This window comes from Homo sapiens, chromosome 1 (assembly GCF_000001405.40).
Source record: "Homo sapiens chromosome 1, GRCh38.p14 Primary Assembly".
NCBI classification, from domain to species: Eukaryota; Metazoa; Chordata; class Mammalia; order Primates; family Hominidae; genus Homo; species Homo sapiens.
The window spans coordinates 110,356,594-110,467,394 of NC_000001.11; the positions used below are offsets into that span (position 1 = coordinate 110,356,594).

At 44.7% G+C, this 110,801-nt stretch overlaps 3 protein-coding genes and 1 long non-coding RNA gene across 16 annotated transcripts, besides 2 other annotated features; 2 read left to right on the top strand and 2 right to left on the bottom strand.

Annotated features, from left to right (window-relative positions):
- Positions 1 to 6,263: 6,263 nt before the first annotated feature.
- Positions 6,264 to 34,433, bottom strand: SLC16A4 (solute carrier family 16 member 4). 12 transcript variants are annotated; one of them, XM_005271317.6, is made up of 10 exons: positions 34,272 to 34,433; positions 33,575 to 33,704; positions 32,644 to 32,762; positions 26,241 to 26,373; positions 25,059 to 25,202; positions 24,389 to 24,550; positions 22,260 to 22,763; positions 20,357 to 20,568; positions 18,865 to 18,958; positions 6,264 to 7,300 (listed from the first exon to the last, which is right to left on the bottom strand). In XM_005271317.6, exons 3-10 carry the CDS (start codon positions 32,728 to 32,730, stop codon positions 7,173 to 7,175), a joined length of 1,464 nt encoding a protein of 487 aa, XP_005271374.1. In that variant the 5' UTR covers positions 32,731 to 32,762; positions 33,575 to 33,704; positions 34,272 to 34,433; the 3' UTR covers positions 6,264 to 7,172. The 12 variants fall into 12 exon arrangements, with proteins under 12 accessions (XP_005271374.1, NP_004687.1, XP_047289923.1 ...); NM_004696.3 differs by lacking the exon at positions 33,575 to 33,704; XM_047433967.1 differs by lacking the exon at positions 26,241 to 26,373.
- Positions 34,434 to 44,659: 10,226 nt separating this feature from the next.
- Positions 44,660 to 51,331, bottom strand: LAMTOR5 (late endosomal/lysosomal adaptor, MAPK and MTOR activator 5). Of its 2 annotated transcripts, none has more exons than NM_006402.3 (4): positions 50,993 to 51,331; positions 49,725 to 49,786; positions 47,326 to 47,443; positions 44,660 to 44,990 (listed from the first exon to the last, which is right to left on the bottom strand). In NM_006402.3, exons 1-4 carry the CDS (start codon positions 51,271 to 51,273, stop codon positions 44,930 to 44,932), a joined length of 522 nt encoding a protein of 173 aa, NP_006393.2. In that variant the 5' UTR covers positions 51,274 to 51,331; the 3' UTR covers positions 44,660 to 44,929. The 2 variants fall into 2 exon arrangements, with proteins under 2 accessions (NP_006393.2, NP_001369222.1); NM_001382293.1 differs by having other exon boundaries at positions 50,993 to 51,101.
- Positions 51,043 to 51,272: an enhancer, noted in NCBI's record as "active region_1471". NCBI's record gives its function as "activates an Ori minimal core promoter by ATAC-STARR-seq in GM12878 lymphoblastoid cells {active_cell/tissue: GM12878}" and the evidence as "EXISTENCE:reporter gene assay evidence [ECO:0000049][PMID:35858748]".
- Positions 51,216 to 59,681, top strand: LAMTOR5-AS1 (LAMTOR5 and SLC16A4 antisense RNA 1). The gene is made up of 3 exons (NR_102697.1): positions 51,216 to 51,361; positions 55,580 to 55,700; positions 59,416 to 59,681. It is a non-coding gene; the product is annotated as an LAMTOR5 and SLC16A4 antisense RNA 1 (long non-coding RNA).
- Positions 77,311 to 77,500: a silencer, noted in NCBI's record as "silent region_1174". NCBI's record gives its function as "represses an Ori minimal core promoter by ATAC-STARR-seq in GM12878 lymphoblastoid cells {active_cell/tissue: GM12878}" and the evidence as "EXISTENCE:reporter gene assay evidence [ECO:0000049][PMID:35858748]".
- On the top strand, positions 94,556 to 100,765 carry PROK1 (prokineticin 1). Its single transcript, NM_032414.3, has 3 exons — positions 94,556 to 94,695; positions 97,368 to 97,493; positions 99,639 to 100,765. The coding sequence occupies exons 1-3, from the start codon at positions 94,624 to 94,626 to the stop codon at positions 99,756 to 99,758; spliced, it is 318 nt and encodes a 105-aa protein (NP_115790.1). The 5' UTR covers positions 94,556 to 94,623; the 3' UTR covers positions 99,759 to 100,765.
- Positions 100,766 to 110,801: the final 10,036 nt, after the last annotated feature.

Consider the following 110,801-nt stretch of genomic DNA (forward strand, 5'->3'; position numbering starts at 1 on the left):
GGCTTCAGAGGACTGCTGTACAGCTGGAGTATTTAGGCTTGAAATTGTTTGATTAGGTATGATAAGCACATTCCTCTGATTTACAGGTTGCCATATATAGGTAACTTATATTGAACTGTGACTAGTTTTGAGGTAGTGGAAGGAAGGTAATATTTGCTGTTGCTCTTTAAAAGTTGTCTCACTTATTTCCTTGGTCCTGGCGTACTACCCTTAAGGGATGGACTTACTTTTTTCCTGCTAAAAGACATAAGATTGGTTGACAGAAGTCAAAGGGTGGAACACCTTGCCATTACTTCTGCTCAATTTGTCACTTTTAAAAATAGTTTAAAAGCTGGAAGCTTGTCAATAGGAAAAGTAAACTCATTTTTAAAAATTTATTTTCACAAGGCAAATAATGCCTTAAAGTGGCTTCTTTTTTAAAATTTAATTTAATTAATTCTATTCTGATGAATTCTCATTAAAAGTGTTGTATGCCTCCTTTGTTGGTTTCTGTTTTGCTCATTAGTGCTTGCACGAGGTAAAAATAGAAATGAATTTGTGGATTTTTTGTTTGTTTGTTTGGAAGGTGGCTAGAAAAAACTTTAGTCTTTCGTTGTGTGCTATCAAGTATTCAGATGTATTCTCCACTACTTAATAAGGAGTAGCCAACTCATCCTGGCTTTAAAACTGAAAGTTCTATGTCTCAAGAACTCCTTTGTTTCTGTCTAGACCCAGACAGTCACCCTAATCCTAGTTCACTCTCTGTATCCCTAAAAAGGCCTCACTAAGTTGTTATTGATTATCATTTTGAATGGAAGGAGATTTCATAATATACTAGCTTCTGTTGGAATGTATCAGGGATTAGGTTGTTTATTTTTATTTTTATTTATTTTTTGGGGGTTCGGAGTCTCGTTCTGTCTCCCAGGCTGGAGTGCAGTGGTGCCATTTCGGCTCTCTGCAACCTCCACCTCCCAGGTTCAAGTGATTCTCCTATCTCAGCCTCCTGAGTAGCTGGGATTACAGGCGCCCACCACCATGCCTGGCTAATTTTTGTATTTTTAGTAGAGACGGGGTTTCACCATGATGGCCAGGCTGGTTTCGAACTCCTGAGCTCAAGTGATCCACCCGCCTCGGCCTCCCAAAGTGCCAGGATTTCAGGCGCGAGCCACCATGCCTGGCCCCAGGTACTTTTTTCAAGAGATGACTTGTCTCTGATCCTAAGTCATGCTAGTCTAATTCTCACAGAAATAAAACATGAAGAATTTTAAATGGATTTTAAAAGTTGCTTTCAAGCACTTTAGTTATTTTTTGTTTGTGTATATGTTAAGACCATAGATGACAAATGTGAAACAATTGAGTAGATATTTGTGGCAAATGAGTAGCCACATGAGGCAAATATATAGATATAAAGCCTCATACAAGGTGATTCTGGCTTAAGAGAAACACTCAAGGCTTTTAAAAAGTATTGGGCTTTGGGCCAGGTGTGGTGGCTCATGCCTGTAATCCCAGCACTTTGGGAACCTGAATCGAGGATCACTTGAACTCGAGTTAAAGACCAGCCTGGGCGATGTGGCGAAACTCCGTCTCTACTAAAAATACAAAAATTAGCCAGGTGTGGTGGTGTGCACCTGTAGTCCCAGCTACTCTGGAGGCTGAGGGAGTATGGGGCAGGAGAATTGCTCGAGCCTGGGAGACAGGTTGCACTGAGCTGATATTGCGCCACTGCGCTAGAGCCCAGGCAACATGAGTGAAACCCTGTCTCAATAAAAAGTATTGGGCTTTGGTTTTATATGAGGTCTTCAGAGAAACCACCGTCCAAGTTTTGCACTATGTCTCTCTTAAAAACAATTAAAATAATAGTATATGATTTTTTTCCTCACATGGAAAAAGCTGATTTTACAGTTAGACAAATGTATTTACTAAACATATTTTGCAAACAGGACATAACACATACCTCAATTATTTGAAAAAAATCACAAAAGTATCATTTCAGTCCATATAAGTATAATTGCTTTTAATAAAGTTAAACTCCTAGAGAATCATTAAAGAAGAAAAGCCAGGGGCCATGAGCTAATTAATCAGCACCAGTAATTAGGTTTTAAAATTGGCTTTGTTAAGGGCTAGCTTTAAGCAAATAACTTGTTCTTAATTGCCTTTGTTCCTTATATATAAAATAGAAATAATAATAATACTTATCCATACTTTGTCACAGAATTAACGTGATGATAATGAGGTAATAGATGGGAAAGAACTCCAAATAGTTAACAGTACCATAAGGTAGAGTTTTAGTGTCAGATATAGTATTTTACAATGACATATATGGAAAATTCCTTCTTTTATAATGATGGAAATATCCTAACAGTTTTAAACATAACCCAAGAAGTAGCAGAGAAGAAAGTATACTGAAGTATACTGAACTTTTATGTTCAAATTACAATAGCTCTACTAGATATGTGTGTGTATTTTAAGGCTTATAATTTGTAAACACTCCAACTATTAATAATAACGTATTAAGGAATTATAAGTGGCCCTGTACGTAGGCATTATTTTCTCTTTAATCAGGTTCACTGAGTATTGGGAGACCTAAGAAAGTTAATTATCTTAACAACTACATTATTATTGCATTGTAGCAGATGTATTTTGTGGTTTTAATTTTGACGGAGGTGGAGGATGGGGGGTGGTTCTTAGGTACTTTGCATATTTGCATTCTTTTTTTTTTTTTTTTTTTTTTTTTTTTTGAGATGGAGTCTTGCTCTGTCGTCCAGGCTGGAGTGCAGTGGCACGATCATAGCTCACGGCAGCCTCCACCACCTGGGCTCAAGTGATCTTCCTGCCTCAGCCCCCCGAGTAGCTTGACTACAGGCGTGTGCCACCCTGTCCAGCTAATTTTAAACAATTTTTTGTAGAGATGGGGCTCACTGTGTTGCCCAGGCTGGTCTTGAACTCCTGATCACTCAAGTGATCCTCCCACCGCAGCCTCCCAAAGTGCCAGGATTACAGGTGTGAGCCACCTGGCCCACATTCTCCTTTTTGTTTCAATACAGACATTAAAATTTTAGGCCAATTTGAGTTAGATTTTTATTATAACTGCTTTCAATTAAATCAGCTTCATAATCTGTTGATACTGCCAAGAAGCCAGAGTAATGTAAAGGAGAAAGAGTAGGGTTTTGTGTTAGATTGTGTTTGAATTATTACTCCACTACTCACTGGGTATTTAATTTCTTTGACCTTCAGGCTGGGCACGGTGGCTCATGCCTGTAATCCCAGCATTTGGAGAGGCCCAGGTGGGCAAATCACCTGAGGTCAGGAGTTCAAGACCAGCCTGGCCAACATGGCAAAACCACATCTCTACTAAAAGTACAACAATTAGCTGGGCCTGGTGGCGGGCGTCTGTAATCCCAGCTACTTGGGAGGCTGAGGCATGAAAATTGCTTGAACCCGGGAGGTGGAGGTTGCAGTGAGCCCAGATCATGTCATTGCACTCTAGCCTGGGTGACAAGAGTGAAACTCCATCTCAAATAAAACTGAATTATTTTAAAAAATAATAATTTATTTGACCTTCAGTTTCTTCATTTGTAGAATGGGCATCATAGTATGGTATCTCTATCTGCTTCTGAAGGTTATCATGAAGACTAAATAGGATATTTGTCAGCTGGGTGCGGTGGCTCACACCTGTATTCCCAGCACTTTGGGAGGCTGACACGGGAGATTCACTTGAGCCTAGGAGTTCTAGACCAGCCTGGGCAACATGGCAAAACCCCGTCTCTACCAAAAATACAAAACTTTGCCAGGCATGGTGCACATCTGAGGTCCCAGCTACTTGGGAGGCTGAGGTGGGAGGATCACTGGAGCCCAGGAAGTAGAGGCTGCAGTGATCTGTGATTGTGCCACTGCACACCAGCCTGGGTAACAGAGCGAGACCTGGTCTCAAATAAAAATTTTTTGAAAGAAAATTATTTTTTTAAAAAAGGTATGTGTCTACCTCAGTAACTGGTGTATTATTAGATGTTGAAGTGAAGTTATTCACCACCCTACTGCCCCAAGCGCACTTACTCATATGTAAGTTGTGTAATATTTGTTTCCTCTTTGTTTTATGGAATCTCTTGAGGGGGAAGAAAAAATCAGCAACTATTATGCTTTTCTTGAAACTCCATATATAGCTGGGATGATATTCCTGCATTATGGATTCCTAGAAATGTTTTATATGGCATCTTATTGTCCACAAAAATGACAACATAGCAGTAAATGAACAGGAACATCATAAGTTAATTGTTAATATGATGAACGCGTTAGTTATAGAAGTCGTTAGCTTTCTGTAGTCTTGGGATTCAGGCTTTCTTAATTCACACCACCCAGGTTTAGAGGGCCTATTACTATTGAGTAGGATAAAGAACTTCTCTGTTGCATGAGATTCATAAAACCTAAGAATTCAATTTGGAGTTCTTTAGTTGGTCCCACTTAAAATGTACAGCTTGCTTAGCTAGGAGGAAGGATCAGGTTGCTCTAGGTAGTTGAAGTCCCTTTTAAAAATAATTGCTACTCTAAAGAGAAGAAGGAATTAATGAAAGTGGTTCATAAAATCATTGATTTCTTTTATTTTTTGTTTTGACATGAAAGCAGAATGGACATTAGCAGCTACTATATATGAAGGGCATTTTGCCTGGTATAAGTATATTTTCTTTTTCTTTTTTTTTTTTTTTTTTTTTTTTGAGACGGAGTCTTGCTCTGTTGCCCAGGCTGGAGTGCAGTGGCATGATCTCACTGCCACCTCCACCTCCCGGGTTCAAGCGATTCTCCTGCCTCAGCCTCCTAAGTAGCTGGGACTACAGGCGTGCGCCACTGTGCCCAGCTAATTTTTGTATTTTTAGTAGAGACAGAGTTTCACCATGTTGGCTAGGCTGGTCTTGAACTCCTGACCTCAAGTGATCCACCCGCCTCAGCTCTCAAAGTGCTAGGATTGAAGGTGTGAGCAACCATGCCCGGCACAAGTATATTTTCATGGGTTTAGTCCTCACAGTATATCTGTGAGGTGGGTTGGTGGTATTTTCATTTTACAGAGCAGGAAATTGGGTCTCAGATAAGTTAATTTTAAGTAACTTTCATGAGGGCATATGGTAACAAGTGGCAGAGCTGATATTTATTATTAGTTAACTATTTTTGCTGTTTGTATGTGTAAGGGGTGGTTTTTTTTTTCATTTTTTTTACATGTAAAATGTAAAAATATTAGACATCCACATCTAAATGTAAAAATGATATTTCTTTTTTTTTAAGTCAGAAAACCAGTTTTCTTTTTTCTTTTGCTTTAGTCAGAAAGCCATAAAAACCATATTTAAATAGGATCAACTACTGTTTTTTAACATAACTGAGATTTGAACCGAGATTAATTTGGTTCCAAAGCTTATGCTAGGCCTTGGAGAATACAAAGATGAATGAAACCCCATTCATCTTGTTGATCTTGCAGACTAATGGAAAGGATTGACATGTGAGTTCATGTAGTACTCTGTTAAAAGTTAGATAGGATTCCAGATGAGAATGACAATGCTGGGGAAGATTTTTCCAAAGGAGGTAGCCTTTGAGTGAGTCAGATAGTGAAAAGTGAAATGGTGCCTGGTAGAGAAGGCATACATAGGCAGTGACAGGGTATGGAGCTAAAACCAGTCTTCTAGAGTTTTTCTCTGTAAGTTGTTAATAGACATTTTAAAGCAGAGAGGAATGGAAGAGTGGAATAACGATGATGGTAATAGTTTAAGAAGCATTTTGGACCAGGCATGGAGGCTCACGCCTGTAATCCCACCATTTTGGGAGGCCGAGGCGGGTGGATCACTTGAGGTCAGGAGTTTGAGACCAGTCTGGCCAAGATGGTAAAACCCTGTCTCTATTAAAAATAACAAAAATTGGCTGGGCATGGTGGCCGATGCCGGTGATCCCAGCTGCTTGGGAGGCTGAGGCAGGAGAATAGCTTGAACTCTGGAGGCGGAGTTTGCAGTGAGCTGAGATCATACCACTGCACTCCAGCCTGGGCGACAGAGTGAGACCCTGTCTCAAAAAAAAAAAAAAAAAAGCATTCAGAAGGAGATGCTAAGGGAGGTTGGTGGTATAAGAAACATCTTTTAATTTAAACATATTTCCCATTAAAACCACCTATTCAACTTTCATGTAAATCTTGTAAAGAGACGTTTCAATATTTAGTGTGAATATTTTGTTAATTAGATGTAGCAGAAAAATAACGCTTTGATGGGCAAAATTGCTGTTCAGATGATCTTGAAATAAAGAAGTTTTTAAAGCAATTTTTATATACTTTTTATTATTTAGCAATACATGTTTATCATAGAAATTTAAGAACCTAAGTAATACAAAGAAAGTAAGGATTACCTTTAATTAAGAACCTAAGTAATACAAAGAAAGTAAGGATTACCTTTAATCAATAAACAAAGATAAACTTTTGGAGGGAGCATATACCATTCCAGTCACTAAGTAAGGTTTTAATATTCAGATTCCAGAATTCTGATCAATCAATGGCTATGTTTCACACTTCTTTAAATTAAAAAATTTTCTATCTTTACATATTTTAGTGACTGAATTACCATGGCGTAATTGAGAGTTTGGATTTATTATGGTACATTCCGATTTCTATTTAATACATAAGGTACCTGATTAAAATTTTAGCCTATTTGGTTAAATACTAACAATACAGGTTGCTATTACTCTTGTCTTACTACCAATTAGACATTTCTCAGAATGCTAAAGCAAGAAGGAACCTTAAAAACTTATCTGGCCGCGCCCAGTGGCTCATGCCTGTAATCCCAGCACTTTGGAGGACAAGGCGGGCGGATCACGAGGTCAGGAGATGGAGACCATCCTGGCTAACATGGTGAAACCCCGCCTCTACTAAAAATACAAAAAATTAGCTGGGTGTGGTGGCGTGTGCCTGTAGTCCCAGCTACTTGGGAGGCTGAGGCAGGAGAATCCCTTGAACCCAGGAGGCGGAGATTACAGTGAGCCGAGATTGCGCCACTGCACTCCAGCCTGGGCGAAAGAGCGAGACTCCGTCTCAAAAAAAAAAAAAAAAAAATTGTTTTCCTTCTCATGTTACAAATGTAGATGCGATGTGTTTCTTTCAAGCTTTTGTTTCCAATGACATTAGTTTAGGTTTTCTTTTGTTTAGCTCTCACTTGATTGCAGTCTTCTTTCTTTCAGGTCAGACTGTTTTTCCATCTTTCGGCCAATGGTACAAAAAAAAAGGAAACTGAAGAGAGGAGATAGCATATGCCAGAGAAGTAGAAAGAGCCATTGTATGTCTGGGTATAATCATATAACCAGCCTGGAAGGAAGGAATGATTTCTGTTAGGGAAGGAAATTTTGCCATTAGTAACTCTCAGCCATGAATAGCTCCTCAAAGCAAGGAGCCTCCTGTATTGTGACCCATTTGAACTTAGTGAAGCTTCTTAGCTGCCCTATTTTTCACTGATGAAGTTGAATCAGCTCCACCTGAGTTAGGGACTTACACCATCTCCAATCTTACAGTGGAAGTTGGAGAAAATTAGGAACACATACCGTTTTATTTTACCATGAATTTTATTAGAAGGCCGCTATTATGAAGAAAATAATCATAAATTATTGTTTTCCAGAGAAAAAAAGAAGTGATAATAATCAGTTTTCTTTTTTTTCCTTTACTAAACAAAGACTTGAGTACTTACTATATTCCTGTTAATATTGCTAGGTGTTGAGGATACACTAGTGAGCCAAAACAGATACGGTCCTTGCCCTCACAGAACTTTAGTGGGGAGATAGGTACCAACCACATAAATGATATGTGATAAGTGCTATGAAGGGAAGGTGCAGGAGGCTATCAGAAGATATGAGAAGGAACTGACTGCTTGATCACGTGGGTTAAACAATGACAAGTTCCCCCCTGAAATCTAAATGCTTTTTTTTTTTTTTTTTTTTTGAGACAGAGGCTTGCTCTGTCACCCAGGTTGGAGTGGTGTAGTGGCACGATCTCTGCTTTGCTTACTGCAACCTCCACCTCCTGGGTTCAAGCAGTTCTCCTGCCTCAGCCTCCCAAGTAGCTGGGATTACAGGTGCCCGCCACCACACCCGGCTAATTTTTGTGTTTTTAGTAGAGACGGAGTTTCGCCATGTTGGCCAGGGTGGTCTTGAACTCCTGACCTCCAGTGATCCGCCTACCTCGGCCTCCCAAAGTGCTGGGATTATAAGCGTGAGCCACTGCACCTGGTCCTAAGTGCTTTTTAAAAGCATAAGTTGGAGGGTCTTCAAAGTCTTTTGGCTAATGGCACATACTAAAACTTAAGCGAAACACTTTTTTTTCTTTTTTTTTTTTAACTGAGTAGGTGATAGCAAAGAATATTTATGCTAAGGCACATCATTGCAAAAGTCAACACTGAAAAAAGCAAATAATGTCCTTAGTATTATCATGACAATAATTTTGGCCTCCTGGACTTCCTAAAGGGTCTCAAGGATCTCTGGGGGTCTGTTGACCTCACTTTGAGAAGTTCTTTTCCAAAGTATAGTATGTATATTATATCTGATCACTTATTCAAGAAATTTCAGTGCTGTATGGCAGCACAGGTCTGGGTTTCAGGGATATACCCCTGAACAAAATAGATGAAAATATCTGCCCTCATGGAGCTTACATTGTGTCTTTGATTTTTCCCTTCTATCTTAGATCATGATGCCTCACTGGATATGTAGAGTATACCCTCCCCCACCTTTTTCTTCTGGTCTGCTTGTTTCATCTCCTCTTTGTTCTGTTATGGACACAGAGGAGATGAGACAAGCAGACCAGAAAAAATTGACTTAATTTATTTTTGTTTTATAGCTCTGTGTTTCCTATTGTTAATGTAAAAAATAAGTGAATAGAATGTTTTATAACCTCTTAAGTTCAACTAACTTTAAGTTGCTTTTTACTTACTGACTCCTGTTTGATTAGTGACCTCTATTAAATGTTTCTTGGAGTTACTGGAGTGAAAACAACTGGACAAGTCTTTGTGTTATGTTGATTGTTATTGACCTATAGATCTCTAAGAAATAGGTGACTAGTCTCTGAACTCTTGTAGACATTTCTAGAAAGGAAGGAGTATAGAAGGTAGCAGTCCTTACCCTCCCATCCCTTGTCATTCTTGCCTTAGTCCTGCCAACACAGCAAATGTATTAGAGTGTATGTGTCTGTGTATGTATATGTGTATATATAAAACCTGTGAATTATAAAATAGTGGTCTCAGAAGTAACACCCTGGGGAAAGACTAGGAATTCTTGGACAAAAAGGTAGACAGTGCTACTAAAATGTCAGATAGCACAGCTAAAAATAGTAAAAATGGATTGAAGAGAAAAACTGTTTATAAGCCTTTTCTTTCTTTTCTTTTCTTTTTTTAAAATTTCTTGTAGAGACTGGATCTAAGTTACCCACGCTAGTCTCAAATTCCTGGCCCCAAGTCATCCTCCTGCATTGGCCTCCCAAAGTGCTGGGATTACAGGTGTGAGCCATCATGCCGACCAAGCCTTTCATTTTACACACACACACACACACACACACACACACACTCTTTCTCTCTCTCTCACTCACTCACTTTTTTTTTTGTTTTTTGAGACAGAGCCTCGCTCTGTTGCCCAGGCTGGAGTGAGTTGCGCAATCTCGGCTCACTGCAACCTCCGACCCGCAGGTTCAAGTGATTCTCTTGCCTCAGCCTCATGAGTTGCTGGGATTATAGGTGCCTACCACCACACCCGGCTCATTTTTTTGTATTTTTAGTAGAGATGGGGTTTCGCCATGTTGGCCAGGTTGGTCTCAAACTCCTGATCTCAGGTGATCCGCCTGCCTCAGCCTTCTAAAGTGCTTGGATTTCACTCACTCTTAGAATGCTGTTTCTGAAACATTAAGTATTAAAATATAGTCATGTGGCACATAACAGGACAAACCTCATGAGGTTATGATATGCATTTTTACTGTATCTATGTTTAGATACATGAATACTTTGTTTGGATACACGAGTATCTTTCTATGTTTAGATACAGTTGCCTACAGTACTCAGCACAGTAACATGCTGTATAGATTTGTAGCCTAGGAGCAATAGGCTCTACCATATAGCCTAGGTGTGTGTAGGTATACTGTTCATATGACAATGAAATCATCTAACACATTTCTCAGAATGTATCCCTGTTAAATAACTCATGACTATATTTAATATATTTTCTTACCAGGGCGGGGAATTGTTTAGCATGTTTTAGAATTATTTCTATGTATTTCCATGCAAAATTAGGTGAAATAAAACCTGGATGAAATAATTGTTGTAAATTTGTTTCTCCCAGTCATATTTGATCATTGAGATATTTGTATTTTTTAGATTCTAAATTAAGATCCAATTGCCATTCAATAGGATAATAGTATACAGCTGAGTATTTAGTTTTAGGATGCTGTTTATACTAGCAAATATGAGGTAAAATGTAGGATGCAGAAATATACATATGACTGATTATTTTATGAAAGTATTAGTTGTTAAAATCAAGCTTATATTTAAGTGGCTACTAGGTTAGTTAAGTTTTGAGCTTCGTTGCTATTGAAACATCTACTTTATTTGATTGGAATAACTAGCCATTCTCTACTGCTGAAAGTAAAAGGATTGGCCAGGCACAGTGGCTCATGCCTGTAATCCTAGCACTTTGGAAGGCCAAGGCAGGCAGATCACTTGAGCCCAAGAGTTCAAGGCCAGACTGGGCAATGTGGTGAGACCCTATCTCTACAAAAAAGAAGTAATAAATTAGCTGGGTGTTGGCCAGGCGTGACGGCTCATGCCTATAATCTTAGCACTTTGGGAGGCCAAGGTAGAAGGATGACTTGAGCTTAGGAGTTCAAGACCAGCCTGGGCAACACAGTCAGACTTTGTCCCTATTCTATCAAAAATTAAAATTAAATTTAGAAAAATATTGGAAAAGAATAAAGAAAAAGTTAAAGAAAAAAAAGCCAGGTGTCATGGCACATGCCTGTAGTCCCAGCTACTCAGGAGGCTGAGTTGGGAGGATCACTTGAGCCCAGGAGGTTGAGGCTACAGTGAGCTGTGATTGTGTCACTGCCCTCCAGCCTGGGCAACAGAGGGAGAGCCTGTCTCAAAAATTTAAAATATATATATATAGGGAGAGAGAACGAGTGTCTGATTTTATTAGATCTCTGTATTTTTTTGGTAACAGGATGAAAAATCTGTTCAGATGCACTTCGGACCCTAAACGGTTTAATGCTTCTAAGTAAATTTTTGTTTTTTTTGAGAGGAATCTCACTCTGTTGCCCAGGCTGGAGTGCAGTGGCGCAATCTCCACTCACTCCCAGCTCCGCCTCCCGGATTCACACCATTCTCCTGTCTCAGCCTCCCGAGTAGCTGGGACCATAGGCGTCCGCCACCGTGCCCGGCTAATTTTTTGTATTTTTAGTAGAGACAGGGTTTCACCATGTTAGCCAGGATGGTCTCGATCTCCTGACCTCGTGATCTGCCCGCCTCGGCCTCCCAAAGTGCTGGGATTACAGGCGTGAGCCACTGCGCCCAGCCAAGTAAATATTTTTAAAAGAAAGTATTGTTGATAGTTCAGAAGCCACTGTATTCTCACCATTTTAAATGGAAGCACACACATAAGTTGACATTCAAAAGACTAGATTCCTTTGTGGTCATAGCATAAGCATTGTGAACGTCAGAGAAAGACAAGATTACATACCAGTTATAATCTAGGATAATGTGCATGTATCTGAATGTTCACTCTATGCCTGGTATTACTGTATGTAGCCAGCACTCTGAGGAATAAACTGGCAGCTGATGCAGAATTATTAAGCTGAAGACCTCTGTAAGCATTTCCTTGGTGTCTACAGGCTACCTGCGTCAGATTTACCTGAGATGCATGTTAATAATGCAGATTCACTGGATTCTGTCAAGCATAACTCCATCCTGGGTGGCACTCAGTTGATTCTTACGCACAGTAAAATTATTATTTAACAATAATAATTATTGTATTTGAAGTTACTAGTCCAGACTCTTTTCTTATATCTATGGCTATAGGACTTGTTTTAGGCAGAAATGTCTAGTAATGTTTCCTGTGATAATTTAAAACAAATAGGAAGATTGGGCTGAGCTTCTTTAAATACTGGTGCAAACCATTTTTTTTACAGTCAGTTAAAAAGGAATAAGAATAATCATTCAAGTTAGATATTTAATATAGGATTCTGAACTCATTTTTTAAGTGTTAATATTTTAAAACTATTCCACATTATTTTATGTGTTAGGCCATACATGTTTCAAAAGGAATTTAGCATCCTGTCTAAAAAGTATTCATACCTTCAGACATCTCAGAATCTCAGAACTTGATTGTTAAGCTAAGTTATGAATCTTTTTTTTTTTTTTTTGAGATGGAGTCTCGCCCTGTCGCCCAGGCTGAAATGCAGTGGTGCAATCTCGGCTCACTGCAACCTCCTCCTCCTGGGTTTAAGCGATTCTCCTGCCCCAACCTCCCAAGTAGCTGGGATTACAGGTGCACACCACTACGCCCAGCTAATTTTTGTATTTTTAGTAGAGACGGGGTTTCACTATGTTGGTCAAGCTGGTCTTGAACTCTTGACCTCGTGATCTACCTGCCTCAGCCTCCCAAAGTGCTGGGATTACAGGCGTGAGCCACTGTGCCCAGTCATGAATCATTTTTATTAGGATTACTATGTAAGTTTACTATTGGTCATCTTATTGAAACTTAACATGGCCGGGTGCAGTGGCTCACACCTGTAATCCCAGCACTTTGGGAGGCCGATGTGGGCGGATTGCTTGAGCTCAGTAGTTCGAGACCAGCCTGGGCAAAATGGTGAATCCCATCTCTACTAAAAATAGAAAAAATTAGCCAGGCATGGTGGCACACGCCTGTAGTCCCAGCTACTCAGGAGGCTGAGGTGGGAGAATCACTTGAACCTGGATAAGTGAGCCAAGATTGCACCACTGCACTCCAGCCTGGGTGACAGAGGGAGACTCCATCTCAAAACAAAAAACAAACAAAAAACTTAGAAGGTCCTTAATTCCAAAGTTTCTTGGTGCTAGTTCTAAAGTGGTTGAAAATTCTGCAGGTGACTGGTCAGAGTTGAATCAGAACTCCTGTGGTTGGGTTGTAGCATAGTGGCAAATTTCCAAGGTGTGCAAAGACAATTTTCCTCTCATCCCTGGGGCCACTGGAGCCACCAGCTGGCTATTGGCAATCTTGTTCTTTTACTTTGGGTGTATTGTGCAAATATTTTCTATATGTGCCATGATCGGAAAAATCTTGGGAAACTTGGCTTAGCAAATTTAAATTTCAGGGCCTTTTAAGATGGGAACTCAGTAAAGTTTCCTTGATAGAAATTTGCAATAAGATTTACTAGGAATGCTTCAAGTATTAGCTCTGTGCTGTAATTTTTATTAAAAGGATTGTGGTGTCTATTAGGATGTGGAAGCTGGATTCTTTGGCCTTGCAAAGTGTGTTATAAAAGGGAAGAACTCCTCTTCTTAAACCACAATAGAGAGCTATTTGGAATTTATTTTTGATGCTTTGTAGGTATTCATCAATCTTAGGAAAACTGAATCAAAGTAAAAATCTGTAAGGCTTTGTAGTTTATGGGGAAAATAATCACTAGATACATAAAATATTTACTTTTTTTTAGCCTTTTTTTCCCCCCACAGAACATATAGAGGACAGGGCTTTGCTCTGCCTTCTCACTTTCTCCCCACTCACCCCCAACCTCCAGAGTGTGTTTTCCAAGTAAAATTTTAGGCCATAGAGAAATTCGCAATTGATAGGCCAAGGTGACTGATAAAACTCTAGAGGTCAGGATTGGTAATAGTGGAGCGAGGACCAGATGGAATTTTTGTTTAATACTGTATCTGAAATTGAGGATGGGATAGATAGGAAATGACCTATCATTTCATGAGGAGATGACTTTTCTGTGATAATGGGACAGAGATGAGCTTAGATGAATGAATATATATTTTAGCACTTACCTTTTTCCATAAAACACAAATAGACTTGGTGCAAAATTACCAGTCTCACTCCATGGTATTTCTGATGAGATCGGTAAATAATAGAGAGAGACATACTTCTTTAGGAGCTAGCTGACTTTAACATATGCTGGAGTACAATTGACTTACAACTATTTGGCGTTAGAAATGATTTTTCTAGGGCTTGGTGGGGGAAAAATACTCGTGAAATACCTGCCTTGACTTAAACTTCAACATATTTTAAAGTCATTTTATTATCCCACAACTCAGAATGTCTTCAATTAAAGGTAAGAAAATAAGGTGATGGGCTACAGTGGCTTAATCAGGTGTTCAGTTAATGAAGTAGAAGAAGGATACAGATTCTAATAATTCACAGTTGTAGAGGTTCTAGACTGTTCTTAGTATGAAGTCCTGGCAGTGTATGTGGCAGAGTGAATAATGTTTCACGACCTGGTGAGTCATGTGAGGACTGTGAGTAACTTTTATCTTCTGTGTGTCCCACATAGCATATAACAGTACTATGCTAGTGATTTGCTTGACAGTTATTGAATGAATGCTAAGTTTCAAATATTTATTTGATAGTCACTTGATTACCAAGTAATCAAATAATTACTTATAGTGTTTTAGGGAGTTTTCAGAAGATATTTGTGATTAAATAAATGATTATATATGTATATTAGCATACTGTATGCATTTGTCAGTTGGGAAAGAGGGGAATATGGAGAAGTGGGGAACTGCATTCAGTTTTTATTTTATAGGCAACTAATATGGTCCTTTGGTTTTATTTTAAAATGAAACTGAGCCTTGAGCATTTTGAGCTTTCATGTCAAATGCCTTGAATGGAAGAGTAGGAATTTCATGTAAGTAGCTTACATCTGCCCTGTATGTTGGAGAATGTGATTAGATATACTTGCTTTTCTGCCCAAGGCACTATTTTTGTATTTATATTGCTTTTTGCAGGTTTACTTCTGTTAACAGGGGTCTGTGAGAAATAAGGCTTAAAATATCAATACTTCTCATTTTTCCACAGCCTTCCAAGGCTTCCATCTTTGTGCCAGTGTGTGGCTCTGGGTGCCATCTAACCGCAAAAGCAGCAGTTGGGTTTGGATGAGCTGTGTGACATTTGGCCTACACGTAGGTCTACTCACCACCCTGGTCAGGGAACCTGGAACAATCCTAAAACTCACCTACTCTAATGCAGGCCATATTTTTTAATTAAAATTGAAATTGTCACTGAGTATTGGAATAAGAAGGGACTTTGGGGTGGAGTGGGTGAGCAGGGCATTGTCTTACAGAGGAGGTGTGGGGACCGGTAAGTTTTAACTTTCATCCTTTCAATCTCTCAGTTTCAGCAAAGATCTTATAAAGAATTTTGTTGCTTTCTTAAATTCATGAAAGAAATGTAAGCAATTGAGGTGTGTAATTTTCTTGCCCGTATTCTCTATATTAAAAAAAAATAAGAATATGGTTCTATGAATTTCTTGTGCTATTTTTGCTTTCCTTGAATTATTAAAATATGTTGCATAGAACTAATATTGTTTTCTTTTTTATTTTTATACAGGAAGGAGAGAAATATTGTTCATGTAATGTGTTACCTTTTTTTGTCTGTGTGATCTACAAGAGCATGGCTGAAATGTTACCATTTTTAACTAGTGTTTTGACTGAAGATTATTATGAAAAGTTTTACTTTTGTTAGATTCCTAATTAAAAATGCCTATACTCTTTTATAGGAGTTTCAACTTTTGCAATTTGGTAATAACAGATTTAGGTAAGTAAAAAATGAGAATCTCATACAGTTCTGAAGATCTAAGTTTGGTTGAGAATTTAATGTTTCATCACCAGTAAATTCAATTAAAGACTTTTGATTCAATTAAAGACTCAGTTCTGCCTACACCTGCAAGAACTGAGTTGATCTGTACATCAACATTTCTGATGTTTCTTTGGTAGTTGCTGCTGGAGTCAGAAGTTAGGAACAAATCTAATGGCCTTTGTAATGTCCTCTGTCATTTCACGGAGGAATGACTTAGAGGAACAAAGCTTTCCTGTGATTTCTTTCTTCAACAGATGGCTAATGGCACAGCATTGCAGTTAGAATCTTGTTTAAGATACTAGGAGCACGTCCTGGACTAAAAATTTCTACATAAGCTTTAGCAACAACCTTATAGCTTCCTTTGACTTTTTTGTAGAGCTTACAGAATGTATGGCTGCCTAAGTAATAGTCTCTGAATTAATGGGTAAAAAATATATTATGAGTTTTTTATCCTCACGTATGGTGCTAGGCTATACTGGATTTGGGCTAACAAAAGCTTGTTAACTTTTTTTTGTCTCATTGACAGAAGTATTTTATATCTCATATTTTACATTACATAGGTGTGTGTGTGTGTATGAAATAAAAGTTTGAAAATAAAGTGATATACTCTTTTTTAATCTGCTCTGTGGTAGTCTATCTTTTTCCATAAAAACAATGAGATCATGACCCAACAAATTTATTTCAGAACTCACATATATACCTGTAGCTTTTTCTTTTCAGGTAATGGTCTTCAGAAATTTGACTTGTCTTCTCGGAGTATTGAACTATTTAAACATTTTATTTTAAGAAGTATACAAAGACACATAGGACATTAAACATGTTATAGTTTTGTTGCTTGTCTTTTTCATTTGAGTAAGATATTCTATGCCCTTGTATTTGTTACTTCCTTGTACTTTTGGCCCAATAGGCTTGAAAAATTCCAAGGCACTACTGGGACAGCCAATGAAGAAGGATCAAGATTGAAAAAAATGCATCAGCAAACTGTGTTTGAGCTCTGTTTTCTGTATTTCACTGTCCTGGGTACTAGCCATAGAGTAGTTGTGCAAGGTACTTCTGGTATTTGGCCTCCTTTTACTAGTCCCTATATAAAAATTCTGGGCTTTACTTTATAATTCTAGCCTGCTTTCCAGGTATGAAACGTAGGCTAAGTGTTAGATAGCATGGGAAGGGGTGTGTTCATAAATGCAAATAAGAGAGTTGGTTGCATATTTATGTAAATTTTTTCTTTAGAATAAGTATGCCTTAATTGAACCTCAGCTATTGGCATATTTTTTGTTCCCAGTAATAATTTTTTTTTTTTTTTTTTTTGAGATGGGGTCTCACTCTGTCACCCAGGCTAGAGTGCAGTGGCATGATCAAGGCTCACTGCACTCATTCCTGGGCTCAAGCAATCCTCCTGCCTCAGCCTGCCGTGTAGCTGGGACTACAGGTATGCACCATCACACCTGGCTGATTTTTAAAATTTTTTTGTAGAGATGGTGCCTCACTATCTTGTCCAGGCTGGTCTGGAACTCCTGGACTCACACAATCCTCCCACCTTGGCCTCCCTAAGTGCTGGGATTATAGGCGTGAGCTACTATGCCAGGCCCTCTCAGTAACAATTCTTGTTATCCTTAGTTTATAGTCTCCTTCTTTTAATATTTACTTTTTCTGAGTCTTTTTTTGAGATGAAGTCTCGCTCTGTTGCCCAGGCTGGAGTGAAGTGGTGCAAAGTGAAGTCGGCTCACTGCAACCTCTGTCCCCCGGGTTCAAGCAATTCTCCTGCCTCAGCCTCCCAAGTTAGCTGGGATTATAGGCATCTGCCATTACACTCGGCTAATTTTTGTATTTTTAGTAGAGACCGGGTTTCACCATGGTGGCCAGGCTGGTCTCGAACTCCTGACCTCAGGTGATCCACCCACTTGGACCTCCCAAAGTGCTGGGATTACAGGCATGAGCCACTGCGCCTGGCCCCTTTCTCAGTCTTAAGAGGTATAAACTTAACATCATTATGAAACTTAATTTTTTAAAAAATGATAGTAGGACAAGATTAACTCCCTTCTGTCTTACTTCAGGACTAAAAGAAGCAAAAGTAAGTTTTAGGCTAAGTTCCTTTATGTGGATGATTAGAAATGTCATAGTAATTTGTACACTGAAATACATTGAGAACCTGTGGTGTGTGAGAAACTAAAGTTTAGGTCTGTTCCCTAGAAATACTTCTGTGTGAGTATTCAAGTTTGTAATAGTATTAGATTAAATATTCAGCAAGTACAGAATGTCTAATTAGGTAAAAAGTGAATGTAAAACTACAATTTGAATCTTAAAGTTAACTTACATATCAGAACTCCCCAAATGTTTACTGTACTTGTATATAATAATTTCCAACAGCCCCCAATATCCTCTCCATAGAGATGGGGCCTTTAGGCCAAGTATCCTCCCATCCTTGGTACTGACAATTTGAAGGGCCTCTTTTCAAAGAGAGATACTTAACAGATAACAGGCAATCTTGGACATCCATATGGCACATCAGAAGAACAAAAGTGTCAGGCCTATACCTTTCAAGCTCTATAAAAGTGACTCATGTTTAGATACAAGATGCTAGTCGTTCATTGTTTTTTTTGTTTTGTTTTGTTTTGTTTTTTATTTTATAGAGACAAGGTCTGTCTGTTGCCCAGGCTGGTCTTGAACCCCTCAGCTCAAGTGATACCCCCGCCTTGGCCTCCCAGAGTGCTAGAATTACAGGCGTGAGCAATTGCTCCCAGCCTTTTTTTTTTTTTTTTAAAGCATCATGGGTCTTTGAGGCTCTGAAAAAACTCTGGATTGTCTCCCCAGACAAGTAGACATAGATCCAGTGTCTGCCCTACAACTCCCAAGAATATAAGAATCTGCTTAAGGCACATCTTAAGATAATACAAGAATCTGAGCCTTCAGATTTTCCTGCATTGGTGGTGGAGTGAGTAGATATAGGAAAAGCAGAAATAATCTGTTTCTTTTAACCTGATACCATCATTACATGTTACCATTAATCCTGGATCAGTTTTTCTCTTTTATTGCTATTGAAATTTGTTCAGAATGTGGTGAAGGTGTTACCTGCTATAGGTGGTCCAGAAAGGACAGCCATCCCAGCAAAGAAACTGGCAAGTCCCAAAAACCTGTTTACTGTAGAATTCCTACACAGATCAACCTGTAGGAATTAGAATTCAGTGTTAGCCATATTAAGGGTGAAATTCTATAGAGACCTATGCCTAAAAGGGACAAATACTATTTATATCATCTCAAGCTATGAACAGTGACTTCTGGGGTGAGTTGGTTGGCTTTTTGCCCCCAATATTGTGAAAGAGCTGAGGACTAATAGCGAACAGTAAATGCTAGGCAGGCAGTGTTTTCAGTTTATTAGTAAGAACACAAGTTTTTATTTTCATTTTAATTTTTTAGGTGGTTCATGGGTACTTTTTCTTCCCCAAACCTTGCTGCTTTTCTCTTATTAGGAAATGATATTTACAATATGAATTAATAGTGATATTCTTTTTGAGACAGGGTTTCACTCTGTCACCCAGAGTGGAGTGCAGTGGTGTGATCTTGGCTCACTGCAACCTCCACCTCCCAGGCTCAAGCGATCCTCCCAGTTACTTCCAAGTAGCTGGGACCACAGGTGCGTGCCACCACACCTGGCTAATTTTTTTATTTTTTGTAGAGACGGAGTTTCACCATGTTGCCCAGGCTGGTCTCCAACTCCTGAGCTCAAGCGATCCACCTGCCTCTGCCTCCCAAAGTGCTGGGATTACAGGTGTGAGCCACCACGCCCGGCCAGACGGTGATATTCTTGAATCCTCTAAGGCTAAGTATCAACCATTGGTTTGTAAGTAATCAGATATCACAAGGAGTTAATTTCAGCTTTAGGAAGCTTGATTTTTGCCTGCACTTCATATAATATCCTGTAGCACTTACGCTAATATTGATAGAACAGAAGTTTTCTAGGAAATCTGTTCCAGCATGTTTAGGTCCTGGTTCTAAGGAGAACCCATGAGACTCCCAGGGGTTCCCAGAACACTGAAGTGTTTGTATAAGTATTTTGGTTCCATCTGGGTCGAGGACTTTGCGTCAGTTTAGGGTAAAAATGGAGAGGAAGTATAAAACAATGGCCCTGTGAAAGTACACAGGACCAAGGCAATAACTTCAAGAGAGAAACCACACTGGTCGGGAAATCCTTTTTTCTCTTGAAGTGTTCTCAGGGATCTTTTCTTTAAGATTGTGTCTTAAAAGGAGCCAAACAAGTTTCTGGAGCTGAAGGAGAGACGTGAACACAATCCTAATCTAGGAGACTGATAAGTAAAAAGGAATCCTGCTGATCCCTTTTTTGCTTTAATTTTATTCCTGTCCCATGTGGATAGTCCTCTCACCATCCCTCCCCACTCACACACAAGATGAGTAACTGGACAGGATATAGCTGCAGAGTTTCTAAGGTCTTTGAAATGATTTTTTAAGTTACAAAATTAATACAAAATACGTATTTTGGGGAGATTGTTACTGATACTTGCTTTTACTAAATGGTTTAACAATGTTAATGAGTGTGTCTACTCACCAGTACAGGCAGTATCAATGCCAGGTAACCACCAGCAAAGATGGCAAAGCAGATGGTGTAGGTCATAAGTAGTGGAAATGTGGTGGCTAAAGGAGCAAGCAGGTTAGTGATGCCGCAGAGGATGAGGTAAGACTTGTGGTAATGATACTTCTTAATCCAGTTTTGATCAGCAACCCATCCAGAAATAATCTGACTGACCGTCTCAAGGATACCTGGAACAATATTGAAATCTTTTTATTTTCCTGGTCCCTTTGAAAAATGTGAATGCATACAGCATCATTTCCCAAGTAATATGATCTCATCCTGAGGCCAGGATATGTGAGGAAAAAAATGATTTGATTTGTGTACCAGTAAGCTCTATTATATACTTACCTATTCCAAATACATTTAATAAAATAGCAAAAAAGTCTCCGCTAGAGTAGTGTAGAAGACCCATGTAGTTAGTGTTTTTTTCTGATTGTGTTTGGAAAGCTTACGTCACTACAGTGGTAATCCCTGGTTACAGAGGACCCTGGGCACAGAAGGCCATGCAGTCTCTTCGTCTAAGAGGTCCTGCAAGTGAGAAAATGAAGTTTCTAAAAGACAAATAGACCTTCAGGTCAGTGTCTTGGGGAAGTCATATTGTAGAAGATTGGAGTATAAATAAGTCTTCTGTTAAAAAAGGAGATGTTGGGACTCATAATTGCATACGAAGTTTTAGGAAGTAAGTCCTCCAAAGTTTATGCTTAATTTGAAAATATGTAGGAAGTTTGGAAATGGGAGATTGTATTTTGGACCACTGCACCTGGCCAAATCCCTCTTCTAGATCAAGCATTCTGTCTTTAAACAGTTTTATGAGTAGTCAACTAAAATAGTTGTTTTTATTTATTTATTTATTTTTATTTTATTATTATTTTTTGAAACGGAGTCACGCTCCGTCACCCAGGCTGGAGTGCAGTGGTGCATTCTCGGCTCACTGCAAGCTCCGCCTCCCGGGTTCATGCCATTCTCCTGCCTCAGCCTCCTGAATAGCTGCTACTACAGGCGCCCGCAACCACGCCTGGCTAATTTTTTGTATTTTTAGTAGAGATGGGGTTTCACCACGTTAGCTAGGATGGTCTTGATCTCCTGGCCTCATGATCCACCTGCCTCGGCCTCCCAAAGTGCTGGGATTACAGGCGTGAGCCACCACGCCCGGCCAGTTGTTTTTACTTTTAATTTACATTTTAACTTATTTTAAATATCAGACAGTCCATAAGTGACTAGCCTTAAAAGTCATATTTATCTGTTTTACTATGAGTTCAAGGGGAAAATTCCTTAGCTACAAATAATAAAACATTATTGAATGCTTACTACAGGCCAGGCACTATTCTAAACTCTACATGCATTGCTTTTTTGATCCTGACAATCTTATGAGGGTAGATACTATTATCCCTATATTACAGATGAGGAAATGAAGGCACCATGAAGCAAAGTAACTTGCTGAAGTTCCCACAGTTAAGAAATACAGAGCAGGAGGTTGAGCCAGGGAAGTCTTGCTCCAGAACCAATCCTTGAGCCACTGCACTGTGCTGTCTACCTGGGGTTTTCTGCTCCTTATAGTGGCTATTGCCATTGAGCATCAGCTTTTTGAAATTTCCGCATTTATCCAATAAATAATGTCTACTGTGTCAAACACTGTTATATGAAGATGAATAAGACTTGATTTAGGGTCCACTGTCTAGTAGGGGAGCCTGTGTGCAGTGACAGAGATCTCTTCCTGGGAAATGCCCAGGTGCTCCATCTAGCCTCAAAAATTTTACTTTCTCTGGCCCTTCTACAATTCCTCTTTTGTTTTTCTTTAGCTTTTTATTAAAATGTAATAAGCTTGTAAAATTAAGTTGATCTTTCCTTTTGGGTAGGAGGCTGATGTAGGCTTTCTTACCTGCTACAGAAACAAGGTAAGAGGCATCCATGATGTCAATCCCCAGTGTTTTGGCTCTGGCTACCAGGTGAAAGGTAGGGATGAAGTATGCTAACTGACTGAGGAGAAAAGACCAAGTAAATATGTAGAAGAAAGGATTTCTAAAGAGAGAAATGTCAAACAGTTGTTTGCAGCTCCACGAAATAACCTTATCACTTTCTTCATCACTCTTTAATAACAGTCTGTTCCTGTTAGGCCCATTGTAGAACTCTTCACTTTGATTTTGTGAGACTGTTAAATTTTTGCTAGGTAGTCCAGCCTTCTGCGTAGTACTGTCCTTGATGGTAGACTCTTCTGTCTCATGGCAGTGTGTTTCTGTTGCATGTGCCTCTGGACCATGTGCAGACAAACTGCTGCCTTTATCTTTAATACCAGAATTGTTCTCACTTTTGATATGGATGGGTCTTAAGAGCATACTAGAAGGCACCAAATTCAATGCGATAGCTCCAAATAATATAAGGGCTCCTAAATAGGGAGAGATTGAGCAATTAAAAATAGCCTTTCAGTTCACAATACTGCTTTGTGTTCATAGGCTCAGAAGAGGCCCCACTGGCATAGCCCATTAATTCTTGAAAACATTACTTTGTCTCCGATTTGACTTATTAGTCATATACACTGCTGTATCCGTGTAATAATGTAGTGCTTTGGAGATAGAAAACCAGAAAGCTGCACCAATAGATGGGATAAAAGGAGAGATGGTGGTTATTTGTGTTAAGGGGGGTAGGGGGGGCAAGTTTTTGGAGGGAGAGGAGAGTGTTTCAAATGCTAAAAAATTAAATAGAAAATTTAAATATCCTGAAGTGAGAGTACAGATTTAGGTACAGAAAAAATAGAATAAGATGAAAGAAATCATTTGGAAACAGCCTTAGAAGAGGGGACAGCTGGCCAGGTGCTATGGCTCATACCTGTAGTCCTAGCATTTTGGGAGGCTGAGGCAGGCAGATCACTTGAGCCCAGGAGTTCAGGACCAGCCTGGGCAACATGGTGAAAACCTGTCTCTACAAAAAATACAAAAAAATTAATTGATGTGGTGGTGTGCACCTGTAGTCCCAGTTACTTGGGAGGCTGAGGTGGGAGGATCGCTTAGCCTGGGAGGTGGAGGTTGCAGTGAGCCGGTATCATGCCACAGCACTCCAGCCTGAATGACAAAGCGAGAGAGCCTGTCTCAAAAAAAAAAAAAAAGCAGCGGGAGGGAGGAAGGCATGGATAGCCTTTCATCCCATGACATTTTTTAGATCTTCCTTAAAAGATGACAGATGCTAATCTTGCCTTTGGAGCTGAATAGTTGCTTGCATTCAGCGTGTCCTGATCAAAGCTATGATTTGTATGGTGCTTCTAAAGATAGAATGGGCTATAGGTTCTGCTATCCTATCATGGATTTGTCAGCTGGTCCCATTCACCATGAGACTACTGAATAGTTAGGAAAGATTCAACAAAACTGCCATGTAGATAGCAATAGGCATATGAATACACACATATACATGTATTTTTTCCAGTAGTTTAGGATTATTTTAATCCAAATGTCTTAGTTACAAAGAAAATTGTGAGTTGAATCATTTTTTATTCATTTGTGAAAATTTATAGTTGACATTACATAAACTCTTAAGGAACATACTCTTTTTACCAAAGTATTTGTTTCTTTTTTATCTATTTCAGTGAGTCCGATGGGGGAGGAGTTTTTTTAAATGCAGATTTTTGTCTTAAAGGGAAAATGGGAAAAGTGAGGGTTTTTGATGGGGCGGGGGCGGGGGGGGAAGGGGGAAGCCTTATTTCCCCAGAAGTATCGCTTTTACTGCAAGCTGTTTCCAGCTGCACGGAATGCCCTCCATCTCCTCAGACATTGAGCCCTATGGTGAATTCTGAGTTGCTTGTGTGAGCTGGCAAAGCCTGCAAGTATTTCAAGATCTCTTTTGCGTATGTATTCTCCAGGGAAGAGAAGCATGTTTACTTTAGAAATTATGCTCATTTCCTCTCTTGCAATACCTTGTGAAATCGATTGCTCTGAAAGTCTTAACTTCCATTTCTCAAAGGGAGAAAGCTGAACGCTAAATCTTGCACAGTTGATAGTAAATAAACTTAGAATGACGTACCTGTCCAGTCATACAGATCTATCAGGAATTTTGTAAAGGGTGCCAAAAGAAAAGTCAGTCCCATCCCAGAACGGGCAATAGCTGTAGAAAGAGCCAATCGTTTTTTGAAGTATTTGGTAGTTACCACAGCAGCCACTTGGTATAAGAAAGCAGAACCCAAACCTAAAAGAAAAACGTAATAGTTTAGAATCACTCTTACATTAAGTGGCTTGGTAACAGAAAAGATAATCTCCTGGATCCGAGATAATACAGCTAGGCCTTTTGGACCCAGGAACAGTAGAAGGGAAGAGTCCTGTTCCATCTTCTATCTTCTATGGATGGATGCATATATACATACACACACACACACACATATTTTGAGACAGGGTCTCACTTTGTCACCCAGACTGGAGTGCAGTGGCACAATCTCGGCTCACAACAGCCTCAGCTTCCTGGGCTCAAGCAATCCTCCCACCTCAGCTTCCCAAATAGCTGGGACTACAGGCATGTGCCACCACTGGCCTGGCTAATTTTTGTATTTTTAGTAGAGACAGGGTTTCACCATGTTGCCCAGGCTGGTCTCGAACTGGACTCAAGCGATCCACCCACTTTGGCCTCCCAAAGTGCTAGGATTACAAGTGTGAGCCACCACTCCTGGCCTTCTATGGTCACATAATTACAATGGACTCACCGGGTAGAAGTCCCATAGTCACACAAAGAAAAGGAATACTTGTGGCCCAGCTGCTGATCAGATATCCACCAGTAACAACGAAAGCCCCAAGAATGGAGGTAGTTTTCTCTCCAAGTATGTCACAAATAATAGCAACCAGGGGACCTTAAGAGAAGAAAGAAAGGCAATTCTTAGGTAAATAATGATCTGGCATCCCTTATCCTCTGATGGCGATTTAAATGAATGACAAGGAAAGCAAGAGGACTGTTTACTTTGAAGTATTACGTATTCTTCAAAAAAGATTTTCATATCGGGTTTCTTAATATCACTAGTGCCACACTATTTTAGTTTTTGGAAGGGGAGTTTAAAAGGAAATGTTGATTGTAAGTAAGGTTTGGAGGGGAGGTGATTTGAAATGCATTATAGAACCTCCACAAAAAGATTGCATCTAGTGGTCAATGACTAGAATAAGGTTGAATCACTTATCTGCTCTTCCACCCTGTTACAGCTCCAAATAAAAGGAGAAGAAATTGGTTCTATAATTTGTTTTGAGGCTGGACGCCGTGGCTCTTTAATCCCATACTTTGGGAGGCCAAGGTGGGCAGATCACCTGAGGTCTGGAGTTTGAGACCAGCCTGGCCAACATGGTGAAACCCCATCTCTACTAAAAATACAAAAATTAGCCAGGCATGGTGGCGGGCGCCTGTAATCCCAGCTAGTTGGGAGGCTGAAGCAGGAGAGTTGCTTGAACCTGGGAGGCAGAGGTTGCAGTGAGCCGAGATAGCACCACTGCACTCCAACCTGGGCAACAGAGTGAGACTGTGTCTCAAAAAAAAAAAATAAATAAAATTGTTTTGAATATACTTAGATAACTAGAACTTCATGGCCTAACTTCCAGGTTGAGGGCCTTACTCATTGAACCTATATTAAGGCATTAACAGACTGGAAAGGCAATGCATGAAATACTGAATCATGGCATTTAATAATTCCTCAGCTTTCTTTGTTTGAATGCTGATTCTCCCAACTTTGTTACTAAGTCAAGTGGAAGCTAAATATTGCAATTCCTTACTTTCTCAGCGTTACATATCAGTAAATGAACCTTAATTTTAGAAACTGAATTCCTATTCAGTCTTGAATAGGAATCTTGGAATTGCCCTTTGTGGTTCTTCTCCTTAGACAGCAAGCTTATTGCCAGCTTTATACCTGCACAAAAACGAAGAGATGACATGATGGATCCAATCCAACCAATTTGCTCTGAGGTGCCTTCAAACTCTTCTTGAAAGACCACAAAGAAAATTGCAAAAGTCTTGGTCATCCCCATCACAAACACATTCACCTAAATCAAAGCAGACCAGAGTCCAACTCAGGTGGTAAGTGAGCCATTACAGAGGCAATTACGGCTACTAGAAGTTATGATTCCCTCAGCTTACTACTATTTACCAGTTTGCCTTATTGGTTGAGCCTCATTATACATCTTATATTTTATGGGGGAAGTCATTCCTTTTAAAGTAGCTAAGCATTTTAAATGGAAACATCTCATTTAATCCTCATTTCATGGCTTTGGAATAGGCATGCCAATGTTGTGTACCAAATAATTTATACCAAATAAACCACCCAGTGGGTTCATCTTGCCTGCTGCCTAGATACAGTTGATTTATCAAGACAGGAATTGCAATAGAGAAAGAGTTATTCCCACAGAGCCCATTGTGCAAGAGACTGGAGTTTATTAGACCAATCAGTTTCCCCGAGCTTTTGGGGATCAGAGTTTTTAAGGATAATTTGGTGGGTGGGAGGCCAGTGAGTTGGGAGTGCTGATTGGTTGGGTCAGAGATGAAATTCTATCAAAGCTGCCCTTTTGCGCTGAGTCACTTCTGGGTGGAAGGGTGGAGGGGGACCCACAACCAGATGAGCCAGTTTATTAATCTGGGTGGTGCCAGCTGATCCATCAAATGCAGGGCCTGCAAATTATCTCAAGCACTGATCTTAGGTTTCACAATAGTGATGTTATCCCCCGAGCAATTTGGGGAGGGTCAGTCTTGTGGCCTCCAGCTGTATGACTCCTAAACCATAATTTCTAATCTTATGGCTAATGTGTTAGTCCTACAAAGGCAATCTAGTCCCCAGGCAGGAAGGAAGTGTTTTTTTTTTTTTTTGGAAAGGGCTGTTAAAAGGAGGTTTTTTTTTTTTTTTTTTTTTTTTTTTGGAAACGGCTGTTAGTTTCTCTTTCAAAGTTAAGCTATCAACTAAGTTTCCCCCAAAGTTAGTTCAGCCTACGCATGGGAATGAACAAGGACAGCTTGGAAGTTAGAAGCAGGATGGATGGAGTTGGTTAGGTCAGATCTCTGTCACTGTAATAATTTTCTCAGTTATAACTGCAACAGCAGTTCCAAGATCAGGAAATTGAAGTTTAGAGAGGTAAAAAGTTGCTTAAAATAGGGGTACTGGAACTGAGATTTGAACCCAGATTAGACTGACTCTAGACCTGGCACTCTTTTACTGCCCTCAGTAGCATCTGTTAAAGACAGCTAATTCCAGTTACCTTTGTGGGAGAAAAGTGTTTGTCCAAAGAGGAATAATTATTCCTGTCAGTTCTTAGATTAGTTTTGATTTAACTCTGCTGCTGAGCTGAGTACCTTCCTTCACTAGATATATAAATAGGTTGACCATAAAATGTATCATCCAAATTGAGACACTCAAGAGTGAAAAGGGGTGCTTAATTTTGGATTAACTGGGATTTGTGGCCATCTTAAGGTTGGGCCAGGGGCCCCATCCTTTTCTTTCTGCCCCACCTAATCTTCCTTACCTGTACTCCACTAGAATTGCTGCTTTGGAGATGAGGTTTTCTTTCTGTGGAGTATTAACTTTTATTTCTCAGAATTCTAGTTAGCCGGGGGGCTGTTAAGTGCTATTCCTTCTTTCCGTTTTTAAGTAACAGTCATGCTTTATCCCACAGGGGTCTAGAGGGGAACCTAGCCAGGGTTTGCATTCACTCGTAAAGCCCAGGTGTACTCTCTGTCTCCAGGGGTTTCGTAGCGTTGGCTTTTCAAGGCCACTTCTGCTTTCAACCTGGCCATGCATTGCTTATGAACCACAAAACCAGCTGGGCATGGAGGCTCCTGCCTATAATCCTAGTACTTTGGGAGGCCGAGGTGGGTGGATCGCTTGAGCCCAGGAGTTCAAGACCAGCCTGGGCAACATGGCGAAACCCCGTCTCTACAAAAAGTACAAAAAATTAGCTGGGCGTAGTGGTATAACACCTGTAGTCCCAGCTACCTGGGAGGGTGAGGTGGGAGGAACACCTGAACCTGGGAGGTCGAGGGTACGGTGAGTTGTGATCACACTACTGCACTCCAGCCTGGGCGACAGTGAGACCTTGTCTCAAAATTAATAATAATAAAAGAACCACAAAGCCTTAGGTTCCCCTTCATTAATTCCACTTTCTCGGCCCGCCTGTTACAGTTCTGTACTCATCTCGCTTGATATCTGCTCCCTGGACAATCATTTACTCTCAAGGTTTTAATTACCACCTGCATACTTATGGTGGTGTAGCTGAACAGGGTTCTGCAATCAGTCTGCCTTAACTTGCATCCAGGCTGTTCTTCCTACTGGGGCGTGACCTTGGGCAAACAACTTCGCACGTCACATGGGTTAAGCTTCCGCTTTTATGATGGGGGAGGCGGCATTGGGGATGAAAATATTACCTAGCTCATAAGACTGTGAAGATTAATTGAGAAAATTCTGATAAAGTACTTAATATTTGGCACTTAACACTCAAACAATTAACTGTGGTTTCCATTCTGCTTTCCCAAGAGCTTCAGACTCCTAATTGTCTACCATATCTTTATAACTTCTGGTCAACTTGTCCAAACATAAACTCACATTTCCCTTATCCTATGCCTACTCTTTTCAGTTTTTTCTATTGGTACCATCCACCCATTCATTTGAGTGACAGATGTGCTTTCTCTTAGACACCTCCCTCCCTCAGCCCCTGCTTTTAAATAATGGTCAAGACCTGCCCCCTTCTTTTCACCCCATCACTACTGGCGATGCTCAGAAATTGCAAAAGTGGTAGTGGTGAGGAAGAAGTCTCTTAATATACTTTTTCCCATTCTGATTTGATAAAAGGAACAAAACTTATTTAGAATGAAGAGTGCTATAAACGCCAGGACTATATATTCAAAAGTTAAAAAGACATTTTATCAGGCCCCCATTGAGGCAATTTATAACCATAATTTTCCTCTAAGGCACTTCTGTCAGGCTAGAAATTAGGTTAGAAAATATACACAGATCTCAAATGACTTAGACTTTCTTCTCTCAGTTCATAATAATGTGATGATTGTGTCCTCTCATGAGCAAGGAATAATACAGTGCATCATTCTGTAAAGTAAACTTCCTTTTGTTCTATGGACGTGGGTTCTGTGCTGGTGTCTAGAGGATGTTGACCTCTATATTCTTAGCTACCTAAATTTAGCTAGCTACTGGTCCCCCAGTTCAGAGCTTTTCATCTCTGGTCTGTCCTTGGTGTCTGCGTGTAGCAGCAGTGAATGGTTAGGACTTGTCTCTAATAACTGAGTCCGTGTCCACTATGTATCAAGAAGACCAAGGGCAGAGCCTTTGCACCTACCATGCTTCCCGTCCCTTAACTTGAAGTCTTCCAACTTTGTTTCAGTTTTGACTCAAAGATATTAAAAATCTCTCCCAAGGTCTAGGTTTTTCCTTAGTTAATTTAGCAGACTACATAAATCTGCATTATTCTACATAATCCCATGTCTTAGACCAAGCTTGGTGGGTTTTAGTTCTGTTACCAGAGTCCACGTCATACATTGTAAATGGCTCACTCCAAAATAAAGCAAAAACCCTAGAACTTCTCCAGTCCCCTCATTTTCTTTTTGTTTTTAAGAGCAGTTAATTGGGTTGAACCTGGCAGGAACACCTTAAGCAGGACTTCCCCCACACCCCACCTCCAATAAGAGCTTCCTCACTAGATCATTTTAATTATTGTCTGGGAAAGGAGTTGGATCAGCCTCAGTGACTTATTTTCAATACAGGCACCAGGCTTTGTCAGAGTTAGTTTTATCTAATAACAACTTCTTATCCTGCGTCCTTTTCTAGTATCACCCTAGCTCCTCCTGACCTTCACAGGCAAACTTCTGTAAAAAATGGTCTATTAGGTATCTCCACTTTCTGTCATTCTGCTACTCCACTGAAAACTAAAGTTCACTAACTTTGGCCCCCACTGCTCCACTGTACTAGCTCTTATCAAGGTTATTAGATTTCTTTGTTGCTAAACCAATAGAGTCTTGTTATTTCTCTCCTATTTGACCTCTCAGTAGCATCTGCTCGTCACATTTCTCTGAAATGCAAATCTATCACATCCCTGCTTAATTTTTCTCATTAGCTTCTCATAGCCTCAAGAGCCATTCTCATCTCTTCAGTTTCATCAACTATCCCCTTCATCCTTATTTGTTTATTCATAAATGTGTGCAGCTATCAATTCATCCATCCATCTATCCATCCACCAACAGTATTTTACTGAGTGCCTACTATGTTCCAGGCTGTATACTGGCACTGGGCTTACGGTAATGAGCATATACTCATGAGCAATGCAGACATAGACCCTGCCCCCATGGAACATTCAGTCTAGTAAGACAGACTGAATACAGAAAACAGTCATACAAATATATAAAGTGTGGTAAGTTGGTTAGAATGAATCTCTCTCTCTTTTTTTAAGTAGGAAGCTCCCAAAGAACATTGTTATTTTTCACTTACTAGGAGCTCATCTGTTATAGAAAAGAACAGTTGTAAGTCATACAGAAACAAAAGCACAGTCATTCAAGTATCCACATTACAACTGTGGGGGATTAGCCCCTGAATTTATTGTTAACATTTTGAGGATCCAGTGCATTTTTTGTGCTTAGTAAGCAGTATCACACCCTAAAAGTGGGACAGTGTTTATTAATCTGGTTATTAGATGGTTTTTCCTATCAGCAACTAAATTGATCAAAAACCATTCTATCCTCAGAGGATAATGTAGAAAAAGTCAGGGTGGTTACTGGGGAGAAAGGCAGGAGAATTAGAGATCCTCACCAACAGTGCCTATTCTGCAAAGCCTATGATTTAGGGGGGTGGCCCAGCCCCAGGAAGGGCTCTCAGACTTAGGGCATCCTTTAGTTTCCCTATTAGTAACATTTCTAGGGGGAAAATGAGATTGTTTAGTACTGAAGCTAATGTTTAGCAAGTACTACTATTATGTGTTAAGAGTTTTGTATTACATAAATCCTGGCTGGGGACCTCTGCCCCTATCTTGTCTAGCACGAGGGAGGAGGCCTGATGTTTTCCCACCATCCTATTTGTAGAATTCTTAGATATCTGCATGTGAACTATAGGATTATTAGAAGGCACCAAGACCTGTGCTACCTTTCCCCGTGAGCTGCTTACTGTAGGGCTGAGTAGGGGGGAAGTGTCGGCAAGAAAAGGGTGTTTTTTTTTGAGTGCATCTCAAAGTTAATAGAACTCTGGAAACACTTAAGAATTGTGCAGCTGGTGCCACTCTCTGGAGAGCTGTGTGGGGCATAGCTGGGGTTCACCAACATTCTGGAATGGGCATGCTGATGATGCAGATCACCACTCTCACACCTCAACCCCTGGGAGGGTGAGGGAAAGAAGTTAATTTAAAAAATGGAATGCCTCGTCTAGTTGCTTATGGGTAAAGGAGAAGAATCAGGCTCCCCCTTCAAAATCCTTGTCCTCCCTTTCCAAACACATCGGAAATATAGATAGCATAAACTATAGTTAGTGGGGATGGATTGGGAAGTAGACAGCAGGCCAAACAGAGGAAATGTCCCCACCCCTTATCGGTAGAAGGGGCTGTGCCCACAGTGTTCTATCTATGCTGGGCTGAACTGGGGAGATCACCCCCAGAGCACTTTTTAGCACCTCCCAGTGCTACTTTTGGGATGGTTAAAAGTATGATTGTCCCCAAACCCTAATTGCCATGCAGCCAGTACAGAACTGCTGATTGTGACTGAGCATTCTCAGGTTTAAGAGATGATAGGAAGAGTAGATGACTGGATTCAGGAACACTTCTGTTTGTTTGTTTTGAGAGAGTCTCTCATGGTTGCCTAGGCTGCAGTGCAGTGGCACGATCTTGGCTCACTTCAGTCTCCACCTCCTGATTTCAAGCAATTCTCCTGCCTCAGCCTCCCAAGTAGCTGGGACTACAGGTGCATGCCACTGCACTCAGCTAATTTTTGTATTTTTGTAGTGATCGGGTTTCACCATGTTAGCTAGGCTGGTCTCGAACTCCTGACTTCAAGTGATCCACACACCTAGGCCTCCCAAAGTGCTGGGATTATAGGTGTGAGCCCCCACACCCAGCCCAGGAACATTTCTGCTTTTGCTCTAGGGGCATTTTCAACTTTCTCCTGGGTTCGGCATGGGCCTCTGACTTTAGCAGTTTTTGGCAGCTCCTGGCCTTGTTCCTGCCCACCCCTCCACTCAGATGCCAAAGATTTCCTAAGTGATCCTATTCGTAGGCAGCTCTGAGCCTTTCTCCAGAAAGCCTGCTTTTAGGCAATAGGAAAGGGGGAAAAAAGTGAATTCTTACCAGGAAAAAATGAATCACAATCATCCATCCCCATCCTCCATCCAGGGTTTTAGTGTAAGGTTGGACCTTCCCCTCCCTCTTCAGCATGATGCCTCTTCTATTTTAAATGCAGAAGATCCCTGTGATAAATCCAAGACAGTTGATTCAGTGGACCAGAAACTAATCTAAACTTTTAAACTTTTTATCTGAAAGGGAACGTTCATACATTGTTGGTGGGAATGCAAATTAGTTCAGCCACTGTGCAACGCAGTTTGGAGATTTCTGAAAGAACCAAAAATTGAACTACCATTTGACCCAGTAATCCCATTCCTGGGTATATACCCAAAGGAAGATAAATTGTTCTACCAAAAAGCCACATGCACTTTTATGTTCACTGCAGCATTATTCACAATAGCAAAGACATGGAATCAACCTACGTGCTCATCAACAGTGGGTTGGATAAAGAAAATGTGATACATAGACACCATGGAATACTACACAGCCACCATAAAAAAGAACAAAATCATATCCTTTCCAGCAATATGGATGCAGCTGGACCATTATCTTGAGCAAATTGATGCAGAAACAACCAAATACTGCATGTTCTCACTTATAAGTGGGAGCTAAAAATTGGGTACATATGGACATAAAGAGGGGAACCACAGACACTGGGGACTACAAGATAGGGAGGGAGGAGGGTTGAAAAACTCCCTATTGGATGCTGTGCTCACTATCTGGGTGAGGGGTTCAATTATACTCCAAATCTCAGCATCAGACAATATGCCTTTGTAACAAACCTACACATGTACCCCCTGAATCTAAAATAAAAGTTGAAATGTAATACAAAACAGAAAAAAAACCTCTTTCCCTATGATATAAAACCACTTGTAATTTTTTTTTAACCCCTCAGTTACAGATGAAGTCTGCCTGATGCAACTAAGGACTTAGTTACCTGGAAAGCCTGATCTCAGTGACTGTGGGGTGGCCACTCCTAGAACTGTACTCAGTGTCCCTCCCCCCAGGTCTGCAAGCCAGTTTCTTGGAGAAGCTGTGCGTCACCCTGCTGGTCCTCCGGGTGAACTCTTAAGAGAAATAGAAAGGGAAGGCGAGCCTTGAGTTTAGGAATTCTCCTTAGAAAACACTTGCTAAATGTAAATATTTTTGGAGCTAAACAGACATGACAACGAAATGCGATACCCGCTTATTGAATATATCCTAGATCAGAAAAAAAAGTTGTAAAAGACAGTTTGTGGGGACAGTTGGGGAAATTTGAATATGGACTGTATAATACAGAATACTGTACCAAGGTTAACCTCTTGGAACCTCTTCCACAAGAGAATATTCTTAGGAGATACATGCTAAAGTATTCAGGAGTAACATGACACTATGCTACCTTCTCCCAATCGGTTCCGTAAAATAAACAAGTGTATATAAAGAATGATAGCAAAAAGAAAATGTAAATGTTCTGAGGAAGGGGGAACAGTACTCATTATTTCCCCTGTCGGGTCGAAGGCTGACTGTTTCTAACTGGAAAGGAAAGTCAGCTGGCAGGGTATGCGGAATGGCCATCTGGTGAGCAGGCTGGGTGGGGAGAGATGCCAGTCGTTGTTAGAAAACCAACCCAGCACACAGTCCCATTCCCATCTTACCTTTGATGTGGTGTTCAGCAAAGAAATCCTCCACAGATGGGGCAATTAAGGAAGAAAAATAAATTACACCGTTTTCTGGAATGTTACTCTTTTTCTAAGGCATTTCATTTTGCTGCATTGTGAAAACAAGTGAGCATTGTAAGAGCCAAGGAGGGCTCAGACGATTTAGGCCCTCCTGCTAGTGGACTTTACTTCCTGAGGGGAGGAGGAAAGACTGTGATTTGATGTCATCTCAGGCCCTCCCTCCACCCACAGTCACTCAGAAGGTAGAATTTTTTGCCGCAGGCTCAAAAGCAAGCATGAAGTAAACTAAGTGGAAAGTCCTTTTGGCGACTATGCTCAGGGCAGGGGGATGGGGCTCCAGAGCTCTCATACACTTGTCTTCAAATTTCCTCAGGGAACTTCTCACAACATGCTTATTTTACAGGAGAATATAAAACTCCTGGATGGGTGGTGAGAGAGGCATTTCCTGGGCCACAAACAGAAATCTTCAGTAAGCTCAACCCATTCGTGTGGCCTTTTGTATATTGACTAAAGATTCTGGTTACTAATTTGGGGTTTCAGACCCCATTTTAATTGCATTTTTGAGATCTGATTACCTCAACCACCTCCTGCAAAAGACGTATGCTCGTAGTAATTTTAATGAGATTTTTTTTATTATATTTTGGAAATGGTTAAGGCTGAGACCCCTAGAAAATTACTGGGATAATTCAACTTTCTCTTCCCATTTCCTCCCTCTACCCTCCACATAAAACAAAACAAAACAAACAAGTCAAATGGGAAATTGTCTTTCGTCTCCCACACCAATATTCCAGATTTTAAACCAGAGTATATTTTAGACGAAAGGATGTGTTTTTAGTTTTATCTGGAAAATCTGCACATATTTATGCATGTTCCTTTTTAAGAAGCAAGAGGCTTCTCAGATTCTTAAAATCAAACTCTATAATACTTTTTGATTAAAGTGCTTGCAGAAGGACAGCTTAGTGGTTTGGGAGGGTGCCCTGTAAGTGTAAGCATGGAAGGATTATGCAGTTACATGATGCTGGTGGCAAGGATCAAATAAACATTCAACAGAAGGAGAAAACCCAAAGAGAGAAGGCAAATAAATGCTTTTCAGAGAGCTGTTTGTAATTATGAATACACTCTAGACAACTTTTTTTTTTTTGAGACAGAGTCTCACTCTGTCGCCCAGGCTGGAGTGCAGTGGTGCAATTTCGGTTCACTGCAACCTCTGCCTCCCGTGTTCAAGTGATTCTCCTGCCTCAGTCTCCCAAGTACCTGGTACTACAGGCGCATACCACCACGCCCAGCTAATTTTTTGTATTTTAGTAGAAACGGGGTTTCACCGTGTTGCCCGGGCTGGTCTCAAACTCCTGAGCTCAGGCAATCCGCCTGCCTTAGCCTGCCAAAGTGCTGGGATTACAGACGTAAGCCACCGTGGCCAGCCTGAAAACATTTTTTAGTAAACAAGACTGATTTATTTATTTTTTTGGTGGCACGCTTGTTGCTCTTTTAAAGCAGGGCTATCTATGATTTCTTTTTTTCTTGAGACAGGGCCTGCTCTATTGCCCAGGCTGGAGTCAGTGGCATAATCATGGTTTACTGCAGCCTTGACCTCCCCAGCTCAAGCAATCCTCCTACCTCAGCCTCCTGAGTAGCTGGGACTACAGGCATGCACCACCATGCTCAGCTAATTAATTTTTTTTTTTTTTAAGAGATGGGGGTTTCACTCTGTTGCCCAGGCTGTTTGCAATGTCCTGGGCTCAAGCGATCCTCCCATCCTGACCTCCCAAAGTATTAGGATTACAGGCATAAACCACTGTAAGGAGCCAGCTATCCATAATTCTAATCACAGGATGAAATGATGCTAGGCTATATATATATTTTTCTTACACACACACACACAGAGGAATATATATATACACACATATACATATAGGAACATATACAACTGGGAAGTTAGATTTCAGGAGGGTTCCTACCATTCCTTAAATGATAATAGTGAATCATTGTGCCTAACCTATGTAAACAATACATTATATATGTGTGTATATATTCCTATTCATCTTTGTCTTATAATAGGCTTTATATTGATAGAGAACTCTGATGCTAATGCCTGGGGTCAGATTTGAAATGCGGCAGAACAGCAAGTCATTCATAGAGGCCAAGAGGACAGCAAAGTAATCAGAGATGAACTTCAAACATATGTTTCATAGAGGCACATGAACAGAAATGCAGGCTTGGTGATAATCTCAATTTTGTCAGTTTTTAAGCCCGTAGACTCTGGGCAATTTACTCTCTTTGAGTCTGTTTCTAAAACTCTAAAGCGTAGCTAATATTTTGCAAGGTTGTTGTGAGGATTAACAATATATAATGTAAGATGACTGCACATTGGACCTACTATTGGTACTTGGTTCATGAAAAATAATTTTTGTTAGTCAAATGAGGCCTAATAGCAAGAAGAAAGAATTCTTAAGCCACCTTTGGGATATTAGTTAACATTTTGGCATCTGTACCCAATTGTCTTAATAAAGCTTGTAGGGTCTTTAACGAAACATAAACAATTCCCTCAACTTCTAACCTTTTAACTCTTGGCCCTAAAGCTATTCAGCAAGAATGCAGCATGATTTGGCAATCACCACTATTACCCCCATCCCAGTGTCAAACATAGCCAGCCCAGGAATAATTTTTAACACTTATGGATTTAGACTTTAATAAGCTTTACCAACTAGAATTAAGATACTTTATTTTTAGTTGACTCTCTCCTTGCCCTCATTCAATCCTTGTTCAGAAAAGAGTTAACATCGCTGGCCTGAGATTCCTATTCTTTGAAAGGCCTGTTTACATGGTTGGCCTCTGGCTGGCAACTGGGAACTTAGATTTCAGGAGGGTTCCTACCATTCCTTAAATGATAATAGTGAATCATTGTGCTTAAACTATGTAAACAATACAATTTTTATGCTGAACATTTGCTTTTTTCGGGAGCTTGGAATTTTGATATGTGCTAGGCAGAGAGGGTACTTTGGTGACCAGCCCCCTTGGGCACTGAGTCTCTACTAAGCTTTCTGGATTGGCAACATTTCACACATGTTGTTACAACTCATTGCTGGAGGAATTAACTGCATCCTGTGTATCTTCACTGATAGAAGAATTCTTGCAAGCTTCTGCCTGGTTTCTTCTGGACTTTGCCCCATCCTCCTTTTGCCTTTGTTGAGTCAGCTTTGTATCCTTTCACTTTAATAAACCATGTAAGTACAACAACTAAATGCTCAGTCCTGTGAGTCATCCTAGTGAATTATCAAACCTGAGGGGTTGAATGAGTCTGGGTTCTCGAGAAAGAATAGAATATTCTCCAGAGCAAGAACCAGTGATGGGGGAGGAGATATTAAGGTTGATTTACTATGAGAATTGACTCACATGATTATGGAGACTGAAAAGCCTGCACTCTGGTCAGCAAGCGGGACACTCAAGAGAGTTGATGGTGTAGTTCCAGTCTGAGTCCAGAAGCCTGAAAACCAGAAGTGCTGATGGTGTAAGTTTTAGTCTGAGAGGGCCTGAGAACCAGGAGAGCCATTTGTGTAAGTTCCATTCTGAGTTTGAGTCCAAAGTCAGGAGAAGACTGATGTCCCGACTCCAAGACAGTCAGGCAGTGAGAAATTCTTTCTTAGCCTTTTATTCTATTCAGGCCTTTAATGGATTGCATGAGTTCCGCTCACATTGGGGAGGGCAGTCTTCTTCAGTCTACTGATTCAAATGCTGATCTCATCCAGAAACACCTTCACGGTTACACCCCAAAATAATGTCTAGCCAAATACCTGAGCATCCCATAGCCCAGCCAAGCTGACACATAAAATTAACTATTATAGAAGTGTCCTGGGACTCCCTCATACAAGCATACTTCAGCTTTGGCTCTGTACAGACTAGAAAATGAGCCTTTTCCAGCCTCAAGCTCTTTCCAGCACATCTTATGTTTCATTGATAAATTGGATACATTATATCCTACCTCAAAGGGTGCTGTGAAGAATAAATGAGAATGTATGTTCATTTATTTCATTCAATAAAAACAATTGCTTCCTATGTGCCAGACGCTGTGCCAGAGGGGGATATGTGGTAGACACAGGGTGGCATGAGATGTGGCCCAAGGGGTTAGCAGGGCTTGAATTATGCAGGGGTTGGGAGGTCATGGTTAGAACTTATTTTTTTTTTTGGATACAGGGTCTCGCTCAGTCACAGCCCAGGCTGGAGTGCAATGGCACAATCTCATCTCACTGCAACCTCCGCCTCCTGGGTTCAGGTGATTCTTGTGCCTCATCCTCCTGAGTAGCTGGGATCATGTGCACCACCACACCCAGCTAATTTTTTTGGATTTTTAGTAGAAATGGGATTTCACCATATTGGCCAGGCTGGTCTCGAACTCTGGACCTCAAGTGATCTGCCCCTCTCGGCCTCCCAGAGTGCTAGGATTACAGGCATGAACCGCTGTGCCCAGCCATAACTTTTTAATTCTAAATGCAATGGGAGGCTGTTCGTGGTGGCTCATACCTATAATCCCAGTGTGCCCGGAATTGGTGGGTTCTTGGTCTCACTCACTTCAAGAATGAAGCCGCAGACCCTGGCCGTGAGTGTTACAGTTCTTAAAGGTGGCGTGTCTGGAGTTTGTTCCTTCTGATGTTCAGATGTGTTCAGAGTTTCTTCCTTCTGGTGGGTTCGTGGTCTCGCTGGCTCAGGAGTGAAGCTGCAGACCTTCGCCGTCAGTGTTACAGCTCATAAAGACAATGTAGACCCAAAGAGTGAGCAGTAGCCAGATTCATTGCAAAGAGTGAAAGAACAAAGCTTCCACAGTCTGGAAAGAAACCACACGAGTTTGCCACTCACTGCTGGCTCAGGCAGCCTGCTTTTACTCTCTTATCTGGCCCCACCCACATCCTGCTGATTGGTCCATTTTACAGAGAGCCGATTGGTCTGTTTTACAGAGAGGTGATTGGTCCATTTTGACAGGGTGCTGATTGGTGCGTTTACAATCCCTGAGCTAGACACAAAAGTTCTCCACATCCCCACTAGATTAGCTAGATACAGGGTGTAGATTGGTGTATTTACAAACCCTGAGCTAGACACAGAGTGCTGATTGGTGCATTTACAAACCCTGAGCTAGACACAGAGTGCCCATTGGTGCATTCACAATCCCTTAGCTAGACATAAAGATTCTCCAAGTCCCCACCAGATTAGCTAGATACAGAGTGCTGATTGGTGCATCCACAAACCCTGAGCTAGACACAGGGTGCTGATTGGTGTGTTCACAAACCTTGAGCTAGACACAGAGTGCTGATTGGTGCACTTACAATCCCTTAGCTAGACATAAAGGTTCTCCAAGTCTCCACTAGACTCAGGAGGCCAGCTGGCCTCACCCAGTGGATCTCGCACTGGGGCCGCAGGTGGAGCTGCCCGCCAGTCCAGTGTGGTGCGCGCAGTCCTCAGCCCTTGGGCGGTGGATGGGACCGGGCGCCGTGGAGCAGGGGGCGGTGCTCGTCAGGGAGGTTCAGGCCGTGCAGGAGCCCACAGCCGGCCGTGGGGGTAGACTCAGACATGGCGGGCTGCAGGTTCCAAGCCCTGCCCTGCGGGGAGGCAGCTAAGGCCTGGCGAGAAATCGAGCGCAGCGCCGGTGGGCCAGCACTGCTGGGGGACCCCGCGCACCCTCCGCAGCTGCTGGCCTGGGTGCTAAGCCCCTCACTGCCCGGGGCCGGCAGGGCTGGCGGGCCAGCCTCTCCGAGTGCGGGGCCCGCCAAGCCCACACCCACCCGGAACTCTAGCTGGCCCGCAAGCGCCGCGCACAGTTCCGGGTCCCGCCCCTGCCTCTCCCTCCACGCCTCCCCGCAAGCCGAGGGAGCCGGCTCCAGCCTTGGCCAGCCCAGAGAAGGGCTCCCACGGTGCAGCGGCGGGCTGAAGGGCTCCTCAAGCACTGCCAGAATGGGGGCCGAGGCCAAGGAGGCACCGAGAGCAAGCGAGGGCTGCATGGGCTGCCAGCACGCTGTCACCTCTCACAGGCACTTTGAGAGGCCAAGGTGAGTGGATCAGTTGAGGCCAGGAGTTTGAAACCAACCTGGCCAACATGGCGAAACCCTGTCTCTGTGCAAAAATTAGCCAGGTGTTGTGGTGCATGCCTGTAATCCCAGCTACTTGGGACGCTTGAGGCACGAGAAGCACTTCGACCTGGGAGGAAGAGGGTTGCAGAGAGCCGAGATGGTGCCACTACGCCCCAGCCTGGGTGACAGAGTGACACTCTATTTCAAATAAATAGATAGATAAATAAATAATGTAAATGCAATGAGAGGCTCCTTAGGGGAGGTTTAGCATTGTGCCTGGTAAACAGCAAGCACTCAATACATGCTTGCTATTAAGGATTACCACCAAGATGCCCTGTCAACATCTAAAATCAAACCCAGTCATCTTTTCGCTGTTATTGAGTTCACTGCTTTTTTCTAAGACACCCAGTTCTATCGCCTAGACTAGAAAATTCAATCATCTTTAATTCTTCATTCTCCTTTATTCCCTTTCTGCCAAATTTTTTTATTTTATTTTATTTTTTTGAGATCGCATTTTGCTTTTGTTGCCCAGGCTGGAGTGCAATGGCGCGATCTCACTGCAACCTCCCTCTCCTGGGTTCAAGGAATTCTCCTGCCTCAGCCTCCCGAGTAGCTGGGATTACAGGCATGTGCCACCATGCCCAGCTAATTTTGTATTTTTAGTAGAGATGGGGTTTCTCCATGTTGGTCAGACTGGTCTTGAATTGCCGACCTCAAGTGATCCACCCGCCTCAGCCTCCCAAAGTGCTGGGATTACAGGCGTGAGCCACCACGCCCGGCCTAATTTGCTTTTTTTTGTCTCTTACATTTGATCCTGAGCTAATGATCTTGTGGAGCCTATTTCTTCTCTAAAATGGGGATAATACCTTGTAAGATTGAGGATCAAATGAGGTAAATGAATGTAAATTGCTTAGCATGTGGCAAAAACTCACTAAAGATTCACTGTTATTACTTTGGGCTAGGAACTGGAGATACATAGATGAACAAAAGGAAGCTCACCTTGAAAAAAATGAGCTCTTTCTACAAATTAATTTTGTTTTTCTTTGAGATGGAGTCTCACTCTGTCACCCAGGCTGGAGTGCAGTGGTGCAATCTTGGCTCACTACAACCTCCGCCTCCCGGGCTCAAGTGATTCTCCTGCCTCAGCCTCTCAAAGTAGCTGGGATTGTAGGTGCTCGCCACCACACCCAGCTAATTTTTATATTTTTAGTGGAGATGGGGTTTCACCAGGTTGACCAGGCTGGTCTTGAACTCCTGACCTCAGATGATCCAGCTGCCTCGGCCTCCCAAAGTGCTGGGATTATAGGCGCGAGCCACGGCGCCTGGCCACTACAAATTAATCTTAAAACTCCACCTTTACTCTCACCTGCTCCAAAATCCAATCTGCTAATAAGATAAAGCCTAGATTTCTTAAAAAGCAGATATTCAGTTTCCTTGAGTTAGCTGCCCTACCTTTCAGCTTTTTCACTTCCTACCTCACAGACCAAACTAAGGCATTTGCTATTACATATTCCTTTTGGTTTATCCACTCTTCACACTGCCATTTCCTCTTGCTGGAAACCCCATATTCCTTTTACTGCAAGCATCCATTCATTCTATCTTTGGAGGCTCAGTTCATACTACAAAACTCTTTTGTGGGGCCAGGCATGGTTGCTCACACCTGTAATCCCAGCACCTTGGGAGGCCGAGGCGGGAGGATTGCTTGAGGTCAGGAGTTCAAGACCAGCCTGGGCAACACAGCAAAACCCTGTCTCTACTAAAAGTACAAAAATTAGCCAGACGTGGTGGTGTGCGCCTGTAGCCCCAGCTACTCGGGAGGCTGAGGCACAAGAATCTCTTGCACCTGGGAAAGCAGAGGTTGCAGTGAGTCAAGATTGTGTCCCTGCACTCCAGCCTGGGCGATAGAGCAGGACCCTGTCTCAAAAACAAAAAAATAAAGAAAACCTCTTGTACTAGTTATATACTCATCTATTCAGCAATTATTCAGTGCCTACTCTGTTCTAGGAACTGTTCTAGGTGCTTAAGATATATATGTAAATAAGACTAAGGGGCTGGGTGCGGTGGCTCACGCCTGAAATCCTAGCACTTGGGAAGCCGAGGCAGGTGGATCGTTTGAGGCCAAGAGTTTGAGACCAGCTGGCCCAACATGGCAAAACACTGTCTCTACTAAAAATACAAAAATTAGCTGGGCGTGGTGGCGTGTACCTGTAGTCCCAGCTACTCGGGAGGCTGAGGCACAAAAATCACTTGAACCCGGGAGGCGGAGGTTGCAGTGAGCCGAGATTGTGCCACTGCACTCCAGCCTGGGTGACAGAGCGAGACTGTCTCAAAAAAAAAAAAAAAAAAAGACAAAGCTTTTGCCCTCAAAGTGTGTACATTATTGGGGAAATCAGACATAAAACAACATGTATGTCAGGTATTAATAAGTATGGTGAAGACCATACATATATATCCCATTTATTAAAGTACAAGCTCAAGGGCTGGAGCTATGTCTTACTAAAAATCTTTGCTTTCTCACATAGCACCTTATATTTGTAGATGCTTAATATTTTTGGATAAATAATATCCTGGAGGTTTTTATACTGTCAAATGTTAAATCGCTAGAGCAACAGAACTACATTCAAGTTCAACAAATCAGTCTTTTGTGCCTGCTTGTGCACAATTCCGTTGAGAACTATAAAGGTTGAAGCGAACCTTTTTTTTTTTTTGAGACAGTGGCTTGCTCTGTCACCCAGGCTAGGGTGCAGTGGCACATCAACGTCAACCTTCTGGGCTCAAGTGATTCTCCTGCCTCAGCCTCCCAAGTAGCTGGGACTACAGGCCCATGCCACCATGCCTGGTTAATTAAAAAAAAAACATTTTTTGTAGAGATGGGGTCACACTATGTTGCCCAGGCTGGTCTTGGCTTAAGCCATCCTCCTGCCTTGACCTCCCAAAGTGTTGGGATTACAGGCATGAGTCACTGTGCCCAGCTAGACCTTTTCAAATGTAAAAATTTATTTTCTAGCCAACATGTCCTATTTGGTGGTCTGGGTGTTAAAGAGTACAGACTCAGCTGGGTGCGGTGGCTCATGCCTATAATCCCAGCACTTTGGGAGGCTGAGGCGGGTGGATCATGAGGTCAGGAGATTGAGGCCATCCTGGCTAACACAGTGAAACCCCATCTCTACTAAAAGACAAAAAATTAGCCGGGTGTGGTGGAGGGCACCTGTAGTCCCAGCTACTCGGGAGGCTGAGGCAGGAGAATGGCGTGAACCCAGGAGGCGGAGCTTGCAGTGAGCTGAGATCGTGCCACTACACTCCAGCCTGGGCAACAGAGCGAAACTCCGTCTCAAAAAAAAAAAAAAAAAAAAAAAAAAAGTACAGACTGAATTGGAGTCCCGAGTTCAAATGATGACTGGTAATTTCATAGCCTTAGTTACACAAACCTAAGATAGATAGGGTAAGTAAGAGTACCTACTGTATAGGGTTGTTAAGGATAATTAAATGAGTTCCTGGCATATAGTATACTTGATCCTTGAACAACACGGGTCCACTTACACATGAATTTTCTTTCACCTCTGTCACCCCTGAGACAGTGAGACAAACCCTCCTTTTCAGCCTACTCAATGTGAAGATGACAAATATAGACCTTTTATAATGATCCACTTCTACTTAATGAATATTGAATATATTTTATCTTCATAGTTTTAATAACATTTTTTCTAGCTTACTTTACTCTAAGAATATAGTATATAATACATAAAACAGCCGGGTGCGGTGGCTCATTGCCTATAATCCCAGCACTTTCGGAGGCTGAGGCGGGTGGATCACGAGGTCAGGAGATCGAGACGATCCTGGCCAACATGGCGAAACCCCATCTCTACTAAAAATACAAAAATCAGCCAGGTGTGGTGTCGTGCGCCTGTAGTCCCAGCTACTCTGGAGGCTGAGGCAGGAGAATCGCTTGAACCCAGGAGGCGGAGCTTGCAGTGAGCTGAGATCGCACCACTGCACTCCAGCCTGGCGACAGAGCAGGACTCTGTCTACTGAAAAAAACAAAACAAAACAAAACAAAAAACGAAAACGTAAAACATAGAAAACTCGTGTTACTGTTTAAGTCAGTAGGCTACTGAGGGGTCAAAAGTTACATGTAGATTTCTGACTGCACAGGGGTGGGATCCATGGACATACCTGTGAGAATGTAGGTATTTCAGGAAGCTTCTTAAACAAAAGTAATTTAGAACAAAGACCTTTTAAAAAAATTACAGTTTGATAACTGAACAAAAGGAACATTTGGTTAAGTTTAAAGAATCTAGAAAAGATCCATTTTCCTCCAAACAGATTTATTGAATACAGCAAAATTCTATATACAAAGTGACCTGGACCTGCTGCTTCAAAACATGATCCTTTCTTACTAATATCTTGATAGTCGGTCCATAGAGCATTAGAAAGCAATTGACTCTTAAATAAACAGAAAAGTGCCTAATGCACATTAAATGAATGGCCTAACTACTGGAACTTTAGTAGTTCTATAAGGTAATTAACATAGGTAGGATCCAGTTCCTATGACAGGCTGCTGAAGAACAGATATGAGCATCAAGAGGCCATTTTGTGCACTGCCACCGTGATGCCATCGTGTTTCTGGATCATAATGTTCCTGAAATGCAGGAAGAAAATATTCAGTAAAACGTAATCAGTGGGACTTCACTGCAAGATTAAAGATGTTGTTTGCTTTAGGATACAATATTTAAAATAATGTAATTGTTTCTACGTATAAAAGCAATATTTAAACATAACAAAACATTTGGGAAATACATAAACATATAGCATGTGAACACGAAATGAATCCTTAATCCTACTACACACAGACAACCACTGTTAATATTTCCCTGGTTCTTTGTTTCGGTTTTTTAGGCACTGTCTTGCTATGTTGCCCAAGCTGGCCTCAAACTCCTGGGCTCAAGCAATCCTGCTTCAGCCACCTCAGTAGCTGGAACTACAAAAAAAAGGCTTTACTGGTCTTTGTTTTCTTTGCATGTATATGATACAGTCATGTGCTGCATAACAATGCTTCAGTCAACAGTGGACCCTACATATGATGGTGGTCCCGTAAGATTATAATGGAACTGAAAAATTCCTATTGCCTAGTGACCTTTTAACCGTCCCAGCATCACATAGCACAACACACTACTCACATGTTTGTGGTAATGCTGGTGTAAACAAATTGTGCTGCCAGTCATAAAAAGTATAGCACATACAATTATGTACAGTACGTAACGCTTGATAATAATAAATGACTATGCTATGGTTTATGTATTTACTATACTTTTTTTCTTTTTTTTGAGACGGAGTCTTGCTCTGTTGCCCAGGCTGGAGGGCAGTGGCGTGATCTCAGCTCACTGCAACCTCTGCCTCCCGGGTTCAAGCAATTCTCCTGCCTCAGCCTCCTGAGTAGCTAGGATTACAGGTGCCTGCCACCATGCCTAATTTTTGTATTTTTAGTAGAGACAGGGTTTCACCATGTTGGTTAGGCTGTCTCACACTCCTTACCTCAAGTGATCTGCCCGCCTTGGCCTCCCAAAGTGCTGGGATTACAAGTGTGAGCCACCATGCCGGGCCTACTTTTTATCATTATTTTAGAGTATACTACTCCTACTTATTAAGACAAGGTTAACTATAAAACAGCCTCAGACAGGTCCTTTAGGAGGTATTCCAGAAGGTATCATCATTACAGGAGATGACAACTCCATGCATGTTACTGCCCTGGATGACCTTCCAGTGGGAGAAGATGTGGAGATAGAAGCCAGTGATATTGATGATCCTGACCCTGTGCAGGCCTAGGCTAATGTGTGTTTCTTCTTTGCTTTTAACAAAAAAGTCTAAAAAGTAAAAAAGTTTAAAAAAAGAATTTTTGTACAGCTGTACAACTGTTTTAAGTGTTATTATAAAGTCAAAAAGTTTTATTGACTCACTCAGAGCAACTTCCAGTGTTGTAAGCTCCATTATGGTAAGTGCCCTATTCAGATATACCTTTTAAAAAATTTCCCTATACCATACTTTTACTGTATCTTCTCTACGTTTAGATACATAAATACCACTGTTATAACTGCCTACATTATTTAGGCTACAAATCTTTGTAGTCTAAGAGCAATACAGCCTAGGTGTGTAATAGGGTGTACCACCTAGGTTTAAGTACACTCTATGATGTTCATACAACAAAACTGCCTGACACATTTCTCAGAACATATCCCCATTGTTAAGCAATGCATGACTGTATGTTTTTTCTTTTTACAAGGCTGTGATAGTAGCAGTTGTATATATATACTTTTTTTCACATATTATTCTGAGGACCATCACTTGGAATATCTTTAGTAATTTTATTGCTTTAGAAGTAATTTTTGGCTGGGTGCAGTGACTCATTCCTGTAATCCCAGCACTTTGGGAGGCTGAGGCGGGCAAATTACTGGAGCCCAGGAGTTCGAGACCAGCCTGGGAAACATGGTGAAACCTCATCTCTACAAAAAAATACAAAAATTAGCTGGGTGTGGTAGTGTACACCTGTAGTCTCAGCTACAACTCGGGAGGCTGAGTTGGGTGAATCGCTTGAGCCCGGTGGGGTTGAAGTCACAGTGACCCATGATCACACCACTGTACTCCAGCCTGGTGCCAGAGCAACACCCTGCCTCAAAAAGAAAAAAAAAAAAAGTAATTTTTATTCTCTGATTAGTTTTCCTTTGTGCTATTTGTTACTTTCTTTTTGTTGGTAAACTGATAGCTTCTGCCAATTCTTATTCTTCATTTAAATAGCATTGTGGCCTGAGAGCACATTAGCTTTAGGGATCAACTTGTCTGTTCCTGTGATTCAAAAGATTAAGAACTTTTCCCAAAGTAGTCTGAATAAGGAATCACTGATGAACACAGGGCCGGCCCCCGCCAATTTTACCAGGAATTTTTCTGAACAAAAAGGAAAGGATCTGCTGAAATCTACTCACCCATTATCTGATTCTAGACACACCACAGGAATATCAGTGGGGTCAGAGGTTAGCTTAGCTGCTTGCTGGGCTAGAACAGATATCACTCCAGCATGCTCATCTGACAGGGTCCCGCGGCCTGGAAAATAGAGATGATATATGTCACCTGATTGCTCATAGAGTATTTCTGCTAAAATAAGCTAGCTGGCTGTTTTAAAATGTCTACAGAATTGTCTTTTTATTAATGTCTGTATTAGTCTGTATATATTATAGTAACTAAATCTCGGGTACAAAAGTACCTATAAATTCTAGGTACGAAAATTAATTACTAAGTGTACTTTACAATATATTTCTGTATATAAAGGCAACACAAAGTTAACTGTACCTGAAACCAAATCAGGTAATAGACATGCCACTATGGCAGAGCATTTGGATGTACTATTACTATACAAAACATTTTGACCAGATCCGATGCCGACGTTTGAGCCTTGAAGGTTTCTTGAAGGAACTCATTTAGTTTTAGATTTCCATACCTGAATTTCAGTCTTTCCATTAGTAAGCCTAGCAAATGCTTCCAAAAATTTACCCTTTTTCTCCCAAATGACTGATCTGCATGTTAAACATAACTGAGTTACACCGATTACCTCTTTCAGTTACCCTTCCAGCAAAAATTCAGAGCTTTAAACATTCCTGCATTAGGAGCAACAAGTCTTGGGTTTACTAGTTGTCACTAATTAACTGAATGCTTTACTTATTTACCTTTCCAAACTTATTTCCTCATGTGTAATTGCTACCATTTATTAAGTATTATGTCTCAGTTCTATGTAAGCATTTTATACATATTATATAACCTTAAAATATCGTGATTAGGCCGGGTGTAGTGGCTCATTCCTGTAATCCCGCACTTTGGGAGGCGGAGGTGGGTGGATCACCTGAGATAAGGAGTTCGAGACCAGCCTGGCCAACATAGTGAAACCCTGTATCTACTAAAAATACAAAAATTATCTGGGCGTGGTGGCAGGCGCCTGTAATCCCAGCTACTCAGGAGGCTGAGGCAGGAGAATTGCCTGAACCTGGGAAATGGAGGTTGCAGTGAGCCAAGATCGTGCCACTGCACTCTAGCCTGGGCGACAGAGCAAGATTTCGTCTCAAAAAAAAAAAAAAAAAAGTGATTAAGAGGCCTCAGGGCCAGACAAAAATCCTAGCTTAACGACTTACTAGCTGCATGACCTCAGGCAAGTTATTTAACCTCTGTGTCTCAGTTTCTTTTTTTATTTTTTGAGACAGAGTCTCGCTCTTGTCATCCAGGCTGGAGTGCAATGGTGCAATCTCGGCTTACTGCAACCTCTGCCTCCCAGGTTCAAGCGATTCTCCTGCCTCAGCCTCCCGAGTAGCTGGGATTACTAGCACCTGCTACCATGCCTGGCTAATTTTTTTTTGCATTTTTAGTAGAGATGTGGTTTCACCATGTTGGCCAGGCTAGTCTCGAACTCCTGACCTCAGGTGATCCACCCGCCTCCGCCTCCCAAAGTGCTGGGATCACAGGTGTGAGCCACCGCATCCGGCCTCTTTTTTTAAATTTTAAAAACATATATATATGTTTATTGTAAAAATAGAGATGGGGGGTCTCACTGTGTTGCACAGGCTGGTCTTGAACTCCTGGGCTCAAGTGATCTGCCCACCTTGGTCTCCCAAAGTGCTGGGATTACAGGCGTGAGACACTGCACCTGGTCCCTCAATTTCTTTTTCTACCTCACTGGGTTGTTATGAGGAATAAAAGAGTATATGTAAAGCACTTACAATGGTGCTTGGCACATAACAGCTCAATAAATATAATTCTATGATTATTACCATTATCAAATAACAACCCAGTGAAGAAAATGAGGGCCTAAAAGGTAGTTTTTTGGTCCACGTTCACACTACTAACAAATGAAAGAGCAAGGGATTGAGACCAGGTATGTCCAACACTGAAATCCCATTTTACTGCCTATTCACTTCTTGTTTAGTGTAGTTGAGCTTCAAAATTGTACACCACCCACCTTGCCGGGTTGTTGTGAAAATTAAAGATAATGTATTTAGAGCCTAGCAGTCTCAGCATATGGCATACATTCAATAAATGGTTAACAGCTGTTATTATCTGAAGTCCTTTCTAGACTCAATTTAAAATGATTCAAATATTATTTTTAGTAGAGACAACTATTTATTGTTATAGGACTGCAAGGAACATCTTCCTTCATAAATACCAACTGAAAAGTTTCAATTTTCTGATACTGTTATTTGGAGATAATCTCTACTCTCAAACTCAGAAAGACCTGGCAAGGTAACAGGAAATAAAAGCTAGAAAATAATAGCACGCTAGGCTCCAAGTCAACATCAGATGCTATGCAATTCATCAAATAGTTGGTATGAGAGATACTTACAACCCAGATTAAGTCCTTGTGAATCTGTGCACAGGACTCCAACAATGGAGGGATTCTTCATTCTAATTCCAGGAACACAAGAGAGTTGAAGTACATAATGGGAGAAAAAGGATTTAAATAAGTACAAACATACAGGTGTTCTATGTACCAGGCATTAAGTGCTTTAAATCAATATTTCTCAATCTTTTTTCATTGTCACACCCTAAGAAAAAAATTAAGTTCTAGGGCCGGGCGCGGTTGCTCACGCCTGTAATCCCAGCACTTTGGGAGGCCCAGGTGGGCGGATCACCTGAGGTCGGGAGTTCAAGACCAGCCTGACCAACATGGAGAAACCCCGTCTCTACTAAAAATACAAAATTAGCCAGGCGTGGTGGCGCATGACTGTAATCCCAGCTACTCGGGAGGCTGAGGCAAGAGAATCGCTTGAACCTGGGAGGCGGAGGTTGCAGTGAGCCGAGATCACGCCATTGCACTCCAGCCTGGAAGACGAGCGAAATTCCGTCTCAAAAAAAGAACACAAAAAATTTAAGTTCTAGTTAATTAATTGAAATAAACCAGTTTCTCTCTGATGAGAGAAAAAAATGTGCTAAGTACTGCTGAGTTCTGGAGGGCCACAAACACTGCGTGAAAAACATCTAGGATGTTTTCACTCTTGTTAAAAACGCATGTTTTAGTACTAACTCATTTAAAACAACTGTTGAAAAACTCAAGTTACCTCCTGGAGGGTAAGTGGAAGCTGAGGGACATCGGTGGGAGGCAGGTGTCTCTCTGTACCCTTTACACTTTTCCAGTTTTGAATTTTACATAGATACTGCTTGTTCGAAAAATTTAAAGAATGATTTTTATCTACTTAAGCACCAAGTAACTGATAGGTTACACACAGGAGATACGTGTTTGTTTACACTGCAGGGCTCGACACTGCACAACTGGCACAATCTTCCCAAAAGTCAACCCGTTTTCTAAAACTTCCGCAGAACCACCCTGACCGTAAAGACGATTTCAACAACGAGATAGGCAGTTTTGGCCCGTGGCCTGGGCCCGGGAGACTCGCTCAAGAGGGAATGTGCGGTGCCCGGCAGGATTTTAATTCCGGGTCACCCGCCCCGCCCTGCGGCCTTGGGTAGAGTTTAGCCCCCTCATCCCGTGTCCCGGGGGTCGCGCGACGTCCCCGAGACGCCCTGGCCGGTACTCGCAGCTCGCGCCTTTCGTTCCGCTCAAGTTCCTCCGCCGCGACCTCAGGACAGGCCGAAGAGGCGCGCACTACTCACGTGTCTTCCAAGTGCTGCTCCAAGGTCGCCTCCATCCCACCCACCGACCACTCCGGCTCAGAACCCAGCGGCACGGCACGTCCTTCTCCACCACAGGCCTCAGTCACTTGACGCGAGCGGGGCGTGGACCGTAACGGCGCCTCCAAAGGGACAAAATTGATCACGGTGCAACGTCCGCGTTCTTTACTGGAAAACATCACTGCGCTTCCGTCGCACAGAGCCTGACGAAGGCTTGGGCTCCCCGCGCGGTGACCGTCGAGGTGACCTGCACCTGGCTCCATGGCGGAACCGGCCGGCACGGATTATTCCCCTCTCGGGAGAGGTCTGCAGCCGGGCCTCAGTGCTTCAGTTCGTGGCCTGGCATTTTGTGTCAGTGTTTTTTAACCTTTGGACCCTAGTTCAACCGACTCCGAGACCTAGGGGACAGATCTTAAGTTTTACAATAACCCAGGGGTCAGACAGGGTCTGATCTAGCCTGTGGGGCAAGTACGGGGAAGACACGGGACCTCTTGGAGGGGGTCAGTAGGCTTGTAGGGGGAAAGACGCACACAGAGACTAAAGGACGAGATGGAGCAAGGTTCAACCCCCTAGCTGAGTGTTGGCAGTGTCGGGATTTTAACGAAGACATTGGTGCTTATTATGGTGAGGGGACTCAGGACAGTTTAGGGGAAGAGAGTGGCATTTGAGTCCTAACTCGTAAGGAAGACTGGGTAGGACTACTTGAAAATAACTTTTAAAAATTAATTATAAAGCTGGTAAAAATAGGAAAACATCTATGGCCCCACTGTCCAAAGACGACTTTTAACTTCTTGGAGAATATCCTTTCAGATAGTTGTCTTTGTAAATGTATACTTTTAATGTTTTTTCGTTTGCCTTTTTAAAATAAATTTTTTGGGGGACAGGGTCTTGCTCTGTTACCCAGGCTGTAGTGCAGTAGAACGATTATAGCTCATTGCAACCCGGACGTCCTGGGTTCAAGCTATCCTCACCTCTCAGCCTCTCGACTGGCTAGGACCACAGCCTCGAGCCATCATGTCTGGCTAATTTTTACGTTTTTTTGTAGAGATGGGGGTCTCGCTGTGTTGTCCAGGCTGGTCTTAAACTCCTTGCTTCAACAGATCCTCCCACTCCAGCCTCCCAAAATGTGATTACAGGCTGAGTCACCACGCCTAGCATGGTTTTTTTTGTTTTGTTTGTTTTGTAAGCAAAATTGACATACATACTGGAGGTACAATTCTGTAGCTGGCCTTCTTTACAGAGTTTAGAATAAATGTCTTTCCATGTCAAGTTTTCACTTACATCCTTTGTAGTAGTTGCAAAATATTCCATTTTATAGCTGTATCTTAATTGTGGATTAAGGTTGGAGTGCAGTGGCACTATCATGGCTTAGTCCAGCCTCAGCCTTCTAGGTTCAAGCGATCTTCCCACCTCAGCCTCCCAAGAAGCTGGGACTACAGGGACCCGCCACCCCACCTAGCTAATTAAAAAAAAAATTGTAGAGATGGAGTCTCAGTGTGTAGCCCAGTCTCAAGTGACCCTCCCTCGTTGGCTTCCCAAAGCGCTGAGATTGCAGGTGAGCCACTGTACTTGGACTTTTTTTTTTTTTTTTGCTTTTGTTTGTTTTTTGTTTTAGCTATTACAATGCTGGTTGAATATCCTCATAGCTAAATATCTGTGCAGTTTTAAAATTTCCTTATAAGTTACTAGAAATGGAATGACTGGGTTAAAGGACATGATCATTTTTTAAGACTCTTGATACATACTTACAAATTGCCTCCCGAAAAAGTGGTGCTAATTTACTCAAATTGGTAAGCCTCACCCCCTCTGTGGATCATTCCTTGCACTAAGTTTCTTCCAACTCTGTCACCTCCAGCTTTTTACTCACAGCCTACCTTCCAATCTGGGGCCCAGCTCCCAGATCGGAAGATACCAGACTTTGGTATTGAACCAAAGTCCAATACACTGCACTGGCATTCAGAGTCCCTTTTTATTCCGCAGCTGTCATAGTGAAGCTTGCAGCTTCCTTGAAATTCCAGTTTGTTTATTTCTTTATTTTTTTGAGACAGAGTCTTGCTCTATCGCCCAGGCTGGAGTGCAGTGGCGCCGTCTCAGCTCACTGCAACCTCTGCCTCCTGGTTCAAGCGATTCTTCTGCCTCAGCCTCCCGAGTAGCTGGGATTACAGGCATGCACCACCACACGTGGCTAATTTTTGTGCTTTTAGTAGAGATGGGGTTTCACCATGTTGGCCAGGCTGGTCTCAAACTCCTGACCTCAAGCGATCCGCCCACCTCAGCCTCCCAAAGTGCTGGGATTATAGGCATGAGCCATTGCACCCAGCCAAAATTCCAGTTTGAATGTTATAATTCAGGGGTCTTGGACTCCTGCTCTAGAGAAATTATTCATGTTAAGTTAGGGGTAACACAGTACAGGCCATATAAGTTTTAGAAAAAGCAGTTTAAAACTTAGCATTAGAAAACATAAGTACTGCCTGGTGAAATGGCACGTGCCTATAATCCCAGCTACTCAGGAGGCTGAGGCAGGAGGATCCCTTGAGCCCAGGAGTTCAAGTCCAGCCTGGGCAATATAGTCTAGTGGCCACATTAAAAAAAGTAAAACAGCCGGGCGCGGTGGCTCACGCCTGTAATCCCAGCACTTTGGGAGGCCGAGGCGGGTGGATCACGAGGTCAGGAGATTGAGACCATCCTGGCTAACACGGTGAAACCCTGTCTCCACTAAAAATACAAAAAATTCTCCGGGTGTGGTGGTGGGCGCCTGTGGTCCCAGCTACTCAGGAGGCTGAGGCAGGAGAATGGTGTGAGCCTGGGAGGCGGAGCTTGCAGTGAGCCGAGATCGCGCCACTGCACTCCAGCCTGGGCGACAGAGCGAGACTCTGTCTCAAAAAAAAAAAAAAAAAAAAAAAAAAAGTAAAACAGGGCAGGGTGCAGTGGCTCACGCCTGTAATCCTAGCACTTTGGGAGGCCGAGATGGGTGGATCAGTTGAGGTCAGGAGTTTGAGACCAGCCTGGCCAACATGGCGAAACCCCATCTCTACTAAAAATACAAAAATTAGCTGGGTGTGATGGTGCGTGCCTGTAGTCCCAGCTACTCAGGAGGCTGAGGCAGGAGGATCGTTTGAACTCGGGAGCTGGAGGTTGCAGTGAGCCGAGATTGAGCCACAGCACTCCAGGCTGTGCTACAGTGTGAGACTGTCTCAAAAAAAAGTAAAACAGATGAAACTAATTTTAATAACATTTTATTTATTCAAACAATATATTCAAAATATTATTTCAACTTGTGATTGATAAAATACTAATGAGATATTTTATATTTTTTCTCCAGTACTGTCTTCAAAATCCAGGGTATATTTTTCAGTTAGCAGCACATTTCAATTCAGACCAGCCGCATTTCAAGTGCTCAGCAGCCACCTGTGGCTAGTGGCCACAGTATTGGCCAGTGTAGCCCAAGGATATCTCAAATTATCTCAAAGCTAGATCAGTGATTAAAGGATTCTCAGGCCAGGCATGGTAGTTTTCAGGCCTGGTATGGTGGTTTACGCCTGTAATCCCCGCACTTTGGGAGGCCTAGGTGGGCGGATGGCTTGAGCCCAGGAGTTTGAGACCAGCCTAGCCAACGTGGGGAGACCCTGTCTCTACCAAAGCACAAAAATTAGCTGGGCATGGTGATGCGCACCTGTGGTCTCAAGTACTTTGTGTGAGGTGGGAGGATCACTTGAGCCCGGGAGGTTGAGGCTGCAGTGAGCTGAGATTGCACAACTGCACTCCAGCCTGGGTGACAGAATGAGACCCTGTCTCAAAAAAAAAAAAGGATTCTCCGAAAGACTGGCGATTGCTTTTTAAGCTATAAGGAAGGCCTTTGAAGGGAAATCAAGTAGGAAGAGGATGATAGCTGGCTCACATGTCCTTGCCACATGGGAGGTGAGAGAGCAGGCTACTCCTTACCACCCCCGCTTTCTCTGCCCTGCTGCTGTCTTGCCCCTGTGCAAGTAGGCAATGGGAGAGGAATAGTATATATAAATTGGGCAAGTGCTAGGGGCTGGAGTGATGGTTGGGGAAAGTATCTGACCCTTGTTTTCTACTTTCTTTAGCTTGTGGGGTATTTAACAATTCTTTGTTCTTAGTTTTGAGTGCTGGCAACCATTTCTGGGGTGACAGGAAAAGTTCCATGACATCCGTATTAGAGCATTTGTTTCATTATATTGTAATTTTTTATGTTTACTTTTGAAAAAGTTCATTCTTTTCTCTTTTTAATTCTTATTCTTTTTTTTTTCTTTTCTTTTTGAGGCAGGGTTTTACTCTATCACCCAGGCTGGAGTGCAGTGGCACAATCTTGGCTCACTGCAACCTCTGCCTCCTGAGCTCGTGATTCATCCTCCTGAGTAGCTGGGACTACAGGTGTACACTACCATGTGTAGCTAAATTTTTTGTATTTTTTGTAGAGATGGGGTTTTGCCATGTTGCCAGGCTGGTCTCGAACTCCTGCAATTTGCTCTCCTTGGCCTCACGAAATGCTGGGATTACAGGCATAAGCTACAGCACCCAGCCCTTACGTTTACTTTTCATTGACAGGAAGAGTGTCTTCATCTCTGCATCCCTAGTGCAACAGAGCATGACAAAAATTCAACAAATATTTATTGAAGAGTCTTGATGTCTTTTGGGAAAGGAACTCTATGGTTACCTTTACTCTAAGGTAAAGAAATTTAGGTCCTGAACTTTAACCACCTTCTCCTCTTCTTTCTTCCCTCTTTCATAAATGAGCTCTTGGAAAATTAAAATGCCAGGAGGGTCCAGCAGAGAATACCCAAGCCCACATGTCCTGATGGGAAGTGGGGGATAAGTAGAGAGGGAAACACAGACCCTGTAGGCCATCTCACTGCTGCTGGCCCAGGGGACCCTAACTCCTTTTGTTGACTCATCAGAAGTAGAATCCTCCTGAGGGTCTGTTTAAGAAGCACAGCTCTGGTAGAAAGGGTAGCTTTCCTATGGGTACGGAGGGCTCTGCTACCCCAGGGCTATCCACACTGGCCTGTGAATCACTCTCAAATGCTTAGGGTCACGGGCTTTCAGTGGAATGAGCCCTCATGTGCCACCAGGGGGCACCAAGGCCACAGAAAACCCTATTCAGAAGGTTCTGGGGTGAGGGAAAGGAATCCACGGGTTTGTGGAGCTGGCGGAGCATGGGTGAGGACAGCATTATGCTAGGTTGGTGGCCTTGAAGTCAGATGTAAATTGGGATCCTGGCTTGGCCACTGACTATCCATGGGAACTTTGAATCTCAGGGGGCTCATTTGTGATGTGGGGGTACCATTATCTGCCTCATCAGGTTGTGGGGAGGATTATATGAGATACCTTATGTAAGAGGGGCTGGTGCATTGTGGAAGTCAACAAGTAAGTTTTGTTAAATTTGAGTAAGAAGACCTGTTTGTTTCCTCAAGTTGCTTATAATCTAGGTGAGGACACATCTGAGAGAATAACTAATAGTTCAGTGAAGGTAAGAGCCAAATGATTGGCACAGACCTCAAGTGGTCTGGCATTTACGGGAGAGGGGGATTGTGAAACAGGAATTGAAAGAAATTTAAAAATGCATAAGCAAAAACTCAGTTTATGTTTTAAAAAAACCAATTCCCCCTGAGAAAGAGAAAGAGGTGGAGTCCTTTAAAAATTATCTGCTTGTTTTTCTGTCTGTGGCTAGTGAGCCTTATCTCTCCCTTTCCCAGGCATTGTGAAGACCCTGTTTCTCTAGCTGTGCAGCTGCAAGGTCACTAGGCAGATAAACTCAAGCCATAAAACATGTTTTTCCTTGAAAAGTAAGAAATAATGTAATGCATGTGTCAAATGAATAACTATTTCTCGCTTCTGTAATATGCTTCCCTTCGCACAGATCTCCCCCTGCCCCATGAAATGCTTTAAAGGTAACTTAACTCTTTGTTCGGGGCTCAGTCCTTTGGATGTTAATCTGACTGGCTTGGTGCACCTAAATAATAAATAACATATATCCTCCTCAACCCCTCAGTCTCTCTGATTCCTAAATTATCCCGCTGTAATTGCAGGGCTAGATTTGCCGACCTGCTTTATAAAGCTATGTTAAATCAGTATATTTTATTCTTTTTATTAGACTTTTCTATAGCATAAAAATGATAAAATACAGCAAGAAAAAAAGTCACCTGAAACTCTAGTCCTAACCCTAATATGAATGTGAAGGAGCTGGGCTAGAATGGAATAGGGTAGAATTTGCATAAGGTGGAAATGGGGACAGGCCTGTCACAAGGATCACTAGAGTCTTGCTGGCAAAAGCATCTTACTGCATTCATGCTGCAGCACAGGACCCAGATGCAGAACAGGTTGGGGACACAGCCCTGCCTTCTAATAGTGGACACCATCTGAGAGCTGAGCCATAGATTCAAAGCCTAACTCCTAATAGCGATTGGTAGTAATATCATCAGCAGTTCATATACATGGAGTGACAACAGCGTGCCAGGCAATTCAAAGGGTCTCTCGGTCCTCACAGCATTTTTGAAGTAGCTAACATCACTATCCCCCTTTTACAGTTAAAAACAACAACAACAACAACAAAAACACAAAACCCTGAGGCTCAGAAGATAAATATTTGCTGAAGATCACTGTGCTTGTAAGTGGTGGAGCCTGACCATTAACTTCCCCACGACACTGCTTCAATTTCTATCACTTCATCAACCACACAACCCGAGAACTGTGAGGGGATTTAGCAGGCCCAGTCCAGATCTCTTATTGTACAGAGAAGAAATCTGAGGCTCAGAGAGGGGAAGGGACTAATTTGGACCTTTAACTTCGGATTCTTAACTTTCTTTCTGGTGTTCTAACTATACTGTACTACAAGAGGCTGTCTTAGAGCTTTAGTTCAACCAGCTTCAGAGATACTCATTGTTATGGGTTGAATTATGTCTCCCCAAAATTCATATGTCAAAGTTCTAACCCCCAGTACCTCAGAATGTGACCATATTTGGAGATAGGACCTTTACAGAGGTAATCAGGTGAAAATGAGGTTGTTAGGGTGGGCCTTAGTCCAGTATGGCTGGTGTCCTCATAAAAAGGGGAAATTTGGACACAGATGTACATAGAGGGAAGATGGTGTGAAGAGACATAAAGAACAGATAGTCATCTATAGCCAAGGCCTGGAACAGATCCTTCCCTAACAGCCCTCAGAAGGAAGCAACCTCACTGACACCTTGATTTTGGACTGCTACCCTCTGGCACTGTGAGACAATAAATTCATGTTGGTTAGGCCACCCAGTTTGTTATGGCAGCCCTAGGAAACCTTTGTGGATATATCTGTTCGTATACCCATAAAGTCTGCAAGTCAAAAATATCACAGACTTTTGGCAGCCCTTCATTCAAGCACTGGCTGGGAGGGTCACCCTCCCCGAGGCAAAAGGATAGAGCAAATGATCTTTCCAGCTTGCTCCCAACCTTGATCTTTGGCCAAGATATTTTTCTTTCACTGGACATTGGCCAACATTGGTGTCATAACTTAATTTGACTGTGACCTTCTTGAGTCTTTTATGTCTCTGAGCTTGACCTGTAGAAGAAGCTCAATAAATGTGGGTAGAGGGGATGAGTGGGAAAATCAGCTCCCAGCCATTCCAGTTCAAGCCTCTTCAAGCAGAAGAGTCCCACCTGAAAGACCTCATTTTCACTTGATTACTCGATCTCCAAGCAATAGGTGGGGCAGGAAGCAGGGTATGTAAGGCCTGTCAGTGGATGGAAGTTGAAGTTGGACACCATCTCCTAAAGTTTAGAGCTGAGCCCAAATTCTGGAAAACACAAGCAAAATACATTTTATATGACTCAGGATGGGCTAAAGAAGTTCCAGTACAGGAAACTGTTTTCCTGCTGCTTTATTAATTTTGCTACAGAGGATAAATGAGATGCAGACTTTCATATCCAAGTCTTCATTAGATGCCCAGTTAATGCAGCCATGACAAATGGGAATGAAGCCCTTATGAATAAAAAAAAGATCAACCCAGTATAAAAAAATCATAGACCAGAGAAATGAAAATTTAGAGGAGCTGATAAAATACCCTATCCTTAATTAGACTGTCAGCATACACATCAAATCAGCCTTAATGCCAAGATTTATTGGCCTTGGAATTGGGTAAATGAAATAAGTGCTTACAAATGAATGGAAAAGAAATTACCTGTATTAAAACGTATTTGTGATGCAGGCCTGTGCACTGAGGGTTTTAGTCAAACTCAGGCTTGCAGCTTCTTTTGCTCTGCATCCATTTCCACCCCATGTTCCCCAGTGGGTTTCAGAGACCCTCTTTGTGGGGTAACAATATGTACCATTGTCAACTACCTCTGCTGTTGTCCTGGAAAAATCCTTCTTGGACAGTAAAATATTTTTGTCTTTATTTCACCATCTCCAGATTAGATGGGTGTTACTGATTCTTACCTCAGAGAAGAGAATGTCATGGAGACAAAATGACCTGCTTAGAGTTCTGCACCCCCCAGCATGGAGAGCAGAGCGCAAAGATTTCTTCCGGACTCCCACATTCCCCTTGGAATCCAAGAACTGGTCTACTGTCACAACACTTTAGTACCCTCTTGTAAGCCTGTGGACAAATCCTCTGATGCCTTGATACCTCGGTTTTCCCCCACTATAAATGGGAAGATAAATTCACTAGAAACAGTACTTACCTTGCAGTGTCATTATGAGAATTTCATGAGACAATGCAATATAAAGCTCCTAGCACAGTTCCAGGCACCATTGTAAGCACTGAACAAATGAAAGCTGTTGTCATTAGGATCTCAAGAAATGACAGCTGAGGCAAATGTGGATTAGACTGCATTCAGCATTCTTAGCTGCAAGCAACAGAAGCTGACGCTGGTTTAAAGAATAGGAAAGGAAGTTAATTAAAATGACATTGGGTAGCTTGTGGAACTGGGAGGACTAGAGAGCTCAGTCTAAGTTCTAGTGACAAAGCTTCAAATCATACATGAGGAAAATGCCCCTCTGCAGGAGGAACGTAATCCTGCAATCACTGCTTCCCCTGAAGCCAGATGCCTCTACTGCTGCCCTTCCCAGCAGTGATGGAGCCTGGATCACATACCTGGCTTTAGTTGTAAAGGAGGCTGGAGAGAAAATGCTCTGCTCTATGTAACTGTCTTGAAAGTGGCCCACACATAGCAAAGCCATTCAAAAGCGGGTGAGCAGCATGAAAGCATCCAGAAGGATTCTTGCTTTGCATGAGGGAGAACTCTTGCTCCCAGAGTGTGAGACCAGCAGGGGCATTTTCCTCATGTGTGATTAGAAGCTTTGTCACTAGAAGCTTAGACTGAGTAGGACACCTCTGAGTGTGAATGTCCTACCTGAGTTCTGCCTCATGCAAAGCAAGAATCCCTCTGGAGGGATTGACACCACAGCCTCTTCCACAATGTCTCCAAACAACTTTACTGGGCAGCATTCCACTCCTTGACAAACGGGAGAGGTGCATTCTACCTTCTCTCCTGCATGAGCCTAGACTAATATGGAATTTGGGAGTGTTGATCATTGTACTTTGTGCTCCTAGAGATAAGGGTCATCATAAAGCATCTCAGAGTCTCACTGTAGATCCACAGTTCCATTTCTTTATGGATCCCTTACCCCTACTTTGCCAAATTCTATGCAGATAGCAATAATAATTCAGACAGGGCTTCCTCACTGAAGGAGTTTGTGCTCTATATAGTTAATAAGCTAGAGATAATGAAAAAAAAAAAAACTCAACTTGAACTTTGGGTAAGAGAAACTTTTCAGACCAACGATCATTACCAATAACAGCTTCCACGCATGACCCTGCCCGGAGATTGGGGCCTGCACTACTGTTTCCAGGAAACACATTCTTTTGAATTTTTTTATTTTCTTTGTAGAGATGGGGATCTCACTCTGTTGCCCAGGCTGGTCTCAAACTCCTGGCTTCAAGCAATCCTCCTGCTTCGGCCTCCCAAACTTCTGGGATTACAGATATGAGCCACCACGGCTGGCTGACAGGCACCAAATTCTAGGAGAGGACTTGAATAGAGTAGGCATCTGTCTCTCCCCATTCCTTTCAGGGACAGAGCTCTCCTGGTTGGGAGAAAGGGAGAGGGAGAGGGAGGAGGATGAATAGTGAAGCACCAAACCTCAGAATTAAGGCCTTTTTCTTTTCTTTCTTTCTTTCTTTTTTTTTTTTGAGATGGAGTTTCGCTCTTGTTGCCCAGGCTGGAGTGCAATGGCACAATCTCGGCTCACCGCAACCTCTGCCTCCCAGGTTCAAGCGATTCTCCTGCCTCAGCCTCCCGAGTAGCTGGGATTACAGGCATGCGCCACCACACCCAGTTAACTTTTTTGTATTTTTAGAGACGGGGTTTCTCCATGTTGGTCAAGCTGGTCTCGAACTCCCGACCTCAGGTGCTCTGCCCGACTTAGCCTCCCAAAGTGCTAGGATTACAGGCGTGAGCCACCATGCCCAGCCAGAATCAGGGCCTTTTTAAAACTTCAGTGTCTTGTCTTTACCCTTCATGGTGCCTAGAAAAGCATCTGGCTCATAGGTGTTCAGTGAATGATTGTTTCATTAGTGAAGAAATTCCCTTTGGAAATCTCATAGGAAACTTACCCTCTCCAACCCTTCACCTGTGCATTATTCCAGCTCCCAAGGAGGCAGCAGAAACTGGGGTAATCACAACGGTCAACAGCAGCAAAGGCAGCACTTTCTGATTTACTTGACTGCTATGGATGCCACCTCTCTCCACGCCTCAGTTTAATATCTGTAAGTTTGGTCAGTATCTCATTCAAGAACATTGCATTTACTCTGGTACTTAAAGATGAAAAATCAACATTTACAAAGCAGATCCATTGTCAACCTAAATAACAAACAAAGAGAGTCTCTATAAAAGAAAAGAATATTTATTTGGGAATAGAGCATTGCATAGGAATATGCCTGCCTTAGTAATGCATGTATTCAGGGAGGTAGAGGAAGACAAAGGTTTTTAACAGAAAAAATGTGGAGAATTACATAATTGTTTTGAAATAATTATCCTTGGCTATAAAGATCAATAACAAGGGTGATGCGAGTCCAAGGTTGGACAGGCAGTTGCTGGGCAGATGTCTTTGCAGAAGTCTTTTTTGTGTAAGGTTGTAATGGCTTTTGTAGGAGGTTGTGGCTTTTGCAATCTTTTGTGATAGCTTTTGTTACCAGGCATACAAGCATGAGAATGCTCTCTTCAGGGCCTTCCCTAGCTCTATTTATCAGGGGTTTCTTGTTAGTGATTCCATTTTGATTCTGACAACTTTCATGGACATTATCTCATTTAATCTCACAGTCATTCCATGACTCTATCCCCATTTTGTGAATGAAGTAACTGAGGTCTGGAGAGGTCAACTAACTGGTCAAGGTCATAGAACTTGAAAATTTTCATTGTCTTGGGTCTCTAATACTGGGGCTGACCATTCTCCCAGGCAATGTTGAGTGAGTTGGCCCAGGTGAGTCGGCTCCTCTGCAATTGTGTCTCCTCAACTAGTTTGAACAACACAGGCCTGTGAGCCAGTCCCATAAAGTGGCTAGGGGTTCCCTTCTCCCCATTTCCCCTCATCAACAGGAGGACTTGTCTGTGTGCCTTCAGACACCACACAGTAAATCAACTGCCACATTCATTCTGGACCATCAGTATTTTGCCCCAGGAGAAAGTCAGAGGCAAGCACACTAATATCTCATTGATATTTTCAATTGCCAAAGGGGAAGTGAGATGAATCTAATCCCATCTGTCAAGGTGGAGAAGAGCTGATTCGAAAGCAGCATAGATTACTTTAAGGAGATGACAGTTTATCACTCTCTGGACAAGGGAATATGAAATGAGGACTAACCTCCTTTATGAGTTGGTAAAAACATTGATCAGCAAAGACAATGTCTGGGGAAATGAACAGCAAGTTCTCTGGCCCTTTTTCCACTTTTCCTTTCCCCGAGACTTTATGTTATATATACACACTCACACAAACAGGACAGAATCCACCTCCTGCCCCTCAAGAAATAGTTAACATTTGTTGAGGATTAATTATTGCCAGGCTCTGTACTCCATGTTTTATATTTACTATCCAGAAGCCTTAATTGTTAAATGAGGTAAGTGTTATTATTAGAACCTTTGTACAGATGTGGAAACTGAGGTGTATAGAGGTTGACTTGCCCAAGGTTACCCAGCTAGTGAAGAATGAAATCAGATGCAGTCCAGCCAACGCTTGGCCTGCCGTCAGTCACACGCAGTACACGTAGATCAGTCAGCCTGGAAAGCCACCTAGACAGCCCTGCTTCACTCCATCCTTGGTCAGCACCTTAGAGAGCCCTGCTGACCCCAAGAGGATGTGCCTTTTACGGGTTGTAGAGGCTGAACCACAGCTGAGGGGCTGGAATGAGTGGGGGCCTCAGACAGGGTGTCTGGAGAGCTGAGGCTCAAGGAAGGGTGGAGGGGGTGCTGAAGCTGAAGGCCGTGGGTCTTGCCAGCAAGTGGGGCTCAGTGAGCCGAGGTGCCTCTCAGTTACTTCCATGTGTGAATTTCCGGTGGAGGACAGTGATGGGCTCTGGGCCCTTGGAAACCGGGACATCCAGCGTGTCCAGCCACAGTGCAGGCTGCCCTGGCTGCTGAGAGTCTCAGAAAATGCCACTGTCATGGGTTAGGAAGGCCTGGGGACCACAACAATGTGACTTCAAAAAACCCAAGAAGGAATGTGCACACCTGAGATGCTCAGAATGCATGTGTCAGTGTTCAGTTCTGACTCCTTGCTTCAGCCAGGGACAGAAGAACCTTCTACAGTAAAGAACCACAAGAGAGGGCTTTGCTGCCAGCCTCAGCCAGGGACACTTGGCGGCCAAAGCAAAGGTCACTCCAGGGCTGCAGATTTCAGCCTCTGCGGCCAGAAACAAGCTTCCCAATTAATAATACTCTGGATCGGACAGAGATGGCTGCTCTGTCTCAGGCGTGTTTGCCGTTGATCCCTGTGATTGATGCTGATAACATTAAGAGTCTGTCAGGGTGATATTTCATGAATGTCTCATGTGATGGGATGATACAGTCGGGAAATGCAATTCCCTAGCTCAGGCAGAATCAGAGATGACCCAAAGTGCTGATGGAAAGGCTGAGGCCCTTTCCAGCCTCTGGCAGGGTAGGGAAAGCGGGTGAGGTGGGGGCTTGGGAGGGGCTGGGCTGACCTAGAGCTGTAACAGGGGTCTCTCATGAAGGGCTGTGAAGAGAAACAGTATGTGAGAGAGGCAAGAAACTTTTCTCTGGGTTTCCTCATGTAGAATGATTCCATCTGTGTAGGCCATGAAGGAGTCCAGGGAAGTTCACCCCAAAATGTTGAAACCACCTTTGCAAAGATTATGACAGTGAGAGAAGCCTGGCATGGCTGACTCTATCTTGCTTCTAGCCTCACAGGCTGGCTGTTCTGTCTCATTCCTGGGCATAGGCCAAGCTAATCTTGGGAGGGATTTATGGTTTAACTTTGAAGCCAGGATCATAATTGTCCCTCCCTAAAACTGACCCCTTTCTTGTTCAGGGACTGAAACTGCCTTTGTAAGACTAATGAAAGGCCACAAAATTAGGATTATGGAAGGGGCCTGAATTCTGATAAGATGTAGGCATAGCTTGCCTTTCTGTCATCGTTTATTGCACTGGCACTCACAAGATTTGTAACTTCCCCAATTGGTCCCATAGATAACATCACTATTGTAGAACCTCAGATTGGTCTTTTGAGATCTTTTTCAGACTTTGGTATTCTGGTGACTGACTCCACCCAGATCCCATGACTCATGACTCAGCTGGTCCTGTGGTTCTTACCCAGTCTGACACAGCACCAGAGGACCGTTTTCCACACTTCTATCTATGATTTCATCCCCAACCAATCAGCACCACCCATTCCCTAGCCCCCTGCCCACCAAATTGATATCCATAAAAACCCTAACCTCTGAGTTCTCAGAGAAACTGATTGGAGTAATAAACTCCTGTCTTCTGTGTGGCTAGCCTTATGTTAATTAAACTCTTTCTTAGGGCAGTACTGCTGTCAGTGAATCAGCTTTATCTGTGCAGTGGGCAAGAAGGACCCACTGGGTGACTACAATATGGCACTTTGGTATGTTGGTTATTTTAAGTTAGAGGCCTTTGATGCTGGAAGAAGCTTTACTCTGATATCTCCTTATCTACCACAAGACTGGATCTGCCAAAGAGAACACAATTGCGTTCCATTCCCTTCCTGAAATCTCATTATCTATGGCAGAAAAGAAGACTGGGGAATGTAATACACAGTATTACACAGTAATGTAACATACTACACAGTATTTACACAAAACATGTAACACAGAATGTACTACACAGTATTTTCACAAAACAATATCTGTCTCTCCAACTCATTCAAATTCTAAAGAGTCATTTACACGTCAATTTGTGTCTTCTACGCCCATTCATTCTCCCTAAGAATCATTTACTACTCCTCAAAAGAATTACCAACATTCTCCATCTCCCACTCCCCTATGAGGAAGGGTATATAAGTTTCTGTCTGGATCTCATTAGATGACTGTGTGATCGTGCTTCTATGATCCCTACCCCACATGTTAAATGAATTTTGTATGCCTTTTTCTTTTATCAATCTGCCTTTTGTTAGGGTATTTTCAGTGGACCTTCAGAAGGCAAAGGGGGAGCTTTCCTTCTTTGACCCTACAGCTATTAGACTTGATTGAGTAAGACACACAATAATGAAAGTAAATAAGAAGAAAAACATTCATCCTGCTGTCTCCAGAGTTTGAAATGTCTGCCTCAAACTTCGATTTCTATCTACCAAAAATTCATGCATTAATCATAAGGCCGATCTCAAAAGTGAATTTTTTTTTTTTTTTGAGAAGGAGTCTCACTCTGTTGCCTAGGCTGGAGTGCAGTGGCACAATCTCAGCTCACTGCAACCTCTGCCTCCTGGGTTCAAGCGATTCTCCTGCCTCAGCCTCCCAAGTAGCTGGGACTACAGGCACGTGCCGCCAAGCCTGGCTAATTTTTATATTTTTAGTACAGACGGGGTTTCACCATATTGGCCAGGCTGGTCTCAAACTCCTGACCTCAAGTGATCCACCCACCTCTGCCTCCCAAAGTGCTGGGATTACAGGCGTGAGCCACCGCGCCTGGACGTGAAAAGTTTTTTGAATTCCCCCATTAGAAATGATCTTCACCCTGACTCCCATAACACTTTGTACATTACTGTAAAAGCATAATATTCAAATATTTACAATATACCTCCTTCAAATATAAAATGGACACATGCCGAAGACTTAGCAACTCATGAAGGAGGGAACCAATAATGTAGTTAAGCTAATTCAAAGAGCATTTTGAGGAAATGAATACTTATGGTCATTTAAAAGGAAATGTTAAAATTTCTAGGTTAAAAATAAAACTTGCCATTGCATATATGGTCAAATGATTTTTGACAAGGGTGCCAAGACCATTCCATGGGGAAAACACAGTCTTTTCAACAAATCGTGTTGGGAAAACTAGATATCCATGTTCAAAAGAATGAACCCTTACCTTACCTTCCACCATATACAAAAATTAACTCAAAATGGATCAAAGACTTAAGCATAAGAGCTAAAATTATAAAATTCTTAGAAGAAAACATAGGGAAAAAGGTCCATGGTATTATATTTGACAATGACTTTTTTTTTTTTTTTTGAGGCAAGATTTCACTCTGTCACCCTGGCTGGAGTTCAATGCAGTGGCACAATCTCAGCTCACTGCAACCTCCACCTTTCAGGCTCAAGCAATCCCCCTACCTCAGCCCCTAAGTAGCTGAGACTACAGGCATGCACCACCAAGCACAGCTAATTTTTGTATTTTTGTACAGAGTTTCGCCATGTTGCCCAGGCTGGTCTCGAACTCCTGAGCTCAAGCTATTCACCTGCCTCAGCCTCCCAAAGTGTTGGGATTACAGGTGTGAGCCACTGTGCCCAGCCCTGACCCCCACATTTTTAAACAAAGCTTCTCTTCCATAATCAATTGCAAATCAGAAGATCTTTGAATCTATCTGCAGCCTGCAAGCCCCCTATTCAAGACATCCCACCCTTTTAAACTTAAGCCAATGTGTAACCTCCTGGCAATCAATTTTGCAATTTATGATTTTGCCTGTAGCTTCTGCTGTTCTGAAATTTATTCCTGCCTCTAAAAATCCTTGCCGGCAAGCCACTGGGGAGGCTAGGTTTTGAGCACTTAGCTGTCTGGTCTTCCTTACTTAGTGCTCTGCAATAAACACCTTCCTTTCTATCACCACAAAATCCTGGGTGTGGGTATCTGGTTTTACTGTGTTGGGTGAGCAGACCTCAGTTTGGTTCTGTTACAAGTCCCTGCTCCATCTCACTTGCTACAACATGAATGAAACTTGAGGACATTATGCAAAATGAAATAAGCCAGTCACAAAAAGACAAATACTGTATTATTCCACTTATATGAGGTACTTATGATAGACAAAATCATCAAGACAGAAGGTATGATGGTTGCCAGGGGTTGAGGGAAGACAAAATAGGGAGTTATTGTTTAATGGTTGAGAAGTTTCAGTTTTGCAAGATGAAAAGTGTTCTGGAGATGGATGGTGGTGATGGTTGCATGACATAAATGTGCTTAATACCACTGAACTGTTCTTAACTCCGCTGAAATATGGTTAAGATGGCCCGGGTGCAGTGGCTCATGCCTGTAATCCTAACACTTTGGAACGCCGAGGCGGGCAGATCACCTGAGATCAGGAGTTCGAGACCAGCCTGACCAATATGGCGAAACCCAGTCTCCACTAAAAATACAAAAATTAGCGAGGTGTGGTGGTGCGCACCTGTAATTCAAGCCACTTGGGAGGCTGAGGCAGGAGAATTTTCTGAATCCAGGATGCAGAGGTTGCAGTGTACTGAGATCGCACCACTGCACTCCAGCCTGAGCAACAGAGCAAGACTCCATCTCAAAAAAAAAAAAAAGGTTAAGATGGTAAACTTTGTACCAATTAAAAAACAAAGCTGGCTAACACCCTACAGGGCAATTAAAACATCATAATCTTTGGTGTTATCTTTTTTATTAGATAGAAATTATTTATACTTACTGGATAAGATCTGTAAGTTAACACATAACTTCACAGAGTCTGAGCCCTTAATGAATAATAAATAGCCAAGTCACAGGGAGATACTTTCCCTGAGGTAATTAAGCAATCCTTGGGTAGGCTTGTGAAGAAATGCCCAGAATGACGTTGGAAGGACATGCTGTTCTCTCTTGGCCTTATTTCCAAGGTTTGGACTCAAAGTATTATTTTTTAACATCACAGAAATTTTTTATGCCCTGGTCTCTTGAGGGTAGGGACTGTGTCTTTTTCATCTTTGCCCCTTTCCACATGCTCTGGTTTGTAGAACAGAATTGAAGAAGGAGCCATGTGCTAGATAGAGCGGGTTGGGAGCAGCAGACCTGCCTGCTCATTGTTTCTGTGACCTTGACCCATCCTGTAGTCTCCCCACGCCTTGCTATTCTCATCCATCAACGATGAGATTGCACCTAAATCCTGGGTGCTGTGCTGGGCCTGGGGATGCTGTCTAATCCCTGGGTTTCCTTCTAGTTTGCTCTAATCACCCATATGAAAAAGAAGCTACTCAAGGCAAACATATAAATGAAACGGATAATGAATGAATAGTATTTTTTCTTGCTTTCTTTGGAAGAGGCATCCTGGATTCTACTTGAAGCCTGCAGCCCTGACTCCTGGGCTGGGAGGTGGGCGAGGACTTGTATTTTGTAGCTCTGCTAGAGAGGGAACAGCTGTCCACTGGTGGCAGGACTGACGCCTCCCAGAATACAGGGGCTTTGGATCAGCAGGCGTCAGAGGGAAAGGAAACTGGCATCCGAGTCTGCCTTTGAGAAAGGAGTAAATTACTATCTTATTATAAATTCATGATCCACTCATTGCTGTTTTCAATTAATTTCTTGACAAATCTGGCTGTTCCTTTTCTTATTTTCCTTAGGACAGGAGGTGTCCTGGTGATCAGCTGGAGCTCGGGGGAGCTGTTGCTGAAATTAACTTGAGTGCTTTGGAGAGAGATTTACATGGCAGAGTGGAGCCAGGGCTGCTCCTTTGGCAGGCACTGCTGTGCCACTGTGGAGGCGCCCCTGCTTTTCCCATGCTTTGCAGTGTCTTTAAAGGCCTTTGGAGCCATGCCCAGGCTCAGCCCCATCCTGGTGTCCCCCTGTGTCCGTTTTGCCACTGCCCGGCTACTTCACTTGGCCATGGGCCTTACCAGCTTGCAGACAAACCCGTCCATCTACGCCTCCCAGCGCAGCTTGGCCCACTTGCAAGCACTTACAGAGGGTTTCAGAAGGAACATGTCTGCCATCTGTGTTTGGAGACTGTGTCCCAGACTTTTGAGCTCACATTAGTCATGGCCACAGACGGGACTGGAGTCCTGCCCACTGGAGTCCCAAAGGTCTCTGGTGTTTGTTTTCCACTCTGCATGCCTGGGTTGGGGGATGGCAGGGGGATACAGGTTGTTGGAGTACCTCCCAGCCGGGCCGTTTCCTTGGTTCCCTGGGGCTGCCTTGCTTCCTCTCTAGATCATCAGTCTCAGCAGAGGAAACCAAAAATCTCCTCCTCGCCCCGCAACCACCTTTTGCTGACTGCTAAGCATCCCTGCTCTGAAACCATAACCACCATAAAAGCAATAGGCTTGTCTTCTCTGTTCTAAGCATGTACTATTCAGGTGATTTAGGGGGAGTAAACAGGCCCAGAGAAATTAAATAATTTGTCTAAGGGTACCGGCTAATGAGGATCTGAGCTCAGTTGTAAATGACTCCATCACCCATGCTCTTTTTTAGTCCCCTTTATAATTATTTTAAAATAACATTTAATTAATTTTCTGTTATAAAAGGAACACATGCTCAAACAAAAAACTTAGAAAATATAAAAATGTATGAAGACAAAACAAAATAACCCCCAGTATTAGCAATGCCAACTTGCCAAGACAAAAATGTTAACATTTTTATTTCTTTTTCTTTTCAGTCTTTACTCTCTGTGTGCACACACACACACAGGCAAAGTGAAATCACATTGTATATTCTTTTTTGCTTCTAGCATTTTCCACTTAGCTATCTAATATTACTATTTCCTGATATCAATAAATGATCTTCAATCCCATGCTTAACTCTTCTGTCCAAGGCATGTTCTGCCCAATTTTGTTTTCTCCTGTGTCTGTTTGAATGCCTCCTTTCTGGCCTGCATCTTAGGGGGACACTGAAGTCTCCTTTCCAACAGAAGTTCTATTCAGGGGGAATCTGTTATCTTGTTTAAAGCCCATCCTGGGCTGGGGAGCAAGCAGGAGAGAGAGAGAGAGACACCACCCATACGTGACTAGAGTGCCATTTGTAGCAGGATGCCCCAGAGGCAGCGTGGCCCTTCACCACCACAGTTATCTGGAACGAGCAGGAACTGTGTAGAGGAAGAGGCACATCCCCTTTTGAATGGCTGTGCCCTTGCAGCCACCTCAGTCCCTGCTTCCTGAAGGGAATCAGTTACTGGGCTCTGGGAGACAATTTTCAAAGTGAACTTCCACGGATGTGAAGGGAACCATGACCTAGAAATCTGAAGGTGCTAGGTCTTATTTTGCTCAGAGCTGAAAAGAGCCACTTTAAGAGGGCAAACATTGAGGAAAAAATGAAGAATATTTCATTTTTTAGGGAAATCCTACGAGCCTATAGGAGTCATCTTAGCCCATGTGCATGGTCACATGGCCTCTGTCCAGGATGGCCAGGACGGGGTGACTTCCTTAGAAGGGACTGGCATCTTGGGAGGCAGGCCTTTTCAGGGCTCAGCCCCAGGACTCCTTATCAAAATGTTGAAAAAAAAAGTTTATTCCATGGACTTCTAGAAATGGGGAAAGCATTGATGGGTTATAACTCAATTCTCAACACCAACAATCCATAACTCTCAAAGAAGATCTATGACTCCAAAAGGGTGACCTGAATCAGGAGGCTTATAATTGCATTGCCAAAGTGCAATGTGATCAGAGGCAGAAACATAACTAGGACCTCCCACAAGGAGTTGAAACTCCCTTTATCCTGGGCCTGTGGTTATCTCATTGATATTTTCCACTGTAGGTGAATTATTTCATTGTAGAGTCCCCTATTTAGAAAATACATGGCATGTGTGCCAGCATTTTCCTATCCTGCACCCATGGCAGGCATCACCAATCAACATTGGCACCCTCCCCACTGAGCCTAGAAGCAGCTTCAGACTCAGTCTCAACATACTTCTCCAGGCAGCCATTACGAATCAGTCAGCACTGACCTGGAATGAAATCCTTTGACATTCCTGAATTAGTTTATAATCACAAGCAGGAATTGTATATCAAGTTCTTATTAGATAGAATACTTAGAAGGCCCTTAGGTTGGTTCATTTGCCTGTTTCCTCATAAGAATGAGGGCAGAGCTGGGCATGGTGGCTCATGCCTATAATCCCAGCACTTTGGGAGGCTGAGATGGGAGGATTGCTTGAGGCCAGGAGTTTGAGACCAGCCTGGGCAACATGGCAAGATCCCATCTCTACAAAATATATATTAAAAAAATAAAATGAAGAATGAGGGCAGGAGGTGGCGGGAGAAGTGGAAGCAGATGGAGGAAGTTAGGTTGAAGAGAGCCAAGGATTCTTATTCTGATCCTATGATTTTCTTTCTTTCTTCACTCTGTCACCCAGGCTGGAGTGCAGTGACACTATCCCAGCTCACTGCAATCTCTGCCTCCCGGGCTCAAGTGATTCTCGTGCCTCAGCCTCCCACGTAGCTGGGATTACAGGTGTGTGCCACCATGCCTGCTAAATTTTGTATTTTTAGTAGAGAAAGAGTTGCGCCATGTTAGCCAGGCTGGTTTCAAACTCCTGGCCTCAAGCATTCCATCCACCTTAGCCTCCCAAAGTGCTGGGTTTACAGGCATGAGCTACCATATCCAGCCCCATTTTCTTATTTAAGACTGAATATGTTTCTCCTGACATTGCCACAGGTAGCCTCCTTTCCTGCCTGTTCCTAGTCCAGCCCTGGGACTCTTCTCACCTCTTGTCAGGGTCCCTTGAAGCAGGGGCTGGGTTGCCCTTCTCCCTGAGGCAGGCAAGAGGCAGAGCCGGGTTCAAGCAATTCTAGTGCCTCAGCCTCCCAAGTAGCTGAGATTACAGGCATGTGCCACCATGCCCGGCTAAGTTTTGTATTTTTAGTAGAGGTGGGGTTTCACCATGTTGTCCAGGCTGGTCTCAAACTCCTTACTTCAGGTGAGCCACCCACCTTGGCCTCCCAAAGTGCTGGGATTACAGGAATGAGCCACTGCATCTGGCCTATTCTTTAATGAGAAGAATAGAGCAATGAAGTCCCTGAACTGGGCCGGGGTTCCCAGGGGCTTCCCAGAAGCATGTGGCTGACTTATTGTAGTGAAAAATTAGCCAGCACAGATTTATCACCCAATATTTAGCTTTGGCCATCAGTATTCTCATAGCAGCTTCTGCTGATTGCCTCATTCAATCAACACAGGGTGGAGGTAATATTCCATTCACGTTGCGAGATCCTGGCTTTGTGTCCTGATGGGCCATGTGGGCAGGCTGCTCTCTGCTCTAACACTCCCTCAACACTATGTTCACACCATCCTGATTTTTTCCCCCAAGTGTTTGCACGACTCAGCCTATGCAAGGGATTATGGAGCTCAGTGGCTCTGTGGCTTCAGGTTCTGGCAAATGACTATTTGCTTTTTCTTCTTCTTCTTTTTTTTTTTTCTTTTTTTTTTTTGAGATGAAGTTTTGCTCTTCTTGCCCAGGCTGGAGTGCAATGGTATGATCTCAGCTCACCGCAACCTCCGCCTCCTGGGTTCAAGTGATTCTTCTGCCTCAGCCTCCCAAGTAGCTGGGATTACAGGCATGTGCCACCATGCCCAGCTAATTTTGTATTTTTGGTAGAGACGGGGTTTTTGCATGTTGGTCAGGCTGGTCTCGAACTCCCGACCTCAGGTGATCCGCCCATCTTGGCCTCCCAAAGTGCTGGGATTACAGGTGTGAGCCACTGCGCCCAGCCGATTATTTGCTTCTTCATGGCAACTCACAGACCATGATCCCCACTCAATCTTGTGGGTTTGTAATAGCAGCACAGAAAAGCTGTGTTGAACCGTGGCACATCTGTTAGCTTTTCCAGGTGCTCAGGAGGAGAAGGTGAACTGGCTGTGTGTAGTATGGTAAATAAAGGGGCCGGGCTACCTTTCAGAGGTTTGGCACACTGAATGACTTATGCCCTGACCAGAGACCTGGGCTAGGAACTTAGCTCCATGGCCTGGATGCCTGGGACCTTGGTCCGATTTGCAAACACAACAGCTCCACAGGAAGAAGCTTTGTCACAATAGTTATTATTATAGCAACCATCCAGAGGATGCTGCATCCTAAATATCCCTCAGCAGTAGTCCAGGTAAGAAGCACACCTGACTATGTATGCTCTTCTCTGCTTCAGAACCCTTCAGGGAGCTCCACTGCCTATAAGGAAAAGTCCACATCTGGGCACTTGGGTCTCCATGAGCTTCTGCCTGCTTATGGCTCCAGTCTTACCTCTCACTGCTTCCTGCATTAAACGTTTGCCCTAAACATTGAACTGGGTTCATTGTTGCATGTTCCCCTTCACCCCCAAATCAGACTTTGCTCATCCCCAGGATACCTTTCAACTTCCCCCACCTCCCCACCTGCCTAACACCACCACTCACTAACAAGGAGCTGTGCTCCGAAGCTTGTGGACAGCTGTGTCATGGAGGAGCTGCCGTGCTCTGTCCAGAGGGCTGTCTCTTGAGCACAGAGACTGAGCCTTCCCCACCTCTCTAGCCTCTAGTCCCAAGCACAGCCTGCCCCCTGGTAGCCCCTAGGAAATTTCCACCAAATGCATGCAAGGTCTTGCAGCTGCCCCACAGCTTGACATCCCACTTCCTCCTGAGCCTCCTCCTCCACTGTCTTCTATCCTCTGCTCAAAGCCCTTAACCGATGCCCCGGTTTTTCAAGGGCAGCTTCTTCAGTGTTGTTTGTTCATTCACTCAACTAACAAGGGCTGACCATGCATCGGCCTTGAGGGACTGAGGAACAAAGGTGCTCACACTCTGATGGGAGGCACACGGAAGCAGTGGCAATAAAATCTGTAAAGTCTTCTGTGAGAAGTTAAAGAGAAAATGCTAGAGGATCCCAGAGGAGGAAGCTACTGCTGACTGTGTGGTGGCTCCTCCCCAGCCTCGTACCCTGACTCTCACTCTTCAGCCTGCCCCAGTTCCCCTCTAAGCTACACCTTCTCCAGGAAATCGCAGCACACCCATGGCATCCACCTTTCCACTGAAGACTCCTGAGTATTCAGCCCCAACCTCTCTCTGAGGATTAGAGAAGTTAGGTAACCTGGCCAAGGCCACACAGCTAGGGGCAGCAGGGATGGCGCTCTCCTAGGACCATGCTGCACTCCTCCAAATCTGCTCCTTGCTCCCCTCCCATCCATCTCCACCTTCTTTGCCCTGCTGTGTGTCCTGGGAGGCTGATCTGTGAGGATGTCTTGGTGGCTGCCTTCGGTGGATTTGGCTAGTAACCCTCAGAGGAGTGGAGGAAAGGAGGAACATGAAACCGGGGAATTAACTCCTCTGTCATGCTCCCAGCAAGACCACCTAGGTTGGCTGTCCCTTGGCAGAAGGGGATCCTCTCAAGGGAGCTTCTCTACAAGACCCTCTCCTTCTGGTCCAGGTAGCTGTTCTCCTCCTGGTCTTCTGGCTGGGTGATGGGAGAAGCTCCTTCACTCCACTGCTACTGGCTCTAGGTTACTGCATTAGTCCTGCCTTTATCCGACACCACGCTCACACCTTTGTGAAAACACCCTCTGTGCATTATCCTAGTTTGAGTGGCTCCCTCTTTCCTGCGGGCCCGGGGCTGATGCATGCTCCTTCTGCATGTCCTGGATTGGCGAATAGCATCAATATCTGTACAGCTCTCCAGGCCCCAACCTTAACCGTCTCCTATTCTTCTTTCTCTCTCATCCTACTCTAGGACCTGAAAGCCTCTGAAGTTCACTCCTTCGGCCCCACTCCCTTCCTGCTGCCTTTGGGCTCTCCTCATGTGACTCTGCCTGTTGAAACTGTCTGCTAGCTGGCCCAGCATCTCCAGGCATGGCCTCACTCATCCACCTCTCCCTTGCTGAAGGTCTCCTCATGTAACACACGATTCCTTTAGATGGTCCTTCATCACCAGCAAGATGAAACCTAAATTCATTGGCATGGTAGACAAAACTCTAGCCTTGCCTCCCAGAGGCCAGTCTCTGTCTCCGCCACTCCCCAGGTGGACTGCATTGTGTTTCTGCTGCCATAAACATAATTTATTCTGACTGGAACATCTTCTGTGCATGTCTGCAGAGTGCACTTCACTCCCCCTGCAGTTCAAGCATCCTTCCTCCACAAAGCCTTTTCTTTTGATCACTGCAGGACCTGTAAAAGCTATCCTGGGATAGCCTGTATTTACTGGACTGAAATGATCTGTTTGCCTATCAATTTCCCCAAATGATATATGGCAAGGAGTAGTTGAATCTAAGAGCAGATCTCAAAGCCTATGTCCTTTCCATTGCCTTGTACCCTGCTCCCCTCAAGAATACCTATTTTTTGGGGTTGGTGGGAGGATCATGTGAGATAATGCATGGGCAGTGCCTGGCACACAGTAAGTGCTCAATAAATACTGTTATAAATGGGCGACCAGGCTGGGAGCTCCTCGCCTTATCTCTTTCCTGTGTATCTCTCAGTCCTTCGAATCTCCTGCCTCCTCTACCCAGAGTATGTTTCTGGGGGTTACAAATTTTTGAGGCTCCCGGTTAGAGATGAAGATCCCATTAGCGAAGATTGAATATCGGACTAGCTGTCAGGAAGCTCAGCTTGTTAGGTCAGGAAGGGAAGGGAAGGGAAGGGGAAAGGGAGAAAGAAAGAAAGAAAGAAAGAGAGAAAGAAAGAAAGAAAGAGAAAGAAGGGAAGGAAGGAAGGGGAAAGGAAGGAAGGAAATATATATATATATATATATATATATATATTTTTTTTTTTTTTCCCTGAGATAGAGTCTTGCTCTGTCACCCAGGCTGGAGTGCAGTGGCATGATCTCGGCTCACTGCAACCTCAGACTCCCGGGTTCAAGTGATTCTTGTGCCTCAGTCTCCCCCTGAGTAGCTGGGATTACAGGCGTGCACCAACACACCCGGCTAATTTTTATATTTTTAGTAGAGACAGGGTTTCATCATGTTGGTCAGGCTGGTCTCGAATTCCTAACCTCAAGTGATTCACCCGCTTCAGCCTCCCCAAGTGCTGGGATTACAGGCGTGAGCCACCGCGCCTGGCCCGGAGAGAAAAATGTTATAGGCAGGTGTGTGTGTGCGTGATTGTGTCCAAGTGCTAAGGACGTGCTATTCATGGGGTGCAGGAAGATGGATCTTGCTTCTCCAGTAGTCTTGTCTACCTGCAGGTCTCATCAGGCCATATCTCCAAACTTCTACTTGCTTTGGAAATCTCACATGGAACCTTCCCAGGATCAGGAAAAAAAAAAAATTAAGTAGAGTACCTTAATTCTATGACTCTACTTGACTAGCACTGAGAGATCTTGACCACTTAAAACATTCATTTATTTCCCACATACCTGGCAAAATTCTGTTTTGCCACAGGCCCTGCTGCCGTGCAAGGTTTTGTTACATGGCGGTGGAATTTCACTATTAGGGGAATCCCCTACAGTTCAACCTGTAGAAGCAGAAGGAAGGAGCAGATATCCAGTCATGTGGGGGTACATGGGATTATAGGGCTTCTCCTCCTAGCCTAGTGGGATAGAGTTGATAAAAAGGACAACTGTTATCTACCCCATCTCCTCCCTCTCCACCCTAATGGAGGAAGAAGCTTCCTGAGAGAAGCTACTTCCTGAGCTCAGCCTTGCTTCTCTCTTCTGGAGAGTCACCCCCTCAGAGGGCCATGTTGCCCTCTCTGAGCATTTGCCAGGCTGAGCTGGGCTGGGTGGAAGGAGTGGATATAATGCCTGCCTGCCTGCCTTCTTACTATCTGCACAAGCATTGGCCTCTGAGTGAAACCCAGAGTCTCTGCTTTGGATGCTGGGGACCTGGGCATCTTTGTCCCCTTGTGTCTCCTCCTGGCGCTGGCCAGGGGCCTACAAAGTGCACTTGGCACCAACTAGTCCAAGTCCTTGGTGAACTTGTCATTTTCCTTAGTTCTCTCCATCCTCCTGGCCCTTTTAGGGACCTGTCACAGTGCCTGCTGAGAGTGATTGCCCAACAGAAGCTCCTCCTGCACTCTCAGCCCACAGTGGGGGCAGGGGCAGGCCGAAAGGCTGGAGAGTGAGAGAAAGCCACCTGCTGGGAGGTTCTGGCTTTGTTGCTGCCACTGACTCAGCCCCAGGCCTTTCCCCGTGTGACCAGCCCATCAGACTCACACCCCTGAGCTAACCTGCACCCAGGCCTTCCTGGCAGTACAGACTCACGCTCAGGACAGTGTTTCATGCCTGTCTTTCTAAGGAGTTTCTGTAGGATTTCAACATGTGATCTCCCTGCCCTGCTGCCCTCAGAGCTACTCATGTGACTCTGTTTCCTTCTTTTCAGTCTTTTAAAATTGTGGTGAAATGCGAATAACTTAGAATTTACTATTTTAACCATTTTTGAGTGTACGATTCAGTGGCATTAAGTATTTTCCTTTCTTTTCGCTCCTGGCAGCCTTATCAATAAAGCGGTGGTCCTGTCTGTTTCCCCCCAGGCCACAGGGTGGGTGTCGGGGGTCAACTTGGATGCCCAATATCTCCCATTTGGATGAAAAGTTTCTATTCTGACAACCACCCATCTGAAAAATGTAAACTTCCATGGAATCTGCCTTCCTTCAGCAGGCAGCTAATGGGAGGCTTTTTAAATTAAGAAATTAGAGTGAGTTGGCTGGTCACAGTGGCTCACAATTGTAATTCCAGCACTTCGGGAGGTCGAGGCAGGCAGATCACTTGAGGTCAGGAGTTCGAGACGAGCCTGGCCAACGTGGTGAAAACCCGTCTTTCCTAAAAATACAAAAATTAGCTGGGTGTGGGGGCATGCACCTGTAATCCCAGCTACTCAGGAGGCTGAGGTTTGAGAATCGCTTGAACCCGAGAGGTGGAGGTGCCACTGCACTCCAGCCTGGGCAACAGAGCAAGACTCCATCTAAAAAAAAGAAAGAAAAAAAAATAGAGTGAGTTGGTCCTGATTTCACTTACTCCTACTTTTACCAGCCTATGTGAGGAAGGAAAGAGCACTGGATCCAGAGCTTAGAACACCTTAAAGGCTGCTGGCTTCTGTGGGGCTGGCACCACTGGGGAGAGGGACTCCAGTCAGCTGGTGAAGGGCTTGGGTCCCTGGCTGCTTGGAATGGGAACTTGTCTGATCTTTCCCCAGAAGCTTGCATTTGTTTGGGATAGAGCCAATGTGCTGTCTTCGGGCAGGAGCCTGCCTCTTGATGTACTGTGTTTGTATCAGAATGCTTCTGGGTACAAGAGATAGAGAGCCTGGCTTAAATTCAATTAACATGTGGTCAAATCAAGGATCCAGGTTCTTTCATCTTTCTGCTCTGTCATCCTCAGCATTGGCTTTTTTCCTAAGACTGGTTACTCTGATGGTCCCGACTCTCCAACTACCGATGGTGGAAGGAGAAGGGCTCCATGATTGCTTGATTCACCCAGCTGTAGAAAGAAAGAAACCACTCTCCCAAGCATAGACTTTATGGCCTTCCCTTCTGACTAATCAGGCCAGCGTAGTTCACCTGTACACCCCTGGATCATCCGCAGTTACAGGTGAACAATGTGGTGGGTTGACTGTTCAAGATGCAGTGCTAGTGCTGGGAATATGGTCAGCTTCCCCTGAAGCACAGCTTCTAAGTACCCTGGGGAATTGCATTACCTGTAGGAGAGGTACACACTGAGCAAAACTTGGTTTCTGTTAGAGGAAAAGACTTGGGGAGTGGTCCCCTACAGCAATGTTTTTCAAACTGTGGATTGAGATCCATTAGTGGGTCATGAAATCAGTTTAGATCACAGCTTATGGGGCAAATTCAGCCTTTATTTATTTGTATGAATAAAGTTTCATTGGAACACCGCTACCCCCACTCGTTTCCTATTGTCAATGGCAGCTTTCCCACTACAATGGCAGAGTTAATTTAATTACTTGGGACAGAGATCATATAGTCATCAAAGCCTAAAATATTTACTCTCAGGCCTTTTGCAGAAAATATTTGCTGATCCCTGGTTTAGCGAGTTGCAACCAGTACTAAAAGATGAAACAGATTAGACTAGAATAGAAAATATATCAGAGTGCATTGCCTGTGATAGGGATAAGTATTATTTCATAAACCCTTGATTTTAGTTTTATATAAACATAAATTCGTGCTTGTGGGTGCTGGGCTCTAGTTTATTTCTTATGGTGGGTCATAGTCAAATAGTTAGAAAAATTGCACTAGAGCACCACTCATTTTTTGCCGTGGAAATAGCTACTTAAGAAGGCCTATTTGTAATAGTGCTGCCCTTTGGGTTACATGTGATCTCTGTACCTAAAAGGTCAGGTGCTGGGGAAGATGCCTTGAATTAACAAAGGGCCATGAAACAATTTTGGGGGGTGACCTGGGAGCACTGAGTGAGCAACAGTATAGGATGAGCAGGGATCTGGCCAGGAGGAAGCTGGACCAGCCGCGCTCAGACTTGAAGAGACTGTGCTGGAAGATCTAAGCCTTTGTTGCTTCTAACATTCTGTGATTTTCAGAGGGGCGTTCACCCCATTCTGTGGGTGGAAAATCAAGGCCAGAGGAGACCACACACAGAAAACTCAGGGGCAGGACTAGTGGCTTTGGCCCTTTGGTGGCTTTCTGCCTGCCGTCCCCTGACTGAGTTTTCTTTGGCCCACGCTCCAACTATGCCTGGAGAGAAGCTAGACCAGATGGAGACTAGCTGGGAGCATTGACTCCTGGGTTCTCCTCTCCTGAGAACTCTGATCTTGCCAGCACAAAGGGGAAGACATCTTCTCTGACTCCTTCAGGGAAGGGAGTCCCGCCGACCACAGCTTTCCACGTTTCTGGGCCTCTGGCTTTTAGCAATTGCCCTCCTTTCCCGCCAACTCTGGCATCTTCCTGCCTGTGTGGGAGTCACTAGCGTGCAAGGAGGCTGAAGGGCCTTGATTGTCTGTGAGAGCCTCTGCCATTAGTAAGGCAGTCGTGGAATGTTTATGGCCTCTGCCACTTCAAAGACATTGCTGGGCTCCCATCTAGGGGATGGCTTTGACATTTATAGGAGGGTCAGCGAGCTAATAAACCAGAGAGGTTTCTAGTGCCTGAGGGATCCTCTTACAAGAAGAAATTTATTTCACATAGGAATGTCCAGAAATTTATTGGAAATATCCAGCCAAGTGCGCATACTAACTAACCCCATGCTTCATTTTGATGAGACCTTATGTCCTTGGACAGGAGGCCCTGTAAGGCAGCTTCAGACAACGGGCTCCACCTCAGCAGGAGCAGCTGGGAGCCTGGGCTCTTCTTTCTGAAACTGCCTTCAGAGTTGGATGGAAGAAGGGCAATTGCCAAAAACCTGGCTGAATCTGTGCTCAGGTGGAATTTTCTATCTCAGCTGCTGCTGAAATCAAAGATGAGCTCAGGCACTGGTCTTCCAAGATGTCAAAGCACAAGTCCTTTCAGAAAGTGAACTCACGTGGACCCCAACTATGTGAAATTGCTGCATTTGGAGCTGCTCTGTCCCAGTGGTGTGGGCAGCTTTCTGCTGGACTCTTCTAGCCACAGGGAGGATACCCTTCCTCCCAGGATAGCCCCCAAGGCACTGTGTCTGAAAGCCCCTTATTTTGAAGAGAAGAAAAATAAAGTCCTAAAATGTTGAGGTGACATCTTAGCTTGGGTTCCCCACAAAACAGAGCCAGAGGCAAAGGCTTGGGTGCCAGTAGTTTATCTGAAGGTGATTCCAGAAAATAGAAGAAAGAGTGGGGGGAAAGAAGCAAGGAAAGAAGGAATGCTGAGAAATAATGTGTTCTCCAGATTGCAGGCTGGATTCTTCCATAGCCCCCAGAGAAGAGGTCTAAGGCCCTCTGAGTTGGAGCATTCACCCACTGGTTCCTACTCCCTCTGGTTGAGGGTTCCTCCAGTGGGGAGGGATTAACTTCCTGTACTTGCAGGCTGTGCTGATGAGTGGGTTGAGCTCCTGCAGTAGAGAGGCCGTGGGCATCACATGGGAAAAAACGGTTTTCCAGGTTGACCCTGTTAGCACAAGGTGAATGTCAGGCCTCTGAGCCCAAGCTAAGCCATCATATCCCCTGTGACCTGCACGTATACATCCAGATGGCCTGAAGTAACTGAAGAATCACAAAAGAAGTGAAAATGGCCCGATCCTGCCTTAACTTATGACATTCCACCACAAAAGAAGCGAAAATGGCCGGTCCCTGCCTTAACTGATGACATTACCTTGTGAAATTCCTTCTCCTGGCTCATCCTGGCTCAAAAGCTCCCCCACTGAGCACCTTATGGCCCCAGCCCCTGCCACCAGAGAACAACCCCCTTTGACTATAATTTTCCACTATCCACCCAAATCTTATAAAACGGCCCCACCCCTATCTCCCTTCGCTGACTCTTTTCGGACTCAGCCCACCTGCACCCAGGTGAAATAAACAGCCTTGTTGCTCACACAAAGCCTGTTTGGTGGTCTCTTCACTGATGCGAGTGAAAGTGAATCTGAGCTCACATGGAATTTTCTATCTCAGCTGTTCCTGAAACCAAAGATGGGCCCAGGGGACATGATGTTGTGGGGCACCAGGGGAACCTGCTATCAGGAACCCTTGGGGTCCAGAAAGTCCATGAGCTGGGCCTAGGATGCCAGCGATCCACAGGCAAGAGTAACATATGAGATGTATACTTATGCATGTGGGTATACATGATCGCACCTGGGCATAGAAACACACACACACACACACACACACACACACACACACACACACTCATTCATTTGAATCTTAGCATTTGGAAGGATTGTGGAAATAAACGAAGACCAAATGAGACAAGCAAAAGCTACTTGGCCCAAGCTTGCTATAGCAAGGGAGACCGCCACCCTCACTTGCGTATTGATGAGACCTAAAGGCAGGCAGAGGAGTGGGAAAGGTTTACAGTGGGAAAAAGGGAAGGCTTCAGGTGTTTCCTGATTGGGGGCTGCTGGCCTGGGGAAGCTGTAGGCAGGCTCACTAGAAGCGGGGCATCCTATGTGATTGGTAGGGGGTGCATATTTAGCTTTCTCTGGTTTGTCCTGAGTTGGAAGTGGGGACAAAAATTAGCGGGGGCGGGTGCTGTTGGTTATTAATCAAGTCCTGGCCATTTGGGGCTGATTGTTTACAGCGGTTATTTTTTGGTTTTCTGGATTACTGTGAGAGATAGCAGCATGATTTGTTGCAAGTCTGACTTATGGTAGCCGGGCTTCCTGGATTGTTTATGGTAGATAAGGGGTTGGTTTCCTGGACTTGCTGCTGCAGATTGTAGGTGCAATCCCTGTTTTTAGATATGGTCTGGCTGTTGTCCATTTGTATACTCAGTCTCTTAGGATCTTAAAGGGTACTAAGGAGAAAAATCCCCTCCATATCCTCCCTGACAGAGGGTCAGCTGTAAGGCCTATTTCTGAACATATTTAGCAATGAGAAGCTCATTGCTTCCATAGCAGCCAATTCCCTTGTCTGCTGGGATATTCTTCCTTATACTGGGCTAAAATCTTCTTCCCTGTACCTTCCACACTTTGATCCTATTTTGCCTTTTGGGGCAACACAACTCTCTCATATGTGAGAGGCAGTGCGGCACAGCAGTCAGAAGTGTGAGCATCTAGAGTTAGATTTGGGGTCAGGTTTTAGCCCTGTGACTTACTATCTGTGTGACTTTGGGCCATCATGGAGCCTTCGTTTCCTCAGCTGGAGTAGTGGTGGGGTAGTGATGTCTACTCAGGACATCAGACAATGCACGTAGACTGCCCAGTAATGGATCACTGCAGTGGAAGGTTGCCATCATGGCTGCTTTTTCAGGCTAGGCATCTGCAATTCGTTCACTTCTTCTTCCTCATAAGCTTGGTTGCCATTTCAAGACCTACCCTAAAACAGCGCACCCACTCTCTGGCTCTGGAACTCGGCCTGCAGTGGACCAGAGAGAGAGTGCAGTCCTGGGACTGTGCCTTATAGGGTGATGTATGGTTTGGCTCTGTGTCCCCACCCAAATCTCATCTTGAATTGTAATAATTCCCACGTGTCAAGTGCGGGACCCAGTGGGAGGTAATTGAATCATGGGAGTGGTTTCCCCCATGCTGCTTTTGTGATAGTGAGTGAGTTCTCATGAGATCTGATGGTTTTATAAGTGTCTGGTATTTCCCCTGCTGGCACTCATTCTCTCTCCTGCCACCCTGTGAAGAAGTGATTTCTGCCATGATTGTAAGTTTCCTGAGACTTCCCCAGCCATGCGGAACTGTGAGTCAATTAAATCTCTTTTCTTTATAAATTACACATTCTTGGGTATTTCCTTATAGTAATGTGAGAATGGACTAATACATAGGGTTAGAGTGTTTGGAAGCTGACAGGTGACAGGGTGGTGGGAGGTGGAAATTGAGGGCTGCTGGGGAAGAAGATGATCAGAAGATTAGCAGGCTGGACTTTCTGGTGTGTGGGTGGGGGGACCTAAGGCTGGTAAGGCAGGTGGGATAGGACATTGTCCTGTTAAGTTTCCAACCTAACCCCCAAACTCAGCCTTGGGCTCCAAGTTTGGGAACGCAGGCTAAGAGAGAAGGGCCCCAAGCTTTCTTCTGGGCGGGGCCTTTTGCGAAAAGCTCCAGCAGGTCCAGACTGTTAAGGCTGCCTCTGGGCTCAGGGCCCCCATGCTGCCTTTCCCTCCTGTGCACCAGATTCCCCCAAATATGAACCTTCAGGGAGACCCCATCCCAAGGACAGAGCAGGGGGCTGAGACTGGAGAGCATTAACAAACCTGGTGTGGGGGCCGGTGGGAGAAGCCCCAGAGTAGGAGGGGAAGGTGGGATGGGATGGGCATCATGGCAGGATGGTAGAAGGAGACGGTGGAGCTTATTAATGTCTCTTGTGGCCAGGGGCAGTGGCTCACACCTGCAATTCCAGCACTTTGGGAGGCTGAGGTGGGTGGATCTCTTGAGGCCAGGAGTTCAAGACCAGCCTGGCCAACATGGAGAAACCCCGTCCTCTACCCAAAATACAAAAAATTAGCTGGGTGTGGTGGCACACTCCTGTAATCCCAGCTGCTTGGCAGGCTTAGGCACAAGAATCACTTGAACCTGGGAGGTGGGGGTTGCAGTGAGCCCAGATTGCGTCACTGCATTCCAGCCTTGGTGATAGAGCAAGACTCTGTCTAAAAAAGAAAAAGGCCTCTCGTGCCTTTTTTCCAGTCCTTCTTGACTGGTCAGCCAACTCGACAGCTCAGCTCCTAAGTGAGCCCCCATCCTGTGCCTAAGGCTGACCAGGCATGAGGAAGTGCAAACACTGCTTACCCTGAGATCCTGCTGCTGCACCTCCTTTCCTAGGCTCTGCCAAGTTATCATGGAATGTTCTTAAACAATAGTCCCAGCCCTGTGGCCTGAGAAGATGGTTCTGTTAGAACAACTCTCCTTTTCACCTTTCCAGCTAAATGATGAGGGCTCCAATGGGGCTGAAGAGCAATGTCCCATCATGAAAGATATCCCAGTCCACAGGCGTGTTAGCCCACCCTCTCTCCTTCGGTTCCCTTAAAAATCTGGGAGGTGAGGCAGGTCCTGAAGATAGAGACTGGAAGGAGTGAGGGAATCCAGCTGATCTCAGTGGCAGAGCTGGGACTCAAACCCAGGCTTCTTCATTCCAGGCCTCCTCCTCCTGGGCCATAGCTGGGTGGAGTTTGGGTTCTGCCAGTGTCTAGCTATGTGACTTAGGCACTTTCATGACTTCTGGGTTCAGGTTCCTTCTGGGTTCAGGAACTTATGGGTTCAGGTTCCTTCTCCGTGTGGTGAGGGGGTAGAAACAGACCAGACTGCCTTGGGATGAAACCTTGAGGGTGAAAATGCCAAGTCCTGCCCTAGCAGCGGGCAGGAGAGAGAGCTGTGGAGAGAAAGCCCTTTCCCCTCTGTGGCTGGCTTCTCCCTGGCCTCCTGGGTCAGCCTGAGCCATCTCCCCTCTGGGCAGTGAAGCGGTTTTTACCCTGCCTGTGGCTCTCAGTTTCTTTGTAGACTCCTTAGGCATTGTGACTGGGGAGCTTAGTCAAAATAACCAAATGCCACAGGGCCCCAGAGGAAGAAGTGTTCTAGCATTTCTTAGGACATGTTAAGAAACAAACACACACAATCTGTAAATTCTGGGTGTGTCTTTAAAGGAAGCCAAGATAAAGTGGCTCTGGCCTTAAGCAGTGCCACTGGGAGACCTGAAGGGAGTGACTCCTTGCTTCTGGTCCCCTGGGTCTAGTCCCTCTAAACAGCTGGGGTGAGGGAGGGACAGTGTATCATTCAGATTTTGCTCTTCAGGGAGGCCTTCTCTGCAGTGATTACTTAAGGAAACAGGGTTTTATTGTGGTGCTGGCTGGCCAGGGCCTGGTTTTCTTGGTCCCAGGTCCACATCATACCTGATAGAAGGATAATGTGGGAAGAGGGGCAGATATGCTGTGAGTGCCAGTGCTGGTTCCCACAGCTGCTGGAACAAGTTGCCACAAACTTAGTGGCTTTAAACAACAGACATTTATTTTTTCATAGGTTGAGAGGCCAGAAGTCTGAAATCAAGGCATTAGTAGGGCCACATTGTCTCTGAAATCTCTAGGGAAGAATCTTTCCTTGCCTATTCGAGTTCCTGGTGGTGGCTGGTGTTCCTTGGCGTGCAGCAGCACAATTCCAATCGTTGCCTCTGCTCCCCATGGCCTTCTCCTCTTCTCTCTCTTATAGGAATATTTGCCATTGGACTTAGGACTCGCTTCTGTAATACTGGATGATCCCATGTCAGGATCCTTAAACTAATTACATCTGCAAAGAGCTTTTTCCCAAATATGGTCATATTCACAGGTTGGAGTGCGAGAGAGACATATCTTTTTGGAACCACCATTCAACCCACTAGTGTGTCTAAGCACTCCGAGAGTTCTGTCATGTACTCGTAATACACCTGAGAGGAGGGTATTATTCCCATGTTTCAGAAGATAAAACTGAGGCTCAGAGAGGTGAGATAACTTGTACCAGTTCATATCATCAGTGAGTGGCTGGACTAGGATGGAAACTGAGGGCTTCACCACCCAGGCAAGAGGGCAGGGGCCAGCCTGTGGAAAGATATGGAAGAATGCAAGCTCGGCCCACGGAAGAGCTGTGAGCAGCTTCATCCTGCTGCAGTGGTGAGTGTGTGAGGGTGGGAATGATGGGAGAGGAGGCTGAAGGAGAGCAGGGCAGGTCTTTTAAGACCTTTGACCCAGGCTAAGGAGTTTGGGCTTGACCTGGGGATACAGAGGATCCTTGGAGACTTCGGAGCTCTCAGAGATGAAGAGCAGACCTCTGGGTTGCATGGAAGATGGATTGCAGAGAGGTAAACCTAGAGAGAAGGGCCTGTCAGGAGGATGGGAAGAACAGCACCAGTGCAGATGGAAAGGGAAGGAAGAGTCTGAAGTTAAGGGGAGGTCCAAGTGACAGGATTAAATGACCAATGAATTCAGATAAATTTAGGAATCTAGGAAGTTCCCAGGTTCAACTCCTGAGTGTATTGTGGTGCCTCTCACAACGCTGGAAGGATGTGGCAGTGGGCAGCCATGGTTTGTAGCTGCCCAAGATCCTTGGACACTTTCCTTGTACTCAGGTCTGAGTCAGTTATCTCCCAGTGCGCTTGCAGAGGTGCAGGTGTGCGCACTGGGCTGTGTGATCGGACAGCCCACATGAGCCTTTCACAGGAAAGAAGCAACTCGTAGAAAGGGCTCTGCAGGGGCCTGGACGTCAGCAGATGATGGCAGAGGAAGCTGAACGGAGAGCTGGGCCAGGTCTCATCAGCAGAGGAGCTGCCTTTGGGAGACGCCTTCCTTGTTAGGCAATTCTGTGGTTGGTTCTGGACATTGTTCTTGGACACTCAGCTGCATCCTGCTTCTCAAGACACCCAACAACTCAACGAGCTACTTAACAGTCTTCATTAAATTCCATTTCTGCTGAAGCCAGCCAGGCTGGACTCTGTTATTTACAACTAAGAACCCTGAACAATATAAGTGGGTTTAGCAGCGAGGATGAAAAGGAGGTGAAAGGACAGGGGCATGCTGAATGTGAGGTGCCAGTGGGGTATCGATGTGGTGATGTCCAAGGGGCTATTGGCTCTATGGGCCAGGAGCATGGGGTGGCCTGTGCTGGGAACACTGGTGTGAGATCATGAATGTGTAGGTGGCTGTGAGGCCTATTTGGGACGGGTGCGGAGGGACGGGAGAGCATCGAGTGTGGAACCTCAGTGAACAGCTTCGTTTAAGAGATAGCAAGAAGCAGGGGAGACTTAGAAGGAGACTGAGATGGGAGGATCTAGACAAAATGGTGTCATGAAAAGTAAGACAGGAATTCAAAGAAAGAGTAGTGCCTCGGTCAAAAAGGCACAGAAGGGCAAGGGAGATGAGGAGTGAAAAAACGATGCCTTGCGTTTGACATTTAAAAGGCTAAGGATGGGCCAGGCAAGATGGCTCATGCCTATAGTCTCAGCATTTTGGGAGGCTGAGGTGGGCAGAATGCTTGAGCCCAGGAGTTCAAGTCCAGCCTGGGCAACATGGCGAAACACCATCTCTATGAAAAATACAAAAATTAGCCAGGCGTGGTGGTGTGCACCTGTAGTCCCAGCTACTGAGGTGGGAGGATCCCTTAAGCCTCAGACATTGAAGCTGGAGTGAGCCATGATCACACCACTGTACTCCAGCCTGGGTGACAAGGCAAGACCTTGTCTCAAAAAAAAAAAAAAAAAAAAAAGAAAAGAAAAGAAAAGAAAAACAGTAGAAGGATAAAGGTGACTTGGAGAAAGCAGTTCCGCTGGCACAATGGGAACAGGAGCGAGACTGGAGTGGGCTGAGGAGGGTGTGGGAGAAGAGGAAATGCAGAGCTCTCCTACCACTGACTGTGTCAGGAAGAAGAGGGGCAGGCAGGAGTGAAAGGAGAGGCGCGTACTGCGCTTATGGGCTGAGCCAGGAGCCACTGTGGCCGAGAGGTAGCGGTGTGGTCTGTGTGGGGATGACTAGGGGAGATGCCAGGGTTGACAGCTTGTTTATCCTTAGGTACTAGATAGTCTGACACTGTCGTTATGATATCTTTTCTTGAATGACATCTTCTAGTTGTAGAATAAAAAAGTCTTGCAATCATTTGAAACCCAGTTAAAGGGATCACTTGAGTGAGGATGCCATTTAATGAAATTGTTATTTTTAATTAAAAAAATGGAGATAGGGTCTTGTTCAGTTGCCCAGGATGGTCTTGAACTCCTGGGCTCAAGCGATCCTCCTGCCCTGGACTCTCAAAGTGCTGGGATAACAGGTGTCAGTCACTGCACCCAGCCGAGGATACCAGTTTTAAGGACTACTGGGCACCTAGGCCTTGTTTTTTAAAATCCAGAGTTCTGAAGATGAGAGTGTATGGGGCGCAGGTTATCTATGGGTTAAGGAAACTCAGAGACCTGGGAGGGAGTCTACCTGGATGCAGACCAGGGGCCAATGTTTCCCGTGATCCCTCCATGCAGATATAGCCTCTGCCATGTCTGAATGTTGGAGTGCCCCCAGAATTCATATGCTGCAACCTAATCTCTCATGCAATAGTATTAAGAGGTAGGGGCTTTGGGGAGGTGATTAAGTCATGACAGGGAGCCCTCAGAAATGGGATTAGTTTCCTTATAAAAGAAGCTGGAGGGAGCTTGTTTGCCCCTTCCACCGTGGGAGGACACAGCAACAAAGCGTCCTCTAGGAAGCAGAGAATGAGCCCTCACCACACACGGAATCTGCCAGCATCTTGATCTTGGACTCCCCAGCCTCCAGAGCAATACATTTCTGTTGTTTATAAATTACCCAGTCTGAAGTATTTTATTATGACAGCACAAGCAGCCTAAGACACTCCCCAGGTCCCTGTTATTCTCTGGACCCCGACACTGTACTCTTCTCTTTCTTTCTTTTTTTTTTTGTTTGAGACGGAGTCTCACTCTGTCGCCCAGGCTGGAGTGCAGTGGCACGATCTCAGCTCACCGCAAGCTCCACCTCCCGGATTCACACCATTCTCCTGCCTCAGCCTCCCGAGTAGCTGGAACTACAGGTGCCCGCCACCACGCCCGGCTAATTTTTTTGTATTTTTAGTAGAGACGGGGTTTCACCATGTTAGCCAGGATGGTACTCTTCTCTTTCTATTTTGTTTTCTTCTTCTTTTTTCTCCTTGTTCTTCTCTTCCTCCTCCTCTTCCAATTCTTCTTAGATTTGTCCAGTTTAAATTCAGGCTTTCAGCTGGCCTGAATTTATGACCCTGCACTGTACTAAGCTGCATCTTTCCTTTGCTCCGAGTCTCCAGAGTTTACCCCCGGAGTTCTTGGCTATTGTGCTGTAGGCCCCTTTGAAGCCTATGGCTCAGAATAATGACTTCAAATGTATAAAATACAATATGTAAGATTATAAAAAATATCAAGTTTATTAAAATAAAGTTATCAAGATATTTATTAAAAACAAATTTGTGACATGGTAATACATGCACTTCTTTATTAATGGATCAAGTAACAATCTAGCAAGGAGCCTAGTAACTACAGTGATTTCAAGGTAGTGATGAGCAGGAATGATATTTGGAGCTATTTGAAGCAATAGTAATATGACATAAAAACATCTGTAATTTCTCCTGGCAACAAAATCACGGTACTGTTAAAACTTTTGTAGTTTGTGGCCTATGGTTCAAAGAAAATGTTAAAAATTCAGTTAGAAGTTAGTGAACATTAAGATGCAATTTTTCTCTCTACCAAGTTTATGGATTCTCTGAATTCTGCTCATGAGCTCCTCAGGGCTGTGACTCCAAGTTAACAACCCCCAGCCTGGATGCTTGGGTTTCCTTTATTCTATTATTCCTTTCTTCATCTCTTTTTGAAACGGATCAGAGTTAATTCTTGTTTAATCATTAGCAACAAACCAGTAATAAAGGGAGCATTTTTTTTTTCTTTGAGACAGAGTCTCACTCTGTCACCCAGGTAGAGATGTGATCTGGGCTCACTGCAACCTCCGCCTTCCAGGTTCAAGTGATTCTCCTGCCTCAGCCTCCCGAGTAGCTGGGATTACAGGCACATGCTATCAGGCCTGGCTAATTTTTGTATTCTTAGTACAGATAGGGTTTCACCATGTTGGCCAGGCTGGTCTCGAACTCCTGACCTCAGGTGATCCACTTGCCTCTGCCTCCCAAAGTGCTGAGATTACAGGCGTGAGCCACTGCACCCAGCCAAAGGGAGCATATTTGAACACATGTGCTCAAACATTAACACAAGATCCGCCCACTCAGGCAGGAGCAAGGAGACCCCTGGACATGGGCTCCCTTTCTAGCTTGCAGAACAATAACCATGATCTTAAGGTAGAGTGGAAAGGGGCTTCTCAACCTCTCCCCCATGCTTAGGTGAGACTTACTCCATGCCTGAAGGTAAACAGTCTCAGAGGACTATGCCAGGTCAGGGAATATTCCACTCCATAGTCTCACTCCATGAGAAGGTCGCCCTACATCTTGAGGGGCCCCTCAAGGTAGGCCTTGAGATTGGCTGTTGCTACACGCGCACACACACACATCTGTATAAATGGTCCATGGTGACACTGACATCAGCTAAAGCAGAGAAATAAGGGCCAGGCTGACGTTATGAGATGTGAACTGCACGTAGCCCTTCTACACAGACACTCAATGGCATGCTGCCCACCTGCCCTCATTCTCTCCGCAGGTGTGTAGGATTCTGGGAAAGGCTTGCCCGGCACATCTTCTCCACTAGCTCTCTCCTCCCTCAGCGGAACCAAGTCCACTTTTAGCACTTTCACCGTTTCCCCTCCATTTTTTACCACTTGCTTCTTGTCTCACCTCCCCTCCGGCTTCCCTCCTTTGTCTCCTCCAGTTCATGCTTGCTTAGTTCAGGGTTTTCCTCTCCTTTCCACTGTCCTTTTCCACACTGCACCTGGCAGCCAAAAAGTAACCCTAACCATGGCAAAAAAGAATCAAGTACTGTTGAAATCCACCTAGACAAGGGAACAGGAGAGCTCTAAGGTCTAGAGGGAAATTAGACCCTAGAAGTGCGAGTTCCTGGTCCTGACACATGGAAGGAACTGAATGAATGTGTAATTGAGTTATTGAATAAAGAATCAGTACTGCTTATCCCCGGAGCTCCTCAGAGTCTCTTCTGGGATTTCCACCAAGTTGCCCTCTGTCCCTTGTCCTCCTCTAATTAAAATGGCTTTTCCTCAAGCACTAGCATTCAAGAGAAATAAAATGCTTTTAATCAATGCTATTGGTTTTGTTTTGCAACAGCATTTCTTGCTACCATTCTTCACTGCAATTGTGAGATGATTAGTTTTGTGTGTTTGTGGCAGTGGGGAGGGAGGGAGTGAGAATAGGGGAGCGAATGGGACGGGTGTTAGCCTGAGAATCACCTGATCTGACATTGTCTCTTGGAAGGCAAACTTGTGAGGTGGGGTAGTGTGTGCAGGGCAAGCAGAGCCCACAGGACCACTTCTGTAAGGTGTTCCAAGCCCCCAGCAAAGTGCTGCCTCCTCCCTAGGTAGCTTTTCTCCCAGAGCAGAAGGTCCTCCAAGGCTCGGATGGTCTCTTGATTCTTCTGTCACCAGCCCGGCCCAGTGTCACAGTGTACAGGTGGGCCTTACAGACTCATTATTTTGATTCTCACCTCCCAGGAGAATTTTATATTAAGGCATACAAGTTCATATGTTTATAGAAAAAACTGGCCATTGGTAGCAAATGCTGCTGTGTGCCAGGCATTGTGGTAAGCACTTCATATGCATCACCTCACTTAACTCTCCATCTGCAGTCAGAGGGATCCTTTCAAGGTGTGAATCAGGCCAGGTGCGGTGGTGTGTGTCTACAGTCCTAGCTACTCTGGAGGCTGAGGCAGGAGCATCGCTTGAGCCCAGGAGTTCCAGGCTGCAGTGAGCTATAATCACACTTCAACCTGGCTAACAGAGCAAGACCTTGTCTCTAAAAAAAATCCAAGTGTATACCAGATCCTGCCTCTCCCCTGCTCCAAACTCTCCAAGGGTTCCCATCACACTTGGAGTCAGGTTCCTGCCATGTCCCACAAGGCAGGCTGGATTTGGTCTTTGGCTCCTGCTCCAACTGCATCCCCTCCCATCCCGTCCCCTGGCTCACCTCACTCTTTGCTTCTCCTGGAACTGGCCAAAAAGCCCTGCCACAGGGTTGTTGCACTGACTTTTCATCCAGGCTCTGTCCAGCTCACTCCTTCACTTTATCAGTCATCTGCACAAGTGCCTTCTCAGACAGACCCTTACCACATCTAAAATATCACCACTTGTCAAGGTCTGTTGCTTTCCCTGCCTTTCTCCCCACCACCTTTTTTTTATTTTTTGAGATGGAGTCTCGTTTTGTTGCCCAGGCTGGAGTGCAGTGGCGCGATCTCGGCTCACTGCAACCTCTGCCTCCCAGGTTCAAGTGATTCTCTTGCCTCAGCCTCCCGAGTAGCTGGGATTACAGGCGTGAGCCACCACAGCTGGCTAATTTTTATATTTTTACTAGAGATGGGGTTTCACCATGTTGACCAGGCTGGTCTCGAACTCCTGACCTCAAGTGATCCGCCTGCCTCTACCTTCTAAGTGCTGGGATTACAAGCATGAGCCACTGCGCCTGGCCTTCCTTTTTAACAGTGCTCAACACAACTGGCCATTTTATTACAAATCTGTTTATTTGTCTATTACCCGTCTCCTTGACTATAGTCAAAATTACATGAGGACAGGGTTTTGTTTTGTTCACTGCTATATTCCCAGTGCCAAGAACAGTGTCTTCTATACAGTAGGCTCTCAATAAATATAGTCAATGAATAAATAAATAGATGAATACTCGCAAAATCGTATGATGTAAATGCTATTCTTATCCCATGTTATAGATAGGAAAACTGAGGCTTGGAGAGATTAGCAATATTTTCAAGGTCATGAAGCCATCGATCTGAATCAAAGCATCTGCCTCTGGGGGCTTAGCTCCCAGCTCCCGTGCTAGTTAACCTTCCTCTCTGCACTCATAAATGCCTATCAGCGTTTCAATGTGGAAACCCTAGACCCCTGTGACATTTGATAAGAAAGGTTTTGTGGATGAATCTGCTTGTGAAATACTACAAACTGCATTTCCCACTTGGTGTTTCAAACACTTATTAGCATATGAAAGGCCCTGAAAAGTTCTGCAAAAAACAAGCCGGTTTGTGTTTCCCAAATTTTTGACTGTAGAAGTCTTTTATTTGTTTATTTGTGTATTAACATATTGCAACACATACCTTGGGAAATGTTGGCTTTTATTACTGTGGAGAGAAGGCAGATCATCTGACAAAGCACTGGGAGCTCTCTCTGGGTCGTATGACACAGAGAGGGCTGGGGTCAGGGGCTTCCCTCACAGGCGGAGGGGCCATCCCGAAAGTCAACTTCCCACCAGACTGGCATCTGAGACCACCGTGTTTATACACTCACGGATAAGGCCACTCTCATGCTCACCCCTAAAACTGGAAGGCCAGTGGTGTGGCTCTGGTACCTTTCAGCCACAGCCCATACCAGCTCGGCTCTGCAGGGTACTGAGAGAGTGTGTGCCCTGTATGTTTGCTGGCTTTCTGCCCTTGGGTCATTGTACCAAGGGACACTTGCTGGTGTTCATCCTGAGCCCATGAGAGAGCAAATCCTTATGTGTGTGTCACTTAGGAACATCAGCCCCACAAGTCTGGTCTTTTTTTCCTCACTGTCTTATGGCTCCTCACTATAATTTTAACCTTTTAGAGAAATAAGGATACCACCTCACCCTCTTCTGTCTTCTCAGCTACCTCTGTGTTGAGCCCATGGTAAATGCCTAGATAAGTCTTGGTGTGAGTGAGAGGGAACCAATAATCTTGTATGTTGCATAGTTTGGTGCAGGGAAGCATAAATGGTGATGTTGCAAATCCCTTAATTCATTACCAGAGGCTTTCCTCTGCCCCAAGTAGGATAGAAGGATACCCAGAGGCAGAAAAGAACATTGAGTGAAATATACATAACTGTCTGAATCACTGCGTTCTTGGGAGAGTTAGAGCAACCGTCAAAGCCCCCCAAGTATCCATTTTTATTGGTTTTGATGTTGATTTGATGTTGTTAGAGATTCAGGTCTCATCTTCGCTTCTGAGATCATCTGAGTAACATCGGTGTTGGAGAAGGGAAGAGCAGAGATGAGGCATCCACAGGCAGCCCTGGATCCTGAGTGTAAACATCTGGGAGGAGGCGGGGGATGCAGGAGAGCCTGGCCTCCCCAGCTTGCCAGGCACAAGGCTGAGCGGGAGGAAGCGAGAGGCATCTAAGCAGGCAGTGTTTTGCCTTCACCCCAAGTGACCATGAGAGGTGCCACGCGAGTCTCAATCATGCTCCTCCTAGTAACTGTGTCTGACTGTGCTGTGATCACAGGGGTAAGTCGCCTAACATTCTCTGTGCCTTGGGTTTTGGGAAGATGTCAGGGTCTGCACGGGTTGTGAGCCCAGGAACCATGCAGGAGGCTCTGTTGGCTCAACACAGTGTGAACCAAAGGGAATGGGGAATTATGCATTAAAGGGATTGCATGCGATTTTCAGACTAGTTAGACCTCACTCTACTAAATGGGATCTGCTTTTGAGAAGCTGTGTATGAATCAAATCCTGTTTTCAATGTGTTAGCAGAGCATTGAACATTTTGAAGTTCAGTCCTTTGGTAAAGTGAAGATTCCTATTAAGTAATAAGGAATTCCTTTATAAAGTGGATTGGCAAACCTTAACTTATCTTTTGTGTGAATTTTAATTTTTATTTATGGTCTGATTCACATATTAATATTAATATTAATTTACATAGCATGTTGACTTAATTAAAGGCAGTAAGCTTAATTAAAGGTGGTAAGCTTATAAACTTCTATTGTATAAACTTAACCTCCGCTTAGAAAGGATATCTTTGAAACTCTTTCACTCTGTGCCTGCCTAGTTAGTTCTGAGAGGAATATGGGTGCCACTAACATTCAGCTGAGTGTACCCCAAAGCAAGCATCCAGATAACAAGTAGATATCCAGTCTCGAAGCAGAGAAGCAAAGGTTCAGCATATGGGCACTGTACAATTGGTTCAAAATATTCAGATCATGGTTTTCTCTCGGAAGTTTGCTTTTACCTCAAACCACCTTCAAATAGGGGCACATGATGTGTTATGGTAGCAGGACCATTCTTACTGAAGCAGAAAGCAATGCTGTACCTGAGAGCTTTCCATATAAAATCCACTGGAAGAAAAAGGTCGGGGAAGCAGGGAAACTAACTTTTAGTTCAGCCTCCACCAGCTTTTTACATGGATAGTGGAAATGTAGAGAAATGCCAAACAATTCCTGGAATTGGGTTAATTTTACCATTCACAGAAAGGACAAATTCTTTCTTTTCTCTTTTAAAGGAAAAACACTGAGTTCAAAAGAACAAATATTAAAGGCGAGTCAAATGCTTTTGAGATCCAAAGCAAAAATAAAAATAATTGTGAAGGCAGAATTATACCTAATGAAGTGTTTACACTGTAGGCTGCCCTTCTATGGGGTAGCTTGAAAATCTGGGAGGGCAAGAACAATGGAGAGAAGCCCCGGCTGCTGCGCGGTGAGGGCAGGAGCAGCGTGGTTGGCCTGGATGCCAGGCTTGCCTCACCACCCGTGCCAGCTCCAGCACTGGCCCAGAGTGACAGCAGGGCAGGCAGATCTGAGAGCGGCAGGCAAACATTTTCACGGTGAAAAGCACAATAGAGAGCACTTTTCCCTAGGTGAGGGAAACCCAGGAAAGACAGGTGAGTGGTGAGAACAGGGCAGTAAGGGGAAGTCAGGAACCCCCAGGCTCCCCACATCCTCCATGTCCTGCTGGTGTCCCACTTCTGATTTTCAGCAGGAGCCCAGGCTCCACCACCTCTACACTCCCCTGCTCCCTGGACTGTAACTGTCCCCACATCCAAGGCTTTATGATCCTTCTTCCAAGAGTGGGACAGTGATGCCCCACCTCTATGGGAGAAGAAGAGTCGACTGGGGTTTCCTTTACCCCAACCCCAAGCTTTTGTGGCCTGGCTGGGTGTGAGACGTGCCCTTGCTGGGCTGGAGACAGGCACAGCTGGGTGCCCACCACCCGTAACTCCTCTGCATGATCTGTGGAGCTGACATCCACTCTTTCCCTCTTGGGTCTGAGCAAGTAGGAGGCTTCCAGGTCCTGCCACGTCCCACACAGCAGCCTGAAGGTGCCCATAGGCTTTTATTGGAGAAGAGTGATCCAAAACCCAGCTTTGCATTTCAGCTCAGAAAAGCCACATAGCATCTCTGAGAATGGCAAGTGTGGATGCTTCTTCAGCAGGTCCCCACCTGAGTCTGGAGCAGTTAAGAGTTCTGTCTTCCCCGGCTCTGGCTTTTATTTAACGTGGGCTCATGTTAAATGTGAGCTTATTTAATGTGGCCTTCTTTACAAATGGTACCTTCCCCAAACCAGGCAGGGCCGCTCAGCTCCTGTTCTGCGATCCTCTCTGGGAATCATGGAAGTCAGTAGAGAAACCCTGGGAGAGGCACCTGTTCACTGGGGTGCTGGCCCCTCTGCTGAGGCTGGGCCACTTGAGGGCCAGGATGGGGGTGCCTCCATGCAGAGGGGAGGGACTGACCACAGTGCAGAGTCAGGGCTGGAGACTCCTGGTCCAAGGCAGCTCAGTACTGACCACCAAGGAATTTGGGCCATCAGGGTCCCTCCCACCTCTGAGAATTCTAATTAATTCAATTCCACCAGCATCCACTGAGCATCTACTTAGCCCTAGAAAAGCTATGCCTTCTAACCTCCAGCCTTGTCAGAAAAGGAGGACTGTCTTCCTTCTGAGTGGCCTCCAGGAGCTTGGAAGTTTCCTCAGATCCAGATCCAATGCCCCCCTGAGCCCTGAGCCTCCCCACGAGGGGAGCAAGGCAATAAAGTGTGGCCCAGGGTGTTCTGTTAGGCTAAGGCCGGGGGTGATACTCTCAGCCTCTTCTTGCTCCATCCTGATAAGGGCTTTTTGGATCTACCCTTCCCTTCTGCTTTCTCTTGGGTGCACTAATGAACTGTTCCCTTCTCTCTCCCTCCTACAGGCCTGTGAGCGGGATGTCCAGTGTGGGGCAGGCACCTGCTGTGCCATCAGCCTGTGGCTTCGAGGGCTGCGGATGTGCACCCCGCTGGGGCGGGAAGGCGAGGAGTGCCACCCCGGCAGCCACAAGGTACTCTGCAGACACTGCATAGGTGCACATATGTGGGTGGGCCATGCGGGGAGCAGAGGGTGATGTCCTGGGGCCTTGCTCTAGCTAGGAAGGCTAGAGAGGCTGGCTCCAGAGAGGCAGTCTAGGGAGGCTGTGGCTCCAGAGGACTTCACCCTCCTCTGATAGCTGATCCAGCCCTGATCCAGCCCCTGAATGTCCAAGGGGAAGCAGAAGGCTATGGGGTTGCTGTGCCCCTGCCATCAACAGGCATCCACCTTACTTAGTGCCCTGCAGATGACACATTTGTACATTTATTTGTACAGGGCCTGACATAATTCATCTACAAACTTCTAGCACAGGTTGGAGAACCACTGATCTTTATTTGATCCTCACTGCAACCCTGGGCAATGCTGAGGAAACTGACATACAGCAAAGTCATGTGACTTGCTCAAGGCACACAACCAATGAGACAGAGCTGGGACTGGAACTGCAGTTTTCCGATGCCACCTCTAGTCATACCTCACTGATGTTGGGCACTGCCTCCTTGTTTTTGGGGGGCAGCCTCAGGTGGAGGGGTGCCACTGATCTTATAGGCTGTTAAACAAGCTGGGCATTCCCAGCCCCTAATTTGCTGTGTGGACTTGGGCAAACTACCTCACCTGCTCTCAGGCCACACTTATATGATGAGTGGAGCAAACTCACTACCTCTAATGTCCCTTATGGATCTGATGAATTCAGATTTGGGAAGGATCTCACATGCCCTTTGCTCTGTAAGAACTTCCCTTCAGGGACACAAAAGTAGACCCACAAAATCGCCTTCCACACCTGGTCAGGCCTACAGTGAGGCAAGTGAGGTGCCCACTTTAAGAAGTCACTCTCTCTTGTGGCCTAAGTACATAGCTCCTGCCTTGCTCCCACTCCTTGACCTCCAGCTCCCAGTCCAGAGTCCTCTGGAGCCACAGCATCCCTGCTGCTCTCCCTCTCTGGAGCCACTTTACCACACTTTACCAGTTAACCAGTGAAGCTCCCAATTCCCACAGCTTTTTCATTAAAATGCAAATGGTGGTGGTTCAATCTAGTCTGACATTGACATATTAGAAGGCAATTAGGGCATTTCCACAGGCTCTCAGGTGACTTGCTTTCCTCCCTGGGCCTTGCCCCTCTCCCTACATGTACCCCTCTGTCTGAATTAGACATTCCTGAACACAGGCTTTCAGGCTTACCAGCTGTCTTCCACCTGGACTCAGGCATGTTTCCTGCTCTTCGGGGACTTGCCTGCACCCCGGCTCGGTGCTCATCTCTAGGCACGGAGCGTCCTCCAGCGGTTTCTCTCCCAATCACAGCCCCTGTCCAACCTCCTGTCCCAGGACGAAGAGGGGCTAGGGAGTGGTGAACGAGTCAGGACAATGTGGCAGTCCTTGTAACCTTGGGGAATGTGAGGTGGTTCAGCTCCAGATCCATATTCCCAATACAGACAACAGTGATAAAAAAACTAATGCTGAGTGCTTCCTGTATGCCACCCTTCATACTGGGTGCTTTTTGTTATTTTAACCTCTTTATAACCACATGTGGTAGGTGCTATTATTAAACCATTTTACAAATGATAAAGCTGAGGCACAGAGAGGCCAAATGATTTGCTGATTATCACACAGCTGGGAAGCGGTAGACCTGGGATTTGAACCCAGGCAGTCTGACAATGGGCCCATGCTCCTAACTTCTCCCTGAGGATACCCCATTGGTTTAGCACTCCTCTAGGGTGTGAGTCAGGGCAGAGATGGTGGCTGTCCTATTCACGGCTGCACTTGCAGCACCCACCATGGTTTTGAGCCCATAATGGATGAGCAACAAACATTCAATCAATGGACATGTGTGTGCGTGTGTGTGTGTGTGTGCAGGCACATGTGTGCTGAGTCTCCAGAGCCAGGTAGCCTGGGTGCAAATCCTAGCTCCTCCACAAATTAGCTGTGTGATCTTGGCGTATTGCTTAGCCACACCGTACCTCGGTTTCCTCATCTCTAATTGCTATTATTGTTGTGCTAGGTGCAGTGGAGAAGTGGGCTAGGGTGTGGGGGTGAGACTTTTGCCAGTGCTGGGCTGAGCAGAGACTGCTGCCAGGAGGCCCACCTACCTCCCTTTGGTGAAGGTGTTGATTTCTTCTCTCCTTAGGTCCCCTTCTTCAGGAAACGCAAGCACCACACCTGTCCTTGCTTGCCCAACCTGCTGTGCTCCAGGTTCCCGGACGGCAGGTACCGCTGCTCCATGGACTTGAAGAACATCAATTTTTAGGCGCTTGCCTGGTCTCAGGATACCCACCATCCTTTTCCTGAGCACAGCCTGGATTTTTATTTCTGCCATGAAACCCAGCTCCCATGACTCTCCCAGTCCCTACACTGACTACCCTGATCTCTCTTGTCTAGTACGCACATATGCACACAGGCAGACATACCTCCCATCATGACATGGTCCCCAGGCTGGCCTGAGGATGTCACAGCTTGAGGCTGTGGTGTGAAAGGTGGCCAGCCTGGTTCTCTTCCCTGCTCAGGCTGCCAGAGAGGTGGTAAATGGCAGAAAGGACATTCCCCCTCCCCTCCCCAGGTGACCTGCTCTCTTTCCTGGGCCCTGCCCCTCTCCCCACATGTATCCCTCGGTCTGAATTAGACATTCCTGGGCACAGGCTCTTGGGTGCATTGCTCAGAGTCCCAGGTCCTGGCCTGACCCTCAGGCCCTTCACGTGAGGTCTGTGAGGACCAATTTGTGGGTAGTTCATCTTCCCTCGATTGGTTAACTCCTTAGTTTCAGACCACAGACTCAAGATTGGCTCTTCCCAGAGGGCAGCAGACAGTCACCCCAAGGCAGGTGTAGGGAGCCCAGGGAGGCCAATCAGCCCCCTGAAGACTCTGGTCCCAGTCAGCCTGTGGCTTGTGGCCTGTGACCTGTGACCTTCTGCCAGAATTGTCATGCCTCTGAGGCCCCCTCTTACCACACTTTACCAGTTAACCACTGAAGCCCCCAATTCCCACAGCTTTTCCATTAAAATGCAAATGGTGGTGGTTCAATCTAATCTGATATTGACATATTAGAAGGCAATTAGGGTGTTTCCTTAAACAACTCCTTTCCAAGGATCAGCCCTGAGAGCAGGTTGGTGACTTTGAGGAGGGCAGTCCTCTGTCCAGATTGGGGTGGGAGCAAGGGACAGGGAGCAGGGCAGGGGCTGAAAGGGGCACTGATTCAGACCAGGGAGGCAACTACACACCAACCTGCTGGCTTTAGAATAAAAGCACCAACTGAACTGAGATGTGTGGTGTGGTATTCCTGCTGTCGGTTTCAGCCAGGGCCTATGCCTCTGTGGCAACCTGGGGAGGAAGGCAAGGACCAGGTTGTGTCCAGGTTGGGGAGGGGTGTGACTGGTGTTCCTCCCTTCCCCAACCCGGCCAGGGTCTCTTTTTCGGAGAGAGTGGATTTCAGGGTCTTTTTGAAGAAAGGATAAGAGGCAGCCTCGTGGGCTCTGGGCAGGTGGTACGCTGCTCAGAAGGGTTGGGGGCAGGAAGGGGCTGTGAGCTGACATGGGCTGGAAAGATTCCATTGCTGAGATTGCTTAGCAGGGACCAGCTGCAACTCTCATTTTTGAAATTTGGTCCCATTTGTTTTAGGTTAAATATTTGACCCCACCAGGCCACTGTGTGCCTGGAGTGAAGAAATCCACATTACTGATGGAGCTGGCAAGGATGTGAGCCCTCCATCTTAACCCAGAGGCTGGGAGCCTCCTCTAAATGTAGCTTCCTGGTCTCGCTGTCTCCTCTGCTCCTCAATTTTTAGTCCAGAAAAATGTAACATACAATAGGAAAGCACATCGTGTTCCATTCTATTTCTTAGAAGCCTCCAGGAAGACTATGGTGGCTGAGGCCTGGAGGGCTGGCTCTGCGTGTGTTCTCCATCCATCAACTCTCCCTGCTCAGGGGATGCCCAGGACAGTCTTTTTTTTTTTTTTTTTTTTTTTTTTTTTTTTTTTTTTTTTTTTTTTTTTTTTTTTTGAGACGGAGTCTCGCTCTGTCCCCCAGGCTGGAGTGCAGTGGCGGGATCTCGGCTCACTGCAAGCTCCGCCTCCCGGGTTCACGCCATTCTCCTGCCTCAGCCTCCCAAGTAGCTGGGACTACAGGCGCCCGCCACTACGCCCGGCTAATTTTTTGTATTTTTAGTAGAGACGGGGTTTCACCGTTTTAGCCGGGATGGTCTCGATCTCCTGACCTCGTGATCCGCCCGCCTCGGCCTCCCAAAGTGCTGGGATTACAGGCGTGAGCCACCGCGCCCGGCCCAGGACAGTCTTTACTCCAGGACCCACTTAAGCCAGGCCAGGCCCCCACAGGGTCCTTTCTTTGTTTGTTTTTGTTTTTGTTTTTGTCTCCTTTTACGGACATTGTCACCTGCTGTGGTGACTTGGGACCTTCTTGCAGCCCTTGAGTCGCTTTCTCCCTTGGTTTCAGGCTCAGGTCCTGGATATAAAGTTCCCTTCCACGTCCAGGATTCCATTTTGACCATGGCTTGTCCTTTGACATTCATAGCTTTTCTCGAGGTACCATTGACTGCTGCCTGGTGGACTTTTGTGGAGCCCTTTCTAAATTGTGACCCTCCCTGCAAGCAGAGCCATCCTGGATGAGGCAAGTTCTTGTCTCAGAGCAGCGGAGGGCAGGCTAAGGTGGCTGCAGGCACCAGGACACCCCGTGGTGCTCACTAATATGCCAGTTGCTGCTGTGTAATCTGTTAGGGTGGTGCAAAAGTAATTGCAGTTTTGCCATTAAAAGTAGTGGAAAACCACAATTACTTTTGCACCAACCTACTAATTGGACCCATTTTCATATTTTCTTTTCTGTTTTTTAAGAGAGAGAGGGGGCCGGGCGCGGTGGCTCACGCCTGTAATCCCAGCACTTTGGTAGGCCGAGGCGGGTGGATCACGAGGTCAGGAGATCGAGACCATCCTGGCTAACACGGTGAAACCCCGTCTCTACTAAAAATACAAAAAATTAGCCAGGTGTGGTGGCAGGTGCCTGTAGTCCCAGCTACTCGGGAGGCTGATGCAGGAGAATGGCGTGAACCCGGAAGGCGGAGCTTGCAGTGAGTCGAGATTGCGCCACTGCACTCCAGCCTGGGCTACAGAGCGAGACTCCGTCTCAAAAAAAAAAAAAAAAAAAAAAAAGAGAGAGAGAGAGTGTCTCTTTCTGTCATTCAGGCTGGAGTACAGGAGCATGATCATAGATCACTGCAGGCTTGAACTCCTGGGCTCAAACGATCCTCCCACCTCAGCCTCCTAAGTAGCTGGGACTACAAGCATGTGCCACTATGCCTGGCTAATTTTTCTTTTTTTTTGTAGAGAGGGGGGTCTCACTATGCTGCCCAGGCTGGTTTCAAACTCCTGGGCTCAAGCAATCCTTCTGCCTTGTCCTCCCAAGGGGATTACAGGCGTGAGCCACTGCACCTGGCCCGTTATGCAAATCCTGATATGCAGTTTGGAATTGTATGTCATACCCACTGGAAAGGTTAAGAATCAATGCATTTTCTTTTTTTTGAGACAGGGTCTTTCTCTGTCACCCAGGCTACAGTGCAGTGGCACGGTTATAGCTCACTGCAGCCTTGATGTCCTGGGTTCAAGCGATCCTCTGGCCTCAGGCTTCTGAGTGGCTAGGATCATAGCTTTGTGCCAGCAAGCCTGGCTAATTTTTTTTTTTTCTTGAGACAGAGTCTCGCTCTTGCCCAGGCTGGAGTGCAGTGGCACGATCTCAGCTCATTGCAGCCTCTGTCTCCTGAGCTCCAGTGATTCTCGTGCCTCAGCCTCCCAAGTAGCTGAGATTACAGGCACACACCACCATGCCTAGCTAATTTTTGTATTTTTAGTAGAGATGGGGTTTAGCCATGTTGTCCAGGCTGGTCTTGAACTCCTGGCCTCAAGTGATCTGCCTGCCTCGGACTCCCAAAGCGCTGGGATTATAGGCATGAGCCACTGTACCTGGCCAAGCCTGCCTAATTTTTATTTTTATTTTTGTAGAGACCATTCTCATTTCTTATTATCCGAATTTTGAGGAATGTAGAATTGGTCCCCATTCCTATTACTGAAGACAAAAGGGCGGAGAAAGGAGAGGCTCGGGGGGTTAAGAAGAATACATTTGTGAGTATTCTTTATATTCAGGAATATGTTCTTCATAAATATAAAAATAATTTACTTATAAGAATGTACCTATAAGAAAAATGAATTAGATGCAATTAAATTAAATTAGAAACAGATGAAACTGACATAGCTTCAAGATAGGGAGGAGCCTTCAATTGCAGCCTTTACCTCCTATTTTGCACCAACACTTTCCTCACCAACTGGTGGTGTCTGCTACCATCTAGTGGTTGAAGTGGGGACAGCACAGGGGAGCTGAAGTGGAAAAGATGGGCGACTCAGAGGCCACTCCTCAAAGCAGATAGGGACCATTCTGCAGCTATCCTCAAACATTAGTCTCAGTAACAGGTTTAGAGGGACGGCACTTCTGTTTGTGGAAAGAAGTCTGCCACCCTATGGACCACACGAAAAATGCTTAATTGCTACTTGGGCCCTGTGCCATCCTGGAAACTTCTTTTTTCGGAGCTGCTGTCCTCTTCCTGCTGGGATTTTAGGAAAGGCTGAGGGCATCCCCTCTCACAGCTTCTCAAGGATCGAGAAAGTGGAGGTGGGCAGGGGTCGGAATAACACTATTGAGTGTCCCCTTCCTTCATTTGTGTATCCTTGGGACACAGCATGAACGGCAAGAGCTGCCTCTCTGAGGATTTTTCATCATTCGATCCCCTCCCCAAATCTGCATTTCTGTCATTCACCTTGGTCAAGGCTTCCACCCTCTCCCTGGTATCCAGAGGGAGGCCGGGGTGGGCTAGAGCCTGGAGCCCTCGCCACCAAGGAGGAAGGGCTAGACACAGACTGAGAGGAGGGCAGCCGCCAGAGCAGTTATCCTGGGAGCTCTCCTGAGGGCCTGAAACACTCAAAGGAGATTAAGTGGAAATCTGCTGCTAAATCCAGCTCCACCTGAATATTTAACAGTGAACATGGGACAGTGTAGTCCATAGAATGCCAACTGGCTGATGACTGAGCAGGCACAGGTGAGTGCATGCTGACTGCTGTTCCTCCTGTCCAGTGATCCCCTTCTGAGGCCCCAGGAGGCAGTGGCCAGAGGTGAGACCCAAGGAGGAGCAGGAAGCCTCCCAAAGCCAAAGGGAAAGGTCAGCTCAGCAGAGGCTCCGAGGTTGGGGACCTGCTTCAGAGTTGAATTTGCAGGACGAATGACAGCTGGATTTTACTTAGAGTGTGTGTTTTGTCTAGGGTGGCTGTGCTTGGGCAGGGGCTGAGGTGGGGCCAAGACCCTCGAGCTATGGAGGGCAACACTTGATGTTTGTCTTACTCCGTTTCTGCTGCTATAACAAAATACCTGTGACCGAGTAATTTATGAAGAACAGAAATGTATTTCTCATAATTCTGGAGGCTGAGAAGTCCAAGATCAAGGCACCAGCAGATTCAGTGTCTGCTCAAGGCTTTCTTTTTATCCTCATATGGCAGAAGGTAGAAGGGCAAAAGGGGCTGGCTAGTTCCCTGGAGCCCTTTTATTAGGGCACTAATCCCATTCACAAGGGCAGATCCTATTCTGACCTAATCACCCGCAAGGCTCCACCTCTTAATATTATTGCATGGGTGGTTAAATTTCAACACATAAATTCAGGGGGACATTCAGACCACAGCAGCATTCCTACTTCTTCATACCCTTGACAGTGACAATCACTGAGTTCCAGAAATTGCTACTTGAAAATGTGACCCATATACTGCCCAGGCTGGTCTCAAACTCCAGGTCTCAAGCATTCCTCCTGCCTTGGCCTCCCAAAGCACTGGGATTACAGGTGTGAGCCACTGCGCCTGGCCCAGTAGTCGGCCTTGACCTGTGAGTCTAGCCCAAGAGTCAACCTTGAGGATTCGCCTGGGTTGTCAAAAAATCAGATTCTACCAGTGGGGGAAGGAAGCACAAGGTGGCCTGGGGGCACATTCTCTGTCTGGGTATCTTTGGGGACACCTGTTCTGATTGGGAGCTGGAAAGGAAAACAATAAGAGCCATTGTTAAACAAACAGGTTTTCTCCATCGAATGACAAGTGAATGAATAAAACACACTATATCCACACAATGGAGTATTATGCAGCCATGAAAAAGAATGAAGTATTGATATACACCATAACATGGAGGAACCTTGAAAACATCATGCTGGGTGAAAGAGCCAGTCACAGAAGGCCACATCTTGTATAATTCTATTTATGGGAAATGTCCTGAATAGGTAACTCTGTAGAGACAGAAAGTAGATTAGCTGTTGCCCAGGGCTGGGGTGGGCTGCAGGTAGGAAAATAGGCGGTGACTGTTAATGTTCTTTTTGGAGCCATAAGAATGTTCAAAATTAGTTAGTAGGCATGGTGGCACAACTCTGTGAGTATCCTAAAAATTATTTGAAATGTATATTTTAAATGGGTGAATGGTCTGGTATGTAAATTATATCACCATAAAGCTGTTTTAAAAATACTAAAATCCAAAAAGTAAAAAAGAAAAAAAAATAGCTCTACAACTTCGGTTTGTAGAATCGAAAAGATGAGGTCAGGAAGGGGCCGGGGCTCACAGTTTCTGAGTTTTGGTGCTTCCAGGGACCCAGGAGATCCTCAAGCCCTGGGGCACATCAGGAGTGAGGAGGGTGGGTGTTCTGGGCTGGACTGTGACTTGATATTCCTTCAAATGGATATTTTAAAAAATGTTCATTTAATATTTGTTTTGTAGGCTGAAGAGAACGATTTGACATTAACCCAAACTGTGTATTTCTTTGCTAATGTACCAAATAAGGCATTTGTTATATGTGGTTTTCTACCCCAAACATCTTTTACACCAATGGCATACTAAACTGTTTTCAATTTAGATGATTAAAGAAACTGCCTATGAGCAGAACAAAAGCACTATACTGTGCACTCTGCAGTCTGGGGTTTCAGTTTCCTGGGACTGCATCTTAAGATGAGTGCAAGGAATTTTTGTTTTCCACTGGAGGGCACTGCCCACCCTGGTGGGAACAGAGAGATCCCTATGTAGTGGCTGAGTTATCTGGCACAGGCCTTAACTGGCTCTGAGTCTTCTATTGACTGCAGGGATGTTTTGTGCCCCCTTTAGAACTACACCCTGGACAGCTGACCCTGACAAGGAATAAGGTTGAAAGATGGGTTGCCACCTCTTGCTCCAACCCTGGTTGGGGCCATGGCTAGACTCAGAAGCCCAAAGCCACAGAATCACTGAGGTGAACAACTTTAGGTGAACGAAAGAGTCAGCTTCCCTGCTGAGGTTTTCCATCCCATATTTATGACAAAGGGCTCTGCTGGGGCCTGCACACAGCCATGGTCTGCAGCCACACCCTAGGTCCCTGCCACTCTGCTGTGTCCTGTCCCAGTTCTCTGCTCACCTGAGGGGCAGTGCTTGGGTCTTGGGAAGACCACTTGGTCCAGGTCACAGGAAGGATATGATTTATGGTCCTTTTGTCCAAAAGATCCTTTCCTGTCTCAGCCCCCTGCCTACTCGATAGACTCTGCTGCGCGTCAGTCACAGACATATTTGTTTCTGTGTACCTTGGGAGAAAAACACGAGTGTGGTTCTCAAAAGGATTCGGAGCTCCTGCGGGGGCTGGCCTGGTACAGGGCAGGAAAATATTCTGGGTCTAGTGAGGACAGAGGGGCCTTTATTTGGGAGCTGAAGATTAATGAGGAGGATTAACTGGATCTAAACAGAGAGAAACACTGGTGTGAGTAAGAAGACGTGGGCACATTTCTGACGGAGACGAGTCATGGAGGAGCCTGTGAAATTCTGTCTCAAAGCTAAACCCCAAAGATTAAGTAAACAAATATGTCAAATGGCAGCTTGACATGTTCTTGTTATTTTACATTTTGCTCGATTGGCATTTCTCATCAAATTAGCGGCAAAGCTCCCTTATGTTTCCTGACGGGGGGTTAGCACAGTGGTTCACTGCACAGACTGCCTGAGTTCGAACCCTAGTTTGGATGCTTACTAGAGACTTTGGACCCAAAGTTACTAAACCTCTCAGTACCTCAGTTTCCCCATCTGTACAATGGCAATAATAAAAATAGCACCTACGTGTTGTAACCAGCACACCACACTAGCATTACCTGGAGGGATCTCTTCAGTGAGGTAAACCAATAAGATGTCCAGGAAGGAACGAACAATCTTTTCTCGGATGTGCTTCAATTCCCCAGAAGCTGAACATGGTAGGAAGAAATCAGTTTGTTCAGATCATGTTCTGTTATTATCTTGAAGTTTAGAAGCACAGGTTTATGTAGGCAGAGCTCAATAACAGCTCCATTTGGGAACACAGATACACAAATCTTATCTAAGTACTTCTTAATACCTTGCTTAAACATATGAGTCACTGTTTCACAGTAAAATGGAATGTTTGCTCAATATGGGCTATGATCTTAATACTGTGCTATTCTTTTTTTTTTTTTGGTAGAAAAAGCATAAGGAGAGTGGGCTTTGAAGTCTGTCCTGGCTCCTCTCAGATTGTGTCCAAATCAAACCTCCCAAACCATGTGTGTTCCCTGAGACAGGCCTCACTGTTGCTGCGACTCCCTTCTAGAAGGAGGCAGTGCTAGGGAATGTTGCTCACCCCCTAGACCACCAGTTCCCAAGCACCAAAGGAAGACGTTACTGCCAAGCACCAAAGGAAGACTCTGCTTCTGTGGGGCCTTCAACAAGCCCCTCTACAGCTTGGACTCTGATGCAGGTGCTCCTTGTACCTCCCACTCCCAGAGAAACACTACCCTAACCCATCACCCCAACCTTTGAAGGAAATCAGTTAAACAAATAATGAAAATTCTACTTTTCTTTCCAAGTGGCAGAGAGGCTAGTTTCCATTAGGAGAAGTTCCAGCTAAGATAGAGGGTAGTCTTCATGCTAAAGCAAGGACTAGCAAGCCCGGGAGAGGGAGGAAGAAGGGTGTGTGTGCGCACCTGGGTCTGTGCCCATCCAGAATTAGGTTTCAAAGGGGGAACTATTGTGCCTGTGAAAACCTGAGTCATCAAAGTGCAAAGGGGGAAAAAGAATACAGAGAGGAGCAGTTGCGCAGGAGAGAGAGGAGGTCCCTTGAAAGGCAGTCATTTCCGTGCACTTTAAGGCAAACAGCTGGGCCCCCACCTGGACTCTGGAAAGCCTTGCAGGTGAGGAGGCTGAGCTGGCTGCTCTGAGGCCCAGACCAGGAGGCAACATGTGTTCTACATACACACTCCCTGGACCCATCTGGGGCTCAGCTGGGAAGGGATGAGACAAGGACCTGGGCTGCCAGATGCAATGCTCAGGGTCTCCAGGGGGTGTCAGAGAGTCAGGGCAACAGAAGGCGGGGCCCAGGACCCTCTCCTGGGAGCTGCCCCACTGCAGGAGCTGCTGGGGGTGGTATCTTAGTAGCAGTAGCCCCATGGGCAGAGGCAGCCTGCAGCTTACTGTCAGCGTGAGGGGAGGACAATGAGACATTTGAGAGCCTGCAGTGTCAGGCTGGCCATGCCTGGTCTCATTAGCCTTCAAGAAGGGGCCTGAGAAGAGGCTCTGGTGCAGGCCCAGGGAGGTAGGGTCAGAGGAAAGAGCCTGTGAGGGGTCTCAGGGGAGCTAAGCACCCACGGGAATTTGGCCCCAGCCAGGGAAAGATGAGAGAGAGGGTTCTTGCCTTATCTCCCTGTTGCAGTCTTAGTTGGACAAGTTGGGGCCCCAGTGTCCCCTGGAGGTGGCCTAACTGCAAAGCATGTAGGCCACAAGGGGCTTTTCTGGGTTGCCCCAGAGGTCCCCTGAGCCCTTGAGGAGCTGGATGCAATCAGAAGTGGGACCATATACTGCCCCCAACGTCTCCCACCCTATTTCTCAGACTCTGTCCCCACTATTTCCCACTCTACAAGGCGCCCTGTCTTCCTGCTCTGTCCTCTCTCTGACCTTCAGGCTGGTGGTCAGAGGTCCTCTTGGCGGTCCTGGGACCAAAAGTCTCATCTCAGCACCCTGAGGAGTCAGGGTCTGTTTCCACGTCTGGTAAACAGGAACAGTAACCCCTGGCTGCCCACAGGCTGTCACGAGGGCACCCTCGGCAGTGCTCCCCCAAACTCCCCTAGGGTTAAACTCACCTGGGGTGCTTGTGAAGTACCCAGGGTCCTGTGCCGCATCCCAGAGCCACTGGATCTGGATTTCTGGAGAGGAAGTCTGGCAAGCTAGAGTTTTAGCAGCTTGAGAAATGTTGGAAAGGAGTGAAGCAAAAAGGCCCCATTCACTCACTCTTCTTGGTTTGAATCCTGCTCCACCCGCCAACTGCCTAGCTACAGGACCTGGGGGAATTTGCTCCTCTAACTCAATTTCCTCATTGGTAAAATAGGTTCCCATTAGAGCTTATCTTGTGATGTTGTTGTGAGGACTAAATACGAGGAGCAAGCCCCAGGCTGGCACAGAGAGGAGCCACAGTAACTGTGAATATCACTACTAGATAGGCTTATGGAGTGAACGTGCTTTGTAGGCTGATAGATGAATTTTTTCTTCTCTTTATATAAAGTGGGCTCTGCCCTCTCTTCAATAAAAGACAGTGTCTGCACCAACCAATCCTCAAAACTCAAGTATAGAAACTGGATTGTGCACTTAATCAGGGTGGAATAGAACAGCCTGTGCCCACCCCCTCCGCTGATGGCTCATGAAATGGGCCAAGTGGGAGTGAGGCTGGCCTCCTGCAGCCCTGCACCTGGGCACCCTGCCCCATGAGGAGGAAGCAGGGCAGGGCCCTCTGTGCTCATACCCCTCTCCCTGACCCTTCCCTGCTTCAGGATTGCTGCCTTAAAAAAATTCTTTGACTGTTACCCCAAGTAGACCCACCCCGGATTTTACTGCATGCTGCAGCCCTCTTCATTCGTAAACCACCCCGTGGAGTCAGTCTGTTCAGTTCAAGGTGAAGATTTTAACTCAGGCTATTTATAATTCCTGCAATGGAGCGGGTGTTAGTTTCAAAGCAGTCATGCCAGATGTCAACTTAGAAGCTGAGAGGGAGACAAGCGTTATTATAAATTAATGTTGCCAGTGATTAATATTTGATATTTTTAACACACGTTCGTCTCAGAGGAAAAAAATCCTCTTTAATTAATGTGGCTAGATGTTGTGCAGTCCTTCCACTGACGTGGGATTACTGAAAATCTTTGGGTATAGCTTTGGGCAAAAATCTGACAGAAGAAAATAATTGAACCCTGAAGTCAGAGTCAGAGTTTGATGC

Coding starts and splice junctions, on each gene's coding strand:
- SLC16A4 (NM_004696.3), bottom strand. CDS start 32,730: ATGCTGAAGAGGGAGGGGAAGGTCCAACCTTACACTAAAACCCTGGAT. Junction 22,764..24,388: donor AGATCTGTATGACTGGACAG/GTACGTCATTCT, acceptor CTCCCTATTTAG/GAGCCCTTATATTATTTGGA. Junction 20,569..22,259: donor TTACCTTGTTTCTGTAGCAG/GTAAGAAAGCCT, acceptor ATATTGTTCCAG/GTATCCTTGAGACGGTCAGT.
- PROK1 (NM_032414.3), top strand. CDS start 94,624: ATGAGAGGTGCCACGCGAGTCTCAATCATGCTCCTCCTAGTAACTGTG. Junction 94,696..97,367: donor ACTGTGCTGTGATCACAGGG/GTAAGTCGCCTA, acceptor TCCCTCCTACAG/GCCTGTGAGCGGGATGTCCA. Junction 97,494..99,638: donor GCCACCCCGGCAGCCACAAG/GTACTCTGCAGA, acceptor TTCTCTCCTTAG/GTCCCCTTCTTCAGGAAACG.
- LAMTOR5 (NM_006402.3), bottom strand. CDS start 51,273: ATGGAGCCAGGTGCAGGTCACCTCGACGGTCACCGCGCGGGGAGCCCA. Junction 49,787..50,992: donor GAGCAGCACTTGGAAGACAC/GTGAGTAGTGCG, acceptor TCCTGGAATTAG/AATGAAGAATCCCTCCATTG. Junction 47,444..49,724: donor ACAAGGACTTAATCTGGGTT/GTAAGTATCTCT, acceptor TCTATTTTCCAG/GCCGCGGGACCCTGTCAGAT.